Source organism: Carettochelys insculpta, chromosome 22, assembly GCF_033958435.1.
Source record: "Carettochelys insculpta isolate YL-2023 chromosome 22, ASM3395843v1, whole genome shotgun sequence".
NCBI lineage: Eukaryota > Metazoa > Chordata > Testudines > Carettochelyidae > Carettochelys > Carettochelys insculpta.
Window position 1 is genome coordinate 8,406,871 of NC_134158.1, and position 139,484 is coordinate 8,546,354.

Here is a 139,484-nt window from a genome sequence, read left to right on the forward strand (position 1 = left end):
TTCTATCCCTGGTGTTGGCAACCTAGATCCATCAGCAGCTGGGCTTCAGACTCTGCGCTTGCAGGTTTTATCCCTGGTACTAGCAACCCAGGTCTGTCAGCATTACAAACAGAACAGCCAATTATCAAGCGATGCACCCACACTCCTGGATTCAGGCAAATAGAGGCTAGGAGTACCACCTTCTCCAGCCTGGCTAACAGCCATTGATGCACATATCTCTGAATTTATCTAGGTCCCTTTATAACACTGTCAAAGTCCTGGTCTTCACAACATCCTCTGGCAAGGAGTTCCACCAGTTAACTGCACATTGTGTGAAGAAACACTACCTTTTGTTTGTTTTCAGCCTGCTACTTATGAATGTCCTTTTGGCTATGTCTACACAGCAAAGTTATTTGGGAAATGATGGCGGATAGCTTATTTCGAATTAGGTTAACCTCATCCTGGGCTTGTCTACACTGGTTAGAAGCCAAGGTACACTCTCTTGACTTAACTTGACATAAACCCTGGTACTCCAAGTGCAGCATGGGTCATCTACAAGTCTCCTCTACTTCACTCTGTTTTGGGACAAAACTTCAAGCTGACTCCGAGAGTACCCCAGTTGTTGTCCTTCAGTCTCAGGAGATCTGCTCCATGTTGGCCGAGGTCTTCCTCTTGTGCATTTTCTTTGCAGATTCCATGCGAGAGCTTGACGGGCAATGCTGGAGGATGGTTTTCGGAGAGCGTGGCCCAGCCATCCCCCACTTTCTTCTCTGATTTCCGTGGCAATTTGTTCTTGTCCTGCTCTGTTCCAAAACTCCTAATTTGAGACCAAGTCTTCCCTTTTAATGTGAAGGATGGACCTCAGACATCTGTTTGTGAATGTCTGTAGCTTGTGATTTGGAGACTTTTTAGGAGGCCAGGTCTCACATCCGTACAAGAGCACGCTCTTCACATTTTGCTTCAGTGTAATTGTGACATACAGGTGCGGTGGCAATTGTCCAGCCTAAACTTCCGATATCAGCATCTCACATCTGAAGATATGGATCACTGCAGAGCAAAGAATAGTTATTGTCAATAGCACCGATGCCTTTAACCCAGTCCTTCCCAGCTTAGCTTCTTGCCGGCCAGTGCCACTAAAAATATATTACATGAGTGTTAAGGTGGCTGTGGCAGCCTTCCACAATGTTCACTGTTGGGGGGATAGTTGTTTGTGAATGGATGGACCCCTCTGTCCATACCCTTACACATGATTGTAATAATCTTTGTACCAAGAAGCTCTTGTAAGGTATCATGTCATCATCATCAACAACAGCCATGACCTGAGCACCCACTGGTGTCCGATGCCTCCCTCACTGTTCCCTTCCACAAGGTATCATTTGATAACTCATAATTTGCCTATTTTTATTATTTTGATAGCAGCTATGTAGCACCATTGTTTGTGAAGGTATAAGATACCACTGTATGGCGTTATTAACACACCGAGATGGCCTCACACCTCTGTCTCAACAAAGGGTCATGTGCTCTGACGAATTTGCACTGAAGCATTAAACAGAATCGCTAAGCAGGAAAGGGAGGCGAAGGAAGCTCAAAAGGTTGGGATAAAGTAGCAGGGAACATCCTTCCATGTGGACTTTTTATCTCCTGGTGAGGCTGGACACCGCTAGAAAGTCACTATAAGGGTCTCGTTAAGTCCATGGTTGCTCAGGAGGGAGCTATAGACCTGGATCAATATATCCTTTCATCAGCTTTTGCTGGGGAGGGAGTCACCTTTGCTGTGAAACCTGGGATCTCCACGCCTTTGTCACCTTCTGTTTAGACCAGTCAGAAACAGACACTAGCAGTGCCCACTTGGAAGGAGCTTTCCACTCGGAACACGCAACAGCCTTGCTTTGAAAGCTGCCCTGGGCTCCCTGGGAACTTCCAGACATAGTTCTGAGGGTCAATTTGAATTTTAAAGGTGTAAGCAGTGAGGGTATTGGTTACCTCACACACCACATATTTCTTTGCATGATCCTTCCATGGAGCTGCATACCACAGGACACGGCACTGCTTTGTGGTCATTTTTAGGGAGTGGGGGGAAATCCTGGCTTTCCAGTTTGGAAAAGAAAATCTTATCTTGAATTGTGGAAAGCAAATGTAGAACTGAGGGGTTTTTTAAAAGATACTGTGGAGGGCTCTTTTGTCCACATAAAGCAGAGATTCTGGTTAGGTTCCCCAGTTCAGCTCATGAAGTTGTGTCTTGAAGATCTGGTTCAGTCACATCATTCGTGTTAGATAAATTTCCCCCATACCTTCCCTGAGAGGATGGCTAGCCTGACCCCCACCATAAATCATCAGATCCCAATGGTATGCCCAGATCTAAGTGACTCTGTGTGAGGCCAGACCCTGAAGAGTAGATTGGGTTGTGGTTCATATATGGAACCAGCCACTGTCAGAAGACAGGATACCAAGCTTGAAGGACCCTTGATCTGACCCAATGCTTGTTCTTAAATTCTTTATAAGGATGCATGAGCTGTGAGAGCACCTGCGATCCGACTTCCCTTCCAAGGGTCTCATCACTGATTGTATTTGATCGTAACAGCATTCCCAGTGTGTTAATATCACAGAGCTCTGCATCCGAGGAGGTGAAGCCATGTCCTAGGGCTGAGGAGCAATATTATCAGAGACATTACTGAGCTACATGGTCTCCAAAAGGAGCTGGCCTCACTATGGGTGTTGTCTGTTTTCTTTACATCTCTGTCTTCAGTTCTGCTTCAGCTCTTCCTCCTCCTGGCCGTCCCGAGCTTGGAGAGTCTCGGTCACAATCAACAAAACTGGAAAAAATGCTTTGTTGACCAGGACTATGAAGAACTGGTGGAGATTGCCAAAAACGGCCTGGGAAAGAGGAATTGTTCAAAGAAAGTGGTGATTGTTGGAGCAGGAATCAGTGGCCTCACAGCTGCCAAACTCCTAAAAGATGCTGGTTGCAAGGTAATTATAACGACAGGGAAGAGCCAGAGAGAGTCCAGGGAGTCAGTGATCCTCTGAAAGAGTCTTGTCCTTCCTTTTCTATCAAGGGAATAATGCTGGAGAATGAAACAAAGTGAACTTAGGAGAGAGAAGAAAGAAAGAAAGAACGAAAGAAAGAAAAATTCTATTATTTTGATTTCCAGACAAAGCGTTCATTGCCTTATACTAAGGATTATTAGCAAAATAATAGCATAGCTGTATGAATAATGATACTGCTGCTTTAAAAAACCCCACAATCTCACCTTTTACGGAAGTGGTGATTAATTAAGGCAATAATCCAAAAGTTTCAAATACCCCAATAATTTCTGACAAAATTCTCTGTTAGTGAAAAGTGATATTACCTGTCCCATAATGCTAACTTTCATCCTTACTCTTTTTGCCTTTTTTGTTTCTTTTTCCATTGAAAAGAGCTACTGTCTTGGCTCTCCCAGGGGCCATGGGAAACCCCCAAATCCATTATCCCTATGGATTGCCTATATATCCTCTACTCCCTCTCCCAAAACCACCCAAGAACTACAGGATCCAAGGTTGGAGAAGTACATGGAGATAGCTTGTATAATGTTACCTCAGTAGGTTAGTTGAGATAGGTGGTTTAAAGCCTCCCTCCTTGACAATCCACCAGTATCAAAGAGTCGGAAAGGTTACACTCTGGAGCGCCTTTCTTGAGTAGTCAGTGCAGGAATACAGCTGGATTCTGGCAATGTGGTTGAGCACGTGCTTAACTTTAAGCCTATGCTTAAATCTTTTGACATTCAAATCTGCACGCCTGAGGCAGTCAGCACCAGGGTGGTTACATCCCAGCTGAAATCACTTTCATCTGGTATCAATGGACTTTCTTTGATGGCTATTTACAGAAGACGGGGTTGTGGGTAAGTCAATTTTTAGCAGGCAGGAGAGAAATGTCCAGTCTTCAGATATGAGTAAGTGATGGAATCTCATGACCTACATTTGGGGTGACCATAATTCTTCAAGAAAAAGTGGGATCCCCACAGCTGCTTGCATGAGGACCCCTTCCCCAATGCTGTTGATGGTCACTAGAACCCTGGTGGGTCCTTGCACGATGGAAGGCTGCTTCCCTCCTCCAACCCTGCCCTGCCTCCCCCTTGTTTGGGGCTGGCGTCTCTGCTTGCCCCCTCTGCATGGTACCCCACTTCCACCATTTTTCCTGCTTGCTTGTGCCCACTTCACAAATCAGCAACAGTAAACGGGAAAGAGAAAGTCAGAGCAGCCAGGGCAGTACTTAAAATAGGGACTCTCCCAGCCACAACAGGAGGCGCAGTCACCCTGCTGGTGTTTTACTCTTAGGTCAAGGTTCTGGAAGCCAGTAACCGTGTGGGAGGACGCATCTTGACCCACAGAGAACAAGACTGGTATGCGGACCTGGGACCCATGCGTTTGCCAAAAGACCACAGGTAATACACCGTTCGCCCTCCTCACCCACCAACCTCGTTCAGAACATTTTAAAGACTTTTCTTATCATTATTAGGGGGTGAAAACCTTTGAAGGCTCAGATAGGAGCAGGTTAAAATCTCCCCTTTCTTCCTTGGGTGGGTCAATTGGTTTGCATCAAAGAGTCCGTCTGCACCAGGGAATGAAACCTAGATGGAGCTGTAGCTCTTCCAGCACAGGTGGAATGGGACAGGGTGGGCATACGTAGAGAGTGGGTTGTGTTGTGGTCATCTACTCCAGCAGCCAAAATAACAATTGACATTTTTCTCAAAGTAAATTATTTGGAAAACCAGGACTTCAACAGGGTTCAAAAAAGAGATAGATAAATTCATGGAGGACACGTTCATCAACAGCTATTAGCTGGGATGGGCAGGGATGGAGTTCCTAGCCTCCAGACACTGGGAACAGGCAAGAGGGGATGGTTCCCTCTTGCGTTCATTCCCCTGGGGCACCTAATATTGGCCATTGTCAGAAGAGAAGATCCTCAGCCAGATGGACCTTTGATCTGACCCAGGGAGGCCATTCTTATGTTCATTTATTTAGTGCTCTTTATGTTTCATAACCCTTTTAACTATTTTTTTTAATTTGGAATATACAAGTTGAAACTTTCAAATATGGAACTCTCTTGTCCGTCAAACTACATAATCCAGCATGAATTTAGTTAGCTGGATGACCACTTAGACTGGGTGTGTCTAAGTTTCCCATGGTCCATGTAGCTTGTTTTCAGCCACCAGTCCTGGATCTCAGTATTCTGGGCTGTTCTTTAGCTGTAATTTACCTTTAAATGTCTTCTAAGAGCCCAGTAAGCTGTGGAAATATTGGTAATGCTGATAGACAATATTGATCTCCCATCGTAGAGCAAATTCCAGCATCAGTGAGGTCCCAAGGGTACCGGTTTAGAGAGGTTCAACCTCCTATTAAAATCTCATTTCAAAAGATTATCCACGTTTCTCATTGACTGCAAAAAGGTGGATTTGGTAAACTATGGATTTGTGATTATATGACACGTGAATAGTATCATTCATGGAAATAGGGCTGGGCCATTCATGCCCGAGATGATATATGAGTATAAAGCATACTTTCTGATTTTGGAATTGTTCTCTTTTTACTCTTCCTCTTCTCCTTAGGATTGTGCGTGAATTTATTACCAAATTCAACCTTCAGATGAACCCATTCAGTAATAACATCCACTTGTATTTGGTTAACAAAGTCAGGGCAACATCTATCGAGGTTGAACAAAATCCTGATGTCTTGAATTACGCTGTGCTACCCACGGAGAAGGGCAAATCTGCCAATGAACTTTATAATCAGGCACTGGATATGGTATGTACATTGTGGAAAGGACTCGTGCATTGTTCTTATGTTGTCATTAGAAAGTTAGCCCAGCTTCTTACTTGGATGTTGGCTTTAAACCCAAATCCCTCCCGCCCACCATCCACACACAAGAACGGCTAACTCAAGATTTAGTACCTTTTGACCCAGGGCCAGGATAGCTGGTACAGCTGAGGGTGTGGAAGAGCTAAGGATTTGTGTTCATTTGAACTAGTAGCCAACTGTGTAGTAAAGATTCAGAATATAACCTTTAGTTATGATAGTCCTCCAGTGCCTTCCCACAATCCTCCCAGGTTGACCAAAAATACAAACAAGTTCTGGGAAAGAATCACAGAGTGGCTCAAGTTACGACAGCTCAGAAAGCCATGGAAAAATGACCTCACATGTCTTAGCAATAGACATAGGGGTTAATGCATCCCCCAGGGAAGACACAATATCTTAACTGAGAGGAAGAGACACCGCACCTCCCAGTTCAAATCCCCACTGCTGATCCAGTAGAGAGAAGACATGAACCAGAGGTTTGCCCCATTCCGACTGGCCACCCTAAACCGTGAAGAAAGCTGTGAGGCAGGTGCTGCTAATTTCATGAACTCCCTTAGCTCCTGGTACCAGAGAAGATTCCCCAAGCAGGGATAAGCATTGAACTCCCAGGGGAGAGCAGCGGTAAGGACATGCCCACCTCTATGGCAGCTTCCATTGTCCAGTTTAAGTGCTGGCTTTTGTGGTACCCATTCTTCGGTGCCTAACCTATCTCCTCCCATCCATTGTGTGGGGAGCCTGAGGGTGTGATTGAGATGGTGCGATTCCCAGTGATTTCCTAGGCATCCAGAAGTTAGGTGTTGGAACACAACACATTGCAATGTCTGTAACCCTCTTGTGAGGTTTCCAAAAGACTGATGTGATTTCAGTGGGATTGAAGACCCTTGAGTGGTCTTGAAAACACTAGTAGTTGCCTACCTGTCTCTTCAGACACCTATTTGAAAATCTGGCTCCGCTTTTACCTTTAGGCTCTGTGTACCCTACAGCAAAGGCCTCCTGGGTCACCACGCACAGCCAGCAGGAGACAAAGCTCCCACCAGCGTATTTAAACCATCCTCAATAAGAAGCAGTAGATATGTCATTGGAAGATGTTTTTCTGCCTACTTAATGCTGTTCACAGCTGTGCTTTGATGGTTAGAATGGAGAGGGGATGTTTTTTCGCCCCCTTGACTGAAAAAAGTTTTACTGGCAAGACTCTAGTGTAGACAGAGCCTTAATCTCGTTATTTTATCTACTGTGTATTTTGCAAGTATGTCACTTTGTCTGTCTGTTCAAGAACTCCTCCTAAACAGGAAGAGCTAGGCCCTCCAAATTTGTTACATAGCTTCCCCTTATTACAACTTAAAGGCTGTGTCTACACTGCATAGAAAACTTCAAAGTTGCTTACATTGAAGCGCAACGTCAAAGTAACAGACTTCGAAGCTGAGCATCTACGCACACCTTACTTCAAAGTTAAACTTCAAAACATGGCACTCCTCCAATCCCGGGAATGGAGTAAGGATTTTGAAGTTGGACTCCCCTACTTCGAAGTTAACTTCAAAGTAAGGGAAAATGTGTGTAGACTCTGGGCAGACTGCTTTGAAGTAGTGCCTAATTTCAAAGTTCACTAGTGTAGTCGCACCCAAAGTGTCACAAGGGTTTGGTTGTGCCAGAGAAACAGGATGTGCCTGGAATGGAATTGTTGCTCTTCAAACCAAACAGAAAAGTAACATAATTACCAAAGAAGGCACAGTCCTCAAAATGCACAGAACTGAGTGAATGCTGAAAGAGACTGAACCAAGACAAGCGAGAAAAATAGGATGAACCTGTGATAGCATGGTGCCTCAATAAACCTTACAGAAGGGAGATAAAACGGAGAACTTTGAAGTTGCGAACTTCGACGTGCCGGCAAGCCACGTAAAGTTTTGGGAGTGAGGGAACTTCAAAGTTGCACCGGTACTTCAATGTGCCTGTGGCTGCATGGCTTGCCAGCATGCAGAGAGAATTATGCTAGTCAGGAGCTGCATATGCAGTGAAGCACCTGATTGCTATTCACCGATCAGCCTCCTTTACATGTCCCCTTCGAAGGAAGGGGCTAGTGTAGACAAGCCCTGAGAGAGCCCTGAGACAAGCCCTGTCCTGGCCCAGCTAAATCAATGCCTAAGGTTTGAAACAAAGAAGAAAATGATATTGGAAACCCAACGGACTACGGACCTTTTTCGTTAATACATAGCAAACAATAACAGTCCATAGGGATGAAGAAAACAAGACACACTTGATGGAATTCCCATTTTAAAAATTACACAAAAATTAAAAGGAATGGTTTGAACAAGTCTTTTTAAAAGAAATGCAAAATAAAAATTACCTGCATAAAAACAACACTGTGGGTGCGTCTACGCTAGCCGGCTACTTCGAAGTAGTCAGCACAACATCAAAATAGCACGCGTCGCGTCTACACGCGCCGTGTGCTATTTTGACGTAGAAATTGATGTTAGGCAGCGAGATGTCAAAATCGCTATTCCTATCCTAAGATGGGTATAGTGCCCTACGTCGATGTTCAATGTCGAAGTAGGGCATGTGTAGACAATCCGCATCCCGCTACTTCAAAATAGCAGGGTCCTCCATGGCGGCCATCAGCTGAGGAATTGAGAGACGCTCTGTCCAGCCCCTGCGGGGCTCTATGGTCACTGCGTGCAGCAGGCCTTAGCCCTGGGCTTCTGGCTGCTGCTGCTGCAGCTGGGGGTCAGTGCTGTGTGTACGGGGTCTGCAACTGGTTTTCAGCTCTGTGGATCTCGTGCTGTGCAGGGCGAGTGTGTCTGGGAGGGACCCTTTAAGGGAGAGGCTTGGGGCTTTGCTGTCCCCTGATTTCAATGGTGAGCACTCGTGTGTGTGGATGCTCCACGTTTCCTTCCGGGGCAGATCCTTTCGACGTTCTCTGTCACTACTTCTACACTGAACGTTGACGGCACCAGCCCTGGAGGACATATAGCCTACGTCTACACGTGCAGCCAACATCGAAATAGTCTATTTCGATGAATAACGTCTACATGTCCTCCAGGGCCAGCAACGTCGATGTTCAACTTCGACGTTGCTCAGCCCAACATCGAAACAGGCGCAGCGAGGGAACGTCTACACGTCAAAGTAGCACACATCGAAATAGGGATGCCAGGCACAGCTGCAGACAGGGTCACAGGGCGGACTCAACAGCCAGCCGCTCCCTTAAAGGGCCCCTCCCAGACACAGTTGCACTAAACAACACAAGATACACAGAGCTGACAACTGGTTGCAGACCCTGTGCCTGCAGCATAGATCCCCAGCTGCCGCAGAAGCAGCCAGAAGCCCTGGGCTAAGGGCTGCTGCCCACGGTGACCATAGAGCCCCGCAGGGGCTGGAGAGAGAGCATCTCTCAACCCCCCAGCTGATGGCCGCCATGGAGGACCCAGCAATTTCGACGTTGCGGGACGCGGATCGTCTACACGGTCCCTACTTCGACGTTGAACGTCGAAGTAGGGCGCTATTCCTATCTCCTCATGAGGTTAGCGACTTCGACGTCTCGCCACCTAACGTCGAAGTTGGTGCCACTACTTCGAAGTAGCGTGCACGTGTAGACGCAGCTATAGACGATAAGCATCAAAGTAGCCTATTTTGATGTCCTTACTTCGAAATAGGCTACTTCAACGTAGTGTGCTAGTGTAGACGTAGCCTGTATGTTTGAAAAATACAATCATTTAAATAAAGCATGTACATTTTCCCTTTTTCCCCCCGACCACCCCTTGATTGAGTTAAGGACCTGAGCAAAGCAGGGTACACCAGCTGGTTGCTTACGACCCCAGAGTGAAAGCAGTTTGGTTATTTGGAGAACTGCAAGAATGGAAAACAACAGCTGTCCCCCACGGACCCCAGATCTTAACAACTCTTTCCCCTGAGCCATGTCCTGCCCCAGGGACACTGTCTGTAAATACCGACTTGCCAATAGGGAATATAACCCATCTGCAGAGGGACAGCTGAAACTGGGACACAAATGACTGTTCTCTTGGTTGCTCCCCAGGAGACCACAGACTGCAGAGCTCTGAAAGAGAAATATGACTCCTTCTCCGTCAAGGTAATAGAAGTCAGCATCACGGTGCCTTGGCCTGATTTCCCCAAGCTTTCCTCACACCAGCTAGTGGAACACCTTGGGGGATGGGTGGTTCACTGTCCCATGGAGTGGTACCGAGACCCCATCACAGGGAAAGAATAAGTACCATCTACAGCTTTAGCCCAGAGCCAGTTGTCCTCTAGCTCAAGCTGGAGAGGCACCTGCCTGATGCTCCAGAGAGCCCAGGCTCAACTCTGCTAAAGAGTGGTTATACATGCAATCTCCAGCAGGAGACATTGCATCTGACACCTTGTATGGCGGTAGCATGCTTGGTGCATGGGTCGCCATAGGATCTGGCGTAGTGCCCTCAAGGGTATGCTTTGTGTCAGGAGCAGGGCGACATTTAAAGGTCATTTCTGAAACACTGGTCTGTAGCAAGCAAGCTCTGTCTGTGTTTACATAGTGAACGCAGAATCTTCCTCTGGGTAACCAACATAGCAGCTCCTTTTCCCACCGAATGGCAGGCCCATGTCCTCAACCCATGGCTATGTCAATGACGTGCCCCTGCCCGCTATTATTTTCACTCCATAGTGACGGTGAACATTGAGGAGAGAAACATATCTCCTAGACTCGGAGGGCATCTCCAGAGGTCCTCATGTCCAGTTTCCTGTATTCACAGAAGGACCTATCTCTGTGCCTGGAATTTTTTTTTTTCAAATCTAATCTGCCCCAGAACCCGGAAGGGCCCCTCAAGGGCTGAACTCACAACACTGGGTTTCCAAAAAGCAATACTCTAAGCACTGAGCTCACCCTCTTCCCTACAAATCATAGACTGCCCCGGCGAGGGGGCCCCTCTCAAGAGGCCGATTTGTCCTGTGCACCCCCCATGTTTCACCTCGCTCAAACACGACTTGCCAACCGAATCAGACGCTTAGACATACAAAAGCGTCACCGCAGGCCATGGCTGAGAAATGATTCCAGCTCTTGTTTTCACGATAGAACTATGAAATAAATCCACATTTGCTGACACTGCAGAGTGTAGTATAGAAACCAGTTAAAAAAAATGGTATGTCATACAGTTCAGCTTGTTCGGACTTCGCTCATGTTTTTAAAGTAGCCTGTTAGAAAACGAGGCCAATACCGAGATGAGCTGCTGTAACCCCAGGAAGGCCTCTGTGTACCCGCACGAGTACAGGTACCCCTTGTTGAGAACCAAGGCCATCGGAGGTATGAGCTGGGCCATGATTGTTTGATCAAAAGTGATAACTTCTTGCTATGGATGCTGTGAGTGAAATCCTGCTCCCATTTAAATCAATGTCAAAGCTCCCATTGACTTCACGGGGGACCATGATCTCCTGCAGTGAATCAAAAGGGACGAAGGATTGTGCCCTGAACGGGAGCCCCCAGCCGTACGCCAAGGATTGGTTATGAGGGATTGGTTATGGCGGTCTGTTTCAAGCGGAGTGCCGCAAGGCTCAGTTCTGGGGTCGGTGTTATTCAACATCTTTATTAATGACCTGGATGAGGGACTGGGTTGCACCCTCAGCAAGTTTGCAGATGACACAAAACTAGGGGAAGAGGTAGATATGTTGGAGGGTAGAGAATCCAGAGGGACCTGGATAAATTGGAGGACTGGGCCAAAAGAAATCTGATGCGGTTCAATAAGGAGAAGTGTAGAGTCCTGCATCTGCGGTGGAAGAATCCCAAACATTGTTACAGGCTGGGGACCGACTGGCTCAGCAGCAGTACACTGGAAAGGGACCTAGGGGTTATGGTGGATGAAAGGCTGGATAAGAGTAAACAGTGTGCCCTTGTAGCCAAGAAAGCTAACGGCACACTGGGGTGCATTAGGAGGAGCATTTTGAGCAGATCTAGAGAAGTAGTTATTCCTCTTTATTTGGCACTGGTGAGGCCACATCTGGAATATTGTGTCCAGTTTTGGGCCCCCCAGTATAAAAAGGATGTGGATTTGCTGGAGCAGGTTCAGCGAAGGGCAACAAAAATGATTAAGGGGCTGGAGCACACAACCTATGAGGATAGGCTGAGGGATTTGAGCTTGTTTAGTTTACAGAAGAGAAGACTTAGGGGTGATTTAATAGCAGCCTTTAACTTCCTGAAGGAGAGCTCTAAATAGGAGGGTGAGAAACTGTTCTCAGTGATGTCAGATGGCAGAACAAGGAGTAATGGTCAGAAGTTGAAGAGGGAGAGGTGTAGGTTAGATATTAGGAAAAACTACTTCCCCAGGAGGGTGGTGAAGCATTGGAATGCGTTGCCTAGAGAGGTGGTGGATTCTCCATCCCTTGAGGTTTTTAAGTCCTGGCTGGACAAGGTCCTGGCTGGGATGACTTAATAGAGGTTGGTCCTGCTTGAAGCAGGGGGCTGGACTAGATGACCTCCTGAGGTCCCTTCCAGCCCTAGGATTCTGTGATTCTGTGAGGGAGCTGACAAACCTCACCAAAGGGTAGTTGATGTTCAGGAGGGTGTTCCACTCCCACAGCATTCAGGGCCTCGGCTATACTCACCCTGTAAGTAGATCTCAGTTAAGTTCCGTACCTACTGTACCTTCCATCAGCGTGACTCACATCGACTGACGGTGTTCTCTCTACTCTTCCCTGTCGATGGGAGATGCTCGCCCGGCAATGTTGCTTCCACCTCTTGTTCAGGTGGAGAACTGAAGTCGATGGGGGAGCACCCGCTCGGCCATCGACTTACCATGTCTTCACCAGACCCGCTGAATCAATGATGTTGCATTGATGGACACAGCGCCTATTTAGTGAGGCCGCATCTGGAATATTGTGTCCAGTTTTGGGCCCCCCAGTATAGAAAGGGTGTGGATGTGCTGGAGCAGTTTCAGCGGAGGGCAACGAAAATGATTAAGGGTCTGGAGCACAAGACCTTCGAGGAGAGGCTGAGGGATTTGGGCTTGTTTAGTTTGCAGAAGAGAAGACTGAGGGGGGATTTGGTAGCAGCCTTCAACTTCCTGCAGGGGAGTTCTAAAGAGGAGGGTGAGAAACTGTTCTTGGTGGTGTCAGATGGCAGAACAAGGAGTAATGGTCTAAAGTTACAGAGGGAGAGGTATAGGTTGGATATTAGGAAAAACTACTTCCCCAGGAGGGTGGTGAAGCACTGGAATGTGTTGCCTAGAGAGGTGGTGGATTCTCCATCCCTTGAGGTTTTTAAGTCCCAGCTTGACAAGGTCCTGGCTGGGATGACTTAGTGGGGGTTGATCCTGCTTGAAGAAGGGAGCTGGACTCAATGACCTCCTGAGGTTCCTTCCAGCCCTAGGGTTCTGTAATTAGTGGAATAGTGAAGACAGGGCCTAAGAGAGTTTGTTTCTTTCTGCCTCCTGCTTGAGGAAGTCTTTCATGAGGTAGCCGGGTGGCAGCTTCCTGACACCACCAGCCTTTCAGTCATTCAGGCTCTCACCTCTGGGCTCCCTGAGTCTCATTACCCTGTGATGTCCAGCCCCTGCCCCGCTACTCACAAAAGTGCCAGCTCTTCTGCTGTGTATCTCATTTGACCAGTTTTAAACCACATAGTCCTTGTGGGCACAAAGACTCCAACAGAAGTTTGACGTGAGAATGAATAAGGACTGAACTCGACATGAGAGAAAGTGGTAGAACAGTTTCAGGACCAAGAAGGGTAACAGGCATAGCTGGGTGTGTCCTTCTCAGTAGATACCCCCACGAGGTACTCGAGCTGGGGTCCCTCGCAACACTGGATCTGTTGAAGAGCTGGCTGGGCTCACCAAAACGACATTGAAATGTTCTCCCCAAGGCCCCAGCTCCTCAAGGCAGCAGCCCCTAAACTTTGTCTATCACTCACACTGTGACCTGCCAACAACCAGGGTCTGGTGACACATAAACCACACGGTTTAGATCTTTTTTCAAGCCTCAGATGAAGATATTAAATTTGTAGAAGAATTCCAGTGCAGATGTGTCCCTCTTTAATCGGGTGATCAAATTCCTTTGTAGAAGAACAGGTACTTCAATATCCATTACTAAATGTCCAGTGAGGTTCAACTGTTCCCCTACGGGGTTATGTGGGGTCCTATTCCTGGTGTCTGCCTATCCCTTATGTGTACTGAATAATTCCTATGTTCTGTTGTAATGAAATATCTCTTCAGCTGTCGTTGCTCAGTGTGGGTATGATATGCACCCCCTTTCTGTCCTTCCTCACTTCCTCCCCTCAGGAATATTTGATTAAAGAAGGCAATTTAAGCAGAGCCGCCGTTGACATGATCGGTGACGTGCTGAATTTGGATGGTAATTTTTACGTGTCTTTTCTTCACTCCGTCATGGAACACTTGGCGTTCCAAGAAAGGTAAGAAAAAGAGTGTCTTTCGTCACTGGATTTCTATGGAGAAGAATAGTATCGAAGGGGTAGCTGTGTTAGTCTGGATCTGTAACAGCAATGAAGAGTCCTGTGGCACCTTATAGACTAACGGAAAAGTTTTGAGCATGAGCTTTCGTGAGCACAGACTCACTTCATCAGATGATGAAGTGAGTCTGTGCTCACGAAAGCTCATGCTCAAAACTTTTCCGTTAGTCTATAAGGTGCCACAGGACCCTTCGTTGCTATGGAGAAGAATGTGCGTTTGTGCCAGGAACTCCCCGTCCATCCATCTTCTGATACATCAGTCAGCTCATGAATCTCATTGTAGCTCATCCATCGGCGTGGCCGGATGTCTTCTTTGAAAAGGGCACTGGGATGCCAGGGCTGAATGGTTAGAGAAGGGCAGTTGTTCTACTAGATTAGTCTAGTCCTCCGGGGCAGGGGACCCTTTCGGAAGGCATGAGGTGTATGTTAATGAAAGACTCTAGCTGTGGGTTCTGTGGGGAGAGTGTCTATGGAACTCAGTAATTAACTTCAGCCCAAGAGGAAAAAGTTCCTAACTGTCCGGGTGGTCAAACAGTGGAATAAATTGCCTGGGGAGGTTGTGGAATCTCCATCACTGGAGATATTTAAGAACAGGTTACATAAGTGTCTATCGAGGATGGTCTAGACAGTACTTGGTCCTGCCATGAGGGCAGGGGTCTGGACTTGATGACCTCTCAAGGTCCCTTCCAGTCCTAGCCTTCTATGATTCTATGAAGAGAACCTCTGTGGTGACATCGGAGCATCACACAGTTGTATCAAAGGAACCCTGGGCTCAAATGACCCCAAAGTAGCATTATTAGCCTGACCCAGTGCCCTATGAGGCACACCTAATTCCAAGGCGATCTTAGGCATCATGCAGAGTTTAGGTTGTTTAGAAGAGTGAAACTTTAAGCTGAACACTGGTCTTCATCTGAACCAGAGCCATCGTGTTCATAGGATGGCTCCTTGCAGCCACTGCAGTGCAACAAGGTGGGGATCCCTGAAGTGGCTGCCTCAGTTGTCCCAAGGATAGGACCTGTAAGACCTAGAGTGGCTTGGGGGTTAATTGGCGGGGCTCGGAATGGAGCGGCTATGGCGGGTTGTTCCTCCCACCACTCACCGTGGCGACGGAGCTGGAGGGATGCAGCACTTCTCCACTCTGCCACCCATTTCCCAGCCTGCTGTGCTCTGTTCACCATAGCAATGGGAAGTGAAGTGCCCCAGCCTGGGCCCTGGGCCTGAGGCAGGGGCATTGCTCCCGGACCCACTCCCACTAGGTATAACCCTGCCTGTAACTGCCGCACATCTGGCAGTTGATAATTTACAAGTATTATGAAAAAGAAGCTGTAATTGCAACAGCCACTGGGAGAGGTAGGAAGCAGGGTGCAGAGGGGGAAGGTGGTAAATTATATTTTGAGCAAAGCAGGTCCTTACAGCGCCGCTTGTTATTTTTGGTGGTAGTCCCTCAGAGCACTGTTGGCAGAGGCTGTAATTCTTCGACGCTCTCCTTCCCCTGCTCCCCCCGCTGCCTTTCTTTCAGCTTTGATGAGATCACTGGCGGATTCGATCAGCTGCCAAGAGCTTTCTACAAGACCCTCCAGGGGGACATTCTACTTGAGGCCCCGGCAGTGAGGATAAAACAAGACAAAGACCAAGTGGTAGTGTTTTACAAACAGTCGCACAAGTCGGTCCCCTTCCCACTGTCAGCCGACTACGTCCTGGTCACCACCACGGCCAAAGCAGCACGGCTCATCAAATATTTTCCACCTCTTTCCACCCTCAAGACCCGTGCCCTGCGCTCCCTCCACTACTCCAAGGCTGTGAAGATTTTTTTGGCCTGCAGCGATAAGTTTTGGGAGAATGATGATATCTATAAAGGGAGGTCAGTCACTGATGACCCATCCCGGTTCATCTACTACCTCAACCACAATTTCTCCAGTGGCATAGGGGTGATCCTGGCTTCCTACACCTGGGATGATGATGCTGAATTCTTGACTTCTCTCACTGAGGAACAGTCCATTGATGTGGTGATGGAAGACCTGGCCAAAATCCACCAGCTTCCCAAGAATTACATCCAGAAGGTCTGCAATAAACATGTGATCAAAAGATGGGGCCTGGACAAATATGCAATGGGAGCTTATGTGTCGTTAACCCAGTATCAGTTTGCTGACTACACAAAAGCTTTGTATCAGAATGAAGGGAGGGTCTATTTTGCAGGTGAATACACCGCCCATCCTCACGCCTGGATCGACACGGCTATGAAAGCTGCTGTGAGAGCTGCAAAGAGCATTTACCGTGGTGTCGATGCGTCACCCAAGTGGCGACAGAAATTGCTGAAGAAAAATAAATTTTGAAGGCATCATGGGAATTTAGTGAAGCAGAGACCAACCAGGGAATTAAAAGTTTCTCTGCTAATCATGGAGCATCGTGATTATTGTCCTCGTCATGTTGACGGTAGCTCCTCAATGTCCCACTGCGTGTATCAGTCCAAAAATGCCATGGCTGTGGCCCCACTAGCCACCACGTTCAGAGGAGCTATGGTAGTGTGGCACTTTGGAAGATGCTAATGAGGTGCTTCCATGAATATGCAGCACCTCATTAGCATAATGGCAGCTGCACACGCTTCAAAACTGCCGGTTTCTAAAAACACATGCCACCCGTGTAGCCGGGGGCCTTTCGAAATGACCCCCCTGATTTCGAAAGCCTCTTGTTCCCAAAACCAAATAGGAAGAAGGGGCCTTTGAAATCAGGGGGCCATTTTGAAAGGCCCCCAGCTACACAGGCGGCCTGGGTTTCAAAACTGATAGTTTCGAAACATGCGTGGCCACCTTTTTCTGACAAGGCATGGCATCTCCATGGCAGCCCCTGTCCCGGGTGTAAAAGGGGTTTGCTGGCCGAGTGGTGGACAGAGATGAGATAAGTATCAGCGAGGTGGCCGTGTTAGTCTGTAGCTTCGAGAACAACAAGAAGTCCTGTGGCCCCTTGTAGACTAACAGATATTTTGGAGCATCAGCTTTCGTGGGCAAAGACCTGCCCCCCACTCATGCATCTGATGAAGCGGGTCTTTGCCCATGAAAGCTGATGCTCCAAAATATCTGTTAGTCTATAAGGTGCCACAAAAATTCTTGTTAGAGATGAGATGAGCAGTGAGTGTAAAAAAAAAAAGCTTTATTAACAATGGCTTAATCAATGTTAAAAAAATAAGAAATTATGATTAGAGATACACATCTCTTAGAGCTGGAAGGGACCTCAGGAGGGCATCTAGTCCAGTCTCCTGCCCTCTTAGCAGGACCAAGCACCATCCCTGACATCTATTTGCCCCAAACCCTAAATGGGCTCCTCAAAGGTTGAGCTCACAACCACGGGCTTAGCAAGCCAATGCTCTAACCGCTGAAGAGCCACATTACCATTGGCTAGTGGGGCCACAGCCAGTGTGACGGATGCCTCTTCCCACAGGCTGTATGGCGAGCAGAGCCCTCACCAGCATCTAGCCGAAAGGTTCTGGATTTTCAGCAGTGAGGGGGGCAAGCGACTCGGGCCGGCTTGTCGAGGTGCACACGTCTCCGATTCGGGAGGGAGGGAGTTTAACTTTTTATCGGGGTTTGGCCACGGAAGCAAGCCCCGGGCCGACGTCAGTGCGCTGTGCCTTTCAGGCGTTTGTGATGTTTGGTGAGGTGAGGGCCTGGCTTCTGCATCTGTGACCAAGCCCTTAGCCGGCCCCGCGTCCTGGGATGTGGCTGAGCCCTTAGCTCCTTGCGGGGAGGTTTCGCAATACACGCTGGCATGCTGGCTTCTGATTGGGTAGCAAAACCTGGATCACGCACAGGGCGTGCGCAGACCGCAGCTTGCAGCCCTGGCGTGGTCACCGCCCCCATTAGCCTCTTCTGAAGAGCCACATTACCATTGGCTAGTAGGGCCGCAGCCAGTGTGATGTATGGAAGATGTATGTATGTATGGATGGAGGCTGTATGGAAAATGGGTTATGAATATAAATATGAATAACTCAGGGGTGCTGTTCAGAGCTGTGCTTCATCGGGGTCTATATTGTTCTGCGAGGGCGAGGTAACCCCAACTCTGTGCCCTGGCTGGGGGAAGACCGGAGGATCTGGGCCAGCAGACAGAATGGTGGGGAACCCCGGAGAGCTGGAAGGTGGGTGCCAGTGGCAGCAGCAGCCCATCAGGGAACATCCCAAAGAACAGGAGACCGTGGCCCCCCTGGGGTGACTATTTGTGAACATAAGAATGGCCATGCAGAATGGGTAGTCATGGAGAGATCTCTCTCTGGCCATCCATTACCAGCTTCTGACAGCGGCTAGGGACACCATTCCTAACCAAGCAGGCTAAAAGTCATTGATGGAGCTAACCTCCATGAATTTATCTGAACTATCCCCACACCCACCATGAAGAACGTAACAGCAGTAGGATTAAAACCCACCTGCCCAAAGGGAGCTGAAGCTTTAACCCAGCAACTTAGACCACTCAGCCACACAACCTGCCTTTGGTAAGGCTAGAGTACCTGGATGTGGGGAAAAAACCCTCTGCCAACACCTCCCATCTTCCTCCTGGGAGGTTGACCAGGATGTCAGCAGAGGTCTCCTGGAGGGGCAGACTTCTGTGGGGAGACCTCCAGGTTCCCAACAGAAATCTGCAGCCTCGCCATAGCCCCGGAGGGTGGTGGAGCCCTGGAATGCATTACCCAGCAAGGTGCTAAACTCTCCTTCCCTAGAGGTTTCTACAACCCACCTTGGCAGCGTTCCCCGTAAGATGAGCAGTGACATGAGGTGGGCGCCCCACAGCCACCTGCAGCCGGCAGCGTGTGCCTCTGTTGGCGGTGCACATCCCCACATCCCTTGGTGCACGGAACAAAATTTGTTCTGACCAGGGATGGGAAATACCAGAGGGAACCCAGGGGGCTGGGATGATTTAGCTGGGATCGGTCCTGCTTTGAGCAGGGGGTTGGACTTGATGGGCTTCTGAGGTCTCTTCCAGGCCCAGGGTTCTATCCCTGCTTAGGTACGGATAGCTACCTACAGCAAACCCTCGACTTCACAGATGACAGAAGTAATGGATGTTGTCTGCCAACCCCCCCCCAGATCCCACCTAAATAATTGCCGGAGACTCACAAGGGCGACCGCCGGGGCTGAAGGAGCTGCTTGAGCACCTGGGGCCTCCAGGGCGGGAGGGGTCAGAGGAGCCGGGTGGCGGGACTCTGGTGGGATGCAGGAACTCTCCTCCCCAGCCCTGTGCGCGTGGAACGTGTCAGAGCCTGGCCACCTCTCCCTGCAATGGCGCCGTGCAGCTTCCACGGCGCTGGAGGCCACTTCCGGTGGTGGCCATGCTCTGCCATTGCATGGGTGGCTCGGAGCCGGGGTCTGGAGTGGCCCTGCTGAATCCAAGGTGAAACATTCTGGATTCCGTGATGCTGCGCTTCTCGGGCTCACATTGGCTTCCTCAGCCTTTCTCAACCGGTCGGATCGGTTGAGGAAGCAGCGTCTTGGTGGGGAGGGGCGGGGGAAGAAACCCCAAACCCACAGTGGGGTGTGGAGGGTTTTGCTGAAATCCTTTGCACCACCACCTCAAACAAGCCGTTCCCCAGGCCCCAGAGCAACAGTTCCCCACCTTTTGGAGACGGCGACCCATTTGGGTAAAGGCTGTAAGACTTTGTGCCCCAAGGCAATTCAAAACCAGGGGAGGGGAGGGCTCTCAATGGGAAAAAAATATATAAACTTTAATTCCCCCCCCCCACCCCAGCTTAAACGCCTCACAGCCCCAAACTGCCCCTTTACGCCCAGGCTTAACCCTTCCCAGCTGCAAAACGCCCCCACTTACCTCACACGAGCACCACTGCTGCTCCTTCCCCAGGTTGTCACTGACGCCACCTCTGCCTCATGGCTCCTCCCAGCCCTCCTACTCTCTTCCCCAACCTGCAGCACAGGCTGTTCCCTGCCCTGCCGCGCTGAAATGCAGCTCAGTTGAACAGCCAGATCCCTCCAGCTGGCCGTTAAATCAATGAAATTGAGGCCCCTTTCACCTTGGCAAGGCAGGGACTGGGAGCCGGAGGAGTGAGCGGAGACCACAGCGGGAGCTGCAAATGGCTCCTTAAAGAGTCACATGAGGCTCACAGCCGCCCAGCTGGCGACCCTTACAAAAGCTAATGGTGATGCATGTTTGGGTCCTGACCCATAGGCTAGAAATCTCTGCCCCAGAGTGACCACCTTGCCCCTTGGAAAATACAGGACGAGAACCCCCAGTGACTGTCCCATGTCAGTGTTCCTTGGGGATGGGGGCTGCAGCGAGGTGAGGTGAGGCAGTGTGGTTGGATGCTCTGCAATCTCCTGGCTGGGTGGGAGCCAGGGAATAGAGCATCCTCCCCGTGATGGAGCTTACCAGCAGCTGGGGCTGCTGCCATGGGGTCCTGGGAACCGGGGAGCTGCCATGCCAAGGAGCTCCTTGGTCATGGGGGCTGCTGCCCTAAGGCATGGGGAGTTGGGGAACTGGGCAGCTGCTCTGCAATGGGGTTCCCTGGCTGTAGAGGCTGCTGCCTCCAGACACCAGGGAACAGGAGCCCCACGTTATTTGCCCACTTTCCAAAACAGAGTCAGGACAGTTGTGAGACAGTTGAAATAAAGGACTGGCCCCGTAAATTGGGGTAGCTGGACACCTTACTATGCCGTGGAGGACCTCGGATTACTGGTGCCAGTGATGGAATTCGACATTAAAGGAGTAGACGGGACACGCCGTGACAGGTTCGAGTCCCCTTTTGTGTTGCCACCTGATGTGCAGAGACCTCACTGGAACAATTTCCTCCAGGTTGGCCCCCCGGTGCCCTGTCTTGTTGAGTCTAGCCTGAGGCAAGACAGACCCAGTGTCTGGGCTGTGCTCCCAGAGCTGCCGACCTTCACTGAAAACAGCACAGTGAGCTATGTATCCTATGCTTCGTGGTGGGGGACCTTTGTTGTTAATTAAAGCTTATTACACCTGCTGGCGTGTAGGGTAGCAATGAAGGTCCTCTACTTCTGTCTTGCTTTGGTCTTCTTCTGCAGTGTGTCCCAGCTGCGGTTCATTCTCTTCATGTCTGCCTCAACAGCACACTGCCATGTTGTCTTGGGCCTCCCACGTTTCCATCGCCTTTCAGGTGTCCATTGAGGTGCTATCTTTACAATGGCTTCTGCTGGGTCAGGAGAAGTATCAGTCAGCAGAAGAGAGAAGCCAAAAACCCCACCCCTCCAGGAAACCAGCACAGCGAAACACCCGTCCTCAGCACTCAGGTACTCTTAAGCCCTCACAAAGTAATCATTCCAGACTACCACATCCTTAACACATGGAAACAAAGACGTTGTTTTAAATTAATCTGTCAGAGTGGATGAGGGTGTAACTGGCAACGTTCATTGCTTTTAGGCAAAAGGAACAATAAGTTTTTCTGTGTGACCTCCAGAACAGCAGACATGTTTATGAAATTTCTCCACAGGTGTTTGTTAAAAATATGTTTCCGATGATTTGGGGCAAAACAAAGGATTTTATATCTCAGTAGGAGACTGATTTGGATGGAGGATTCCCTTAAAACTAGTCTGTCAAATACTCGGAAGGAAAGAAAGTTAAACACATTTTCTGAGCTGGAAGAAGAGGTATGTTAACTTTTTATGGGCTCTCTTTGATAGTAGGATGAAAGGAGAGTATGGGTGGATAGAAGGGACAGGAAAACTTTGGAAGCAATTTTTTGCATCACAGTTATTAAAATTAAAATGTGTATTTTAGATCAGGGCACTCTTCTGAAGAATTAATTTAAAAAAACCCCATATCTCTGAAGATCCAAGCAGTTAGGGATAAAGCTGAATAAGCAGATTGTGCATCTAGAACAGAATCATAGAATCCTAGGGTTGAAAGGGACCTCAGGAGGTCATCTAGTCCTGTCCCCTGCCCAAAGCAGGGCCAACACCAGCAAAATCATCCCAGCCGGGGCTTGGTCAAGCTGGGACTTGAAAACATCCAGGGATGGAGATTGTACGCCCTCTCTGAATATCAATGCAAGACATTTTTTAAAGATGTGATTTTTTGGTCTTCAGCCACAAACTAATGAAACATTTGAAGCAGGTTTTAAACGCAGGTCTTGCAGACAGGCCAAGGCACAACTGCTTTTGTCAGTCATTTCACGGCTGGTACGTGCCTGTTAAATGGACAGAGACTGGGAGGGGCTGGCCAGGTGCAAAAACAGTTTCTCCTCTCTTGATGGTCACACCTCCGCATTAGCTGCTCATAATGGGCTGCATCCTCCCTGACTGAATTGACCTGATTTCTCCTCTCTTGATGTTCTCAACTCCAAAGTAACTGCTGATAATGGGTCACATCCTCCGTGGCTGAACTGACCTTGTCAGCTCTGGCCCGCCTTTTGATGGGGACTCCCTCCTTTTCATGAGCCTATAAATGTAGACCCTCCTCTGGAACCCCCACTCATGCATCTGATGAAGTAGGCCTTTGCCCACAAAAGCTCATGCTCCAAAATAGCTGTTAGTCTATAAGGCCAACATCGTTCCAACATCCTGGAAATCTACATCATCAGATCGAAACAACTGGTCATGATTGCTACAACAGGGCATAACATCCTTTGACAGTATATGTGCAGGCCCCGTGAAAGAACTTTGTCTTAGGAGGAAAAGCTCTCAGCCCCAAGAATTCAGAAATAAACTGGTCAGGATATTGCCATCGGTTGTGCAAATCGAATAGTGGAAGGATAAGCCATGAGACAAGCTGCAGGCTCAAACACTGCCCATAGATCCTCACCCCCGCCGCTAACCACCCACTCTCGAGACAAATAGGAGCCATATTATTATAAGGTGCAACATGACGACTTGTTTTTGAAGATACAGATTAACTCAGCTACCTCTCTGATACTTACATGTTACCACCTAATGGCACTGTCACAGGTTCAGGGTTACGCTAATAAGTCTGACAAGCTGGAAGGGTAAAGAGTCACCAGTATGCAAGCTACTGCTGTAGGAGCCTTCAGGACCGGTCAGAATAGAGCCACGAAGAAAGGAGAAGCTGAACACTAAGATCTAGAGGAGACATTCTTATACCAACCCCCAGGACAATATGCCACTTAGGAGAGAAAAAGGGGACCATGTAATTCTGAGGTTATTTCTTGATTTGCTTTCTTCTCCATTTACGTTTCCTCTTATTGGAAAAAGTTGCGGGGGGTGGGGGAAGAGAATGCAATGCAAAATGTGGAAATGTCAGTTATTACTCAAAATTCACCGTTTGTGGCACACCTTCCAGGAATAGAGAACTACAAGAAAAATAATATTTCAAATGCTTGGAAACCCAGGAAACAGATTTCAGCTTGTGCCTCTGAAACGAGGCGCCCACGGAGGCTAACTCCTGGCAGAACCACTGGGTCAGAGTTAGGGAACAAGCCTCAGAATGGCTCCTTTGCCTAGTGGATAAAGCGCTGACATGGGAGAACCAGGCTGCAGTCCCTCTGTGCCAATGGCTTGTTCAATTATTTTCACACACACACAGGGAAGCAGCTTCAATAGAAGAGAGAGTGTAAGGTCATGTGGCTAGGGAGGAGAATGGGTTGTCCTGGCCAGGAAAGAATCGGAGGCTGTCAGACTCAATGGGGTGTGGAGGAAGTTAGGTCAGATGAAGTTTCCCACCTCCACAAATTGCTTGTTCCCAGGTCCCATGTGCCTGGAAGGATGTGACTCAACTCAGAGTAACCCGCAGGTTGTGCTAAGTCCAATACAGGAGGAGTTTCCCTACAGACAGGTGTCAGCTACCTCTCCCTTTCACTACACACAGTCAACTATTCCCGGCAGGACATTTACCCATCGGTCTCTGTAAAAGGTGGATGCAAAACAAGAGGGTGAACTGGTTGACTCCAGCTGCTGTCGGAAATGGACGAATTCTGTGAGTGAAACATCTCTTTGGGCTTTTCCTGCGGGATGGGAGACGCTGCTCCTTTGGTCACCTCTCACTGCAGCGATTGGGTTTTCATGTTTTCCTTCTTTCTCTCTCTTATCATCCTTCTCTTCTCACCTTTTTCTGCCTCATTTTTATCTGACCTCCTGCCAGAACAGATAGATAGATAGATAGATAGATTTGTGTACACGAGGATAGATAGATAGATTTGTGTACGTGCGGATAGATAGGTAGATAGATATAGATAAATAGATAGATTTGTGTACATGAGGATAGATAGACAGATTTGTGTACGTGCGGATAGATAGGTAGATAGATAGATAGATTTGTGTGTAAGAGGATAGATAGATTTGTGTACATGAGGATATATAGATAGATAGATAGATAGATAGATTTGTGTATATGAGGATAGATAGATAGATAGATGTCTTTCTGTACCAATTGATTTTTATGTTTTGCCTCTTTCTTGGTGTTCAGATTCAGCCAAAATGTTAAGAGAGCAAACCATATCTTCACCCAGTGAAAGGACGACAGGGTTGTAAGTCACTGCTACAAGTATTTATTTTTAAAACTTAGAAAAGCCTTTGAGGTTTTACTTGCATGTACTCAAAAATTCTAGCACTGATGCAGCTCATTTTCTTGTTGGGGTTCATAGGAACTGGTCCCTTGAGTTACTGCAGACTGTTTTACTCAAGTGGTACGTTAGATGCCCTATGTCTGCTAGGAAGGTGGATGGAAGAGAAGCAATGAAATTAATTTATTATTATTACTATTATGGTTATTATTATTATTCCTCCAATGACCGTTTTCACCTCCAATGGTTACAATTAAATGGTAGGGTGTGTTTTACAGTTGTAAGACCTGAATAAACCTGCACTGAAGGGTCTACGAAACAGGAGCTCTGAAGGAAGATTGAAAAAATCCGGGTTGTTTAGTCTAGAGAAGAGAGAACTGGGATGGGCCGTGATAACAGTTGTGAAAACCATGACAGGTTCTTACAAGGAGAAAGGAGAACAACTGGTGTTAAACTCTGAGGATAGGACATGTAGCAATGAGCTTAAATTGCAGCAAGGGTTAACTTGCTAACCGTCATGGTGGTTAAACTGGAACAAATTGCCTAGGGAGCTTATGCAATCTCCGTCAGTGTACAGTTTTAAGAGCAGGTTGCACAAACACCTCTCTGGGATGGGCTAACAATACATAGTCCTGCTGTGAAAGCACAGGGCTGGACAAGAAAACCTCTCCATGACCCTTCCAGCCTCACAATTCTTTGGTTCTGTGATTGCTGTCAGGTCCTTTTGCTGTTGGAAAGACTCCATGAATAGGACCTGCTCTGTCCTTGCTTTGAAGACAGCTGGTTCAAAGCATATTTCTTGACAGCTAACTTAATTTTAACGCGGGTGTTGTTTGAAAAAAAAATGAGGAAACTTGACCTTGCTGGAAAATTTTTTTAATTTTCCTTGTTAAATACATTTTTGAGGAAAGGTGGAGGTCTTTAGTAAGGGGAGCTGGTTTATGACAGCTGAAACAAACCAAGAAATATGAATGTCCAGCAACCGTTTTCAATTCATGCACCTCTTACTGGAACATCCTTGGGCTTCCCTGATGGAGGACAGCCGGGGAAGTTAGACCCAGGAGGGAGTTCCCTCCCTCTGTGGCTGACAGAGGTTTGAGGGACTAAGAAGACAACAGGCTGTCCCTAAGATGAGCCTCAAGCCTGAGGGGCTGTGAGAGGCATTGAGGGTCACCGGCTTGCCTGCAAAGCCCTGGGAAGGAGAAGAGAACTGGACCTGGTATAGATAGTGGGGTGGAACAGAGCACAGGAGATGGCAGACAGAAGTGCATGGTTACCAGGGCCTGTGGAAAAATTGAGTTCATTTTCAAATAATATGCTTTGAATCAGATCTCTACAAAGAACAGCCACATTGGATTAGACCACAGGTCGATCTAGCCCTGGATTCTATCTTCTGACAGTGGCCATTGCCATGTGTCCCAGAGGGATGAACAGAACAGCCAATTATCAAGTGATCGACCCATCATCACCCACTCCCAGATTCAGGCAAACAGAGGCAAGGAGCACCACCTCGTCCACTCTGGCTAATTCCCACTGATGGACCTATCCTCCATGAATTTATCTAGATCTTTTTTAATCTGGTTAAAGTCCTGGTCTTTACAACATCCTCTGGTGAGGAATTCTGCAGGTTGACTCCATGCTGTGTGAAGAAAAGCTTCCTTTTGTTTGTTTTCAACCTGCTACCTACGCATGTCATTTGAGGCATGTCGAGACAGCAACGTTATTTGGGAAATAATCGCTGCTATTCGAAAATAACTTTGTGAATGTCTACAGAACACAAGTGCCATTTTGAAATAATTTCAAAATAGCGGCTAGCTTACGTCAAATTTGTAAACCTCATTCTATGAAGAATAGCACCTATTCAGACTATTTCAGAATAGGGGCTGTGTAGACAGGGAAAAAGGGCTATTTCAAAATAAAATATTCTGGAATAGTTTATTCTGAAATAATTCTGTTGTGCGGACATAGTATTTCAGATTTGTCTTCTCTGAATAGGCTCTATTGTATGTAGACGCACTAGTTTGGAATAAGTTTTGCTTATTCAGGGCTTCCCTGTTGTGTAGATGCATTATTCTGGAATATTTTATTTTGGGATAACAACTACAGAATTCGCTATTCCAGAATAACTTTGTTGTGTAGCCACACCCGTACACTACGTCTACACTACAGCGATCCTTCCAAAGAAGTTCTTGCAGAAGATCTCTTCGGAGCAGACTTCTTTCCAAAGGGTGCTTCCACACACGCAATTTTAGATTGAAAGATCGATTTGCTCTTTCAATAGAGAAAGGCCGCTCAGCCCTGGCTCTTTTGAAAGAACAGGCCAGAGATCAAAAAAATCCAGTGCCATGCAGACTGCTCTTTTGAACGAAGGGCCCCTGGGGCGTGGACATGTTTTTTGTTCCCCGAAAGAATCTTTGGAAAAAGGTGCTCTTTCTCATCTGGGAGAGGAAGACGGCTACCGGAAAAAGTGTCGTGTTCTTCCGATTTCAGATCGAAAGAGCACATTATGTGTGTAGAAGCTCCCCAGATTCTTCCAAAAAAGGCCCAGCTTTTTGAAAAGAACTTGCGAGGATAGACACAGTCTCGGTGAACCCTGCTTCTTGTTAACCCCAACAAGTAAATAACTTTTCCTTATTCACTTTCTCCACACCAGTCATAAGTTTATAGACCTCGGTCATCTTCTGCTTTAGTCTCCTCTTTTCTAAGCTGAGAAGTCCCCATCTTTTTAATCTCTCTTCCTGGAGAGCAAGCTCAGGGATTTGAGCATTGGCTTACTAAACCGACGGTTATGAGCCCAATCCTTGAGGGGGCCATTTAGGGATCTGGGGCAAAATATTTGATGCAAAGGATATTCCTCGGGCATCTGTCCATCAATGTCTGTAGCTTGCGATGGGAAGACTTTTTAGTACACTAGGTCTTGCGTCCACACAAGAGCACATGCTTCACATTTGGCTTCAGAGTACTTGCAAAATACAGGCGTGGTGCCGATTGTCCAGGCCACGCTTCCGATAGCAGCATCTCACATCTGAAGATATGGATCACTGCAGAATAAAGAATAGTTATCGTCAACAGCAACGATGCCTTTAACTCAGTCATTCCCAGTTTTGCCTCTTGCTAGCTGGTCCCACTAAAAATATATTACATGAGTGTTAAGGGTTGTGACGAGCCTCCACAATATTTGCCATCTAGAGATAGTTGTTTGTGAGTGGATGGACCCCTCTGTCCATACCCTACACACAATTGTAATAATCTTTGTACCAAGCATCTTCTGTAAGGTATCATTTCATCACCGTCAACAACAGCCATGGGCTAAGCACCCACTGGTGTCTGACGCCTCCCTCACTATTTCCTTCCATAAGGTATCATTTGATAACTCATAACTTGCCTATTCGTATTATTTCAATAGCAGCTGTGTAGCAGCATTTTGGGTTACGATATAAGATACCACTCTATGGTGTTATTTACACATGCACCACACCGAGATGGCCTCACAACTCTGTCTCAACACAGGGATGTGTACTCTGCCTAATTTGACCTGAAGCATTAAGTAGAATCACCAAGCAGGAAAGAGAGTCAAAGGAAGCTCAAAAGGTTGAGAAAAGTAGCAGGGAACATCCTTCCATGTGGATTTTTCATCGCCTGGTGAGACTGGGCACCACTAGAAAGTCAATGTAAGGGTTTGGTTAAGTCAAAGGGTGCGCTATAGTCCAGATTAATATAACCTTTCATCAGCTTTTGCTGGGGAGTGAGTCACCTTTGCTGTGAAATGTGGGATCCTTTGTTACCTTCCATTTAGACAGTCCCAAACAGGCACTAGTGGTGCTCACATGGAAGGAGCTGTGCTAGACCCCCTAGGAGCTTCCAGATTGAGTTCCAAGGGTTGATTTGAATTTTAAAGCTGCAAGTGGTGAGGGTATTGGTTACCTCACACATCACATATTTCTTTGCATGATCCTTCCATGGAGCGGCACACCATGGGACACAGAGCTCCTTTATGGTCATTTTTGGGGAGTGGGGAAATCCTGGCTTTCCATTTTGGGAAAGAAAAACTTATCTTGAATTGTGAAAAGCAAATGTAGAACTGTGGGTGTTTTTAAAAATGACGTAAAGCAGAGCCTCTGGTTAGTTTCCTCAGTCCAACACATGGGCTCCATGGACCCCAGAGAGTTTTGTCAACAAATCTCGCAGACCAGCTACACACAAAATGAATTTTTTTTGACAGAAAATGTCAACAAAAAAGCAGTGTAGACACTTAGGGGGGCCTTTTTGTAGACATAAAGCAGAGAATCTAGTTAGGTTCCCCAATTCAACTCGTGATGTTAAAGACCTCGGTTAGTCACATCATCCATGGGAGATAAATTTCTCCTGCACCTTCCCTGAGATGAAGGCAAGTCCCAACCCCTCAATATCATCACACCCCAGGGGTATGCACAGATCTCTGTGGGAGGCTGGACCCTCAAAAGTAGATTGGGTTGTGGCCCATATGTGGAACCAGCCACTGTCAGAAGACAGAGTACGGAGCTTGAAGGACCATTGATCTGACCCAGTGGTCATACTTAAGTTCATTATAAGGGTGCATGAGCTGTGAGAGGATCTGAGACCTGACTTCCCTTCCAAGGCTCTCTACACTGATTGTATTTGATTGTAACAGCATTCCCCAGTATGTTAATATCGCGGCCCTGCATCTGAGGTGGGAGAAGAGCTGAAGAGCAGCGTGACAGAGATATCACTGAGCTGCATGGTCTCCAAAAGGAGTTGTGTTCACTATGGGTGTTGTCTGTTTTCTTTCCATCTCTTGCTCCAGTTCTGCTTCAGCTCTTCCTCCTTCTGGCCGTCCCGAGCTTGGAGAGTCTCAGTCACAATCAACAAAACTGGGAAAAATGCTTTGTTGACCAGGACTACGAAGAACTGGTGGCGATTGCCAAAAACGGCCTGGGAAAGAGGAATTGTTCAAAGAAAGTGGTGATTGTCGGAGCAGGAATCAGTGGCCTCACAGCTGCCAAACTCCTAAAAGATGCTGGTTGCAAGGTAACTATAATGACAGGGAGAAGCCAGAGACAGCCCGGGGAGTCAGTGATCCTCTGAAAGAGTTTTGTCCTTCCTTTTCTATAGAGGGAATGATGCTGGAGAATGAAACAAAGTGAACTTGGGAGGGTGACGAAAGGAAGAAAGAAAATCTATTCTTTTGATTTCCAGACAAAACATTCATTGTTTTATAGTTAGGGTTATTAGCATAATAATAGCAAAGCTGTGTGAATAATAATACTGCCACTCTTTAGAAAAAAATCACTACCTACTGTGGAAGTGGTGATTAATTAAGGCAATGTTCCAAAAGATTCAATTACCCCAATAATTTGCTTATTTCTGACAAATTCTCTATTGGTGAAAACTGATATTAGCTATCCCATAATGCTAAATTTCAGCCTTGCCTTTTTTTTTTTTTTTTTGCCTTTTTTGTTTGTTATTCCATCAAAGGCAGCTAATATCTTGGCCCTGCCATGGGCCCTGGGAAACCCTTAAATCTATTAGCCTATGGCTGTGGCTACAGTAACGTGGCACTTTGGGATATACTAATGAGGTGCTGCCATGAATATGCAGAGCCTCATTAGCATAACAGCAGCTGCTTGCGCTTTGAAACTGCTAGTCTCGAAACACACGCTGCTCGTGTAGCTGGGGGCCTTTCGAAAGCCCCTTATTCCCATTTGGTAATGAAACTTCAAGTGATTATTTGGGATAGTTGATTTAAAGCCTCCCTTGCTGACAATCCAGTATTAATAATGAGTGGGGAAGATTACATATGGGAAAACATCCCTCCTGGAACTCCTTCCTTGAGTATCCAATGCAGGAATACAGCTGGATTCTGGCAGAGTGCTTGAGAACCTGCTTAACTTTAAGCCTATGCTTAAGTCCTCTGGTAATCCACACACCTATGTGTAGTTAACTGTCCCATGTAGTGGTACCTAGACCGCTTCACTCTGACATCCAAATTCCAGTTGAGCCTCTGCATGCCTGCTTTTCCGTCTTCACCGGGGTGGTTACATCTGATCAAATATTCATGGTCTTGCTTTGACGGGCATGTACGGAAGACAGGACTGAGGCGGGGGGTGTAAATCAATCTTTACCAAGCAGGCGAGAAATGTCCAGTCTTTAGGTCATAGAATCAAAGACTCATAAGGCTGGAAGGGACCTCAGGAGGTCATCTAGTCCAGCCCCCTGCTTCAAGCAGGATCAACCCCCTTTAAGTCATCCCAGCCAGGACCTTGTCCAGCCGGGACTTAAAAACCTCAAGGGATGGAGAATCCACCACCTCTCTAGGTAACACATTCCAGTGCTTCACCACCCTCCTGGGGAAAGAGTTTTTCCTAATATCCAACCTACACCTCCCCCTGTTCAACTTCAGACCATTGCTCCTTGTTCTGCCATCTGACACCACTGAGAACAGTTTCTCACCCTCCTCTTTAGAGCTCCCCTTCTGGAAGTTGAAGGCTGCTATTAAATCACCCCTCAGTCTTCTCTTCTGCAAACTAAACAAGCCCAAATCCCTCAGTCTCTCCTCATGGGTCTTGTGCTCCAGCCCCTTAATCATGTATGTTGCCCTCTGCTGAACCTGCTCCAGCACATCCACATCCTTTTTATACTGGGGGGCCCAAAACTGGACACAATATTCCAGAGACGGGAACAACCACTTCTCTAGATCTGCTTGAAATGCTTCTCCTAATGCACCCTACTATGCCGTTAGCCTTCTTGGCTACAAGGGCACACTGTTTACTCATATCCAGCCTGTCACCCACCATAACCCCTAGGTCCCTTTCCATTTTACTGTTGCTGAGCCAGTCGGTCCCCAGCCTGTAACATTGTTATGAGTAAGGAATGGAATCTCATGACCTACATTTGGGGTGACCATAATTTCACAAGAAATAATGGGATCTACCCACAGCTGCTTTCATGAGACCCCTTCCCGATGCTGTGGGTGATCACTAGAGCCCTGGTGGGTCCCTGCATGCTGGACAGCTGCTTCCCACCCCTAGCCCGGCCCAACCTTCCCCTTGTACAGGGTTGCCATTTCTGCTTGCCTCCTTCACATGGTACCCCGCCTCCGGCAGGAGTAAATGGGAAAGAGAAAGTCAGGAAGACCAGGGCAGTACTTAAAACTGGGACTCTCCTAGCCACAACCTGAAGCACGGTCACTTTGCCGGTGTTTTACTCCTAGGTCAAGATTCTGGAAGCCAGTGACCGTGTGGGAGGACGCATCTTGACCCACAGAGAACAAGACTGGTATGCAGAGCTGGGAGCCATGCGTGTGCCAAGAGACCACAGGTAATACACCATTCACCTGCCTTACCCGCCAACCTTGTTCAGAACAGCAGAACCCCGATTTTAAAGACTTTTATGATAACTGTTAATGGGGGGAAACCTTTGAAGACTCATATTGGAGCAGGTTAAAATCTTCCCTTCCGTCCTTGGGTGGGTCAATCGGTTTGCATGAAAGAGTCTGACTGCACCAGGGAATGAAACCTCTATGGAGTTGTAGCTCTTCCAGCACAGGTGGGATGGGACAGGGCAGGCAGAATCAGAGAGTGGATTGAGTTCTGGCAATCTACGCTGGAAAACAAAATGCCAAGCGGCATGTTTCCAAAAGGAAATTGGTCTGAAGACCAGGACTTCAACAGGGTTCAAAAAAGAGCTCGATAACGTCATGGAGGACATATCCATCAAGAGCTGGGCAGGGATGGAGGTCCTAGCCACTGTATTCCAGAAACTGGGAACGGGCAACAGGGAATGGATCATATGATGGTTTCCTGTTGTGTTCATTCCCCCGGGGCACTTGACATTGGCAACTGTTGGAAGAAGGGATCCTCGGCTAAATGGACATTTGGTCTGACCCAGTGTAGCCATTCTTATGTTCATTTATTTAGTGTTTTTTTATGTTTCATAACCCTTTTAACTGTTTTTTTTTTAATTTCGAATATACAGGTTGAAACTTTCAAATCTGGAATTATCTCGTCCGGCCCACGCCATAATCCAGCATGATTATAGTTAGTCGGATGACCACTTATTCTTGGTCTGGCCAAGTTTCCCGTGATCCCACAAAGTTTGTTTCCAGCCACCAGTCCTGGCTGTCAGTGCTTTGTGCTGTTTTTAGCCGTAATTTACCACTAAATGTCTTCTCAGAGCCCAGTAACCATGGCAGCGTTGGTAATGCTGATAGACAATATTGACCTCCCGTCGTACAGTAAATTCTCTCATCCAGCACCAGTCAGATCCCGAGGGTGCTGGAATAGAGAGGTCCAACCTCTAATTAAAATGTCATTTAGAGAGGTTATCCACATTTTTCTTTGACTGCAAAAAGGCCGATTTGGTAAAATATGGATTTGGGGTCATGTGACACATGAAGAGTCTCATGCTTGGAAATAGGACTGGGCCATTCATGCTTAGGATGATATATGAGTATAAAACATCCTTTCTGATTTTGGAATTGTTCTCTTTTCACTCTTCCTCTTTTCCTTAGGATTGTGCGTGAATTTATTACCAAATTCAACCTTCAGATGAACCCATTCTACAATACCGATGACAACGGCTGGTATTTGGTGAACAACGTCAGGGCAAGATCTAGAGAGGTTGACCAAAATCCTAATATCTTAAATTACCCTGTGCTACCCACGGAGAAGGGCAAATCTGCCACTGAACTTTATAATCAGACACTGGAAAAGGTACGTACACTGTGGAAAGGACTCGTGCATTGTTCTGATGTCACTAAAAAGCTAACCCAGGTTCTTACTCGGATGTTGGTTTTAAACCCAAATTCCTCTCACCTGCCATCCACGCACTCGACTGGCTAACTGAAGATTTAATACCTTTGAACCCAGGGCCAGGATAGCTGGTACAGCTGAAGGTGCGTAAGAGCCGAGGTTTTGTGTTCATTTGAGCTCATAGCCAACTGTGTCGTAAAGATTCAGATTACAGGGAACATAACCGGTCTGCAGAGGGACAGCTGGAACTGGGACACAAATGACTGTTTTCTTGGTGGCTCCCCAGGTGACCACAGACTGCAGAGCTCTGAAAGCGAAGTATGACTCCTTCTCCATCAAGGTAATGGAAGTCGGCATTGCTGTGCCTTGTGCCTGATTTCCCCAAGCTTTCCTCACACCAGCTAGTGGAACACCTTGGGGGATAGGTTGTTCATGTGCACACATAACCCACACACCTATGTGTAGTTCACTGTCCCATAGAGCAGTACCTAGACCCCTTCACAGCGAAAGAACAAGTGTCCTCTACAGCCTAAGCTGAGAGCCAGCTGGCCTTTAGCTCAAGGCTGTGGAAGCACCTGCAGGACTCTCCAGAGATCCCAGGCTCAAGTCTACCTTAGTGCAGTTACTAACAGTCTGTGCTAGGAGACAGGACATCTGAATCCTCCTTTGGTGGTGTGGAGGTAGCGTGCTTGGCGCATGGGTCGTGGTGGGGTCTCGCATGCTTCTCCCAGTGGTCCTCAGGTTCTGCTCTGGGGAAGGGGCAGAGTGACATACAAAAGTCATTTCTGCCTCTCCAAAACACTGGGCTGGAGCCAGCAAGGGGTCTCTGTGCTCCTGTGTTTGTGTAGTGAAGAGAGGACTTTCTTCTTCCGGGTAACCATCATGGCATCCCTCCCTCCCTCCCTATTCCTCCAAAGAGCAGCCACAGATCTTCACACGTGGTTGCTTCAGTGACATTTCCTCTAGTCATGTCTAGTCTGCACGTGCCCACTCGTTATTTTCACTCCATGGTGACAGGAAACATGGAGGAGATATACAGTAAACCCTCGAAATGGGCGAGTTTGAGTGCAGCTCAAAATCTCGCTCCCCCAGCCCCAGCTCAAACTTCCCGGCCCTGTGCAGCCCCAGTTCAACCCCCTCCCCAGCCCAGTCACCACCTGCCCACAGCTCCGGCTCATCCCTTGCCCCCATGCCTGGCTCAGGCTGCAGATCTAACTCACCACCCCTGTGTGTGACTCTGGCTCAGCCCCACCCCTTGGCTCCCCAGCAGCCCTAACCCACCCCAGGCTTAACCCCCCAGCCCCTCCGATGGCCCCACCCCATCACCAGGCTTAACCCTCCCCACCCCCAGAACTCACCTTTCCAAAGGAGCTGGGGTGTTCCTGCTGTTTCCCCGGCTGCAGCACGTGCCTTCTGCTGGGGAAAAAAGCTGCCCCCCCCACCGACTTACACGAAATTCAAGTTTTGTTTAAATCAAGGTATTACAGTACATATCTCATAGAGCTGGAAGGGACCTCCAGAGATCATTGAGTCCATTCTTCTGCACTCACAGGAGAACCTGTCAGGATCTTGGAGAAGTTTTAATCTAACCTGCCCCAGACTCTTGAAATGCCCCCTCAGGGACTGAACTCTCAACCCTGGTCAGTTTCCCGGGTCCCGCAAGCTGGAAGGGAGCTGGGAACCAGGTAGCAGCCCCTTGCAGGCCTGCGTGTCGTTTCTGAAGTTGCAGAATGACAGAGCTACCCCCCTGAGAATTTGTAGGAGAGTTAGTTTGTCAGGTCTGAGATGGAGAGATGTTTGTAAAGACCAGAGGTCCCCTTGCCCAGGGATCTCTGTGTCAATGGCTGGGACATCTGGCTACCCCCTGCGTGTCCTGAATAATTTCCACGTTCATCCACAAGCAAATAGCTCTTCGGCTGTCATTGCTCTGTGTGGGTATTACCTGCACCCCCTTTCTGTTCTTCCTCTCTTCCTCCCCGCAGGAATATTTGATTAAAGAAGGCAATTTAAGCAGAGCCGCCATTGACATGATTGGTGACGTGTTGAATTTGGATGGCAGTTTTCACGTATCTTTTCTTTACTCCGTCATGGACCACGTGGCATTCCAAGAAAGGTAAGAGAAAGAAAGAGTCTTTCGTCACTCACTTTCTGTGGAGAAGAATGTACGTCTTTGGCAGGAGCTCTGTGTCCATTCATCTTCCGGTACATTAGTCAGCTCATGAATCTCACTGTAGCTCATAGAGTCATAGAACACTAGGACTGGAAGGGACCTCAAGAGGCCATTGAGTCCAGTCCCCTGCCCCAATGGCAGGACCAAGTACTGTCTAAACGATCCCTGATAGACATCTATCTAACCTGGTCTTAAATATCTCCAGAGATGGAGATTCCACAACCTCCCTTGGCAATTTATTCCACTGTTTGACTGCCCTGACAGTTAGGAACTTTTTCCTAATGTCCAACCTAAACCTCCCTTGCTGCAGTTTAAGTCCATTGCCTCTTGTTCTAACCCCAGAGGCCAAGAAGAACAAGTTTTCTCCCTCCTCCTTATGACATCCTTTTAGATACCTGAAATCCGCTATCATGTTCCCCCTCAATCTTCTCTTTTCCAAACTGAACAAGCCCAGTTCTTTCAGCTTTTCTTCATAGGTCACATTCTCTAGACCTTTAATCATTCTTGTCGCTCTTTTCTGAACCCTCTCTAATTTTTCCACCTCTTTCTTGAACTGCGGTGCCCAGAACTGGACACAATACTCCAGCTGGGGCCTAACCAGTGCAGGGTAGAGCAGAAGAATGACTTCTCGTGTCTTGTGCACAACACAGCTGTTAATGCATCCCAGAATCATGTTTGCTTTTTTTGCAACAGCATCACACTGTTGACTCATATTTAGCTTGTGGTCCACTATAACCCCTAGGTCCCTTTCTGCTGTAGTCGTCCCTAGACAGTCTCTCCCCATTCTGTATGTGTGAAACTGATTGTTCCTTCCCAAGCGGAGCACTTTGCATTTGTCCTTATTAAACTTCATCCTGTTTACCTCAGACCATTTCTCCAATTTATCCAGATCCTTTTGAATTATGCCCCTATCCTCCAAAGCTGTTGCAACCCCTCCCAGCTTGGCACCATCTGCAACTTAATAAGCATATTTTCTCATGCATCAGTGTGGCCGGTTGTCTTCTTTGAAAATGGGCACTGGGATGCCGGGGCTGAAAGGTCAGAGAAGGCGATTGTTCATTACTAGATTAGTCTAGTCCTACAGGGCAGGGGACCCTTTCAGAAGGGATGAGGTCTACGTTACTGAAAGGGTCTATCCGTGGGTTCTGTGGGGAGAAGGCCTATGAAACTCAGTAATTAACTTCAGCCCAAGAGAACCTCTGTGGTGATATCAGAGCACCACATGGGTGTATCAAAGCAACCCTTGGCTCAAATTACCCCAAAGGGGAGTTACTAACCCTGCCCAGTACCTTATGAGGGGCGCCTAATTCCAACACGATCTTAGGAAACCAGATCGTTTAGAAGAGTGAAACTCTATGTTGATCTTAACTTTAACCAGAGCCATCCTGCCCATAAGAAAGTTCCTTGAGGCCACCCCAGTGCGACAATATAGGGATCTTTGCGGTGGCTGCCTCAGCTGTCCCAAGGACAGGACCTGTAGGACCTAGAGTGGTTGGGGGGTTAACTGGCGGGGCCCGGAATGGAGTGGCAGTTGCGGGTTGCCCCTCCCGCCACTCACCGTGGCGACAGAGCTGGAGGGACGCAGCACTTCTCCACTCTGCCGCCCATTTCCCAGCCTGATGGGCTCCATTCACCGTAGCAACGGGAAGAGGAATGCCCCAGCCTGGGCCTTGGGCCTGAGGCAGGGGCATTGCTCCAGGCCCCAGACCCCCTAGGGATGACCCTGCCTGTAACTGCCACATACCTGGCAGTTAACAATTTACGACTATTAGAAAAAGAAGCAGTAATTGCAAGAGTCACCATGAGAGGTGTGGGGGTAATTTATGTTTGGAGCAAAGCAGGTCCTTACTGAGCCGCTTGTTATTTTTCATGGTAGTTCCTCAGAGCACTGTTGGCAGAGGCTGTAATTTTTCTACTGTCCCTTTCCCCTGCTCCACTGCTGCCTTCCTTTCAGTGTCGATGAGATCTCCGGGGGTTTTGATCAGCTTCCAGAAGCTTTCTACAAGACCCTCCAGGGGGACATTCTACTTGAGGCCCCAGCAGTGGGGATAGTACAAGACAAAGACCAAGTGAGAGTGTTTTACCAACGGTCACAGAAGTCAGCCCTCCCCTTACTGATGGCTGACTACGCCCTGGTCACAACCACGGCCAAAGCCGCCCGGCTTATTAAGTATTTTCCACCTCTTTCCACCCTCAAGACCCGTGCCCTGCGCTCCCTCCACTACTCCAAGGACGTGAAGATTTTTTTAGTCTGCAGAGATAGGTTTTGGGAGAAGGATGGAATCCGTGGTGGGCGGTCAATCACTGATGGCCCATCCCGATTTATCTACTACCCCAGCCACAATTTCTCCAGTGGCATAGGGGTGGTCCTGGCTTCCTACACCTGGGATGATGATGCTGAATTCTTGACTTCTCTCACTGAGGAACAGTGCATTGATGTGGTGATGGAAGACCTGGCCAAAATCCACCAGCTTCCCAAGAATTACCTCCAGAAGGTCTGCAATAAACATGTGATCAAAAAATGGGGCCTGGACAAATATGCAATGGGAGCCTATGTTTCGTTAACCCCATATCAGTTTGTTGACTACGCCAAAGCTTTGCATCAGAATGAAGGGAGGGTCTTTTTTGCAGGTGAATACACCGCCCAGCCTCACGCCTGGATCGACACGGCTATGAAAGCTGCTGTGAGAGCTGCAAAGAGCATTTACCATGGTGTCGACGCATCACCCAAGTGGCGACAGAAATTGCTGAAGAAAAAAAATAAACTTTAAAGAAGTTATGGGAGTTTAGTGAAGCGGAGACCAACCAGGGAATTAAAAGTTGTTCTGCGAATCATGGAGCGTCGTGATTTTTGTCCTCATTATGTTGGCGCTAGTGCCTCGATGTCCCACTGCATGAATCGCTGCAAAAACACAGTATGATGGATGCCCCTCCCACCAGGCTTTATGCAAAATGGGTTATGAATATAAATATGAATAACTCAGTGATGCTTTGAACAAAATGCCTCTTGTCACGTATCATTTTCAGTGGTATGATCAGCTGGGTCTGTAAATCCTATTTTCGCGCATGTATCATTTTTGTATTTGAAGTTATGAGTATTGTCCACATATGGGTGTCCCAAGTGTTTCTTTCTGTGAAGACCTCTGCAGGAGGTATGTCTACCCTATTGTGAAAGAATGGGTTGTCAGGGAAATAGTTATAATTACCTGACCAAAGGTTTTAATGGGTGCCAATCCACACCTGAAGAGCTTTGCTCTATACGTTATAATTAGCAAATAGGCAAAGGCTGACCACCTAAGAAGGACATGGACAGATAACTTGTTCAGGTGACAATCTCCATCTTGGAATATACTTTAACATAATGAGAACAACGGAATTCCTTCCAGAGGGGAAAGGTATAAAGAGGGCCATGAGGGCACCTACATCTTTGTAGTCAGCCTGTCTTGGAAGTTGCCTGACATGTGCTAAGACCTTTGAATCGTACTGGAGACCCAGGGCAGGATAAGATCATTTCTGACTGAAGTGTTCACTTGCTATAAGAACAGCAGTTTAGGGTAATAACACTCTTGCAACTAGAATCTTAATGAAATAGAACCAGCTTTGTGTTTTCTTTTATTCTAATTCTGTAATTCACTTTGATCTGCCTGCTTTTCTTATAGCCACTTAAATCTGATTGTTTTGCTTAATAAAACTCTTTCATTTCTAATCAAGCCTAACGTAAGTTCTTATCATCTGGGGGGCGCTACCAGTGTGCATATTTTCCTTTCAGTGATAAAGGGGGCTTAGCTAATGAGCCCTTCCTGTGCAAATCTTCTGCACAGAGAGAGACAAATTTATTTGGGGTTTTGATCCCTCCTGCGGGTTGATTTCCCAGGTGCTGTGCCCTAGAACTACACCTGTTCAGAGCTGTGCTTCATCAGGGTCTATATTGTTCTTCAGGGGGGAGATAACCCCAACTCTGTGCCTTGACTGGGGGAAGACCAGCGGATTTGGGCCAGCAGGACGGGATGGCGGGGAGCCCCACAGAGCAGAGAGGTGGGTGCCAGTGGCACGAGAAACACACCAGGGGACGTCCCAAAGAACAAAAAAGACCATGCCTGCCTGTGATGACTATTTGTGAACATAAGAATGGCCACAATGATCTTTCACTCTCACAGCCCTTGGGAGGCCGGCCTGTCTTTGCCCACAGACAGCCGGTCAACCTTAAACAAATCCTCACCAGCCACTACAAATCACAAACCAGTCTCTAGGCCTGGAACCAGCCCCTGCAACAGTCCTCGCTGCCAACTCTGCTCACATATCTACACCAGTGACATCATCACAGGACCTAACATCAACCACACCATCAGGGGCTCCTTTACCTGCACATCTACTGGTATAATATATACCATCATGTGCCAGCAATGCCCCACGGCAATTTACACTGGCCAAACTGGACAGTCGCTCTGTAAAAGAATAGAGGAGACATCAGGAACGGTCACGTACAGAAGCCTGTGGGGGAACACTTCAATCTCCCTGGACACAGTGGCAGATTTAAGGTTGGCAGTCCTAAAACAAAGACATTTCAAATATCAAATGGAGAGAGAAATCTCTGAGCTGCAATTTGTTTGCAAATTTCACTCATTAAGCAAGGATTAAACAGAGACTGGGAGTGGCTCGCAGTTTACAAAAGGAGCATCTCTGACCTAGGTGTTAACATCTCCACATTAGACTAACAATGGGCCATATCTCCACTAGCTTATCTGACCTGTTTTTTAACTCTTTTCATACATGCTACTGATAAAGGGCCTTTTCCACTCTCTACGTCTACACGTGCAGCCAACATCAAAATAGCTTATTTCGATGTTGCGACATCGAAATAGTCTATTTCGATGAATAACGTCTACACGTCCTCCAGGGCCAGCAACGTCGATGTTCAACTTCGACGTTGCTCAGCCCAACATCGAAATAGGCGCAGCGAGGGAACGTCTACACGTCAAAATAGCACACATCGAAATAGGGATGCCAGGCACAGCTGCAGACAGGGTCACAGGGCGGACTCAACAGCCAGCCTCTCCCTTAAAGGGCCCCTCCCAGACACAGTTGCACTAAACAACACAAGATACACAGAGCTGACAACTGGTTGCAGACCCTGTGCCTGCAGCATAGATCCCCAGCTGCCGCAGAAGCAGCCAGAAGCCCTGGGCTAAGGGCTGCTGCCCACGGTGACCATAGAGCCCCGCAGGGGCTGGAGAGAGAGCATCTCTCAACCCCCCAGCTGATGGCCGCCATGGAGGACCCAGCAATTTCGACGTTGCGGGACGCGGATCGTCTACACGGTCCCTACTTCGACGTTGAACGTCGAAGTAGGGCGCTATTCCTATCTCCTCATGAGGTTAGCGACTTCGACGTCTCGCCGCCTAACGTCGAAGTTAACTTCGAAATAGCGCCCGACGCGTGTAGCCGCGACGGGCGCTATTTCGAAGTTGGTGCCGCTACTTCGAAGTAGCGTGCACGTGTAGACGCAGCTTCACTGAATAGCCCTCGCATGGTGTAAAGTATCGGAGGAGTAGCCGTGTTAGTCTGGATCTGTAACAGCAACGAAGGGTCCTGTGGCACCTTATAGACTGACAGAAAAGTTTTGAACATGAGCTCACAAAAGCTCATGCTCAAAACCTTTCTGTTAGCCTATAGGGTGCCACAGGACCCTTCGTTGCTGAATAGACCTTGTGAGCTCTGGCCCTCCTTTTATTGGGACCCCACTCTTTAAATACCTCTCAGATCCCACCCCCCACTCATGCATCTGACCAAGTGGGTCTTTGCCCATGAAAGCTGATGCTCCAAAATATCCATTAGTTCCAAAGGTGCCACAGGACTTCTTGTTGTTCACAGAATGGGTAGTCATTGAGCCATCTCTCTCCTGCCCTCCATCACCAGCTTCTGACAAACATTCCCAACCATGCAGAGTCAGACTATTGATGGCCCTAACCTCCATGAATTTACCTGAACCATGCCTTCTCCCACCATAAAGAAGTTGGCAGCGGTGGGATTCGAACCCACGCCTCCGCAGAGACTGGAGCCTTAATCCAGCGCCTTAGACCGCTCGGCCACGCTACCTGTTCTTGACAGCTCTGAAGTATCTACATGTGGGTAAAAAACCCTCTGCCATGCCACCACCTCCCATCTCCCTCTTGGGAGGTTGACCAGGATGTCAGCAGAGGTCTCCTGGAGAGGCAGACTTCTGTTGGGAGACCTCCAGGTTCCCAACAGAAATCTGCAGCCTCGCCATAGCCCCGGAGGGTGGTGGAGCCCTGGAATGCATTACCCAGCAAGGTGCTAAACTCTCCTTCCCTAGAGGTTTTTACAACCCACCTTGGCAGCGTTCCCCGTAAGATGAGCAGCGACATGAGGTGGGCGCCCCACAGCCACCTGCAGCCGGCAGCGTGTGCCTCTGTTGGCGGTGCACATCCCCACATCCCTTGGTGCACGGAACAAAATTTATTCCGACCAGGGATGGGAAATACCAGAGGGAACCCAGCGGGCTGGGATGATTTAGTTGGGATCGGTCCTGCTTTGAGCAGAGGGTTGGACTTGATGGGCTCCTGAGCTCTCTTCCAGCCTTAGGATTTTATCCCTGCTAAGATACAGATCGCTGTATACAGCAAACCCTCGATTTAATGGGCTCTGATATAAAGGACTTTGGAAATAACAGACACCTTCTGCCAACCCTCCGGCCCTGCCAAATAAACGCCAGAGACTCACCAGAGCTGCTGCCAGAACTGGAGGAAAGGCTTGAATGGCTCAGGCCACCAGGGGCTGGAGAGGTCACCCCATCAGCTGGGGCCAAGTAGTCAGAGGAGCCAGGGAGCGGGGCTGCGGCGGCGATCTCCTCCCCCAGCCCAAGTGCATGGAGCGTATCAGCAGCAGGTCACTGCTGCCTGCAATGACATTGCGTGGCAGCCATGGTGTCGGAGGCTGCTGCCCGCTGGCAGGGTGGGGTGGCCACGCTCTGCCTTCACACAGGCAGCTCGGAGTCGGGGCTGGAGCAGCTGCAGCTCGCAGGAGCTGGAAGGAGCCAGGCCAGCATTCAGCTCCTCTCCTGGTAACTGGGAGAGGGAGCTGGAGGTGCCAGGGGAGGAAAGGGGCAGGAGGGGGGGACGAAAGCAGGGCAGAGCGCAGGTGTGAGCGATGGGCAGGGAAGGTCAGTGCATTATCATACAGTTCACCCATTGTGATATAACGGACTTCCATCATTAATGGACAGCCCCTTTATTCCGTTCAACCGAGGGTTTCCTGTGGAGCATAAAGAGTGAGAGACCAAGAGTCTCGGCAAGCAGATTTTCGTGCACAATGGCTGTGGATGGTTAAAAAAAATAAAACCCACCAAAATCCACCCACCCAGGCCTCCTCATGCAATGTTCTCCCTGGATTTCAACTCAGTTGGGGTATTGTGTCCAGTTCTGGGTGCTGCATTTGAAGAAAGAGGTGGAGAAATTCGAAAGGGTCCAGAAAAGAGCGACAAGAATGATCAAAGGTCTAGAGAATGTGACCTATAAAGAAAGGCTGAAAGAACTGGGCTTGTTGAGTTTGGAAAAAAGATGATTGAGGGGGGACATGACAGCTGTTTTCAGGTATCTAAAAGGGAGTCATAAGGAGGAGGGAGAAAACTTGTTCTTCTTGGCCCCTGAGGACAGAACAAGGAGCAATGGGCTTAAACTGCAGCAAGGGAGGTTTAGGTTGGACATTAGGAAAAAGTTCCTAACTGTCAGGGCAGTCAAACAGTGGAATAAATTGCCAAGGGAGGTTGTGGAATCTCCATCTCTGGAGATATTTAAGAACAGGTTAGACAGATGTCTATCAGGGATGGTTTAGACAGTACTTGGTCCTGCCATGAGGGCAGGGGGCTGGACTTGATGACCTCTCAAGGTCCCTTCCAGTCCTAGCGTTCTATGATTCTATGAAAACAGGGATGCAGAAAGGCCACAAGGTGGCAGTGGAAGGACATGAATGAGCCAGAGGAAGCTGTGATAATAACGAAGGCCACAAGAGCAAGAAGTCCTGTGGCACCTTATCGACTAACAGATATTTTGGAGCATCAGCTTTCGTTGGCAATGACCCACTTATGCTCGAAAATATCTGTTAGTCTACAAGGTGCTCCAGGACTCCTCGTTGATTCTATTCCGTCGACAGAACTCGGCAGACAGGCCTTCCGAGTCCCTGGGCAGCCCTGTGTGCTGAGCTCCTGGTTGGCTGCTCTCTTGCGAAGCGGTCTGGCTGCTCTCTGCCAACAGCCCTTTCCATCCTCTTTTTTGCGCAGACAGGGTCTGCCCCCACAAGTTTTGCCAGAAGATCTCTTCTGCCAGATCACTGTAGTGTAGACATAGCCATCAGGTTTGGCTTATATGCTCATCCTAGAACCCGGAGGGACCTCCAGAGGTCCTGAGTCCAGTCTCCTGCCCTCATGGAGGGCTTATCACCATCCCCAGACCCTTGAAAGGCCCTGTAAAGGGCTGAATTCACAGCAAGGTCAATGCACCAACCATGGACCTATCCCTCCCCACATAGGTGGGGAGGGGTGGGAAAAGGCTGAGCTTGGAGCAGCCGGCGGGTTGTCCCACCCCTTCCCCAGGACTGGGGAGGCGGGGCACATGGCTTATGCTCTGCCCTTTACCAGTCACCCCTGGTGGTGCCTCTAGGCTGACTCTATCCCTCCACCTGACCTGCCACCTGGGCTCTGGCTTCCCACGGCCAGCTAGCAGAGTTGATCCATCTCGTTCCATGAACATAAGCCTAGGTCGGCCCAAGGGTCACGGAATCACAGAACCCTAGGGCTGGAAGGGAGCTCAGGAGGTCATCAAGTCCAGCCCCCTGCCTAAAGCAGGATCAACCTCAACTAAGTCACCCCAGCCAGGACCTTGTCAAACCGGGACTCAAAAACCTCCAGGGATGGAGATTTCACCACCTCTCTAGGCAACACATTCCAGTGCTTCACCACCCGCCTGGGGAAAGAGTTTTTCCTAATATCCAACCTACACCTCCCCCTCTGTAACTTCAGACCATTGCTCCTTGTTCTGCCATCTGACACCACTGAGAACAGTTTCTCTGCAGCCTCTTTCGAGCTCCCCTTCAGGAAGTTGAAGGCTGCTATGAAATCACCCCTCAGTCTTCTCTCCTGCAAACTAAACAAGCCCAAATCCCTCAGCCTCTCCTCATGGGTCTTGTGCGCCAGCCCCTTAATCATGTTTGTTGCCCTCCGCTGAAGCTGCTCCATCACATCCACATCCTTTTTATAGTGGACACCCAAACCTCGTCTAGCCACGTGCCCCCAGCAGCGGCCAATGCCAGGCACCCCAGAGGATGGATAAAACCACTGATCACCTCTCCCCAATTTGTTTCTCAATCTGCTTTCTGGCAGAGGGCACTAAAAATGAACAGCCAGGGGTGGCACCAGGCCAGGGTCTGCCAACTGCGCCAGGCAAGTCAACCAGGAGAGGAAAAAGCTGCTCTGTACCCCACTCACTTGGATGTGTGCCAGGTGGGAAGCCTCATTTTTTTAAACCCCCAAAGGAGGCACACAGCATACACACTGCTGGGTACTGGGGAACAGGAATTAAGCAAAGCTCAACTGATGAGTTGAGCAGAACTGTTCTAAGCAAGCTCCTCCAGACTGAGAGAAAAGATTGGGCTCGTCCGGGATTTGAACCCGGGACCTCTCGCACCCAAAGCGAGAATCATACCCCTAGACCAACGAGCCAGCTGCTTTAAACTCTTCAGGCAAAGTTTCTTGCTTCTTCTGACAAAAGTTTTCTTGGACTCTGCAAGACAATATTATTGTATTAGTTCTATGAGAAGGATAAGGAAAGTGAAGTTTCTTTTATGGGACCAATTTCTGTCCAACCACTCTTCAAAAGTTTGTCTCTTCCACCCCCTATAAATTGGTCTGATAAATGGCATTACCTCTCCCAACCTTGTTTCCACTCTGACTTGGGACTCTAGTTTTCTCTTTCCCATCTTCAGGATAATAGAAAACTCTCCTTTTGCCATTGGCTCCTTTCAGGGAGCAGATTTTTCTCCTCCTAGGACCTGCTAGTTCTTCTCTAGCTTCTCCTGTATCACTCCAGAGTTCCCAATGGCTGGAAAAATATTCTTCCCCTTTGAAACTCTTCTGTGAAGTTCTCCACTGAGATGGGCCTTGAAATTCACCTCAGCCCACAACACACACTTTTAATTTCCGCTTCTCGTTTGTTTTATTTCACTTGATGCACACGATATACGTTCAAGGCAGCAGGGAGCGTGTTTCCACATGTTTTCCAGGAGAGAAACTGGAGTGGTTCTTCAGCATTTATATCCTTCCTTCCTGCTTTAGGCAGGAGGGTGGAATAGATGACCTCCTAAGATACCTTCCAGCCGTAGGATTCTCGACTTTATATTCTGTACTTCAGTGTATAAAACAACCAGAAGTCTTGTGGCCCCTTATAGACTAACAGATATTTTGGAGCATCAGCTTTCGTGGGCACATACCTGCTTGGTCAGATGAAGCCCATGAAAGCTGATGCTTCCAAATACCTGTTAGTCTACAAGGTGCCACAGGACTTCTTGCCGTTTTTGAAGATACAGACTAACTCGGTACCTGCTTTGATACTTGTCACCATTCAGTGTATGAGATATTGTCTTCCTACCTTTGTCTTCCAACATACTACCAACCAACTGATACATCTCCAGATAAACTGTATCTTTACACAGATGGGTAAGGTAGTAGGAAGTTCAGTTTCTAAGACAATACTAAGTTGAACTCATCAAATCTACCAAAGATGCAGAAGGGCTGAGACAATCATCTACCTTCCAAAAGAAAAAATTGTCTTACAAAACTGGCAGAACAAAAAAGCAGTCCAGTAGCACTTTGAAGACGAACAAAATAATTTATTAGCCGATGAGCTTTCGTGGGACAGACCCACTTCTTCAGGCCATAGCCACACCAGAACAGACTCAATATTTAAGGCCCAGAGAACCAAAAATAGTAATCAAAGTTGACAAATCAGAAAAAAAATTCTCAGCCACAACCACAGTCTATACCACAGAAACACCAGTCCTGGAACTTTTCCTTGTAACAAGGCCCGTTGCCAAATTTGTCTACATATCTATTCTGGAGATGCCATCACTGGACCTAACCAGGTTATTCACAGAATCACGGGCACGTTCTCATGTTCCTCAACTAACATCACATATGCCATCATGTGCCAACAATGCCCAGATGCTTTGTATATTGGACAGACTTCAAACCTCTTAGACAAAGAGTTGATGGGCACTAAACAGACATGAAAACACTCCTGATCCACAAAGTGGTCAGCCAGCACTTTAATGGAGTGGGCCATTCTGTTAATGCGTCTTACGGAGGAGGAATTTTCACAACAGTCTGGAAAGAGAGGCTGCTGAACTCTCTTTTATATTCAAATTCAGCACATTAACATGTGGTTTGAACCGGGATGCAAATTTTCTGGATCATTATAGGAGCTCTTTTGCATACTTGGCTTTATCTAATTCTTGACTCTCCCCCTTCTGCCCCTCTGCTCTCGGATTTGCTCACCTTGATCCTTTTTTTTCTGATTTGTCCACCTTGATTACTATTTTTGGTACTCTGCCTGAAATATTGAGTCTGTTCTGGTATGGCTGTGGGCTGAAGGAGTGGGTCTGTCCCACGAAAGCTCATCACGTAATGAATTATTTTGTTAGTGCTACTTGACTGCTTTTTTGTTTTGATAGTATATAGACTAGCAGGGCTTTCTCTCTTACTATTCAACAAAACTGGCAGGAAGAGAAGATGCAGAAAAAGCCTACATACTTCTTTTTCTAACTGTTAATTGTTACCCACCATGTCCTTATCTTTCCCGTGCTTTCCAAGTCCCATTGTCATGAAAGAATCTTGCAGTCTGATTTCTGCAATTCCTAATTTTTCCTTCTTGCTTTCATTGTTCTCACATTATTTTAACACAGAACAATCCTTGCAACAGGGAAAAGGACCATTATTTCACAGAAAAGAAGGCATAGAACACAATCTTTTAAGTGGGGTAGCGTGGCCGAGCGGTCTAAGGCGCTGGATTAAGGCTCCAGTCTCTTCGGGGGCGTGGGTTCGAATCCCACCGCTGCCAGGCTTTTGAAGAAGTTTTCCTCAAAGACTCCTGCAAATACAAAGTCTAATTCCCACTGATGCTTTTGCTTTTGCTCAACAGTCGCCTCTCAGAAAAAAATGTCCCTAAGTGAAGAGAAGCTGCTCTCAGCAGGGCCCTGTTGGTGCATGGTTCTGCGCTTCCCTTCCAGCGCCCCCTCCCTTTCATATTACAGTCAAAGTTGTTCATTGCACCTCAGTTCATGCATCCCACCCCGGCTTGTCCCTTTTGCACCTCAAAATAGCTCAACACACACGAGCAGTATTTAATCACTGCATGCAGCGTGGTTGCTGTATCATTCCTAATTATATTACAAAGGTCAGAACTAAGCCACAACAACGCCTATTCCTTTCTCAACCTGCGTGGAAACAACACCAACCCTTTGTTTCACAATGTCATCAACCCCCTGTGGTTTTACCATGGCATCAAAAGCGTAGGGCGTGTTTCTGCCTGGTTTCGAACCAGGGACCTTTCGCGTGTTAGGCGAACGTGATAACCACTACACTACAGAAACCCACCTGGGAAGGAATTGCTCCCTTTTTACCTAGAGGCGTTTCTGCAGCTGCAATACTGACCTTTTTTTTTCTGCTGGCTGCTTTGGTGTCTGCAAAACGTTGGGATTGGCGTGTGGGTGGGTGGTGAAACTCAAGGCCCTCTAGGTATACCCAGGATTTGTGTGTGACCACAGTTGCCTGCTGCTGTATTTGCCTAACAACTACATTGTGTGACTTGTGTGCCTGTCCCTCTCTGACCAGAGAAAAAGAGGTGGGGGTCATTGTGCACCCCCCGATGGAGAATAACCCTGTTACTGCCTCCCTTGGAAACCCTCCCTTTGAACTCCCCCTTCTTTGCCAGGACCTAGTTCACCAGTTCCCACCACTCACAAATTCCCCCCCCCCCAACCAGCTGGTCCCACCTGAGCAGCCTGCCCCCTTTCCAACAGCTCTTGCATTCCCTGGACCTGCCCACACCCCATTTGGGTGACTTGCAGAGAGTGACCCAGTGGGAATTTTTCCCCCTACATCCTCCTGCTATTAATCTATTGATCTCTGCTCCTCATGTCTCATCCGCTTGGGTCCTCCTGGTTAACTCCTCCTCCTCTTGTTGGCGTTGTTTTTCCGGCCCCCCTTTCCAGCTGTTCTGGTGCAGGATTTCCTCTGCGGGCTTGCTCGGCTCAGCAAAAACTCAGCAGTAAATCTGGCACGCCTCCAAGCTTCACCGCCGCTAAGAGACCGCCCAGCCTTGCCTCTGCGTGCACTTGGGCAGATCTGCTCCCCAACGGGGCTCCTGCCGGTTTTGCACTGTCCGGAGGAAGGCTGTACCCCCTTTGCAGGGGGCTTTATTTAAAAAGGTGCCACCTGAAGGGCTCGTCCGGGATTTGAACCCGGGACCTCTCGCACCCAAAGCGAGAATCATACCCCTAGACCAACGAGCCACTTGGAATGAAAATTGTTAAAAATATACTCCATCATCTGAATTATTTTAGACACTTCCTGCTTTTTGTTCCTCTTTTCCTTTTTTTTTTTCCCCCTACAGCATAAGCGACTGCAATAGAAAAAATCGGTATCACCCACCTGATCCGGCATCCGGCAACATCTCTGCAAAGCCAAACATTTTTTACTCTGTTGATTTCCTTTTTTTTTTAAATTGTAAACTGAGGCAGCAGCTGCTTGCACTGAAAATCCTTCTTCCAAAAGGGCAGGGCGGGCTTCCTATGCAGATCCAGGATCCCAGATGATCCAACACTCAGAAGCATGACTGATCCTTTGCAGGGCGGCCCCAGAGCTCTCCCTAAGAGAGCAAAGAGCTGGGGGGGGGGGAGCCCCATCTTGTGGGATCAACTGGTGTGGGTGAAACTGACCTGCAAGAATAGCTCTGAGTCTCATTGGACTGGTTTTGGTTCTCTGTGCCTTTAATATTGAGTCTGTTCTGGTGTGGCTATGGGCTGAAGAAGTGGGTCCGTCCCACCAAAGCTGATACATTATTTGGTTAGTCTTTAAAGTGTCACTGGACGCCTTTTTTGTTTTGACAAACTGAACTGGTGCTTCATGGAGACAGCAGCTGAGATTGGGGACCGGGGAGGTGGCGGGGGGGATCAAGGCTAGCGGCTGAGCTCCTGGGAAAGCAGATGTGGGCTTTTGCCGGCATAAGCGGAAACGATTTTTAAAAGCAAAGTGGAGAGAGGGAAAAGAAAAGGACTAAACCACCAGGCCCCAGCGAGATTTGAACTCGCGACCCCTGGTTTACAAGACCAGTGCTCTAACCCCTGAGCTATGGAGCCTGCAGGAAAGCTGCATCTCCTGTCTGATAGAGGATGATATTGAGCTGTGAGCCTGTGCCCAGATTTGATGATTTTTCTGGGCTCTGTGAAAAGTGCCTGGAGCGAGGGGCCCTTTGGGAAGAGCCAGCTGGTTGCCTGCAAAGCCTCCTTGGGGTCCTGCTCCAGCTTTAAGAGACCCCCAGGGAAAAAGGGACTCCCCAGCTGCCTCTCTCCCTGGAAAGCATGGGTGGAAACGCACCCCCTGCTGCCCTGAATGTGTATCACACCCATGCAGTGAAATAAAACTCCCCAGAAGTGGAAGTTGTTAAGTTTTTGTGTGTTCACTGTACTTTCTTCGCAACTCTCCACTGCAGTGCAAAGACAAGCAAAGGAATATCGCCCTCCTCCCCCAGAATGAGGGAGATGTGGGGGGGCACAGGTGGAAGGCAGTGCCCCGAAGCGGGCACTGTGGTTCAGGAGCAGGTGCAGGCAAGGGTGGGGCCATGGGCGAGTGCCCCTGCCCGCCAAAGGAGCACACGCCCTGAGCTAATTCCCTGGACAGCCAACAGGAGGCGCTCCCTCCACGAGTCTGCCTCGTTACTGGGTCACATGTGAACGGTGTGGGGCAATGAGTTCTGGGGAGCAGACTGGGGATGGAATGGTTGGGACCTGGGGAGGGCGAGGCCATGAGAAAACCGTCCTCCAGCATCATCTGTCAAGCTCTCCAATAGACCCCAGCGGGAAAACGCAGAAGGGGAAGACCTCAGACAATGTGAAGAAGATCTATTGAGACTGAAGGACAGGAACTGGCTACTCCTGGAGTCAGCTAGTTTCATCCCAAGACAGTGAAGTGGAGGGGATTTGTAGATAACTACGCTGCATTCAGAGTACAAGGCTTTAAGTCAAGTAAATCAAAGAGAGCTATTACTGGTGCTTAAGGGGCTTAAGCGCCTGGTGCTCAAGACAACGAGCTGTAAGTGGGCTTTTTTTCCTGCAAGCCCAAGCTGTGGTTGGTCCAATAAAGCCATGTGACCATGCCACCTGCTGCTGGACTCCATCTTGAATCTGGTATTTTTCCATAGGGATGGGGAGGGGAAAGGAATGGGAAGCAATCAACAATGCCTTCAGCTGGCTTTTGAAAATGTTTTTCACACCCCAACAGCCATGCTCCAGGCACTGTTAGACCCAGGCCAGAAAAAAGATTAGCTCTGACTTGAAGGAATTTATCTGGAGCAAGCAGAGGGTCAAAAAATATATTTATAACGCTCTCTGAGTGTATTAGGTTTCATTGGCGCGTTTTGTTTATTTTGGCTTAGTAACTTACTTTGATCTGCCAGTTTTCATTGGGAATCACTTCAATCCTACTTTTTATACTTAATAAAAGGTTTTGTTTGTTATCACGTAATAATAAGAAATAGTAAATAATTGTTACGGGAGGGGGACCCAAAACTCTGTGTGTGCGTGTGTGTCTCTCTCTCTCTCTTTCATTGACAAAAGGGTCAAATACCCTTATGATCTTCCTGTGTAAAACTTTTATACAATGACAGATTTTTGGAGGGGAGGTGGGGATTGGTTCCTCGTATTGTCGAGTCCCTATAACTGAGCCCTCCCAGAGCTGAGCTGGTTCAGTGTCTGTGGGACTCTGCTGGGGGATGGTTCCCCCAACTCTGTGCGTTGACTGGGGAAGATCAGAGCTTCCGGCCCAGTAGGACAGGGTGGTGGGGTGCCCTAGAGTGCACACAGGTAGGCTCAATGGTCATGTGTTAGCCTCATGGGCACCCCAGTGATCCAACCCATCACAAGCAATCGTAACAGCAGGGGGGGCAGTGCCCACAAGCTCAGGGTGGCATAGAATCACCTGCTCCCCCCAGGGGATCACCTGCTCCCTGCCCAGATTGAGGGATATGACCAATGAACTGAATATCACTCCCTTCTACCAAGAAGATAAATATTACCTCAATCTGCCACACACGTCAGGGTCCATTGATTCGGTATATTGGGGTAACACGCACGTCGGACTCTCCCCTCTCTCAACTAACCAACATTGCCTGGTGTTTGGCCAGCCCCAGAAGGTGAATGTTTGTGTGAATGTGCCCATGAGAGTGTGTGCTAACCTGGGTTAAGAATTTGGCTGGTAAATTGGGTGAAGAATTAAACCACTAACCAGCCACACTACGCATTACTTTTGATGTGCTTTCTAAGAGCTAAGCATTCAGTTGAGACGTGGTATTGAAACTGCTATCTTAATTGCAGGCACTAAAGTCATTTTTCCTGTGCAATCTGCCATTCTCTGCCTTCCTAGGGGTTTTTTCTCAGCCTGATCAACTCTGGAGCTGAGTGTAAGAGCCTCTACCATGGGAGCCAAGAGCCAGCTGGCTCACAGCTAAGGCTGTGGAGGAGTCTTGTTCCTTCTTTCTGTCAGTGGTCTAGCTCAGGGGCGTGCAAAGTGGGGGAGCAGGCACCATCGGGGGGCTGTGAAATTTTGTAGGGGGGCACAGCATGATCAGGTGCTGGGTCTCAGGCTCATCCACCTCGTTAAACGTGTTGCAATCTGTTCTGATGTCTGTGTATTCACATCTATGGACCGACTCATAAAAGTTTTGACATTCTACAGCAGGGATTCCCAACCCATGGTTCGGCAGCCAAACCTGGGTTGTGATTAATCTTGGTAAGGGTCTCCAGCTGGGCAGCTCCGAGCTGCATGTGGCTCTTAAAGGAGCCATTTGCAGCTCTGCTGCTGCGTAATCTTCCGCCTCCCAGTCTCTGCCTTTCCGTGCTGAAACGAAACTCTGTTTAGTTGGTTTATCAGCCAGCAGGCGGAATCTGGCCCTTAAACCAATTAAACTGAGTTCCATTTCAGCATGGCAGGGTAGAGAACTGCCTGCACTGCAGGTGGGGGAAGGAAGTAGGAGGGCTGGGGGGAGCTGCGGAGAGGAGCAAGGGGTGGTGGCTCAGCAAAGGAGCCGCGGAGGACAGCAGCAGCACCAAGTGGAACTCATGTGAGGCAGGTGCCAGCGTAGGGGATGCTGAGAGGGGTTTTAGCCAGAGGGGAGCGTGTGTGTTTTCCCAGGGGAGATCCTCTTCCCCCACCAGGTTTGAATTGCCTTGGGTCACAAAGTCTTCCTGAATTAAAATAAAAGTGAAAACAGGTAGCCCAGGAAGTTCCATTTAATATTTAAAATGTTCTCCAAGCTTAACAACTTAAATCGCAGACGTTTCATTACTGAACGGAGTAACATCAGCAGTGCCTAGTGATAGGGCTTCCAAGCTGTTCTTTATATGGTCCTTTCACATAGACCCTATCAGGAATTAGTTCTTAACGGGTTACTCGGGTCTTCAATTTAAAACCGATTGCACCTAATCACACTCTCATTAACTGTTCTTCTATTATTCTTTGATCTCAGAGGTTCAAACACCGGATCCAGATCAATGTGCCGGTTAATTGCCTCATTTCCAGAGAACTGTGCTTCTAAGAATTCTCTTCCCTGCCTAGATCCAGCATGTCCTATTACTTTCACATTATTAAAATCAAACTTGTGGCCGGCGTTCTCTTCATGCAATGAGATTAACGATAAGGGGTCATGCCGTTTTACAGCCAATTGATGTTTGTGTGTGCGAGTGATTAGCTTTCTTCCCATTTGTCCAACATAATGCTTGGGACAATTTAAACACTGAATCTTATAAATCGCATTGGTTTTGCATGTATACTCAACCACATCCTCTTCCTGAATTGTCAACCTGGGACCCTGTCTCGAAAAGTTTAGGAACTGCTGCTACAGACTTATTTTCTTACACGTGCCAAAAGGGCTTTTTTCCCCGTATGAACATAACTGAATTTTCCGTTGGCTTGGATGACATTAGGCCCGTTGGCGGGCAGGTTGCGGGGGGCAACTTGCAGGGAGAAAAAGTGGGGCCCAACATAAAAAGTTTGCTCGTGCCTGGCCCAGGTGCCACTGCGTGGGCTAGTCAATCACACCTAGGTGTGTGGGTTTGACGAGCATAGCCCAGCTGTGATTGTTTTGACTGCCACGTGACTTGTTTGGGTCAGGGCTGGGCGACCTGATTGTGAAAACACAAGCAGCTGCCGATGCTGGCTAGCGAGCTACCTAGCTAGTGCCTCAATGCCATGCTTATCGTCGGGGTTTCTTCTGGGAGGGGCACCCGGGCAAGCGATCAGCGAATTACTTTGCAAGTTTCAGGAGCAGAGTTTGATGTAGGTGAGGGTGGAGCAGACGGAAAAGAGGGGGAACACCCTCTCACTAAAGGCAACGTGAAAGGTGAAGAGATGCTGCATGTTCTCCACGTTGTAGAAGGACACCTCCTCGCCTTCGCAGTCTAGGTACACCCGGACCTTACTGAGCCGTTCCCCAATGCATAGTGGGGTGCGTTGAGGGGAGGTGACAGCCCAGTACCGCCCACCGTTCTGCTGCACTGCCCAGATGCCCTCCTCGGGGGAAAACTGAGTCAGGCCTTTCCTCCTCACTGACTCTCTGGCCACCCCAAAAGCCCAGCCATCGGAGGTCCCCACTTCCACCTCCCAGTAGTGTCTTCCGGACTTGAATCCTTCCAGCGCCAGCACCCGGGAGTTGGTGTCGAATCGCTTGGGGTTGTCGGGTAGATCTTGTTTCCGACACCCCATCCTCACACTCTTGAGGTCAGTGGAGAGGATGAGCAGCTGGTTGGCCGTATCTGGATCCAGAGTCAGGTCCTCTGTGGATGATAATACAACCCACAGCAGCGTCGAATTATGCAAAGCAGGAAAGGAAGCTAACTTCATGAACATGCGTAGCAATTTCACATCTGCACCAGAAGCTGGATTTCATTAGTGCTGCGCTGGCGAGGCCCCATCTAGAGTTATGGCACCCAGCTCTGGGGCCCCCAGTATAGAAAGGATGTGTATGCAAAGAGCCAGGGTGACATGGGAAATTGACAAAATGTCACCACACACTTGGACAATTCTCATGGCACACCAGTGTGTCACAACACGAAGTCCTGTGGCACCTTATAGACTAACAGATATTTTGGAGCATCAGCTTTTGTGGGCAAGGACCCGCTTTTTCAGAGACCTCTGATGAAGCAGGTCTTTGCTGACAAAAACTTATGCCCCAAGATATCTGTTAGTCTATAAGGTGCCACAGGACTTCTTGTTGTTCTCCAAGATACAGACTAACATGGCCACCTCTCTGATACTTGTCAGTGTGTGAAAACCAAGGGCCTAGAAGTTTCCAAGACAACCCTCAAGCTTAGCAGATACGGCGCTACTTAGAAAAACCCCAAATAACCCTTTAAAACCAGACTAAATAACCAGGTAGAACAGACACAACTAATGGGCTAGACAGTCACAAAAGGCCCATGGCAAAAAAATGATGTATATGTATTTGAGTTGAGATAAGTGATATAGTAGCCTGTAGAAGAAAAGCCACTTCACTATTAACAAGGAGAGCACATGCAAATAAGGGGAAAAGGAAATGTGAATATCAAGAAAACAAGAAGTCATTCTTCCGTTCTACTCTGCGCTGGTTAGGCCTCCGTTGGAGTATTGTGTCCAGTTCTGGGCACTGGTTTTCAAAAAAGATGTAGAGAAATTGGAAAGGGTCCAGAAAAGAGCAACAAGAATGATCAAAAGACTAGAGAACAGGACCTAGGAAGAAAGGCTGAAAGAATTGGGCTTGTTTTGTTTGGAAAAAAGAAGATTGAGGAGGGACATGATAGCGGTTTCAGGTATCTAAAAGGGAGTCATAAGGAGGAAGGAGAAAACTGGTTCTTCTTGGCCTCTGAGGATAGAACAAGAGGCAACAGGCTTAAACTGCAGCAAGGGAGGTTTAGGTTGGACATTAGGAAAACGTTCCTAACTGTCAGGGTGGTCAAACACTGGAATAAATTGTCTGGGGAGGTTGTGGAATCTCCATCTCTGGAGAGATTTAAGACCAGGTTAGACAGATGTCTGTCAGGGATTGTCTAGACAGTACTTGGTCCTGCCATGAGGGCAGAGGGCTGGACTCGATGACCTCTCAAGGTCCCTTCCAGTCCTAGTGTTCTATGATTCTATGAACATGGATCGAACAAAACAACATAAGTCTAATTAATCAAAGATCAGGCAGCCCAGGATCCTGTCTTCCAACAGTGGCCAATGCCAGATGCCCCAGAAGGAGTGAACAAAACAGGGAACCATCCAGTACTCCACCCTGTGGCCTGTTCCCCGTTAGGCTACGTCTACACAGCAAAGTTATTCTGAAATCACGACTTTCGTCTATGCTAGGCACACGCTGTTTCGAAACGGTGGGGGAGTTATTCTAAAATCGGCAAACCTCATTGCAGGGTGAATAGCGCTCTCTTTCAAAGTGGCGATTTTGAAATTTCTTATTTTGGAATAACACTGCTGTGTTGATATAAACTCACTGCCCTCTAGGGTAGACAATATCTAAGCTAGTAGGTTGGGTCCCCAGCCATGGAGGTAATTGATCTCCCCACCCACCTAAGAGTGGGCTCAAGTGTCTGGTGCATTGTGGCCATATGCAGGCATCTTAATCTCAGGGTTGTGAGTTCAAACTCCCACTACTCCATGACCTCCTGAGATCCCTTCAAGCCCTCGGATTCTAGGATTCTTCTATTGACCTAGCCCAGTATAGAAAGGATGTGGACGCATTGGAGCGGGTTCAGCAGAAGGCAATGAAAATGATTAAGGGGCTGGAGCACGTGACCTATGAGGAGAGGCTGAGAGATCTGGGCTTATTTAGTTTGCAGAAGAGAAGACTGAGGGGTGATTTAACAGCAGCCTTCAACTTCCTGAAGTGGGGCTGTAAAGAGGCTGGAGAGAGGCTGTTCTCAGTGGTGACGGACGGCAGAACAAGGAGCAATGGTCCGAAGTTACAGAGGGGGAGGTGTAGGTTGGATATTAGGAAAATCTATTTCCCCAGGAGGGTAGTGAAGCCCTGGAATGTGTTGCCCAGAGAGGTGGTGGAATGTTCACTCCTAGAGGTTTTTAACTCCTGGCTTGACAAGGTCCTGGATGGGATGATTTACTTGGGGTTGGTCCTGCTTTGGGCAGGGGGCTGGACTCGATGACCTCCTGAGCTCCCTTCCAGCCCTAGGAGCCTAAGATCCTATGGGGACTTTGGTTGGCTTAACTGTGTCGTTCAAGGGGGCGAACTTTTCATGCCCCTGAATGACGCATCTGGGTCAACCTCCCTGTGCAGGCCAGGCCAAAGCCCCCGGCATGTGGAAATGATCGGGAGAGAAGAGATCAGAAGGGGCCTTTCCCTTCCACCAAAACCCTTGGCAAATTACACCCCAGATTAAAGCCTGTGGTCCTTTTACCTCTTTCGCCTTTGCCCAGCTCATCCTGCAGAGTCTCTGAAAGGGAAAGAAAGTCAGGAAGTGAGTTATCAGTCAGGAACCTTGTATTTAGAAGACTATCACCACTTCAGCAGGTCTGCAGCTGGGGATAAATTTCCAGTAACGCAACCGAGCAGCTTATCCTCAAGCAAGAGCACTAAGGGCCCAACGCCGCATCTTTCTTCAGCATGGCTACATCCCCGAGAGGGTGTGGAAATTCTTTACCCTTCCAAGCCAAAGTCGTTACAGTGACCTAACCCAGGGGGTCTGCAACCTGCGGCTCCGGAGCCACATGTGGCTCTTTAATGATTTTTTTGTGGCTCCTGATGTTATAATTGCAAAGTGTTAAAAAACAAACCAACCCTCCTGGTTATTTTCGATAAACAGCGAACGTCTCGAAGCCCAACAACGAGCAACTCATTGCTAAATAGCAAATGATACACGATCTCAAAATGTGGGATGACTCCGCTTATTAACATGTGCAGTGCATTGTGGGATGTGACACTTTAGCTGTGTTTTGATGATGGTGCCAATAAAGTCTTGATTTCGAAAAGGAAAACGAAGCTGGCAGCAATCCTGCTGGGAAGGGCACCACGCATTTTTGAGAAAGAAAATTGAAATGAAAGGCGAAGTAAAACTGGTGTAATTAAAGTGGGTTTGGGAGTGAGAGCCGGGAAGCCAGCAGTACAAACCCACCCCCTGTAAAACGGGAGGAAACAGAATATGTAAAAAGTTTCTTACCATCCTGCAATAAACATGTCTCACATTATAAATCAGTGTGTGGGCACTGCTATGAAAATCAGGGTTACAAAAAACCTGGTTGGACATTATTTATTCAGGACCGTCTCATGTTCACATGCACTGCGGCTCGTGAAGTATTGAGTTTTTTTACCAAATTGGGAAAAAATGGCTCTTCTTGCTATTTTGGTTGCTGACCCCCCCGACCCTAGTGTAGACAGTGCGACGGCAGGTCCGCGCTTAGAACGCTGCTGTATGGATGCTCCGTGGCAGGGAGTTCTCCTAGTCCGCGTCCGCGAGAGGTGGTAGCTAAGTCGGTGGGAGAAGCCGTCCCATTTGCATGCGGCTGTGTAGGTGGAGGGCGTTTGATCGGCAGCTGGTGAGGAAGGGCACAGGAGTCACCAGATATGACATCCCCTGTCATTTCACTCCTCCCCACACCAGTGGGGGGAGAACTGGGTCAATACCCCATCTGCCCCCAGACCTGCCCCTCCCTCTTCCCGCCCCTGCTCCGCCCTGGCCCACCTCTTCCTCACCACTGCCCCGCCTCTCCCCACAAGCCCCACCCACCCCAGTGAGGTCTGGCACCCAAAGCTGGGGGCCAAACTCTGCTCTCTCGACTCATTGGGGGTGGTGGGGGGGGAAGTGGAGCAATGTAACTCCACCCCCCAGTGGCCCAGCCCTCCCCCCAAGACTCTGGCCCCTGGTCACCCCCACCTGTGGCATTTTGGGAGGGCACATGGCCCCCCCTCAAGCGTCACCAGTGTTAGTAGGGTCAAGGGTGCCAGTCTCCTGGCATTTTCAGACCCCCCCTGGCTAGCTCAGTTGTCAGCATAGGAAACGCTTCGCCCGGGTCTACCGTAGACCTTAAAGTCGATTGCAGAGACACACTTCTAGCTACCGTCTTTGCGTAGCCGGAATCGACTTAACTACAATCGTCCTATCTGGCCTTCCTCACCTCCCTGAATCCTCGCGAGAATGGAGGAGCACAGAAGTCGACTGTGGGGCCCTGACCAATCAATGTCGCACGTCCCCGCTAGGGGCATGAACTCAAACTCCAGAAGACGGAACCCCCCAGCGGGCCGATCTTCTGCCTAGCGCAGACCAGCGCTTTTCTTGGGCCGGTACTGAGCACTGGCCCCTGGGCAGCCCCATCGGTGAGACTGGCTGTGGGGCAGGGAGCACCGGCTCCTCCTTTTCTTAATTAGCAAAAAATAAAAAATTAAAATCAAAAGCACTGAGGAAGATACACCCCAAATGTCAGCGCGATGGGGTGTGTCTTCCGCTTGCTCTTGCAGCATTTGCCCTTTTCATTCAAGGCTCCGCCTGGCTGTCTCTGGTTTCGTGGCTATGCGCTAGGTTTAACTCCCACAGGTCCCTCGTTCAAAAAGCCTCTGTTTCCTTTTCAGTGTGAGATAAGAGAGGGGGCCATGATAACTGCTGCCAAGTACCTAAAAGGGTGTTACAAGGCTGGACATTAGAGCTGCGTCTACACGTGCACGCTACTTCGAAGTAGCGGCACCAACTTCGAAATAGCGCCCGTCGCGTCTACACACGTCGGGCGCTATTTCGAAGTTAATTCGACGTTAGGCGGCGAGACGTCGAAGTCGCTAACCTCATGAGGAGATAGGAATAGCGCCCTACTTCGACGTTCAACGTCGAAGTAGGGACCGTGTAGACGATCCACGTCCCGCAACGTCGAAATTGCTGGGTCCTCCATGGCAGCCATCAGCTGGGGGGTTGAGAGATGCTCTCTCTCCAGCCCCTGCGGGGCTCTATGGTCACCGTGGGCAGCAGCCCTTAGCCCAGGGCTTCTGGCTGCTTCTGTGGCAGCTGGGGATCTATGCTGCAGGCACAGGGTCTGCAACCAGTTGTCAGCTCTGTGTATCTTGTGTTGTTTAGTGCAACTGTGTCTGGGAGGGGCCCTTTAAGGGAGCGGCTGGCTGTTGAGTCCGCCCTGTGACCCTGTCTGCAGCTGTGCCTGGCATCCCTATTTCGATGTGTGCTACTTTGACGTGTAGACGCTCCCTCGCTGTGCCTATTTCGATGTTGGGCTGAGCAACGTCGAAGTTGAACATCGACGTTGCCGGCCCTGGAGGACGTGTAGACGTTATTCATCGAAATAGACTATTTCGATGTCGCAACATCGAAATAAGCTATTTCGATGTTGGCTGCACGTGTAGACGTAGCCTAGGAAAAACTTTTTCACTGTCAAGGGGGTTAAACGCTGGAATGAATTGCCTGGGGAGGTTATGGAATCTCCATCTCTGGAGATAGTTCAGAGCAGGTTAGACAAATATTTAACAGGGATGATCTAATCAGTGGGGCGGAAAGTGGGGGGTGAGCCCCCTTGCAAGGGGGCTTAAATTCCCTAAGCGGAGCTCAGCACGACTGGCTGCTGGGTCTCAGGTTCATCCCTCTTATTAAATATGTTGACCTAATTGTTTTTAGCGAAACAAAGCAGCAGAGACGTAACACTTTAAAGACTAACAAAGTGATTTATTCGGTGATGAGCTTTCGGGGGACACACCCACTTCTTCAGGTCAATCTCATGCAGATGGATATTTATAAGAACAGAGGACCGAAAAAGAAAAAAAAGTGCTATAAAAACTGACAAGTCAAATCGGACTGGAGGAAGCAGGTGGGAGGTGGGGGAGGTTAACGGTCCTGTCTGAGATAATTACGAGCATCAAAAGAATGTCAGTCTGTACTGGAAATGAAAGTGATCTGAAGAAGTGGGTCTGCCCCATGAAAGCTCATCAGCCAATAAATCATTTTGTTCACCTTTAAAGTGCTATATTTCTGCTGCTTTGTTTTGTTGGCGCACAGACTAACACGGCCACCTCTCGGTTACAATTCAACTGTTTTTAGGTCAGTATAATCCCCACGTTTATAGACGGATAGAATCATAGAACACTAGGACTGGAAGGGACCTCGAGAGGCCATCGAGTCCAAGCCCCTGCCCCAATGGCAGGACCAAGTACTGTCTAAACCATCCCTGACAGACATCTATCTAACCTGTTCTTAAATATCTCCAGCGATGGAGATTCCACAACCTCCCCAGGCAATTTATTCCACTGTTTGACCACCCTGACAGTTAGGAACTTTTTCCGAATGTCCAACCTAAACCTCCCTTGCTGCAGTTTAAGCCCGTTGCCTCTTGTTCTATCCTCAGAGGCCAAGAAGAACAAGTTTTCTCCCTCCTCCTTATGACTCCCTTTTAGATACCTGAAAACCGCTATCACGTCCCCCCTCGATCTTCTCTTTTCCAAACTAAACAAGCCCAATTCTTTCAGCGTTTACATTCTACAGACTGATTTTCTCACACTCGCCGAAAGGGGTTTTTTTGTTTTCGTGTGAACATAAGCGAAATTTCCGTAGGTCTGGATGACTTTAGACAGGTTGAGGGTGTGGGGCAGATGAAAAGTGGGGCCCGGCATAAAAAGTTTGCTCACCCGTGATCTAGATCAGTGGTTCCCAACCTTTTCCACACAGGGACCCACTTTGCCGATGCAGGAAGACTTCAAAACCGGCTATTCAAAAACGGGGAGGAAAGCGGGAAGAGCTGAGCCGTAACTAGCTAATTTTATGCCTGAGGCAAGAATATAAACTCGTGCCCCCTCGTGTTTATAGATTCATAACAGTTATTTCATAGAAAAGGGGAAATATATTAATAAAATCATAGCACTACATTCACTGTGGTTAATCAGAGTTGTGGAGGAAAGACACTCACCCCCAAACTGCTCCCCCCAGCTTAAACCCCACACTCAGGGGCTTGGGGAGTTACACTCAGGGCCTGGGAGTCACTCGGGGCAGGAAGGGGCTCGGAAAGTCACACTCGGGCTAGGAGTTACTCAAGGGCTGCAGGGGGCCAGGGGCATCTCACTCAGGGGCTGGAGTCACTCACAGGCTGGAGGGGGCTAGGGGAGGCACAGGGACCCCCGTGGCTGGAAGCCAGCTGGGGCACAGAGCCCCGGACGGCAGCACCAGCTGCGCGAACCCGGCTGGGGTCTGTGAGAACCCCATCTCCTGCAGAGGCTGGAAGCCAGGGAGCTGATCAGCTCTGCCCTCCCTCCTTCCCAGCCTTGGACTCAGACCCCCACGTTATCTGAGTTGGGTGCTGCTCCCCAGCTAGGCAGGTCTCTCCCCTGCAGCTGACGTGGTTCTCAATTTAATTGATCGGCTTCACTGCCTGGCGGCTGTTCATCTAATTAAGAAGTTGAGAACCACTTCAGGGGCGCGGCAGAGAGCTAGCCCCGCTCGTCCGTATCCCACCAAAACAAACAAGCAGTCCAGGAGCGCTTTAAAGACTGACAAAGTAACGGATTAGGTGATGAGCGTTCGTGGGACAGACCCACTTTAAATGGCTTCTTAATAGCCACCTGTGGAGCCGCCCAGCCCAGCCGGCGAGCCTTTGGAAACGTAATCGCCACCCATGTTTGGGTCCCGACCCATAGGCTGGGAAACCCTGACCTAGATGGTGTTTGGTCCTGCCATGAGGGCGGGGAACTGGATCTGGTGACCTCTCGTGCTCCCCGCAGGGCTATTATTCTGCGCTTCAGCCAAAGGCCCGTTGTTCTGAGTTTCATTCATTTCTCCTGCTTTTGAAACCTCTTCGCACCATTGAATGGCTCTTCCTGGTTGCCGCAATGATCTGTTGATGGGAAGGCCAAGCAAGAAGCCAGCAAGGAACCTTTCCCCGGGGGGCGGGGACATGAACTAAGCAGGGACCTCTTTAGCGCTATGGGATGGAGTGGGGGATACGTGTGTGTACGTGGGTGGTTCACAGAGGGTGTGGGGTACCCTGCTGAGGGTAGCCGAGGCGCCCAGGTGACACCTCTGGACTGCAGATGTGAAGCCTGATGGGTTTGAATTGGAACTGGGAGTTGGGAAGCAGTGAGTCTGGGCTGGGAGAGAGAGAGACAAAGGAGGGGGCAAGGCCTTGGCTCCAGGGGGGCCCCCTGGGGCCTCCTCTCCCCAACATGGATCGGACTGGCTCCTCTGTACGAGGCTGTGTCCTGTGGGCTAATAAACCCGCTGTTCTCCTGCTGACTGAGAGTCACTCCTACCTGCGGCCGGGGGGCCACAGCCTGGGGGACCCCTGAACCCCATCACACACTAACGTGCATAGAAAACGTCGCACCTTCCCTCGCTGAAGGCCGCGCACCTACGAAACGCGCCGTTTTGCTTCCACTCACCTTTGAATTTCTTCAAGGCCGACTTGAGGCCGACAGTCTTGAGGGAGAAATTGCTGATGGAGCTTTTCATGTCCGACGAGACGGACGCCGGCCTCGGGAACTTGAGATTATTGCTTCTGAGGAAAGGAAATGGAAATTGTTCTCTGGTGAGATGATGCTCCCTAGAGCTTCGCCAGCGCATGGGGATGGAGAGGAAACACCCCCCCCCCCCGACCGCCAAAGCTTTGGGGTGTCTCCACTAGGAACCGACTTGGAAGTTTGGTGCTACTTCGAAGTAGCCAGCAGAGAATCTACACGGCCACGTCGGCGCTAGCCCCGGCCTTTCGGAAGGGGCGTGGTAATGAGGGATTTCGGCAGCTGCTAACGAGGTGCTGCCATGAATATGCAGCGCCTCGTTAGCATAACGGCAGCCGCGTACGATTCGAAAGTGCCGCTTTCGCAATGCACACCGCCCACGTAACGGGGGGGCCTTTCGAGGCAACTTTGTGAGCAACTTTGAAGTTATTTTAGTAGTGGAGACAGAGCCTTAGAATCACCTGGGACACACAGTGTGCTGCTACAGCAGCTGTGTAAAGGGGTGTGAAGTCACAATAGCACTTTTTTGTTCCTTTCCTGTTGTTGTTGTTGTTGATTTTTCACTTTGGCGCATGCATTTAAGGCGAGACACTAATGTGGGGTCTGAAAAGTTTCCATACAGCTTACAGGGATCTCACTTTTCACATTGTACCCTTTGATTTCTATAGAACTAGCCTTCTTATTTTGTGTAATAACTCTGTCTGAAATTTCAGTGCCATGCAGTTACCGAGCTGGGGTGTTTAAGTATTTTTTAATTAATTCACTATTTTGAAGTGGTGTCGCTATATTTCGTTCCTGGACCAGATCCTGGGCTTCACTTCTAGACCATCCCCGATAGGTGTCTATCTCACCTGCTCGTAAATTTCTCCAGTGATGGAGATTCCACAACCTCCCCAGGCAATTTATTCCAGTGTTTGACCACCCTGACAATTAGGAACTTTTTCCTAATGTCCAACCTAAACCTCCTTTGCTGCAGTTTAAGCCCATTGCTCCTTGTTCTATCCTCAGCAGCCAAGGAGAACAATTTTCCTCCCTCCTCCTTGGAACCCTCTTTGAGGTACTTGAAAATCGCTATCATGTCCCCTGTAAGTCTTCTCTTTTGTAAACTAAACAAGCCCAGTTCTTTCAGTCTTCCCTCATCGCTCATGTTCTCTAGAACTTTCAGCATTTTTTTGCTCTTCTCTGGACCTTCTCCAATTTCTCCACATCTTGCTGGAAATGTGGCGCCCAGAACTGGACACAATACTCGAATTGAGGCCTAACCAGCGCAGAGTAGAGCGGAAGAACGACTTCTCGTGTCGTGCTCACAACGCTCCTGTTAATGCAGCCCAGAATCATATTTGCTTTTTCTGCCACAGCATTGCACTGTTAACTCATACTTAACTTGTGGTCCACTCTGACCCCTAGATCTCTTTCTGCAGTGGTCCTTCTTGGACCTTGCTGGAGCTGAGCCTCCAGACTTGAATATTCATGGTGCCTGGGCACCTTGAGCCCATATAACTCACCGCCTACGCTCATGGGGTACAAAAAGGGTGAATTTCATGTCACATGGATAAATCAGAATAGTAATAGAGAGGAAGCCGTGCTAGTCTATACACTATCAAAACAAAAAGCAGTCAAGTAGCACTTTAAAGACTAGCAAAATGGTTTATTAGGTGAGCTTTCGTGGGACAGACCCACTTCTTCAGACCAACTGAAGAAGAAGAAGGTCTGAAGCAGTGGGTCTGTCCCACGAAAGCTCACCTAATAAACCATTTTGCTAGTCTTTAAAGTGCTACTTGACCGCTTTTTGTTTGGATGAATCAGAGCAGGACTCCAGTCAACACAGCTGTCAGCCTGCTGCTTGGCTGCGTTCCCTCAGGCAGGAAAAGCATCAGAAAGGTCGCTGAGTTCTCTGTATCTTCAAAAACAACAAGAAGTCTTGTGGCACCTTATAGACTAACAGATATTTTGGAGCATCAGCTTTCTTGGGCAAAGACCCGCTGCATCAGATGCATGAGTGAGGGGTAGACCTTGTCAGCTCTGGCCCTCCCTCTTACTGTGACCCCACTCTTTAAATACCCCTCTGAAACCTTCCCCCCATTCATGCATCTGATGAAGTGGGTCTTTGCCCACGAAAGCTAATGCTCCAAAATATTTGTTAGTCTATAAGATGCCCCAGGACTTCTTGTTTCAGATAGGTAAAGGAGATCTGAGAGAGGGGTTTGTTGGTCTGGGGCTATGCCTCTCACTTGGGTTGTGAGAGGTGCTAGGTCCAAATCCTGGAGAAGCCCTAGAAGTTTGAAAATCTGTCAGCGTATGGTGCTGGGCTTTGCCATGAGGGCAGGAGACTGGACTGGACTTGATGACCTCCTGAGGTCCCTTCTGGTTCTGAGAGATGTATATCTCCAAATATTCTTGGCAGGGAGGGACCGTTCAGGGTACTGAACCCAGGACTGAGAGCTCAGCCCTTGAGGGGGGCCATTTAGGGATCTGGGGCAAATAGATTAAAAAAGAAAAATCTGGCTCCATTTCCCCCTGGAGAAGCTGGAAGGAGCCCTGGGTTTGTGTGGAGCAGTTGACTCTCTTTCTGTCTCCCCATCTCCAAAAGTCCCTTCTCCTCTCTGCAGGGCTAAGGCCGACCTTCCAGTAGCGCGCGGGGGAGATGGTAACAGTGCAGCTCCGTACCTGCTCAAGAGGCTTGTCACATCCTAGAAGGGGGAAAGAGAAAGAGACAGACCCTTGAATTCATCACACTCATAGAGCCAGGTGTGTTCATCATTCTCACCTACACCTTCATTCCCACCTACATATGAGCATCAAACTGGGGGCGTGGGGAGAGGTTAAAACTCTGCAAGTCCATGGTTCAGTGCCCAGCTGCGGCCAAGACCTAGGGTTTGGCTATACGGTGGCCTTATTTCAAAATAAGCTATTCTGGATGCCGTGTTCGGGAGGGATAGCTCGGAGGTTTGAGCACTGGCCAGCTAAACCCCAAGGTTGTGAGCTCCAGCCTGCAGGGGACCCTTGAAGTTTCTGGGTCAAGTAGGTTAAAAACAAGAACATCGGGCAGGGCTGCTGCTAAGCCTTGCTGAGAGGGATACGGCCTGAACTTGAGGACCTCAGAAAGTCCCTTCCAGTTCCCTGAGACAGGTGCTCCTTCCAGGGCTACATCTACACCAGCCTGTTGCCTGTGAAAGGGGCACGGTGGTGAGGGAGGCGAGCAGATCCTAATGAGGTGCTGCCGTGAATATGCAGGGCCTTATTAGTACAATGGCAGCCCCCACCAATTCAAAAGTGCAGCTTTCAAATCATAGGCTGCCCTTGTAGGTGGGGGCCTTCCAAAAGGATGGGCCAGTTTCCGAAGGCCCCTCATTCCTCAACCCAAATGGGAATAAGGGGCTTCTGAAGATGGGGGGTCCTTTCGAAAGGCCCCCAGCTACATGGGTGTCCCATGATTCGAAAATAGCACTCTTGATATAGCCGTGGCTGCCATTATACTAATGAGGTCCTGCATATTCATGGCAGTGCCTCATTAGCATATTCAGACCTCCCTCATTACCATGCCCCTTTCCAAAAAAGGGGCCAGCATAGACGTAGCCCATGTGCTCATGTGCCAGGCCGAAAAATGCATTTTGAAGTAGCTCTCGGCGTCTACACACAACCAAGCCGATTTTGAAACAGGGCCACGTGATCCATTAGGGCTTTTTCCAAAATAGGCTCTGTTCCTTGGGGGATCAGCTCCCCCCTCCCTAAATACGGGACAAGGGGAAGGATGCCATCCCAGCCAAAACGGGAGAGAGGGTCACCCGTCTGGGACTCAGGAGGCGGCTGCCCTGTGGGGACTGCCACCCTCCCAGCGGAGCTCCCAGCTTCCACCAGCTGGGGGGCCACTGTCCTGCCACTCAGCTCCGGGGTCCCCCAACCGGGAAAAGTTGGGGGCAGCTGTAACGCAGCGGGGGAGCTGGGGGGAAGCTGGTGGGGCAGCGGCCTGAAAATACAGAGCAATTAGCCCCTTTGGCAAAACAAACACCGGTCTGTCCCCCCGACGGTCACCCGAGCTGATCCTCCAACATGGGCCGCTTCTGCACAGCCCCTCCCTTCCAGAAGGGGCATGGTAATGAGCAAAGGGGAATATTCAAATGAGATAAACAAAGGGGCTTTCGGAAGTGGAAGGGTCCCCGTCTCCCCAGCTCTGTAGCTTCCAGGAGGGCCTCTTCCAGAAGCGAAATCTCGCAGAACTATGCAAATGAGGTGTGAGAGATTTAAATCTGCATCTCATTTGAATATTCCCCTTTGCTCATTTCCACGCCCCTTCCGGAAGGGAGGGGGCGGTGTAGAAGTGGCCAGGATGTTCACCCATTTCGAAACAGCAATTGCAATGTGTAGACCGGGGTGAGCAAACTTTCTGGGTCACACCCTCCTTTCCAGCCCTGCAATTAGCCGCCCCCCCATCCCCGCAACCTGTGGGGAGACCGCAGGAAGGGGTGGGAGGGTGGGAGAGTTAGGGAAAGGGGGCTGGGAGGCTCCAGGGGGAGGGATGCTCGGGGTGGGGGGGGTTGGAGGACCCCAGGAGGGTACCTCATCAAGGTGGGAAGTCACCACCTGTGTCAGGGCCTCTGCGCACTCTGATTGGCCCAGCGGCGGGGGTGGGTGTTCCCTTGGCGACGCAGCAGCCACACAGGAGAAAGCAGATGCTGAAGAATGCCTACCCCCCCAATTTGCACACCCCTTGTGTCGACGTTAGGCTAGTTATTCCGAAATAACTGCGCTGTGGAGACCTACCCCAAGGCTGTACACTCAGGGGCTGACTTTCTTTTTGCTGGTAGGACTTCCACTCCCGCATGACCCCCCAGCTTCCCACTCCCACCCCGGGGACATCTCGGCCGCGTCTACACGTGCACGCTACTTCGGAGTAGCGGCGCCAACTTCGAAATAGCGCCCGTCACGGCTACACGTGTTGGGCGCTATTTCGAAGTTGAAATCGACGTTAGGCGGCGAGACGTCGAAGTCACTGTCCTCATGAGGGGACGGGAATAGCGCCCTGCTTCGACGTTGAACGTCGAAGTAGGGCACGTGTAGACGATCTGCGTCCCACAACATCGAAATAGCGGGGTCCGCCATGGCGGCCATCAGCTGAGGGGTTGAGACACGCTCTCTCTCCAGCCCCTGCGGGGCTCTATGGTCACCGTGGGCAGCAGCCCTTAGCCCAGGGCTTCTGGCTGCTGCTGCGGCAGCTGGGGATCTATGCTGCATGCACAGGGTCTGCAACCAGTTGTCGGCTCTGTGGATCTTGTGTTGTTTAGTGCAACTGTGTCTGGGAGGGGCCCTTTAAGGGAGCGGCTTGCTGTTGAGTCCGCCCTGTGACCCTGTCTGCAGCTGTGCCTGGCACCCTTATTTCGATGTGTGCTACTTTGGCGTGTAGACGTACCCTCGCAGCGTCTATTTCGATGTGGTACTGCCCAACGTCGAAGTTGAACGTCGACGTTGCCAGCCCTGGAGGACGTGTAGACGTTATTTCGTCGCTACATCGAAATAAGCTATTTCGACGTAGTGTGCACGTGTAGACGTAGCCCTACACTTACCAGGGAGGGATCGACCATCAACCCTGCCAGTCCTGCTCATGAGGAGAAAGGCAGGTCGGCAGGGGTGTTTCTCCTGTCTATCTCCTTCAGTGAGGATGGCCAGGTAAGGTCCCACCTTACATGCCACCGAAAATTGGTGGGCGTGCCACCCTTGGGCCCCCAGGCTGGGGGTTGCTGACCCTTTGCTCGGCAGCTATTCGTTCTCTCTGTGTAAGTGGACATGGGGTCACTACAGGGGAGACTGACCCATACCTAGGTGTGTGGGTTACCAAACCAATTGGTAGAGCCCTTCTCTCTCCACTCCCAAGAGTCCACACCCGCCAGCCTTACCTTGAGGAACTCAAGCACCGGCTGCTGGATTTTCTCTTTCAGGTCCGTTATCAGTTGGTTGAGGAGTGAAATCCCCTTGGAGAGCTCGGCGAGGTTCTCGTTCTGCCGCCTGGCGATGCCCTTCTCCATCTTCTCCAGCTGTCCCAAGAGGAGCTGCTCCTGGTCGTGCAGAAACTGGCGCAGTCCTTCGAATTCGGAGATAAGCAGCTGCCGCTCCAGCTCTATTGTTTTCTTCAGTGCAAATAAGATACAAGGGAGAAGGCAGATCTGTCAGGGCTGGTCCCCAATCTGACACTCCTAAGCCGCGTCTACACGTGTCGGCTACTTCAAAGTAGCGGCGCCAACTTCGAAATAGCGCCCGTCGCGGCTACACGCGTCGGGCGCTATTTCGAAGTTGAAATCGACATAAGGTGGCGAGACGTCGAAGTCACTATCCTCATGAGGAGATGGGAATAGCGCCCTACTTCGACGTTGAACGTCGAAGTAGGGACCGTGTAGACGATCCACGTCCCGCAACATTGAAATTGCTGGGTCCTCCATGGCGGCCATCAGCTGAGGGGTTGAGAGACGCTCTCTCTCCAGCCCCTGTGGGGCTCTATGGTCACCGTGTGCAGCAGCCCTTAGCCCAGGGCTTCTGGCTGCTTCTGCGGCAGCTGGGGATCTATGCTGCAGGCACAGGGTCTGCAACCAGTTGTCGGCTCTGTGGATCTTGTGCTGTTTAGTGCAACTGTGTCTGGGAGGGGCCCTTTAAGGGAGCGGCTTGCTGTTGAGTCCGCCCTGTGACCCTGTCTGCAGCTGTTCCTGGCACCCTTATTTCTATGTGGGCCGCTTTGGTGTGTAGACGCTCCCCTGCAGCGTCTACTTCGATGTAGTGCTGCCCAACGTCGACGCTGAACGTCGACGGCACCAGCCCTGGACGACGTGTAGACGTTATTCATCGATATAGCTTATTTTGATGTCGCTACATCGAAATAAGCTATTTCGATGTAGCATTCACATGTAGACGTAGCCCTAGTGCAGTAAGGAGGGGCTTGCAATACCTTAAAAATCCCTTGCCTCTATAGCCCTGCTTAAAAAAGCTTCCCAAGGTTACAGATTCCCTGATCTTGGGGGGGTAATCAAGTGAAAAGCCCCCCTTAAAACTCAGGAAGACACACTTGGATACCCCCTTGTGGGGTAACCCAAAGCTTTCCCCTTTTCTTAGGAGATAGTTTGGAACCAAAGAAAGGAACTGAGCTGTAATCTGATACCTGACTTCGCTTTAGGCAAAGCAAAGCAGCAGAAATGTAGCACTTTAAAGACTAATGAAAGGATTTATTCAGCGATGAGCATTCATGGGACAGACCCACTTCAGCAGATCAATTTCCTTTCCAATACAGACTGACATATATAAGTACAGAGGACCAAAAAAAAAAATCAATAAAAACTGACAAATCAAATAGGATTGAAGGAAGAGGGTGAGGGGTGCGGAGTTGTTCATTGTTCTGTCTGAAATAATTACGAGCATCAAACGAAGGGAAGCAGTCCTTGTAATGCGTGAGGGAATTGATGTCTCTGTTCATACCACGTATTAATGTGTCGAATTTGAATATGACCTCTAACTCACAAATCTCTCGCTCTAATCTGTTGTTAAATTCTTTTTGTTCCAGGACACAAATTCTCAGGTCTTTAACAGAATGGCCCACTCCACTGAAGCGTTCACTGACCGGCTTATGTGTATTGAGTTTCTTGATGTCTGCTCTGTGTCCATTTATTAGCTGGCAAAGGGATCGATCTTTCAGGGTTTGATTTTGCATGCCTGGTGAAGATGCGCAAAGTCGACCTATTGGGGTTGGCACTTGACCTCCTCTACTCCTCACTCTTGCAAGGAGTAAGGGAGGTCGACCGGAGATACACTCCCGTCGACCTTCCTTAGCGAGGACAGCCATGTAAGTCGATTGCAGATAAGTCGATTCTAGCTATGCAATTGCCATAACTAGAATTTCATGCCTGCAATTGACTTACCCACCTAGAGTAGGCCAAGCCTAAGACCATGTATTCTGTGGTGGCTTTGAAACATTAATGCGTTTCATCCTTATTTAGCTTGTTGTCTGAACTCCTATGTCGCAAACCATAACCACAGTCATTGCAAGTCAACGTGACCCCGACGAGCAATTGATTCAGCTGAAAAAAAGGGGGCGTGCCGTGGAATTGTTTGTCTCATTGAAGTGTGACCGGAAAGGTTGAGAGGTACTTCTGTAGAACAATGTGCTCAGGGATCTCCAGTTACACGGAAAGCCAGGAGAAAGACCAGGCAAGCTGGTTAGACCGGCATGGTTACATGTCCCTGTTCACACGCCACAAAAATAATCGCTGGGACAGTTATCTAACCATCTGCCAACCTGGCCTTTGGCGGGGGTGAAATGTCATCGGAATTTGGAAGCGTAAATCACCAGTGTCACCAGTTCTCATGATTTTATCATGAGTCTCGCTGTTTTCGGGGCACAATAAGCTCCCATTTAGCTGAATGGCCCGGGGCACTCAAATCCTTTTGGACAACATAGACATGAGTAGAGGGGCACTGCTGGTGCTGGGCCCATAACCCACCAATCAATAGATTAAAATCATTCTTGGCCAGACCCACCAATGCACACTGTTGGGCTACGAAGCCTGAGGCAGTGATTCAAAGGTTATGGGGTCACATCCTGAAAGCATCAAATTACGGGCTCTGTGCTTTAATGGGTAGCATATTAGACTGCTATAGAGCAGCCTAAAAGAAATCCTCTGGAGGCTGTGGATTCAAATCCCCCTGGAGTCTCCTTAATTGCTCTTAGAGTGCTAATCTGGACTGGGAGATTAGGTCAAACAGAGGCACACTGGTTAAATTTTTTCACTCTGCACTGGTGAGGCCAAATCTGGGGTATTGTGCCCAGTTCTGGGCCCCCCAGCACTGAAAGAAAGTGGATGCATTTGGAGCAGGACCGGGGACGGCAACCAAAATGAATAGGGGGTGGAGCACACGACCTATGAGGAGTAGCTGATTTGGAATTATTTAGTTTGCAGAAGAGTGAGGGGTGATTTGATAGCAGCCTTCACCTTCCTGCAGGGGGGCTTTAAAGAGGAGGGAGAGAGGCTGTTCTCAGTGGTGATGGATGGCAAAACAAGGAGCGAGATATGTAAATCAGGGCCTCGTTTGCATTTTCGATTTCCCTCATTTGCATTCCTCTTTCGAAAGAGGTATGCAAATGGAGGCACAGCCAGTGTTTTGAATTTATTTCGAAACAGCCGGTGGGCAGCGTACGGGCCAGCAAAGTTATTTTGCAATAGCCGCCGTTATTTCAGAATAACTGGGCTGCGCAGAGGTAGCTTTGGCGACTGGAAAAAGCATCGCCGGCACTCGGACGGTAAGGAGAGGTCAAATTTCGGCCCTCCGCCTCGGAAGGATGGCTGACTCCCGCCGTAATCAGTTTCATACTAGCTGCAGCCACCAGAGCAGCAGGAGGAGCTGTTGGAGTCCCTGGGCCCACCACCGCCAGAGCCACCAGAAGTCCTCACACCAGGAGAAGGTGTAGGTTGGATATTAGGAAAAGCTCTTCCCCAGGAGGGTGGTGAAGCACTGGAATGTGTTACCTAGAGAGGTGGTGAAATCTCCATCCCTGGAGGTTTTTAAGTCCCGGCTTGACCAAGCCCTGGCTGGGATGATTTAGTTGGGGTGGATCCTGCTTTGGGCAGGGGGCTGGACTTGATGACCTCCTGAGGTCCCTTCCAGCCCTAGGGTTCTGTGATCCTGCGCTATATTTGAGCTGAGCTCCGCGTGCAAACTAGCCAGGGGTCTTGGCTGGAAGGCAGCTGGGAATAGCACTGAAAAGTCACTCAGGGGTGTTGCTTTACCCGATTGGCTGGTGCCTTTGCCATTCCAGGCTATTAGCCAATGAATGGCAGAAGGCTGCTGGGCAGCCTCTCCCCTGCTTGCCCTGTGGCTGTCCCGGCTCACGGCCAAGCTGCATTTGAAGGGTATGTCTGCATTTCAACCACGCCGGTACCGCTTGATAGGCAGGGAGGAAGCACAGCAGTGCTGGCCTATGACAAGGGCTCATAGGAACAGTAACAGAGGCAAGAGATGGCAGCGCAGGCTGAGGAGTGAAATGTCTGGCTCTAATGCCGCTCAGTAAACCCTCACCCCACCAGCCCCCGACAGAGCGGACTTTGGAAATAACGGCCTGCCCGCCAGCCGCCGGGGCTGGAGGACCTGTCAGAGCGGCCCCTGGACCTGCCTCCCACCAGGGGCAGAGTGCATAGGCGGGAAGGTGACATTTGCATCCATGCCCCACCTCTGGTGGGAGGATCCTGGTGGCTCCGGCGGTGGTGGGCCCAGGCACCCCAACAGCTCCTCCTGCTGCTCTGGTGGCTGCAGCTAGTATGAAACTGATTACGGCAGGAGTCAGCCGCCCTTTCGAGGCAGAGGGCCGAAATCTGACCTCTCCTTACCGTCCGAGCGCCGGCGATGCTTTTTCCAGTCGCTAAGGCTACCTCTGCGCAGCCCAGTTATTCTGAAATAACGGCGGCTATTGCAAAATAACTTTGCTGGCCCGTACGCTGCCCACCGGCTGTTTCGAAATAAATTCGAAACACTGGCTGTGCCTCCGTTTGCGTACCTCTTTCGAAAGAGGAATGCAAATGAGGGAAATCGAAAATGCAAACAAGGCCCTGATTTACATATCTCGCGTTTCATCTGCATCATCACGTTTCGGAAAAGATTCTTTGGAGAGCAAAAAAGCCGTGTCGACGGGGCTCTTTTGAAAATAAGCCCCGTTTTCGACAGCACCCTTCTTCCTGAAACAAAACAGGAAAAAAGTGTTCTTTCAAAGGTGAGGTTTATTTTCGAAAGAGCCCCGTCCACACTGCTTTCTTTCTGTCCAAAGAATCTCCTCTGAAAAGAGATTATGCAAATGAAGCATGAGATCAGTGGCTCATTTGCATTTTCAATTTCCCTCGGTTCTTTTCGAAAGGGCCCCGTCCACACTGCTTTCCTTCTTTCCAAAGAATCTCCTCCGAAAAAGGATTATGCAAATGAAGCACAAGATCATTGCCTCGTTTGCATTTTCGATTCCCCTCATTTGCATTCCTCTTCCAAAAGAGGAATGCAAGTGTAGACACAGCCACAGGGAACAGCGCACTTTCGAAATAAGCCATAATAGCATCCAATGGCTCTCCCTGGAAACAAGCTCCAGGTGTGGACGCACTGTTTCGAGATAGCTAAGTGCTATTTTGCAAGGCCTTTTTCGCACCGCAGTGCGATTTTGAGATAAGATCTTTTGAAGCACCTGTTTCGAACCATTTCGAAACAACTCTGTAGTGCAGCTGCATTGGTAAATAAATGACGATGCAGAACTTTACCGTTTAGATGGGGGCTTGGAGCATGAGCTAGTCCTTTGTTAATCCACAGGCAGCCTGGCTTGCAGCAACCTCACGACTGCATGGGTGGACGTCTCAGCTCTGGACACACCAGGCTCAGCCAGTTCTGACCAGGATCGAGTCGCCAATGTGTGCAGCTCTCACCGAAGTGACCCAGGTTCAACCGCTCTGTGTTTGCTCGGTCCCCAAGAGAGGCCAGTCTCAAGTTATCAACAGCTCTCCTTCCCCTTGATAGAGACAACAGCTGGCGGTCTGGGCAGAGGGAGGTCAGAGCCAGCTCTCAAGGCACGGTCGACTTAAATAGCCTGCGGCCTGGCTCGCTAGGTAGCTGCGTTGCTCTTTGAGCAGACAAGGAATATGTTATTTCTGCACTGGGGAAATCTGTTGCTGCTGCTGCTATTGATGATTTGGGGATGGGGGGGGGTTCATTTTTGAGATCCCACAAAGAGGCCAGGATTCCAGAAAGCCCTGCGCACACAGCCCCTGAAAATCAAACCTCTTGCACACTCACTAGAAATGAAGGGGGCCTGTTTTCAGCCAGGTAATTAACCTTTGGAGTAAACACTGCACGGGCTTGGTCAGGGCTTAATTTGGAATAAAAGCAGCGCCGGGGCTCGGAGGAAATGGTGAGTGATGATGGAGGGGGTGCTGGGTAGATGACCCAGCTGGAGGAAGGACCAGGACAGCCCCTGCTCTGTCTTACAGCCCGCCTCTCTCAGCCCCTGCTCTGCCTTCTCCTGCCTCTTCCCCACCCTTGCTCTGTCCCTGTAATGGAGTGTTGCACACCAGAAAGAATCACGTTTAATTCAAGTTCCCGCTAAATTTTTTTCCACCCCGGTGCGGAATAAATTTTATTCCACGCACGTGCGGGTGTTCAACACCAGTAGAAACTCATGCCGCCAGCTGGGAGCATCCTGCTAATCACCTGGTCGGCATCGGACTCTCTCCTGGGAGGCCGCCCAACAGCTCAGCTTACAGGGAACGCCGGCAGACATAAGTGTCAGGAATAGGCCCCTAACTCACCGCTACCCTGTCCTTAATAACGGGCACGCACCAATAGCTCTTGGCTTTTCTGATCGTCCTGTGATTTAAACTCCAGCAGCTCTTGTCTTTCTTTCTTCAGGAAATCCAAGCGGCGCTCAACTTGTTCCTAGGAAGACGGGGAAATATTTTTGTTGAATGTTATTTGCTGGTGTTGAGGTCTTGGGGGGTTGCAGTCTGTTTCCCCCACACACACGGAAGAAACTCCTGGCTGCTCCCACAAATACATTCATCCACCGAGGTGACGAATGCAGAGATTTCAGGGGGGCACCAGCCACCTGCCTCTGCCCCGCTCCCTCCCCACCCATGATCCACGCCTGACCCATGCTGTGCATTTTGCTACCCCTGCTCTGATCAGGCCCCTCCCCTTCCTGTCCTTGCTCCTTCTATGCCCCGCCCCTTCCTGTCCGTGCTTCTCCTGTGCCCCACCCCTGCCCACTTATTAAGAACATAAGAACGGCCATTACTGGGTCAGGCCAAAGGTCCATCTAGCCCAGCATCCCGTCTGCCAACAGTGTCCAGTGCAGGTGCCCCAGAGGGGGTGGACTGAAGACAATGATCAAGCCACTTGTCTCCTGCCATCCATCTCCAGCCTCTGACAAACAGAGGCCAGGGACACCATTCCTACCCCCGGCTAACAGCCTTTTATGGACCTAACGCCCATGAATTGATCTCGCTCTTCTTTGAACTCTGTTATAGTCCTGACCTTCACGGCCTCCTCTGGCGAGGAGTTCCACAGGTTGTCTGTGTGCTGGGTGAAGAAGAACTTTCTTGTATTAGTTTTAAACCTGCAACCCATTAATTTCATTTGGTGTCCTCTAGGTCTTCTATTCTGGGAACAAGTCAATAACTTTTCTTTATTCACCCCCTCCACACAACTCATGGTTTTACAGACCTCCACCACATTCCCCCTCAGCCTCCTCTTTTCTAAACTGAAAAGTCCCAGTCTCTTTAACCTCTCCTCATATGGGACCCGTCCCAAACCCCTCATCATTTCAGTTGCCCTTTTCTGAACCTTTTCAAATACCAAAATATCTTTGTGGAGGTGAGGAGCCCACAGCTGTACGCCGTGTTCAAGATGTGGGTGTGCCAGAGTTTTATAAAGGGGCAGTAAAATATTCTTTGTCTTATTTTCTATCCCTTTTTTAATAATTCCTAACATCCTCTTTGCTTTACCCACTGACTTGGTAAGCTCACTGTGGTCTATCTCCAAAAACAGGACATGAAGCTGTAAAACATTAGCAGGATTTAAATGTTTTTCCTGCAGAAGAACTACACAGCTTCCAAGAGGCATGCGGGCACTCCCCTTTCCTTCCCCAGAGCAGAGCACCCCGAGTTAGGAACCTCATGCTGTTCTCGGGCTGTTCCACTCCAGGGGAGTTTTCCTGTGAGCCCCTGGTACCCCCAGGTGTCATCGCTGTTCCTACCCATGAAACAGTCTTGTTTACGCATGAAAAAGAGGCAGATACATAGCCAGGCAGATGCAGAGAAGGATCAGAGTCCCATAGGTCTCCATGTTAGCGTGTCTGCAAAAACATGAGTTCTGTGGTGCCTCAAAGATGAACAGATTTATTTGGCCAAGTGTAAGCTGAGCACCTGGGCGGTCACCCAGGAGAGATGCAGGCGCCAGCTGATTAACATAACAGCCACAATCGGCAGTGTGTGTTTCTATAGGTGGTGCACATCAGCACAGGCCTTGGTGCATGTAATAAAATTTATTCCGCCCATGCCTGGAAAAAATTAGAGGGCACCCTGGGTTAAAAACTCGCAGGCGCATACCCCTGCCTACCAACACGCACGAGAGGAAACTCTCCCACACCCTGCGTGGCTGCATTTATCCACCATAAAATCCATTTTCATTATCACCCCTGGTGCCATAAACAGAAAACACAGGAGACCCAGCATGTGCAAGGCACCTTCTCCCTCCTTGGGTTTCTTCCTGCCCCAAAATAGATCAGGAGACGCTGCCTTATTTAACCCTTTGCTTTCTAATGAGGCCCTCGATTTTCTAATAGGCCCCCGATTCGGTACACTTTTACGTGGCACCCCCAGCTGTGGCAGCACATCGGAGCAGAGAGGTTGTCTTGTGGATATTTCTGGTCCCATTTATGATTTCCTCCACCCCATCTGCAATCACCTAAGCCCTGGCAGCATACGCAGCACTGGCTTACATGGAAAGACAGGCCCACTGAGGGAGGAGAGGAGAAGGGGCGGTTTCCTCTGGGCCAAGGGTTTCCAAGGGGCCCGAAGCTCCAGCCACCCCCACTGTGATGCAAAGGACCACGACAACGCGGTGACGCCACTCTGTGCACAGCTGGGAGGGAGCATGGGGGGGGTGCCTGCCCTAAGCCCCGCCCCTTCTGCTCTAGGCCCTGCCCCTTTTGTTCTCTGCTCCTCCCCTTCAAGGGGCAGGGAGCCAGGCCCCTCCCACCTTGCCCCTGGGCCAAGAAATGGCTGTTGGCGCTGCTGTAAAAAGGTAAGTGTAGGAAATGATTTTGTGTGGCTTGCGGTGTCTTTTATTGGAGCTGGAGCAAAGTGGGGGAAGGCTCAGAGCTTATCATGGACCAGCCCCAATGCTCCCTCTAGTTTCTTCTATCTGTGCATGGAATAAATTTTGTTAGGTGCGCAGAGGGTGGCACAGATGGGCACCACCAGTAGACGCACAGGAGGCTGGCTGTGGGTGCTTTGCTAATCAGCTGGGCAGCGCCTGAGTCTGTCCTAGGCAGCTGCCCCAGCGCTCGGCTTACAGGGATGACTGGCCAGCTCCCTGCAGATGAGAGCTCTGTGAAAAACCTGGGAACAGTGGGTGGTCGCTGGCTTAGATCAATGGGTCGCAGACTTCTCAGCTGAGTGTCCCTATTGAAGGAGTTTGATTTGTCTTGCCTACCGCCAGGGCCATCCCCCACGCTCTGTGTTCCCCCTATTTTGACCTCACTTAAGAGCAACGCGCTTGCAAAATCGGACCGAAACCTCCAGAAGCGTCACAGCCACACTATGGCGGGAAAAACGCTGCCTTTCCCATATTTACCATCTAACAATAAATCGAATCGATCAGGATATAAATATCGCACTGGCAGGTCCCCAGTTAGCATACAGAGCCGCAGAAACAAGTCATTGCCTGTGCCAACTCGGAGCTGGGATTGACTTCGCGAGTGCTTTTTAGGTAGCTTGTTGGAAAACTTGGCAAATATCTAGATGAGCGGATGTAGCCTTCAGAAGGCCTCTGCGAACCCACAGTAGACAGGCACTGAGATAGATAGATAGAGTTGTGTGTATGGAGACAGACAGAGGGACGGCCAGGCAGACAGACAGACAAATAGATGGGGTGTGTGCAGCTAGCTAGATTTGTGTGTATGGAGACAGACGGACAGGCAGACAGACTGATGGACACAGTGCAAGACGTAAATGGCAGAGGGGAAGGGGGAGACTGGCCAAATACAGATATGGACGGACATACGGACAAGTGGACAGGCAGACAGACAGACATATGAGGTGTGTGGGGATAGATAGATTTGTGTACATGAGGATAGATAGATAGATCGATAGATAGATTTGTGTGTATGAGGATAGACAGACAGACAGCTGGACACAGTGAGCGCTGTAGGTGGCAGAGAGATAGCGGGAGGCAGGCCAAATACAGATATGGACAGACATACAGACAAGTGGACAGGCAGACAGACAGACATATGGGGTGTGTGGGGATAGATAGATTTGGGTACCTGAGGATAGATAGATAGATTGATAGATTTATGTGTGAGGATAGATAGATAGATTTGTGTACATGAGGATAGATAGGTAGATAGATAGATTTGTGTACCTGAGGATAGATAGATAGATTGATCGATTTATGTGTGAGGATAGATAGATAGATTTGTGTACATGAGGATAGATAGGTAGATAGATAGATTTGTGTACATGAGGATAGATAGATAGATTGATTGATTTATGTGTGAGGATAGATAGATAGATTTGTGTACATGAGGATAGATAGGTAGATAGATGGGTTTGTGTACCTGAGGATAGATAGATAGATTGATCGATTTATGTGTGAGGATAGATAGATAGATTTGTGTACATGAGGATAGATAGGTAGATAGATGGGTTTGTGTACCTGAGGATAGATAGATAGATTGATCGATTTATGTGTGAGGATAGATAGATAGATTTGTGTACATGAGGATAGATAGGTAGATAGATAGATTTGTGTACATGAGGATAGATAGATAGATTGATAGATTTATGTGTGAGGATAGATAGATAGATTTGTGTACATGAGGATAGATAGATAGATTGATCGATTTATGTGTGAGGATAGATAGATAGATTTGTGTACATGAGGATAGATAGGTAGATAGATGGATTTGTGTACCTGAGGATAGATAGATAGATTGATAGATTTATGTGTGAGGATAGATAGATAGATTTGTGTACATGAGGATAGATAGGTAGATAGATGGATTTGTGTGTATGAGGATAGATAGATAGATAGACAGATTTGTGTGAGAGAGGATAGACAGACAGACAGCTGGACGCAGTGAGCGATGTAGGTGGCAGAGAGGTAGCAGGAGGCCGGCCAAACACAGATATGGACAGACATACAGCCCCAGCGCTTGACAGACAGACAGACACCTTGTACTCCTGGACAGCCTCATCGATGGGCACCACCACGTGAGGCCGGTGCTCCCGGGACCTGTCGCACACCACGCAGATCGCCCGGAGGTCGTCCTTGCAGAAGAGTTTGAAGGCTTCCCTGTGCCTCTCGCAGAGCCCTTCCTCCAGAGCTCCCCGGGCCCCCGGCAAGGCAAACTGGCTGATGATCTCGGACATGTTGGCCAGCTGCCGGTTGGGTCTGAAGTTCTTCTGCTGGAAGATCTCCCGGCACTGGGGGCAGGGGAAATCGGCCCTCAGGTCTCTCCAGCTTTTGGTGATGCAGGCTCGGCAGAAGTTGTGGCCACACTCTATGGAGACAGGGTCCTTGAAGAACTCCAGGCAGACCGAACAAGTGGCCTCGTCTTGGAGGTTCGCCGGCAGGAAGACAGCAGCCATGTCTCTTTCCTCCGAGAGCAGGGACCTATGTCACTTTAATGAATGTCTGGCACGGAAGGGCATGTGGGTGTGCCTGGTCCACAGACCAGCTGGTGTCCCCGAGTCATATCTACAGTGTCAGATTTCTTAAACTGGCAATGAGTCACCCATCAGGGCTGCAGGGCAGCCGGCAGAGGAGGCTTGGATGGAAAAGAGGCAGAGAGAGACCCGGGCTGCCAAACTCCAGCTCTGTGTTCTGCATCTGGGCTTGATCATTCGCAGCCAAAAGAGGTTGGAAGAGGAACGGGGAAGGGTTCCCTGTAAGCTCGGCACTTGGGCAGCCACACAGGTGATTCATAGAACCGGAGAACACTAGGACTGGAAGGGACCTCGGGAGGTCATCGAGTCCAGTCCCCTGTCCTCCTGGCAGGACCAAGCACCAGCACCGACAGGTGTCTGTCTAACCTGCTCTTAAATATCTCCAGAGGTGGAGATTCCACAACCTCCCCAGACAATATATTCCAGTGTTTGACCACCCTGACAGTTAGGGACTTTTTCCTAATGTCCAACCTAAACCTCCCTTGCTGCAGTTTAAGCCCATTGCTTCTTGTCCTGTCCTCAGAGGCCAAGGAGAACAATTTTTCTCCCTCCTCCTGACACCCTTTTAGATACCTGAAAGCCGCTACCACGTCCCCCCTCAATCTTCTCTTTTCTAAACTAAACCAGCCCAGTTCTTTCAGCCTTCCCTCCTCGCTCACGTTCTCTAGACCCTTCGGCATCCTTGCTGCTCTTCTCTGGGCCTTCTCCAATGTCTCCACGTCTTTCTTGAATTGTGGTGCCCAGACTTGTCACAATGCTCCAGTTGAGGCCTAATCAGCGCAGAGCAGACCAGAAGAACGACTTCTCGTGTCTTGCTCACAACATTCGTGTTAATGCAGCCCAGAATCGAGCTTGCTCTTTTGCGATGGTGTCACGCTCTTGATTCTTATTTAGCTTGTGGTGCACTCTGACCCCTAGATCCCTCTCCGTGGGGCTCCTTTCTAGGGCATCGCTTCCCGTTCTGTATGTGTGAAACTGATAGTTCCTTCCCAAGTGGAGCACTTTGCATTTGTCCTTATTAAACTTCGTGCATCTGACGAAGGGGGTCTTTGCCCATGGAAGCTTCTGCTGCAATAAATTGGGTCTTCTCCAAGGTGCCACAGGAAACTTCATCCTGTTTCCCTCCGACCATTGCTCCAGTTTTTCCGGAATCGTTCTGAGCTCTGACCCCGTCCTCCAAAGCAGTTGCAACCCCTCCCAGCTTGGTGTCAGCTGCAAACTTGCGAAGCGTACGCTCTCTGCCGGTGTTGAAATCATTCATGAAAATATGGAAGAGACCCAGTCCTAGAACAGACAGCTGAATGCCCATGTATTTCTAGTGGTGGTGCGCGTCTGCATATGTCTCGGTGCACATAAAATTTATTCCACCCAAAATGGAAAAAACGTTGAGGGCGTTTTGGGGGGCCACCGCTCCGGATGGGCATTCCAGAGCCAAATCTAGACCTGAATGTCTTTGCTCCTTCAAAAACCCAGCTCAAAATGCGGGAGCTGAGTTCAGGAGCTGTTTCACAGACCTGCATTCAGGATATCACTTGAGTGTACCCTTAAGATCCCTCAACTCGAGTTCTTAGGTACTTGGCTGATTAAGGAGGTTTCTTTGACCCGGGACAGCAGGGCCTGAATGAGCTCTCCTTTCCCAGCCAGTGAGGAGCCAGAAAAGAGGCCATCGGAGCTGACCTCATTTGCATGGCCACACCCACCCTGCCTATGATACCAGGGGCTGGTGGGGCACCTGTCTCTTTGCTATTGGAGGCCAGGGTAACGAATAGCTGTTATCCTTATTGTATGATGCAAGACCAGCAGAACTGGGGCGCGGCGCATGACCTCATTGAGGGACTCGCTGTCAGCTTGCTGCACCTGCTGGGCGGGGCAGATGGAGTGCTAAATGTGGGGGGAAGGGGAGGAAAGATGGGTGAGTGGGTCTGTTTGTCTTTGTCGTGTATGTGGGTAGGACCAATGAACATAACAGCTCAGGGCAGAGCTTCCTGTAAGTGGGCACCAGCTCAGTGGTAAGGGTGTTGGCCTTGTAAACTGAGGGTTGTGAGCTCAATCCTTGTGGGTCTTGGCCAAGTCAGGTTTAAGCACAAAAGGAAAGTCTTTCCAGGGTGACAGCAAGTCTTGCTGTGATTGGAGGTGCCTGGATTCCACCACCTTTTAAATTGTGGATGTGCTGGAGCAGGTTCAGCAGAGGGCAACGAAAATGATTAAGGGGCTGGAGCACAAGACCGATGAGGAGAGGCTGAGGGATTTGGGCTTGTTTAGTTTACAGAAGAGAAGACCGAGAGGTGGTTTAATAGCAGCCTTCAGCTTCCTGCAGGGGAGCTCTAAAGAGGAGGGTGAGAAACTGTTCTCGGTGGTGTCAGATGGCAGAACAAGGAGCAATGGGCTGAAGAGGGAGAGTCGTAGGTTAAATATTAGGAAAAACTACTTCCCCAGGAGGGTGGTGAAGCACTGGAACGTGTTGCCTAGAGAGGTGGTGGATTCTCCATCCCTAGAGGTTTTTAAATCCCGGCTTGACAAGGTCCTGGCTGGGATGTCTTAGTGGGGGTTGATGCTGCTTGAAGCAGGGGGCTGGACTAGATAACCTCCTGAGGTCCCTTCCAGCCCTGGGATCCTATGATAAGCTGACCACTTAGGCCACAACCCAGGAGAAAGGCCAATGCCATGGTGGGTCCCACTCAGGGTCATCCAGGAGGTCAGGCAGGTCCGTGACCTCTGGGTAGCAGGGGAGTGGCAGGCTGAGACGCCCCTCTGGCCAGACCGCTTGGCCAGCCGTCCTGACCTGACGCCAGTGTGGCATGGATTCCCAGGCTCCTGCTCATGGGAGCACGGCCTGGGCCCTCTGCATGGCTCAGAGGCTGCCCTTTTAATGAGCTCTGTGCCCTGCCACTTGTATTCCCGGCCTTGCGCGTCACTTTCTGAGGGGCGGGGCAAGGGTGCTCTGGCTCCGCCCACCAATGCTTCTGGGAAAGATTCGTCTGCTTCTGGGGCGGGGGGAAGGTCACAGCACCTGGCTACATGCGTACTCACCGCACAACCATTTTGAACTCCTTTTTATTTACAAAAGTTGCAATCATTTACAAAAAAGCACACACACACACACACACACACACAAAAAACCCAGAAATTCCTGGGCATGGGCCTGGCTGGGGATAAAAACAAAGCATCAGCTGGTGACACACCTGGGTGGTGGGATACGAAATCCGGTTCGGATCCCCAAACTTTCGGAAAGTTTGAAGACAAGCCGGAGAGAGATTCAAGGCAGGACACAAACCCAGATCCAGGCCCCAGGTTCCTAGCCGACATTGAGCTTGGATGTTCTGTTCAGACTTGCGTACAATGTTTGTCATACCAGGGGGAACGCAGGGCCGAATTCTCCTCTTGGCTCTTAGGGCAGGTCTACCCTAGGGGAAAAGATTGATCTAAGAAATGCACTTCCTGCCAACGCCCAACACCCCAGCCTGCTCCTGAATCCTCCTTCCTGACCGGCCACCCCAGTCCTGGTCTGTTCCTGAACCCTACTCCCCCACCCGCACCCCCAGCCCTATCCCGCTTCTGTAAATCGATTTTCTGCCCCGTCCCCACTGCGGAAGGTTGATGGGAGAAACTCTTCCATCGACTTCCTCACACCTCTGAGGAACACCAGGGGCAACGGGGCCATCCTCCGGGTTTATTTTAGCACTTCCCCACTAGATGTGCTACTCTGAACACCAGAAGATCGACCTTCCGAGAAGTCAGCTTCCCGGCTGTACAGACATGCCATTAGGAGAGCGTGAGGCTATCGGATACAGGTGGAACCTCTCTCATCTGGCACTCGCTGGTCTGGCAACATCCGTAATCCGGCATGGTTTTCGTTAGCTGGCCAACCACTCACCATATGTGTGGCCAAGTTTCCTGCAGTCCCCTCAAGTTTGTCTGCAGCCGCCAGTCCTGGTTCTCAGTGTTCTTTCACTGTAATTTACTCCAAATGTCCTCCACGCGCCCAGTAAGCATGGAAGTGGTGGTAACGTGCTAGATAATATTGACCTCCCGTGGTCAGCTAATTCTCTCGTTCGGCACTGGTCGGGCCCTGAGCGTGCCGGATTAGAGAGGTGCAACTCATAAGTCTGCACTGATGAGTCTAAGGTTACGTCTTCACGTCCTGGAAGATCAACTCTGTCAGTGTCGATCTTCCAGGCTTCGATTTCACCTGTCCAGGAGGGACTTGTGAAATTGAACTGTTGGGGCTCAGTAGTCGACCCCTGTACTCTGCAATATCACGAGGAGTCAGGGAGGTTCAATGGGAGAGTTTCGGCCATTAACCTCCCTCTGGCTGGGTCTACACTTTCCTTGAATATTGACGGCTGCTGCTCGATTTTAGGTCCGCCAACTGCGTACCAAAAATCGATTTTGCAGCCATTGATATTCATCCCTGTCCTCACTGCAGACTGCCGAGGGGAGCTCTCCTCCCGTCAGCATTCCTTCATCCTTGCAGCTCGCAAGGGGTTCCGGGCTCGATATTGCCCCAGGAATGTGCCATTTCGCACATCGAAAAGGCATCCCGGAAGACCGAACCTGAGCATTTGATCTTTGGCGCTAAGTGTAGACCAGGCTCAGCGAAGGCCGCCAGGTAAGTGGATTGTAGGTCAGTCGATTCCCGCTACGCAAGTGCCGTAGCTAGGATTAGGTATCTGTGATCGACTTTAATGTCTAGTGTCAGAGAGGTGGCTGCATTAGTCTGTAGCTTCAAAACCAACAAGGAGTCCTGTGGCACCTTGGAGACTAACAGATATTTTGGAGCATCAGCTTTCGTGAGCAAAGACCTGCTTCGTCAGATGTAGTGCTGTGTAGACCTGGCCTATGGCTCCTAGCTGGCTATTTTCCATTTGGCCACCAGATGCCACCTGTTCCTTTGTTTGCAAGAATTACTTGGGATGAAGAGTTATCAGAGGGGTAGCCGTGTTAATCTGGATCTGTAACAACAACGAAGGGTCCTGTGGCACTTTATAGACTAACAGAAAAGTTTTGAGCATGAGCTTTCGTGAGCACAGACTCACTTCAGTGAGTCTGTGCTCACGAAAGCTCATGCTCAAAACTTTTCTGTCTATAAGGTGCCACAGGACCCTTCGTTGCTGTTGGGATGAAGAGAGGTATTTGAAGAGTGGGGTCCCAGCTGACAGAGCCGTCCCTGCCTTTTACTGGGACCCCACTCTTTAAATACCCCTCTGGAACTCCTCCCACCAACTCATGCATCTGATGAAGCGGGTCTTTGCCCACGAAAGCTCATGCTCCAAAATTTCTGTGAGTCTATAAGGTGCCCCAGAACTTGTTGTTCTCGAAGCTACAGACTAACACAGCCGCCTTTCTGATACTTGGGATGAAGAATGATTAAAAAGGGCGTTTGGCCCCCAAAAAACAAAACAAAACAAAAATCAGTATTTAGTGGCAAAAAGGCAAAACCTCCCAAACAGTATTATTCCCACTGAGCCTTTAGTAAACGTTTTATTTTGGCACAGATGTCATAAAGCTCCCATAAACGTTTTTCCTGGGGGAAAAAAGGTCAATTATTTACATGTCGTGGTGTTGGAAGTGGGCCTGTTTGCCAGGGCTTTGAAAGCGTCTGTGGTGCTTTAGTTTACCAAAACCTGCCAGAAAAAAATGAATTCACCGGAAGGTATTTTGGGAGGTGAGGAAAGGCTGCTTTTCTGAGGAGGAACAAAATGTGATTGATAAAAATTGCAGCGGATTGGAGGCTGAAAAGATCACATTTATGTCAGTGCTTTACCTCCCATGAGTAGTGTTCCTTTAACTTTTTCCATCCCTGGTGGAATAAATTTTATTATATGCACCAAAGCACGTGCCAATGTGCACCACCAATAGACACACATACGGCCGGCTATGGGCGCTCAGCTAATCAGCTGAGCGGCCCCTGAATCTCACCTGGGCGGCTGTCCAAGCTTTGCGCTTACAAGGAACATGGGTTCCGATAAATGCCTTTCCTTTTGGCCTATGGTGCTTTCCAGCTCCCAGTCCCTGCAGATCCTAATTCTCCTCCTAATCCTGATGTGTCCTGCAAAGATGAAGGCATTTGGCCTCATGGCCCCTAGAGTGGGAGCTGAAAAGGTTGCCGCTGCTTTACAGAGGGCGACGAGGAAGCACAGAAAGCTGAAGTGGCTTCACATTCGAATGGTTTATTTGTCAGTTGAAATACGCATGAGTCGTGTGCATGTTTCTTCCTTGAAAGATGATCATAGAGTCCTAGAATTCTAGGGCTGGAAGGGACTCGAGGTCATCGACTCCCACTCCTGTTATTAATTTGGATAGCACCTGGGACCAGCACGCTGTTTTGCAGTGTATTGCACAGAAGCAAAGCAACAGATTGTCCTCAATCATAAGGATACCATCGGAACAGAGAGTAAATTAAGGGGAGTATCCTTGTTGATTTCAGCTCCCCAGCACCAAAAAGTCTGTTTGCCCTTGGCCATAACACAGAAGCGTTGTGGTTCTCAGAGGCCTCACCCAAGGATCTAGTTCTTGTGCTTGGTGCTGTACATACATGTAACAAAAAAGACATTCCCTGCCCAAAAGCACTGACCGCCTGAGTTTAAGAAGGAACCACAACGAGTGGCTATAGCCAATAGATGGGAGGAGTAGCAAGGGAGAGTGAGATGGTTCTGATTCATGTGCTAAGCAGCCGTGGTAGCCTCCAAATTGCCAAGTTTACATCTCGATTGATAAGACCAGCTGGATAAGAAAATATAGCTATTGGCCAGGCTGTGCGTGTGCCATCCTGCTGAGCCTAAGATAAATGATTATGGGTAAAATAGAAGGTTAATGGGACACAGGTGTTATGTTCATGGCTCATGCATGGAGATGTGGGATCAGAACTTTTAGTGGCAGGTTGCACTATAACAACTTGATTTCTTAGAATTCTGAATGATAAGACACATAAGAACCTTAGAACAGAGAGAGACAAAGCAGGCTGCTCCTCAGGACCAGAGAGGTGCTTCTGACCCCACCTTACTCTAGTTTGAGGGTATGTCTATGTTACCTGGAAGATCGACCTGCTCAGAGTTGATCTTATGAGGTTCAATTTCACATGCCTGATAGAAATGTGCAAAATCGAACTATCTGTACTCCTCGATATTGGAAAAAGCAAGGGAGGTCAGCCAGGTAAGTCAAATGCAGATAAATTGATTCTAGCTCCGCAACTGCCACAGCTAGAATTGCCTATCTACAATTGATTTACCTGCCTAGTATGGACCAGATCTGATTGTCTGCTAATCCACTAAAACAACCCTGACCACAGGTTTCACTCAGAGCCTCCTAGCTTGGCTGCAGGGCCAGGAAACAGGGTACCTCTACGCTAGCTGGGAGACCAACACGGTCAGGGTCAAACTTCCGGTGTCCAATTTTGCACACCTAGTGAGGAAACGTGAAATCAAACTATCCAGGCTCAACAGTCGACCCCTGTACGCCTCAATCTCGTGAGAAGTAAGGGAAGTCAAGGGGAGAGTTTTTCCTGTCAGCCTCCCTCAGTGAGGATGCACCGATAAGTCGATCGTAGATCTATCGATTCCAGCTACATAGCTGGAATTGCATCTCTCTGACCGACTTTAAGATGACATTTTAAACAGCGGCCAATACTTTGCATTAAGCTTTGGCAGAGAATAGGGCACTTTGCAGCCTTTTACCCCAAGCCTGAGCTCCAAGACATGATTCCGCCTTTTAAGAAAGCAGGAAGGCAGGTGTTTTCCTGAAGGAATGGAAATCTTGTAAGCACCAAAAAGAGGGTTACAAGGAGGAGGGGGAAAAGTTATTCTCCTTGGCCTCTGAGGACAGGACAAGGAGGAATGGGCTTAAACTGCAGCCAGGAAGGTTTAGATTGGACATTAGGAAAAGCTTCCTAACTGTTGGGGTGGTTAAACATGGGAATAAGTTACCTAGGGAGGTGGTGGAATTACCTAGGGAGGTTGTGGAATCTCCATCATTGGAGATATTTATGAGCAGGTTGGACAGACACCTATCAGGGACGGTTGAGATCAGGGGTGTCCAAGGTTTTTTCGTCGGGGGGCCACACGACAATTTTTTTATGCGTTCCGGGGGCTGAACACAAAATACCCCCAAACCACCTCCCCAGCTTAGATCCTTCAAATTACCAAACCACCCCCAACTTAGACCTCCATAGCCCCAAAACCACACCCCAGCCTTAAACCCCCCAGCCCTAAAACCACCCCCAGCCTTAAACCCCCCCCAGCCCCAAAACCACCCCCTGCCTTAAACCCCCCCAGCCCCAAAACCACCCCCCAGCCTTAAACCCCCCCAGCCCCAAAACCACCCCCCAGCCTTAAACCCCCCACAGCCTCAAACTGTCTCCTGCCCACCCCTAGGCTTAACCCCCCTCAGCCCCTTAACCCCCAAACCCCTGTGCCGCCATCCCTGAACCCCAACTGCCAGGGTCCTGCAGCAGCCAGCCCCACAGAAGCTGGTCCCACTTCAGCAGCCAGCCCCATGGGCTGGATAAAAAGTCTCTGTGGGCCGTATTCCAGCCCGTGGGCCGCCTGTTGGACACCCCTGCTCTAGACGGTGCTAGGTCCTGCGTAGAGGCCGGGGACTGGACTGAAAGACCTCTCAAGGTCCCTTCCCATCCTAGTGTTCTAGGATTCTACAGTCTGACTCTTTAGCAATCGAAATAGCAAGAGGAGCGTTGCCAGTAGATCCAGAGAAGTGATTGTTCCTCTTTATTCGGCTTTGGTGAGGCCGCATCTGGAGAACTGTGTCCAGTTCTGGGCCCCCAGTTATAGGAAGGATGCGGGTACACTGGAGAGGGGCCAGCGGAGGGCAACCAAAATAATTAGGGGGCTGGAACATATGACTTATGAAGAAAGGTTGAGGGAACTGGGTCTGTTTAGTCTGCAGAAGAGAAGACTGAGGGGGGATTTGACAACAGCCTTCAACTTACTGAAGAGAGGCTGCAAAGAGGCTGGAGAGAGGCTGTTCACAGAGGTCACGGATGGCAGAACACGGAACAATGGTCTCAAGTTGTGGTTGGGAAGGTCGAGGTTGAACATGAGGAAAAGCTTTTTCACAAGGAGGGTGGTGAAGCATTGGAATGGTCCACCCAGGGAAGTGGTGGAGTCTCCATCCCTGGAGGTGTTTAAGTCTCACCTTGACAAAGCCCTGGCGGGGCTGATCTGATGGGTTTGGTCCTGCTTAGAGCAGGGGGCTGGACTCGATGGCTTTTTCAGGTCTCTTCCAGCTCTATTGTTCTAGGATTCTATGAGGTGGGGTTGTAAAAGGAATACCCAAAAAGCGGCTCAGATCCGGCCCTTTACCCGCCCTGCAGAAGGGAGACAGCACGTTGAAGAGCAGGGCTGAGCAGCCGACTCAGACCCACATCCCCTCCCTTCCCCGCCCCACCCAGCTCAGTTGCAGAAATCCGTGTCGCAGCAGGTGTAGTCGTAAGTAAAGTGAGATTCATAGGGCGTCCTCACTGCGCCACAGTTCGCCACGGAGGTGCAGTTCAGCCTGGAGTAGATGGGTAATTTCCCTGAGGAGAGAGAGAAAAGAGGTGGATGTGGGACGTAACCTACTCACGCAGAGGCCCAGCAGATGGTGAGCACCAGTCCCTCACGACACTCAGAATGCTGCAGTCCAGGGAGCTGATCGGAGTCTATAAGCACCTACATGGCACGGCTGTCAATAGATTTTGCCAGGCTCTGGTGGTGATCCCTGTAACCAGGGCTTCCCAGCCTACGTGTCGGGACCCAAACATGGCTCGTGGTTAGATTTGTTAAGGGTTGCAGCAGCTCAGATCTGCATATGGCTCGTAAAAGAGCCATTTGCAGGTCCTTGAGACTGCCACGTCCAGCAGCTCTATCAATAGAGAAGGAATTATACATTTCAAAGAGCTTCTCCACTTTCGAATAGTTTTTAAGTCCTGGTTTAACACAGTCATGGCTGAGATGACTTAGATGGGAGTTGATCCTGCTTGGGGCAGGGGGCTGGATTCGAAGACCTCTTGAGGTCCCTTCCAGCTCTGTGATTCTATGAAAGTCTAACAAAATGATTTATTCGGTGACGAGCTTTGGTGGGACAGACCCACTTCTTAGGTCTATCACATTTCCCGTACAGACTGACATCTGTAAGTCCAGAGGTCCAAAACAAATTGCAATAAAAACTGACAAATCAAGTACATGGGACTGAAGGAGCGGGGTGAAGTCCTCTATACTTGGTTTGTTATTTTTTATTGCAATTGGTTTTGGTCCTCTGTACTTACAGATGTCAGTCTGTACGGGAAATGTGATAGACCTAAGAAGTGGGTCTGTCCCACCAAAGCTCGTCACCGAATAAATCATTTTGTTAGTCTTTAAAGTGCTTCATTTCTGCTGCTTTGTCTTCTCCACCTTTGCTACTCGTACCCATCCCAGGCAAGGTGCTTGGTAGACTCTTGCAATAAGTGATTTTCACTCCTTCTCCTCCCTCACCCCCTTTTACCCCCATTCTGTTCTGTTCGGATCTCCTCCCAGTTCCTGAGTGTGACTCCCCCCAGCCCCTCCAGCTTCTGAGCATGGGGTTGAAGCTGGGGGGACAGCAGTTTGGGGCGGAGGGGCTTTCCCCCTGGCCCCACAACTCAGAACAACTATGATAATTTAATTAGCTGTGAAAATACTTGGTGTTATTATTTTATTATTATTAATGTACTTTCCCATTTTTTATGAAATAACTACTATGAAGAGTTATTCTATAGTTATTTGTAGTTATTCTACATTTGCCTGAGGTGCAAAGTTAGTTACAGCTTCTTCTCCTCTGCCTCCCCCTGCCAGTTTTGAATTGCTGTGGGTCTTCCTGAATCGTCAGAATGGGTCCCCGTCAGGAAGAGATTATAAGCTGAGTGCTTCGGTGGCTGTCCAGGAGGGATTCAGGGGCTGCCCGGCTGATTAGCAGGGCACCCACAGGCGGCGGTGTGTGTTTCTATGGGTGGTGCACATCCACACAGGCCTTGGTGCACATAACAAAATTTATTCCACTCACAGGTGGAAAAAAAATTAGAGGGAAGAATGACCACTGGTCAGGTGGGAAGACCCAGGCTCCAGGCTCCTGGATAGGGTGACTGCTGGGGAGGGGGGGCAGTAGCCATGTGAACACCCCCCCCTTACTGCCTTTCCTGATGCTGCCCCCTACTGGACAAAGGGCCTCAGTGCCCCACTTTCTCCGAGAACCTCACTGCCTCCTTGTTTCCATCCCCCACTCCCAGGGGTCCCTGATGCTCACAAAGTCCCTCCTCCAGGGCACAGGGGAGTGACAGTGGGTCGCCAGCATGGGGTGCTACTGGGGCCGGCACAGCAGAAGGGGAGGCTGCTGGCTCAGCTGGGCACTGGGGTTGGGCCAGTGCTCAGGGCAAGTGGCTCTGGGGGCAGGTGTCTGCATTCCCCCAATATTTTTCCGTCCATGAGTGGACTAAATTTCATTACATGCACTGAGGCATTCACGGACGTGCACCATCCATTGAAACACGTTAGTGTTGTGGGCGCTCTGCTAATCTGCTGGACAGCACCTGAATTTCTCCTGGGTGGCCTCCCCAGGGCTCAGCTTAGAGGGAACACCATAGCTTACAGTGGAGAACACACTCCTCTATCCAGGCTTTTCTTTTTACAGGCCTCCCACTTTGGGGGCAGGGCCTTGGCAGAAAGGGGCGTGGCCTTAGGAGAAAGGGGCGGGGCTAGCAAACTTGCCTCTCCAAAGCTGGAGTTCACCTGCCGTCTACGACAGTGCTTGGAAAAAAAAAAAAAAGCAATGGCTCCTTTCTCAGTACGGGTGAGGCTGGACTGCTGTACGTACCCAGCGACGCTTTGATGTTCACACATCTCTCCCTCCAGCCGCAGGTTGTCTCGCCCGATCCCTGGATGCAGCCGAAAAGGACAAGCTTGTGTTTGCAGACGTTGCAGCGCAGAGCTACTGCTACGGTGGAGGAACAGAAGAAACCACTCAGGCCTTTTTCAGGTGCAAACTAGTGTATAGGCTCCACAGCTTGGAGGTTAGGGGGCTGCTTTTGTAAACCTGTGGTCCTGAGTTTGACTCTCCTTATAGTACGCGTTGTCGACAAAATGCATTTTGTATGCAGATGTTCCACCCGTTTTATCAACAAAACGCATTTTGTGTGTGGACGTTCCACTCATTTTGTTGACAAAACGCATTTTGCGTGTGACCTTCCAACCGTTTTGTCAAAAAAGCGCATTTTGTGTATGGATGTTCCACCCGTTTTGTCGACAAAGCTGGGGTTTTGTTGGCAGCATTGCCTAGCGTGATTGTAGCCCTTGAGTAAAAATACAAACACACACACACGGGTCACATCTCAATTGTACTCAAATATCCAGCAGCGAAAGCGTCTGCAATTTTACTCACGTAACTTTTGGGGTACTTTTCCCACCTCTGTAATCAATGAAAGAAAATGAAAACAAGAGGAATAAGACCCCTTGCAGGCACAAGGAGACCACAGAAGAAAGCCAGTAAGCCAGCTGTCTTTTATGAGCTAAACTAGCCCTTGTTTTGGGTTTCCAAGCCATCACCTGACCAATAATACAGCTGGAAATTCTCTTCCAGCGTCTGCGTGTTCCAGTCTTTTAACAATTCAACTAAATTCTAGGGTTTGCCCTGAACTCACCCCCTGCCAAGCACAAGAGGGCGGCCAGTCCCACGAAGAAAACCTTCATGTCCGTAGACAACGAGGCGAGACGGAGCCCACAGCCGGCGACAGGCAACAGGCAGAGCTTCAGAGGTGCGTTCTCCGATCCCCTGTTGCGTTACGCGGGGCCTGCCCTGTGCCAGGTGGAAACAAGGAGCTTGCAATGAAAATTCCTCTGCCGAAAAGCTGTGTCACAGTCCAACCCTTTGACCTGCCCAAGAAAAAACTCAGGGCTCACCGAATTTCCCAAAAGGTTGCAAAAGAAGCTGCTCAGAGAATACGCATGCCCAGAGCCAGACCCCTTCTGCCTTTCAATAGAATATTTTCAAATCAGCACCAATCTGAGGCTCTGAGCGCTGAATAGCATTCACCATCCCTTACCGAGTTTTGCAGCCACGCCTATTTTGCTTTTGGGGTCTATCTCAAGGATGCATAAAGTGGTGGGTGTGAGGTTTCATAAAAGGGGACCAGCACGATTGGCTGCAGGGTTTCAGGCTTATGCATCTCATTAAAAAGGGGGAAATCTTTTCGTTTTTTGTGTGCATTCACACTGATCGACCGATTCACTTTCTTCCACTTCCCTAAAGGGGTTTTCTTGTTTTTTTTATAGAATCATAGAACACTAGGACTGGAAGGGACCTCGAGAGGTGATCGAGTCCAGCCCCCTGCCCTCATGGCAGGACCAAGCACTGTCTAAACCATCCCTGATAGACATATATCTAACCTGGTCTTAAATATCTCCAGAGACGGAGATTCCACAACCTCCCCAGACAATATATTCCAGTGTTTGACCACCTGGATAGTTAGGAACTTTTTCCTAATGTCCATCCTAACCCTCCCTTGCTGCAGTTTAAGCCCATTGCTTCTAGTTCTATCCTCAGAGGCCAAGAAGAACAAACTTTCTCCCTCCTCCTTACGACACCATTTTAGGTCACAGAATCATGAGGCTGGAAGGGACCTCAGGAGGTCATCTAGTCCAGCCCCCTGCTTCAATCAAGATCAATCCGCACTAAGTCATCCCAGCCAGGACCTTGTCAAGCCAGGATGTAAAAGCCTTGAGGGATGGAGACTCCACCACCTCTCTAGGCAACACATTCCAGCGCTTCACCACCCACCTGGGGAAGTAGTTTTTCCTAATATCCAACCTTCTCCACTCCCTCTTCAACTTCAGACCATTGCTCCTTCTTCTGCCATCTGACACCACTGAAAATGAGGCCCTCAAGGGCTCGTGTAGAATTTGAACCCAGGACTTCTCACACCCAAAGCCAGAAGCACCCCCCTAGACCAACAAGCCACATTCATAGCTGCTCACCTTGACAAGTTGCAGATAAAGGTATCCATCTCCTGGTAGTCAGTCACACAACCTGGTGCAGGTCTACTTCCCACTTGGCTGTCCAGTGGGTGAAAGCCACAATGGCGGGTAGGCAGCAACTCAAGTGACCCCAGGGGATTAGAACCCATGCTCTTTGGATGACTGTGTTAGACATGGCATCTTAGAAGGCCAACAGGCTGTCTGGTGGACTACTGAGCACTTCCTACATTGGCCTGAGACAGGGTGAAGGTTTGATTTACCCAGGACTTGCAAATATCTACCCAGGGAGGAGAGGTGGTCTTGGAAAGCATCCTGCAGCTGTTAGAATTGCAAACCAGTCACAAGCAGGAAGCCTCTTTCCCTGACCAGGGATCTAACCGAGGGCATGGTAGTGATAACACCAAATCCTAACCACTAAACACCACCAGCGTATGTAGTGCCAAGAGGCCCAGGTTGCCAACACCAGAGATTGAACCTACGATCGCAGGAGCTAAAGCCCTGTGGTCTAACACGTGAGCTAAAGGCCAGCTGAAAACATCTGTGCCCCAGCTCCCTAACTAGCCCACCTCAGGAACTGAGCTCACAACCCCAGGTTTAGGGGGGGGCCTGGTCTCAAACCATGGAACCATCTCTCCATAGGCACCTGAGACCTCCTATTAGCGCCCCTAGAAGTCTTCTCTTTCCTCAGCTAAACAAGCCCAGTTCTTTCAGCCTTCCTTCAAAGGTCAGGTTCTCTGGCTCTTTGATCATTCTGGCCGCTCTTTTCTGGACCCTCTCTAATTTCTCCACCTCCTTCTTGAAATGCAGCACCCAGAAGTGCACACAACGCTCCAATTGAGTAGTTACATGAACCTCACGGAAATTTCCCTCAGTCTGGAGAACATTAGATGGGTTGGGGGGCTGCGGGAATGAAAAGTGGAGCCCGACATAAAAATTTTGCTCACCCCCAGCCTTTCAATATTAAATCGGAAGAATGTGGCACTTCTTTTGGCAGCCTTCTTCCACTCCAAGATGAGGAACTGCATCTTTTTTCAAAAAATGTGTGTTGATGGTCCCAGGGCCATATTGCAAAGGAGTGGTCCTCATGGTGCTGGATTTTTCGATCCAGGGGATTTCCTGGCCTGTTCTTTCAAAAGAGCAGCCAGGGTGCATCCGCTCTCTAGCGAAAGAGCACTCATTTTTTGATCTGCTTTTTTGTGTGTGGATGCGATTTTTTGAAAGAAGTTTTTGCAGAAGACACCTTCTGGAAGAACTTCTTTCGAAAGATCGCTGTAGTGTAGATGTAGAAAGAAAGAAAGAAAGAAAGAAAATGTAGGCACACAGGGAAGAAAATACCCAGATCAGCGCCCTCTTATAGCTTTAATCCTCAGTGTAAACTAGCATAGCTCCTTTGAAGCAGACGGCCCTAGATTTATTTATGTCAGCTAAGAATCACCTGGCCCTCCCTGCTTTGTGCTCCATCTTCCTGGGGCCCATGAGTGCCCTGGGCTGAATCATCTTTACTTTTCGAGGCAGCCATCTCTTAGGAAAAACATCCTTGTGATGCTTTTGGCTGAGCTCCAAGCCCCGGAGCAAACACAAAACCAAGTGTGGTGCCAACATCGCCACCGGTAAGCTCCATGTGCTGAGGAGAAAACAATGTTCTCTGACAAGTCACGAGGGTTCGTGCGAGACAAAGGGCGCACTCAGACCCAGGGCTGCCGGTTTCTCAGTACCCAGCCCAAAGAAGAAGGACTGACCTGTAAGTCAGCGACCCTCAGGACCCGTTTGTAAGACCCAAGACAGGTGAGGCCTGTTTGGAAATGTATGTTGAGCTGGGAGGGTTAAAACTCCTTCTACCCAATGCAAGGCCCTTTATATTAAGATGGAGAAGGTTGTGACCACCCCCCTCTATGATCCTTCCCCAAGTCCCTGGGGGAAAGCCGGGACAACATCCCCTTTCCCCCAAGCTATGTCCCTGCCCCACTTGTTCACACCACTGCCCAGCTTCTTCTCTGCTAATAATACCCCTAATTTTTTTCCATCTGCAGGTGGAATAAATTTTGTTACGTGCACCGAGGCACGTGTCAATGTACACCACCAAAATGAACCACATGCTCTGCTAATCAGCTGGGCAGCACCTGAATTGCTCCTGGGTGGCCGCCCAGGCACTCAGCTTACAGGGAACACTGTCCCTCGAGCGAAGTGGCCCAGGGGAGTCACTGGGGGCCTGGGGCTGGCAGCAAGGGCTGCCCCCCACCGCACACTCACCAGCAGCAATGAGGGCAAGTGGAGCACTGAAGCTCTACTCTCCCTGCCGGCTGCATTGCTCCGCTTCGTGTGGCGAGCGTGGGAGGGGTCCTGAGCGAGGGAGCCGGCCAGCTGCGAGAACAGCGCTGTGGTGCTACATTTCCTTGCCCCACCCTCCCGCTGTGGCCGGCACCAGACCCCCTTCTTCCCACCCGGGCCTCCCAGAGGGGCTGGCTCCTTGCCCTTCCTGCTCATGCAGCTGGGGGGGCGTGTGGCACCTTCCTCCCTCCCCATGTCACCAGTGATGCTTTACCAACTGAGCTAAGCAAGCTCTGGACAACAGCTGATCCTACACTTAAGAAGCTGCCTATGAAACCTCACCTTCTACATGGTCTGTGCGTGACCCCAGGGCTTGTGGAGGCAAGGACCCAGCCCTGCCCCACTGCCTCAGGCCCCGCCCCTTGCCTCAGGCCCCTCTCCCTGCCCAAGATCCCACCTGGGCCCCACCCCTGCCAGGGACCACGCCTCCCCATCTGAGGCCCCCCACCTGGCAGAGACCCTGCTCCCTGCCTGAAGCCCCACCTCTGCCTAAGACCCGCCCCCGGTGGAGGCTCCACCCCAGCCAGAGTCTCCGCCCCCTGCATGAGGCCCCGCCCCCATGGTGGCCACCAGCCTCTGCCCAGCCCCACCACACACACACAATGTGACCACAGGCCCCCAGCCTCGGATATCACAGCTCCTGGCTGCCAGTGCATGACCAGGCTGCAACCCCCAGCAGAACATGGGCAGCGCCTGGCGAGCAGAGGTGGAAAAAGTACCCCAAAGTTACTTGAGTAAAAGTACAACTGCTTGGGGGGTGTACTTAAGTACAAGTCACTGGTGCCCCTCTGGAAACCTACTTGAGTACACACACATCTTGTGCCTTGACTGGACTCAAGTATCCAGAAGTGAAAGCAGCTGCACTTTTACTCGAGTAACATTTCGGGTACTTTTACCACCTCTGCTGGTGAGGCAGTTTGAGCCGGCCTGGCCTCCTGCCCAGGACTTCCTGGAACAGAGCTGCACCTGGCTAGGACCGAATCCCAGCCCACGCAGCCAGATGTTCCACTCTCCCCACCTTGAGAGGGTCAAACTCGCTCTGCGAACGGCCTGTGGAAGGGAGGGAAGGAAAGCCCCCACCCTTAGCTGGAGCCCAGAAGAAGCTGAAGAAGAAGACGCACCTTTGGTGTAGAAAAACCCACCGCAAGTGTCCAGCCCAGCAGAAATCGGTGCGTCCGCCAGCTGCTTCCTTGCAAGAGCCGCAGGCAGAAGGACTGAGTTTGAAGCAAGGGTGGCAGGTCCCTCAGTCCCCAGGAGGGGAGGGGACATTGTTTGCCTGGAACAATGCTTTTCCCCACACCCCCTGCAGCTGAGTCAACAGACGGCTCTCCTGTTTCCAGCACAGGGCAAATTTAACTCTGTCACTCACTCTACACTGCGACATAAGCCTAGGGGGGACAGCAGGCGTCCACAGAGCACTTAGCTGCCCTCTGGGTTGTGTTAACTGACAGCCGACACCTCTTTCCATCTAGGTGTGGAATAAATATTGTTCTGTGCACCGAGGCCAGAGCGACTGTGTACCACCCTACAAAACCCACCTGTGGCTGCTCTGCTAATCAGCCGGATGGCGTGTGAATCTCTCCTCAGGGGGGACACAGGTGAACAGATAATAGGGACCAGTGAGCCACACTCCTTCATGGTCCTAGCCAGAGACTTCCCCAGAGGCACCATGATCTCAGACAGGTGCTCGCGTGAACTTGCCCTACAAGTGCTCTAGGGGAAGCGGGTCTTTGCCCTCCAAAAGATGCTCCCAAACACCCTGTTCGTCTATAAGGCGCCCCAGGACTTCTCGTTGGTTTCGAAGATACAGAGAAACTCAGCCGCCTCTCCGATCCTGGGCTGCAGGGCCACATTCACCCTGAAGAGGGACCCGAAATAGCTACTCCGCCTTTATGAAGCGCGCCCGCTATTTGGAAGTATTGTTCGAAATACCGACATGTTCTTTCGCCATCCTCCCTGCAGGAGGAGTAAGGCCCCGGTGGCCCTTATGTGGATTGTGGCAAACAGGGGGTGCCTCTCTGGCTGCTCCATGCACGCACCCCACCACATGGCGGCCAGAATAGAGGTACTTCTCCGTTCCAGGCAAGGGGCAGCTCCGGTGAGTGGCTTAGGGGGTGCCTGGTGATGGGGAGTGGCGCCTGGGGGGAACCTGGGTGGGGTGAGCAGCACCTGGTGGGGTGGGAGGGGCTGGGCAATCCAGAGCATTTGTTTTGGACAGCACCGGAGTAAGGGATGCGGAGAAATGGGGCAGTATTTTGAAATTAACCATGCGATTTCAAGTTAAGGGCGTCGCACACACACAGCTTGGAGTCCAGAAGAGGCATTTCAGGAGAACAGCACCCACATTTAATTCAAACCAAGACTGTAACTGATGCAAAGCTATGTACCTACAGGTAAGCTCAAACCCCCAAGCCTGAAATTAACAGGGTCATGCCCCACCAACTGACCTAGCCAGGCTGAGTTAGCGAACCCTCGAACTGCCTTGCCAAAGTATGGAAAAATGCCCAAGCCTGTTTGGGAATAAGAGGTTTTTCTGCTGTTAGCTTTCTTTTTTCTGGTTCTTTCAGGCCTTAGCTGGCAAACAAATCTGCTACAAGTCGCTGACCAGGTTTATTCCTGCTTCCTGGTCACATCTATACCACAGCGATCCTTTGAAAGGAGAGTAACAGAGAGGTGGCTGTGTTAGTCTGTACGCCAGCAAAACAAAGCAGCGGAAATGTAGCACTTTAAAACCTAACAAAATGATTTATTATTTCTGCTTATTATATGGTGACAAGTATCAGAGAGGTGCCCGTGTTATCTTCAAAAACAACAAGAGGTCCTGTGGCATCTTGGAGACTAACAGATACTTTGGAGCATCAGCTTTCAAGGCCAAAGACCTGCTTTGTCAGAGGCATGAATGGGGGAGTTTTCAGAGGAGGATTTAAAGAGACTGAGACTCAGACTCCCTCTTGAAATCCTCATCTGAAACCCACCCCCTGCCCGACTCTTGCATCTGACAAAGCAGGTCTTTGCCTGTGAAAATATCTGTTAGTCTATAATTAACAGACAATCCGGGAGTTACAAAGAGTTTCCAGGCGCAGTTTACAGAACATTTTATCTACAAACAGCAAGTCCTTTAAAGAATGCCGTCCCAAACATCGCTGTATAAAGTGATAGCTCATCTGTAATATACTGATGTGTAGAGCAGTGATGTCTCGTCTGGCGTCCTGGTGTAATCTTCGTCGGGACGTGATCATTCGTGTTATCGCTACAGAATCAAAGCAAGTGGGCAATGCAGGATCAAAGCAGAAGTTAGTGAAAGGATTGTGTCAGTCACTCTTTAACTATAAGTAGTCAAGTAGCACTTTAAAGACTTGCAAAATAATTTATTAGGTGAGCTTTCGTGGGACAGACCCACTTCTTCAGACTAGCACGGCTCCCGCTCTTTTACTCTTTAACTATAGTCCAATTCCCCTCCCCACAGGGTCCTTTCCTGGAATCTGGCTGCCAAGGGACTTGTACGTCAACTGGGATGCTCTCCCCAGATGGCTAGGGTGGTGGGGGGTTACCAGACTCTGTTTGGGAAGAGTGGTTCTTCGCAATATCAAGGCCCACTTCAAATTTTTATCCTACAAGAGAGTCGCTGAAAACGGAGCCACATTTATCCGATTTCCGCTCGAAAGGTGACCAGTGACAGAGAGGGGGCCGTGTTCGTCTGTAGTCTATCAAAACGAACAAGCAATCCTGTAGCCTTTTAAAGCCTAACAAAATAACATATTCGGTGATGAGCTTTCGTGGGGCGGCCCCACTACTTCACATCAAAGTTGCACCCTTGGGAGAGCTCATTTTGTGCGTGGATGCCCCATGGGATCTTTCGAAAAAGGGCCAGCTTTTCCGAAAGACTTTACTCATGTAGGCGTGGTGAGAGCAGGGGGATAATAAAGCAATCCCCCCTCATTGGCTTTGGACGCCCCATTGCAACTGAGAATGTCAGCAAATACAATGTTCATAGATTCGTGGTGTCCTTGTGGAATTGTTTGGTTCTTTGGCCAGCTGCTCCTTTCATTCCTGTGCCTGGCTCGTCCTCCTCTGTCCTCCTTTATTCACCCTCCTTGGAGAAATCAGAAAGCTTCTGCGCGGGCAGTGACCCAGCAAGGGCGGCCGTCCGGTTGGCTCTGTGAACCCGGGAGACCTCCCTGTAGAACAATGTCCCTCAGCTGCATTGGCAACAAAACAGGGCGGATTTGGGGGGCAGCCAGTAAGGCGATGCGCCCCGGTAAGGAAGGGGCTGGCTGGGGACAGGGCTCAGATCCCGTTAACCCGGCCTTCCCCGGCTCCACGCTGAGGCTGGAAGGAAAGCCCCGGTGTGCAGGGCCAGCAGCGGAGCAGCAGACGTGCAGGGCCAGGAACAAGGGCCCTGGGGTGCTGCAGCCCCCAGGCATCCTGAGTTCCCTCCCTGGGCCAGTCCCGCCTGGAGACTCCCGTCTACACACCTCCCTCCACCCGCCCACTCCAACCCCCTGCCCTGCCTCCTGCATCCTTCCACACCAGCCCCTGCCCTGAGCCCCTCCCACACCAGCCCCTCCCGCACCAGCCCCTCCCACACCAGCCCCTGCCCTGAGCCTCTCCCGCACCAGCCCTTCCCGCACCAGCCCCTGCCCTGAGCCCCTCCCGCACCAGCCCCTCCCGCACCAGCCCCTGCCCTGAGCCCCTCCCACACCAGCCCCTGCCCTGAGCCTCTCCCGCACCAGCCCTTCCCGCACCAGCCCCTGCCCTGAGCCCCTCCTGCACCAGCCTCTCCCGCACCAGCCCCTCCTGCACCAGCCCCTGCCCTGAGCCCCTCCCACACCAGCCCCTGCCCTGAGCCTCTCCCGCACCAGCCCTTCCCGCACCAGCCCCTGCCCTGAGCCCCTCCCACACCAGCCCCTGCCCTGAGCCTCTCCCGCACCAGCCCCTGCCCTGAGCCCCTCCCACACCAGCCCCTGCCCTGAGCCCTTCCCGCACCAGCCCCTGCCCTGAGCCCCTCCCGCACCAGCCCCTGCCCTGAGCCCCTTCCACACCAGCCTCTGCTCTGAGCCCTTCCCACAGCAGCCCCTGCCCTGAGCCCGTCCTGCACCAACCTCTGTCCTGACTCTTGCACTCACCCCCACGCAGGTGGGGGGTGGTTTGGGGCTGTGAGGGATTTAAGTATGGGGGTGGGGGGAGCCAATCAAGAGTTATAAAATATTTTTTTGGCCAAGGGAGAGCAATTTAACCTCCCCCTGCTGGGTTTGAACTGCCTTGGGTCACAGACTCTCACGAATTGTCCAGATGGGTCGCCGTCTTGAAAAGTTGGGGACCCGCTGCCTCGGGGACTTACCAATGTATTAGGTCGTGAGCCTTCCCGGTTAAAACTCGTGTGATCCTACAGGAGGAAGCTGAAGGATCATTTATATGTGTGTTGGTGTTTTGGTGTGGGCTGAGGTAGAGGGAGAGTTTTTCACCCTCTGTACTTAACTCCACCAAGCAATAGGCCAAATTCAGACAGCAAAGAAAGTAACCTGGATAAGCCCAGAAAAGAAAAACAGGTCACCATTACCTGTCTCCCTGGTGGTCTAGTGGTTAGGATTCGGCGCTCTCACCGCCGCGGCCCGGGTTCGATTCCCGGTCAGGGAAACAAGCTTTTGGCTAGTAACCTGCTTGAAATTTTAACAGCTGCAATACGATTTCCAGACGTTCACTGTGTCGCAGGCCAATCGACACAATGCTGAGAAGTATCAGAGAGGAGCCCGTGTTAGTCTGTAGCTTCGAGAACAAGAAGTCTCATGGCACCTTATAGACTCACAGATATTTTGGAGCATCAGCTTTTGTGGGCAAAGACCCACTTCACAGAACCATAGAGCACTAGGACTGGAAGGGACCTCGAGAGGTCATCGAGTCCAACCCCCCGCCCCAATGGCAGGACCAAGTACTGTCTAAACCATCCCTGACAGACATCTGTCTAACCTGGTCTTAAATATCTCCAGAGATGGAGATTCCACAACCTCCCCAGGCAATTTATTCCAGTGTTTGACCACCCTGACAGTTAGGAACGTTTTCCTCATGTCCAACCTAAACCTCCCTTGCTGCAGTTTAAGCCCGTTGCCTCTTGTTCTATCCTCAGGGGCCAAAAAGAACAAGTTTTCTCCCTCCTCCTTATGACTCCCTTTTAGATACCTGAAAACCGCTATCATGTCCCCCCTCAATCTTCTCTTTTCCAAACTAAACAAGCCCAATTCTTTCAGCCTTTTTTCATAGGTCACATTCTCAAGACCTTTAATCATCCTGGTTGCTCTTTTCTGGACCCTCTCTAATTTCTGCACATCTTTTTTGAACTGCGGTGCCCAGAACTGGACACAATACTCCAGCTGAGGCCTAACCAGCGCAGAGTAGAGCGGGAGAATGACTTCTCCTGTCTTGTTCACAACACACCTGTTAATGCATCCCAGAATCAGGTTTGCTTTTTTTGCAACAGCATCACACTGGAGACGCATATTTAGCTTTTCATCAGATGCATCATGCTGAGAAGTCGCTTTAAGATAGAGAATTCCAGTTATGACAGTGATGTAACTGGAATCGATGCATCCTAGATTGATTTATCTGGCTGTGTAGACAGCAGGACATCGACGGGAGAAACTATCCCGTCAACATCCCTCATCCCTCACAACTGTGAGGAGTACCTGGATCAGCTGTAGAGCCCCAATGGTTTCAGTTAGCCCATCTCCACTAGGCGTGCTAAATCGAACCCCGGAAGATCAACCGTGATCAAGTAAGACTGTGATCTTTTCTTGTAAGAAAAGACGTGCCCTCAATGCAGAAAGGAGGCCAGTTCTAACTGCGGGCTTTTTACACAAATAGAGCTGTGTAAATCATTTATTCTTCAGTTTCCTAGTTAGCCTAACCCTGGGGCCAGCAACCAAAAGAGCAAGAATTCGGTAAAAAAAATTCAGTCGTTCAAGAGCCGCAATGCAGGTGAATACGAGCCGGTCTTTCATGCAGGGGTCAGCTGCCAATCCCAGACAGTTCCATTTTGCATGTGCTGACTAGGTGTGTGAAATCAAACCTCAGAAGATCGACCCTGTCCAGGCTGACCTTCCTGGGGGTGAAGACATGCTCTAGGAAGGCGTACAGCAGAAAAGGATTGAGGAGGCCACAAGCTAAATACGAGTCAACAGTGTGATGCTGTTGCAAAAAAAGCAAACATGATTCTGAGATGCATTAACAGGCATGTGGTGAGCAAGACACAAGAAGTCATTCTTCTGCTCTACTCTGTGCTGGTTAGGCCTCAGCTGGAGTCTTGTGTTCAGTTCTGGGCACCACATCTCAGGAAAGATATGGAGAAACTGGAGAGGGTCCAGAGAAGAGCACCAAGGGTGATGAAAGGTCTAAAGAACATGAGCTGTGAGGGAAGGCCGGAAGAACTGGGCTTGTTTAGTTTAGAAAAGAGAAGATCGAGAAGGAACAGGACAGTAGTTTTTAAGTACCTCGCAGAGGGTTGCAAGGAGGAGGACAAAAAATTGTTCTTCTTGGCCTCTGAGGATAGAACAAGAGGCAATGGGCTTAAACTGCAGCAAGGGAGGTTTAGGTTGGATGTTAGGAGAAAGTTCCTAACTGTCAGGGTGGTCAAACACTGGAATAAATTGCCTGAGGAGGTGGTGGAGTCTCCACAACTGGAGATATTTAAGAGGAGGTAGGATGGACACCTATCAGGGATGGTTTAGACAGTACTTGGTCCTGCCATAAGTGCAGGGGGCTGGACTCGATGGCCTCTCGAGGTCCCTTCCAGTCCTAGTGTTCTATGAATCCCTGATTCTACACCAGTGGCTTCTCAAAGTGCAGTCAGATGGACCATTCGTGGTCCGCAGCTGCCTTGCAAGTGGGGCACGGCTCCAGCTCTGCCCTCGTTATTCCCCTGCCCTCCCAGTGGGGTGCCCACGCTGGCGCTCCAGCCTCTTGTGCCCACCCCGGGAGGGAGGGTGGAAGGGACAAAAGCCCCAGTCCTCACTGCCCGATCTGGGTCGTGCAGGGTGGAAGCGGCACCGGTGTGTTCCCGTTCAGCCCCTCCCGGCTGCGGGCAGAGCTGGGCGTGGGATGCGCCCCAGGGAGGCTGTCCCCGCTGCTCCAATTGGTTGCGAGTCTGGAGTCACAGCCAATAGGAAGAGCGGGCGGCCGTGCCTGGGACAGGTGGAGGTGGGCACTAGGTTAAGTGAAGGGCCTTCCCCGTGCCTCTAATACCCAGACCCTGCACCCACAGGCCCCCCTGCATATGCATGTCCCGGAGAGACCCCTGCACCCCAGCCGGCTCCCGAACCCTCCTCCCTCACCAGACACCCCACGCCTAGTCCACTTCTGCACCCAACCCTCATCCCCATCCCTATCCCCCTTCCCGGCAGCCCTTCCCACACACTGAACCCCCCATTTTCGGCCTCACCCCAGGACCTGGGGGCGGGGGGCTGGGGAGCTCACAAAATATACTAACCCCGGGGATCCCCAAAGAGTTAACCTGGCCCATGGGAAGCTCTGAGCTGGAGCACCAGGGAAGTGAGTGTCATAGAGTGGGGGGGCGTCCCCAGGCCGTGACCCCCCCACCTTCACACGTGACTCTCCCTCAGCAGGGAGAACAGAAGAGTTAAGAGGTGACCGGGAGCAAGACCTTCCGTTGCCTGGGCGTGAGAAGTCACCACATGGAAATGCCCCTCACCACGAAACACTGATGCTGTGCTTAGGGAAACTGAGGCACACACCTGGGGTTAGTAGCAGTAGCAGGCCGGTAGGAAACACATGCAACCACGCACCCTACTGTGTCTCTGTGAGGTGTCCCCATTGGAGACCACATCACTGGGGGTTAGGGTTGGGGTTTTTGCGGGTGAGGGTTCCTCTTATTTGTGTGTCCCCCCAGCATATTTTTTCCTGTGGAGCAGTGGACCCCGACGCAAAAAAGGTTCCCCACCACTTCCATAAATAAAGACAACATTGAAACCTTTTGTTTTGCACATCAGCTTTTACTCGATTGAAAATGAAGGTTGGTAAACTAACGTGATAGAGTTAAAATGCCAAATCTGTTTAATTATTGTGATTGTAACAATATTTCCTGGCTTACCAGATATATACACCCTTTAAGTTACAGCCCCAGTTGCCTGACATGAATACTTGACTATTTAAGAAGTTCAGAGATGAGCAAAACAGTTGGTTGTCATGAGCAGTCGGCTGGTGGTCCATAGAACGCTTTGGGCCAAAAAGTTTGAGAAACACACATTTGTTAAAACAAACAAGCAGTCCAGTAGCACTTTAAAGACTCACAAAATAATTTATTAGGTGATGAGCTTTTGCGGGACAGACCCACTTCTTCAGCCCACAGCCACACCAGAACGGACTCAATATTTAAGGCACAGAGAACCAAAAATAGCAATCAAGGTGGACAAATCAGAAAAAAAATGATCAAGGTGAGCAAATCAGAGAGCAGAGGAGCAGAAGGTGGGGGGGAGTCAAGAATTAGATTAAGCCAAGTATACAAATGAGCCCTTGTCGTGACTCAGAAAATTCCCATCCTGGTTCAAACCATGTGTTAATGTGTCAAATTTTTGCTCACCTCGATCATTTTTTTTCTGATTTGTCCACCTTGATTACTATTTTTGGTTCTCTGAGCCTTAAATATTGAGTCTGTTCTGGTCTGGCTCTGGTCTGAAGACGTGGATCTGTCCCACGAAAGCTCACCTAATAAATTATTTTGCAAGTCTTTAAAGTGCTACTGGACGGCTTTTTTGTTTTGATAGTATATAGACCAGCAGGGCTGTCTCTCTGGTACTCTTCATATTTGTTACATTTCAGAGAGGTCGCCAAGTTAGTCTGTAACTTCAAAAACAACAAGAAGTCCTGTGGCACCTTCTAGACTAACAGATATCTGATGCAGCTGACGAAGCGGGTCTTTGCCCATGAAAGCTGATGCTCCAAAATATCGGTTAGTCTATAAGATGCCACAGGACTTTGTGTCATAGTTAAGCAGCTGACAACATCCCAAATAACAATTCCTTCGCTCAGGCTAATTCTGGCCTTCCGAGCTTAAAAGTTTTATGTGGGGGATGAAACAACAAGGAAAAAAAACCAAGAAAGCATTTGAATGAAGAGCTAGAATGAAAGATCATTTTAAAACAAGCTTTTGTTTCAGGCCACAGACCTTTCGCATGGAAGGCAAACATGATAACCACTATGCTACAGAAACCAGGTGATGCTGGATTTTGGGCCTTTTTTCTAAAGCCTTGCTGCTCTGCAGTGATTCAGCTCAATTGTTTTCCCTTTGAAGACCAGGAAAAGCAAGCAGGCCAGGAATGTCTTTTAATTCAAACACATCACCACAGTCCTAAAGAGGCGTTGCTTGGCATGGATCCGGTCGGTCACACTGGTGCCAGTCTCCAGGTAGTTCTGGGACAGCATTTTCCATCCAGGGATTCAAAGCCTGTTACAAAGCAGGCCAGGAGCAGCCCCATTTCCCAGATGGGAAGGGAGAGCTACAGAGGTGTGCCCCCCAGTGGGCCAATGCCTGAATTGGAAACAGAACTCAAGTATCCTGAATCCAGTGCTCTCTCCACTAAGCCACACAGCTTCCCTTACTGAAAGCTCACTGCCGTTCTGCTTAAGCCACTTGTTTGGTTTTGTTTTGTTTTTTTTTAACCACCCAGAGAGACAAAAACGCCCTTTGGGGGACTTTGCAATTTGTTTTAATACAACAACGCCATGGGTTGTAATTACGGAGAACTCATGTGTTTAAAAAATAAAAATATACCCCTAAAGCCCTATGAGGAGCTGGAGGTGATTCATTGTTTCCCAGCTTTTCAGGTTCCCAACTAGTTTTTCCCTCCAATGTTTCCTATCTGAGTGATGAATAAATTTTGTTATGCGCACCAAGGCATTTGTAGATGTGCACCACCCATGTCAAACACACGCTGCCGGCTGCGGGCGGTTTGGTAATCAGCTGGGCGGGACAAGAATCCTCGGCAGCCGCCCAAGGGAATGCAGCTGGTTACCCCGTCCCAGTTTGCATCCCTGCAAACTGGTATAATCCTGCAGAATCGGGGGTGGGGCAGACGGGCAGGTCAATGCCTTTATCACCTGCTTCTCTTGGGTTGGATAATCATAAAAATATACTTTAGCCCCCAGTAAAGCTTTTGATACAGTCTCCCACAACATTCTTGCCCAGAAGTTAAGGAAGTATGGACTGGATCCTTGGATAGAAAGCTGGCTAGATGGACAAGCCCAACGGGTAGTGGTCACTGGCTCAGTGTCTGGATGGCAGTCGGTTTCAAGCGCGGTGCCGCAAGGCTCGGTTCTGGGGTCAGTGCTGTTCAACAGCTTTATTAATGACCTGGATGAGGGACTGGGTTGCACCCTCAGCAAGTTTGCGGATGACACCAAGCTAGGGGGAGAGATAGATATGTTGGAGGGTAGAGAGAGAATCCAGAGGGACCTGGATAAATTGGAGGACTGGGCCAAAAGAAATCTGATGCGGTTCAACAAGGAGAAATACAGAGTCCTGCACTTGGGATGGAAGAATCCCAAGTATTGTTATAGGCTGGGGACCGACTGGCTAAGTAGCAGTGCAGTGGAAAGGGACCTCGGGTTTAAGGTGGATGAAAGGCTGGATAGGAGTCGTCCGTGTGTCAGAGAGGTGGCCGTGTTAGTCTGTATCTTCGACAACAACAAGTCCTGTGGCACCTTGTAGACTAACAGATATTTTGGAGCATCAGCTTTCGTGGGCAAAGACCTGCCAAGAAAGCTCAAGACATATTGGGGTGCGTTAGGAGGAGCATTTCTAGCAGATCTAGACAGGTTGTTGTTCCCCTGTATTCAGCACCGGTGAGGCCACATCTGGAATATTGTGTCCAGGTCTGGGCCCTCCAGTATAGAAAGGAGGTGGATGTGCTGGAGCAGGTTCAGCGAAGGGCAACAAAAATGATTAAGGGTCTGGAGCACAAGACCTATGCGGAGAGGCTGAGGGATTTGGGCTTGTTTAGTTTGCGGAAGAGAAGACTGAGGGGGGATTTGGTAGCAGCCTTCAACTTCCTGCAGGGGAGCTCGAAAGAGGCTGTTCTCAGTGGTGACGGATGGCAGAACAAGGAGCAATGGTCTGAAGTTACAGAGGGGAGGTGTAGGTTGGATATTAAGAAAATCTATTTCCCCAGGAGGGTGGTGAAGCGCTGGAATGTGTTACCTAGAGAGGTGGTGGAATCTCCATCCCTAGAGGTTTTTAAATCCTGGCTTGACAAGGTCCTGGCTGGGATGATTTAGTTGGGGTTGATCCTGCTTGAAGCAGGGGGCTGGATTCGATGACCTCCTGAGGTCCCTTCCAGCCCTCGCAGTCTGTGATGCTGCGAAAGCTAGACAGGGCCATGTAGAGCCGTCCCATCCATGGGATGGTTTGGGGTGGCCACCCCATGCCTCACACTTTGGGGAACCCCATGGCGGTGCTTCAACCATGCAATGGACAGGACCAGAGTTCAGTATAAGCCAAGTGCTTGGATGGCCATCCAGGAGACAGCCAGGAGCTGCCCAGCTGTTAAGCAGAACCTCCACAGCCGGCAGTGTGTGTGTGTGTCTATGGGTGGTGCACATATCCATGTATCTTGGTGCACACCACAAAATTTATTCCACACATGGATGGGGAAAAAGACTGAGGGCACCCTGGACAGGACCCAGGGTGGCCCAGAGGATTACCAGGGGGTCTGGCACAGGGCAGCAGCCAGGGTTCCCCCCCCCCAGCTCCTACTGGGGTGGCAGGAGCAGTGTGGCTCAGCTCCAGTCGCCATGGTCATGGAGAAGTGGGGTGCAGTGGGCCTGGAGAGGGTGGTGGGGTTGGGTGGAGCAAAGATCGATCCCGCTGCTGCATGGTGGGGAACCCTGTCGGCTGGGAAGCAGAAGGGTGGGCGGAGCTGAGGTACAGCAGGGCCAGGGCTTCAGGGAAAGGATCAGCTGGTGTGGGGGTGGAGCTAAGGCCTGGCCCCGCCTCCATGCCTGGGCACTGGGGGGAGGGGTTTCTGCAGGCCCCGCCCTCCACCCAGGGATGGCCCTGCCCCAGTGCATTTCTAAGGCTCTGCCTGGCCCCCCATGGGGCAGGGCCCCAGCCGGAAGCGGGAGCCCCTCCCCAGACACAGCAACGGGTGGATTGTCTCGTCGGGGACGGAGCCCGGTGGGAAGGTGAAGATCGGGGCCTCGTTGTCGGCATCGAAAAAAGCCACCCGCCCCCCTTCGCAGTCCAGGTAAACCCCAAGGGTCCGGGGCCGCCCCGCCAGGGAGAGGGGGATCTTGGGGGAGGTGAGTGCCAGGTATTGTGACCCACACTGCCCCATGGCCCAGATGCCCTCCTCCGGGTTCACGCTGACCCGGCCCTTCCTCCTCACCGACTCTCTGGCCACCCCCACGGCCCAGGCGCCCCCGTCCTCCACCTCCACCTCCCAGTAGTGCCTGCCCGAGGTGAAGCCCTCCCGGCCCAGCACGCAGCGGGAAGAGTCAAACCGCTGGGGGAGGTCGGGAACGGGCCGGCGCGCGTCTTCCCATCTCACGCTCTTCCCATCTTCCGACAGCGCGAGCCTTGGATGCGCCGTGTCTGGGTCCAGAGTCACCTCCGCTGAGGGGGGAGAGAGGGGGGCGGAGCCTTAGAAGCCACACCCTAAAGGGGTGGGGACTGATGTTCAGGCACCCTGGCGGTCCCGTCCTGGCTGGGACCGTCCACAATATCCTGCCTTTCTGGCCTGACGTCCAGCATAGACCAAACAACTAGTGCCCAGGGTCCCAGCCGCCTCTCCACACACCCTCGGCTCTGCCGCCAGCCCCACGGCCCAGCTGCTGGCCCGGCACAGCTGGGCTTTGCTCCTTGCTTCAGCTGGGGAAAAGGAGGAAGCCGGCCCCCCCACTCTTAAAAATATCCCCATGCCACTGAATCCCAGGGAGCTACCTTGGCTGGGGCCCGGCAGGGATTTACCCACAGCTGGAGCTTGAGATGCTGAGCCGGTTCTGCCCCTCGGCTTCCGACCTCACCGCCCCCACGCCTGGCCAGAGCGCTGGGGAGAACAGAGGCAGGGCCACCGATCGGGGGCATGAAATTCAAGGGGACATTGTGCTGGTATGTGCCACCACTGGCCTGCAGACAACTGGGGCTTCTTTTATGCCAGAGCTAAAACCAGAGGTGAAAATAAGGATGCGCGGCTCCGGGAAAAGAGCTGGCAGGGCCCTGGGCAGTGGTAGGACAGCACCCGCAAGAAAGTCAAAGTTACTTTAATTCCTGTAGATGCCCAAGGAGGGGAAATCCCCCTTATTGTGTGTAAGACAATTGAAATCTCCATTAAGCCCCCAAGTGAATGTGTCAAACTTGGGAATGAATTCAGAAGGGCTCCCATCCCACTTTGCTTCGTTTACGTCTTCCCCTGGTCCTAATTAATTAATTTCCCTTCCTGCTTCCTTCTCCCACCCCTCTCCCCTGGATAAACCCACCAAAGCTCATAAACGAATGGGTTAGTCTTTAAGGAGCTGCAGCATGAAGATACATGCACCACACAGAGCTTGTAGGGACCTTGGGAGGTCATTAAGTCCAGTCCCCCACCCTCTTGGCAAGGCTAAGCCTCCGCCTGCCTTTTTTAATCTATTTGTCCCAGCTCCCTTAAGGATTAAACTCACAACCCTGGGTTTAGCAGGCCAGTGCTTAAAGCATTGCTTGTTTTATATGATGCTCAAGAATAACCCAGCAACCTCCATGGGCCTCATGATGGCAGGTTACCTTTTATACCCCCTCCTCCCTGCTGTAGAAACCCTGGATTCTGCTCCTCACTCCATTCAGCTGATGCAGTGGGGTTTCCCCATAAAAGCTCACGACTTAATACATGGGTTAGGCCCTGTGATGATTGTTATTGATCCTGTTTGACTGTCCAGCAGGAGAGCCAACAGTCATGGCGGGATCCTGGGCAAAGGGTGGGAGGGGCTGGTTCCTTGCTCCCAGAAGGGGGCGTGGCTTCAGAAGAAGTGGGCGGGGCTGGCAGCCCATCCTCTGCACCGCGCCCCCCCCCAGCTCAAGCAGGATCACAACTTTAAGAACTGGGGGGGGGTCTGGCCAGATACATTGGAGATAGGGTCCAGAGTGACCTAGACAAATGGGAGAGTTGGGCCAAAAGAAATCTGATGAGGTTCAACAAGGAGGAGTGCAGAGTCCTGCACTTGGGGCAGAAAAATCCCAAGCATTGTTACAGGCTGGGGACTGGCTAAGTAGCAGTGCAGCAGAAAAGGACCTGGGGATTACAGGGGATGGGAGGCTGGATATGAGTCAACAGTGTGTCCTTGTAGCCAAGAAGGCTAAGGGCATATTGGGGTGCATTAGGAGGAGCATTTCCAGCAGATCTAGAGAAGTTATTATTCCCCTCGACATCTGGAGTGTTGCGTCCAGTTCTGGGTACCCCAGTATAGATGTGGACATCTCAGAGAGGGTCCAGTGGAGAGCAATGAAAATGATTCGGGGGCTTGAGCACATGACTGATGAGGAGCGGCTGAGGGTTTGGGCTTATTTAGTTTGCAGAAGGGAAGAGTGAGGGGCGATTTGGTAGCAGCCTTCAACTTCCTGCAGGGGGGCTCTAAAGAGGCTGGAGAGAGGCTGTTCTCAGTGGTGACACATGACAGAACAAGGAGCAATGGTCTGAAGTTACACAGGGGGAGGTGTAGGCTGGATATTAGGAAAAACTCTTTCCCCAGGAGGGTGGTGAAGTGTTACCTAGAGAGGTGGTGGAATCTCCATCCCTGGAGGTTTTTAAGTCTGGGCTTGGCCAAGCCCTGGCTGGGATGATTTAGTGGGAGTTGATCCTGCTTTGGGCAGGGGCCTGGACTCCACAACCTCCTGAGCTCCCTTCCAGCCCTGGGATTCTCTGATTCTAGGACTCACTAGTGCTGCTGTAGTAGCAATGGTGGTAGCCAGGAGCCCCAGGCCTCTGTATCCCCAGGCCCCAGGGCAACCGCCCCCATCGGCGGGGCGGTTGTCTGGATTTTCCATGAGCTGCTAATTGTCCCATCTCCCCTCAGGGTTATTCATCAAGTTCCCTCGGCCATACCTTGGAATTTCCTCAGAGTCTCCTTGAGAGCAATCGTTTTCCTAGAGATGAGGCTGGGCGTTCTCTCCTGCTCAGTAAAGGTCTCCTCTAGCTCAGGAGACATCGCCTCCTGCTCAGAACATGTCTCCTCCTGCTCAGGAAATGTCTCCTCCTGCTCAGGAGGCCTCTCTCCTGGTTGTAGGACCTTCTCCTCCTGTTCAGGAGACCTCTCCACCAGTCGTAGGACCTTATCCAGCTCACACCTGGAAAGAAACACTCAGCCAATGAATGAAATGTCATCCTCTTTCAGCCTTGTTTGCTTGTGTCTTTTTCCATCCTCCTTCCCCGTGACTCTCATGCCTAAGGAACTCTGCTCCCCTGCCAGGACCAGCGGAAAACCCTGAATCCAGAGAAACCCATGGCAAAATTTCTTCTGACCTCAGCAGAACCAAGAGCTCATCCGTGAACTGCCTTCGGGTGGCCCAGGCTCAATGGAAGCTTCCCGAACACAGTTCTGTGCTTGTGATTTATATCTGGAATAGACCAGGGGTTGGCAATGCCCGGCACAGGTGTCAAGAACGGTACATGAGCCAATTTTCATCAGCACGCAGGGTGGGAGCTGGGTCCCTCCCCATGCAGCTGGGAACTCACTCAAAGCCAGGCCACCTGTGGCTTAACAAAAGACCAGCTAATGCTACCAACCATCACCTCCACAGGAAAGCTGTCCCTTTATTTGTTTATTAACAAAGCTGTTGTCAGTAGGCCTGTTAGGCTACAGCTACATTACAGAGTTATTTCCAGATAACTTTGCCAGCATGTAGGCTACGCACGGGCTATTTCGAAATAAAATCAAGATAGCAGGTGCATTATTTCAAAACTGGTAGCACTCAGCGCTTCATCTGCATAATCTCTTTTGGAAAGAGAGTCTTTCGAAAGGAAGAAAGCAGTGTAGATGGGGCTCTTTCGAACATAAACCCCTACTTTGTTTCAGGAAGAAGGGCTCTTTTTAAGATGGGGTTTTTTGCCTGAAGAACTCCATCTCTGCTGCTTTGCTTCTTTTGAAAAAATCTCTTCCGAAAAGAGATAATGTGAATGAAGCGCGAGAGATGTAAATCAATGCCTCATTTGCGTTTTCGATCGCCCTCCTTTGCATTCCTCCTTTGAAAGAGGAATGCAAGCGTAGACGCAGCCAAAGAGCGTTCTTTCGAAAGTAACTCAAAGGAATGTGGCGCTTGTTTCGAAATCGCGCTTCCTTTCCCGTTTCACGAACAACACCCCCTGTCGAAAGCTTCTTTCGAAAGAAAACAAGCGTAGATGCTCCGTAGGACCTTTTTTCGACAGAGCGGTCCTCATGGGGTGTGATTTTTTGATTCCCAGCCCGTTCTTTCAGAAAAGTGGGGGGCTGTGTGGACGCTGTCTTTCGAAAGAGCAGGTCGCTCTTTCGATCTGTTTTTGTGTGTGGGGGTGCACTCTTTCGAAGGAAGTTCTTTGTGAAGAGATCTTCCAGAAGGACTTCTTCCAAAAGATCTCTGTAGAGTGGACGTAGCTAACGAAGGAGAAATAAAGCCTATTTTGAAATAACTCTTTCGAAATCAACAAGAAGTCCTGTGGCACCTTACAGACTAACAGATATTTTGGAGCATCAGCTTTCGGGGGCAAAGACCCGCTTCGTTAGATGCAACGAAAGCTGGTGCTTCAAAATATCTGTTAGTCTATAAGGTGCCACAGGACTTCTTGTTGGTTTTGAAGATACAAAGTAAATTGGCTACGTCAGCGCCGTTAAAGCACGGAATAGCGCTCTCTTGAAATAAGCCACAACGGCATCCGATTACACGATTTTGAAACAGCGCAGTGTGTCTGGAAACGCTATTTCAAAGCGCATTTTGTGCATTGTGTTATTTCAAAATACAACACTTCAAAATAGCTGTTGCGCAATATCTTATTTTGAAATAGAGCAGCAGTGACTTTAAAAATTACTCCAGCCCCCAGACTGTCCACGTAGCTCCCAAAGGTCACGTTTCGGCCCTCTGCCTTGGAAAGGTTACCTCGGTGCACAGAATAAGATGTATTCCACGCGGGGATGGGAAAAAATTGGCAGGAATAGCCTGTAAACACAGCTCCAATTCAAACCGCTCCTAAAAACAGCACAGCAATGTGTGAGGGGGTGTGTGAAGGAGCCACTTACCGCCTCAAGGTGCTGCGAACATCCTAGAAGGGGGGAGGAAAGAAGGAATCAACAAGTTGCAACACAAAACTGTCTCAGTGGGCAGACAGATGATTTCGGGGTATAACGGCAGGGCTACTCTTTGTACCTAACTGCTTAGTCCTGTGTCTCCTGTGATCCATGTTAGTTGAGACCACGGGCGGCTGCCCAGGAGAGACTGAGGTGCTGCCCAGCTGATTAACGGAGGTGGTGCCCATCTGCCCATGCCTTGGCGCACATGACAAAATTTATTCCGCACATACATGGCATGGGGGGGAAATGGGTTCTGACCCTTTCTTTGACTGGGCTAGAAGTCAATTCAAATCCATGCTGTAGGCCGGTGGTTAGGGGGCTTAGCTGTGAGGTGGGGAGCCCCGGGCAGATCGGAGCTGCGTGTGTAGGTGCTCTGGGGCCTTGTCACAGCTCTTCTCCCCAGGCAGGATTTCCTTCCACCAGGGCTCCCGCTAACTTTTCCCACCCGCATGGGGAATAAATTTTTTTCTGTGCACCCAGCCACGCGCAGATGTGCACCACCTATAGAAACACAGGCTCTCGGCTGCGAGCGCTTTGCGAATCAGCGGGGCAGCACCGGCCTCTCTGCTGGGTGGCCGTCCAAGTGCTCGGCTTACAGGGAACACTCCCGACGTCCCAGCTGCATGCCTAATTCCCGCCCCGCAACCCTGACAGGGAACAGCTGCCTTCACCCCCACTGTGGTTTTGTGGGGGGGCATTAAACACCCTTCAGACCCTCTCCCAAAAGCACGATCGAGGGAGCGAACGCTACCAAGGTTCCCCTTTGCAGATCACAGGAAAGAACCAGGCATCTCCTAGGCAAAACAGGACTGGGGCACCTGTCTTTGGTAGAGCGGTGGGGTTCAGAGCACCCCATTTCTCTGGTGTCTCCCACCACACAGCTTCAGCAGCTCCCTGCCTGGTCCGTTGGCTCTTGTGACTTTCTTTCTTCGGCACCTAGCTCTGCCTGTGTGTTGTGTAAGGGGTCTGGGAACCTAACTTTGTTCTGGTGGTTGTCCTGAACATTAGGTCTTGCCATGAAAGTAGCTTTGGGATCCAGACTGCTGAGCCTCAGTCTCCCCTGTCTGTAAAATGGGTCAGTGCATTAATTTGGGGGAGCTTTTCAGCTCCTTTGGGACATTTCAGTACCTGGCTAGGTTATACAGGTTGAACCTCTCTTGTCTGGCGATCTGTCTCGTCCAGCAATCCAGCATGATTGCAGTTAGCCAGACAACCATTTATCATTCAATAGTAACAGAGGAGTAGCCATGTTAGTCTGTACTCCAACAGAACAAAGCAGCAGAAATGGAGCACTTCAAAGACTAACAAAATGATTTATTCAGTGATGACCTTTCGTCGGACGGACAGTGGGTCTGTCCCACAAAGCTCATCACCAAAGAAATCATTTTGTTAGTCTTTAAAATGCTACATTTCTGCTGCTTCACTTATCTTGGGTGTAGCAAAGTTTCCTGCAGACCCATGAAGTTTGTTGCTAGCCACTAGGGCTGGCTGTCCATCTGCTATGGTTTTATTTAGCTGCCCCTCACCTCTAAACGTCTTCTAAGAGCCCAGCGACAGTGGAAGTGTTGGTAATGTGCTAGAAAATATTGACCTCCCACGGTCAGACAAATTCTCTCATTCAGCACCAGGCAGATCCCAGGGGTGTTGGCCTGGAGAGGTTCAACCTTTATTTGTTTTAAAATATCCAAGTTCTCGGAAAGCAAATCACAAAGCTAGTGGTCAGAAACAGAAAAAAAAAAGATCTATCTGTCTGAGCTACATAACCAGCGACCTCTTTGGTGGAATTTGACTCCTGGACTCCCAGGCACCTGCGTATCCAGGGATCAGCTCCTTACCTGCAGGAATTCACTGGCCGGCTGCCGGCACTTCCCGTCCAGCTCGCTGATCAGGTCGCTGAGCCGGGAAATCTCTGCCGAGAGTTCGGTGACTTTCTCATCCCTTCTCTTCTCAATCTCCTTGTCCAGCTCTTCCAGCCGGGCCAGCAGGAGGTGTTCCTGTTCCTCCAGGACCTGCCGCAGGTGCTCAAATTCAGAAAGCACCTTCAGCCTCTCGGTTTCGATCTGCTCCTGTGAGGAGAGCAGGCGAAGGCCCACACAGAGAGTCACCTCGGACCGGATCCAGGCCCACGCGTAGGAATGTGGCAGGAGAGGAAGATGAGTGGGTTTATTTTTTGTGAATTTTTGCACTTGTTTTTAAATATAAAGGACTTCAGCGTAGACGTGCAACGAGTGTGCGCAAGAGGGTCGTGTAAAATTTGAGTGAAAACAGTGGTTGGTGAAATGATTTTGTTCTAACACACTGAAAATTTACACCCGGGGTCAGCCACCCCCGGCACTGGTACCAAGAGCGGCACACGAGGGGGCAGGGAAGGCCAGCCCCTCCCCCTTGCTCACAGCCAGGCTGCCTGTGGGATAACTAAAGCCCAGCTTATGCTCACCAACCGCCACCTCCACGGGTAAGCTCTGCCTCTTCACTTAGTTATTACGGAAGCTGTTGCAAGGCACGCGCCCACAGGTCCTTGCGCCCGCCAAGCGGTGCCTACCAGAGCGTCCCAGAAGGTCGCCTCTTGGGCCAGCTTCCGTCCCATCAGCTTTTCTCTCTCTTCCCTCAGAGTGTGTAACTGGATCTGGACTTTTTCCTGAGCAAAGGAGATAATCTTGAGGAGGTCCCGTTTCCGCCCCGCTTCTTTGGGTAGCGACGCAAAGAGGTAGAATTTGATCTCCGCCAACTACAACCGGGCTGCAGAACCGTCTTCTCCATGGGATGGTCTCGAGCCCCAGGCTTTGGTGGGGCCTCGTGAAAGGGGTCAGGACCTTCCTATCCTAACCAGCCTTCAACTTCCTGAAGGGGGGCTCTAAAGAGGATGGAGAGAGGCTGTTCTCCGTGGTGACGGACGGCAGAACAAGGAGCAACGGTTTGAAGTTTCAGAGGGAGAGGATTAGGTTGGATATTAGGAGAAACTCTTTCCCCAGGAGGGTGGTGAAGCTCTGGAATGCGTTACCTAGAGAGGTGGTGGGATCTCCATCCCTGGAGGTGTTTAACTCCCAGCTTGACCAAGCCCTGGCTGGGATGATTTAGTTGAGGTTGATCCTGCTTCGGGCAGGAGGCTGGACTCAAGGACCTCCTGAGGTCCCTTCCGGCCCTAGGAGTCTATGGATGGGACCCCATGGCCCAGAGTGGCCTGAGGGATTACCTGAGGGGGGGAGGCTTGTGCGGGGGGATGGTAGGCATTGTCTTCACAGACACACACGTTCCCCATGGCAGTGGGAGCCGCAGCTACCCCTCAGCCACCTCTGCTTCACCCCACCCTGCCCCACCGCCCGCTCCCACCCTCCTCATCGTGGCTCCAGAAACCAGAATACCCTAGTCCCGGCCTGAGGCCTCCCCCCAAGTAACCCCCAGGCAGGGATGTCCCATCAGTAGGATGAGGCAGTGCAGCTGCCCCAGGCCCTGTGCTTTTGGGGGGCCAGAGGCGGATACCCCAGGCATCTTACGGGTGGGACGGGGGAGCATGACCAGGGGTGAGTGCCAGGGGGAGGTGACCCCTGGCAGCTGCTGCCCACACCCTGCCCCGGGTAATCCCCAGCCCGGTGGGTCAGGGTGGGAGCTGAGCCAGGATGGGGCGGGTCCTGTGGTGTGGGAGGGGTTGCCCTGGGATACAGGGGGATGCCTCAGACCCTGCCCCTGCCTCAGGATGGGCCAGGCTGTTTCAGGCAGAAAGGGGGATTTGGAGAAAGGGATGCAACGGGTGGGGGCTGAGAAGAGGCGGGGCCTGGGCAGAGCAGAGGCGGGGCAGGGGGTGGGGCCTGTGGCATGGGTGGGGTTAACCTGGGACATGGAGGGATGCCTCAGACACCGCCCCCCACCTCCGGACAGCCCAGGTTTTGTCAGGCAGGGAGGAGGCCTTGGGGCAAGAGCTGCAACTGGTGGGGGCCAAGACAGGGGAGGGGCCTGTGGTGGGAGGGGTTTCCCTGGACCCCACCCTGAGAGGTTGGGGGGCGCGGCTCCAGGCCCCACAGTCCTCTAGGGCCAGCCCGTCCCGGTTGCACAGCTATAACTGTGCTTTGCTTCAATTCTGCGCAGCCGATTTCACTCCAAAGGAGAAAACGATTCCCCAGCCGGGCAAGGTCAGCCACCAGGTTTGTCTCTTCCCATTGCCTGGCTGGTTTTACCAGTGACCAAGGGTACTATCCTGGCTTGGGTGATTCGCAGCGCTCACCTTTTGAGACAGCTGCACAGCTGGGAACCACCAAAGGAGCGATTCCTGGGTGAGGGATAAAACAAGAGCCCCAGACAGAGAAAAAGGACGGCAGGCTTAAAATTAAGTCCGTGTCCGGCATTCCCTGTAAGCTTCGCAGTTGAGCATCTGCCCAGGAGCAATTCAGGCACCGCTCAGCTGATTAGCAGAGCGCCCACAGCCGGAAGTGTGCTCTCCCGTTGGTGGTGCACACCCATGTGTGCCTTGGTGCACTTAACAAAATTATTCCCCCCACCCGAATGGGATAAAAATGGCGAGAACCCCATTCACGTCTCAGTGTTCTGCTGAATCGGGCTCTGTCCATTCCCCAGCGATGCTCCTTTGGAGTAGATATAGTCAGGAGCAAAAGCTGAATATCACTTTGATCTCTCTCTCTCTCTCTCTCTCTCTCTCTCTCTCTCTCACACACACACAGAGCGTTAAGCAGACAGGAAATGAGGCGAGTTCGCGTTCAACCGCCGAAAAGCCCGGACCTGCAAGTCAAGTCAGTCCCAGGGGAGATTTCATTCTGCATCAGGCTTGACTTATTTAAACTCCCGTCCATTGCAAAAAGACGGGGCTCCCTTACCTTGTACTCCTGCGCAGCCTCCTCGACGGGGACCACCATGTGGGATCGGTGGGCCTGGGACTCTCGGCAGATCAGACAGATGGGCGCTTGATCCACCTTGCAGAACAGCTTCAGGGTCTCCTGGTGCTTCTCACAGGCGCGGTCTCCCCCGGAGCCTTTGGCTGCCTGCAGACTCAGCCGCTTAGCGATTTCGATGATTTTGGCCAGCTCCCTGTTGGGTCTGAAGTTTCGCTGCAGGGCAGTTTCCCTGCACTGGGGGCAGGAGAAGTTGCTGTCCGACTCCCCCCAGTACTCGGTGATGCAGGCCCGGCAGAAGTTGTGCCCACAGTGAATAGACACCGGGTCTTTGAAATACTCCAGGCAGATGGAACAAGAAGCTTCATCCTGCAGGCTGGGGACAGGACTCTCTGCAGCCATGGCTCCCGGCCACGAGAAAGTGACAAGTTTCATTTCACTTTCCTGCCTCTAGACTGCAGCTGCAATTGGGTGTCTCTTCACGTAGCCTCTCTCTCATTGGCTGGGAGCTGGGGGGAAACCTTTTTGATTTTCGGCCTCTGGAGACTGAGCACAGAAATGCAAAACTCCCTGTGAAGGGACCCATGTGAAGGGCCAAGAGCAGAGCTGAAGTTTGCGGGGCAAGGTGATAAATTTCTCTCTGTTTCTTTGGGCAGGAAAAAAAAAATCCACGTGCGGAATAAATTTTATGCACACCCAGGCATGTGCAGCACCAATAGAAACACAGGCTGCCAGCAAGCTGATTCTCCCCCTGGCTGGCCACCCACCTGCTCAGCTTCCTGGGGGAACGCTGGAGCTTGGAAGGGGGGGAGCCTTACCACCCACCAGGTTTTTCCTATGTACCTGCATCATCAGCTTTCATATCTCCCCGGTCTCCCTCTCCAGCCCCTTCCTGTGCCCCCTGTTAAACAGTGGCTCCAGGGAGGCAGGAAAGAACTGGCCTTTGAAGGAGAGGCACTGATTTAAAAGCCTGCCCCAGCAAGAACAGCAGGGGGAGGTCAGTAACCCCTAGACGCTAATAGTAACAGAGAGGTCGCCGTGTTAGTCTGTATTCCAGCAAAACAAACCAGCAGTCCCATAGCGCTTTAAAGACTAACAATGTGATTTATTCAGCGAGAAGCTTTTGTGGGACAGACCCACTTTTTCAGATCTTTCCTAGACTGTCTTTTTTCCCTCCTGGGCCCTTTTGCCAGCAGATAGAGCTCCACATTCCCCATCAGTGCCCAGGGATGGGCCGAGCTCCCAGCCACACACAGCTGAGCGTAGTTCTGCCGATGAGACACAGCCAGCGAAGGAAAACAATCAGCTCCGGTCCCAGATTTAAACTCACTGCGTTCCCCAGCTGGCTAGAGAGTCATGGCTACAAACAGCCCTGCAGTAAGGCTGTGTGAGGAGTGGGTTTTTTGTGACCTATTTGCCTGGAGTATTTCACGGTGTCAACTGAGCGTGGACACAACTTCTGCTGGGCTTGTATCAGCCAGTGCTGGGGGGAGGCAGAGATAAACTTCTCCTGCCCCCAGTGCAGAACAGCCACCCTGCAGAGAAACTTCGGGCCCAGCAGAGAGCTGGCCAGAGTGACCAAAATAGCCTGAGAGCTGAGTTTCCAGGCCTGCAAAGACTCAGTGAGGTGTGAGAGGCACCAGGAGGCTCTGAAGCTCTTCTGCCAGGAGGATTGAATTCCCATCTGTGTGGTGCATGACAAATCCAGGCTCACAGGGTGGTTCCCATTGAGGAGGCTGTTCAGGAGTATTGGGTAGGACATCTCTCTCTGGCAGCAATGTTGGTACCTGTGGGGTTTGAATTCTTGATTTCCAAAGCTGGAGTGCCACCATGTAGCTTGGAGCCTGAGTGGTGGGCTCTCAGTAACTTTTTTTTCCTTCCAGGTGTAGAATAAATTTTATTGTGCACACCAAGGCTGTTGTAGAGGTGCACCACCATAGAAACACCCCACTGCTGGCTGTGGGTGCTCTGCTCGGTGGCTGGGAGGCAGTTGAATCTCTCTGGGGCGGCTGCCCAGGTGCTCAGCTTACTGGGAGCCCTGCTGTGCAAATGTGCCAGGGTTTGCGATCCGGTCTAGCTTGACCTGAACTCGTGCTTTCATACATCACAGAATCCAAGGGCTGGAAGGGACCTCAGGAGGTCATTGAGTTGAGCCCCCTGCCTAAAGCAGGATCAACCCCAACTAAATCATCCCAGCCAGGGCTTGGTCAACCTCTAGGGATGGAGATTCCACCACCTCTCTAGGTAACACATTCCGGTGCTTCACCGCCCTCCTGGGGAAGTAGTTTTTCCTGATAGCCAACCTACCCTTCTCCCTCTGTAACTTGAGAGCATTGCTCCTTGTTCTGCCATCTGACACCACTGAAAACAGCCTCTCTCCATCCTCTTTAGAGCTCCCCTGCAGGAAGTTGAAGGCTGCTATCAAATCGCCCCTCAGTCTTCTCTCCTGCAAATTAAACAAGCCCAAATCCCTCAGCCTCTCCTCGGAAGTCATGTGCTCTAGCCCCTTAATTGTTTTTGCTGCCCTCCACTGAACCTGCTCCAGCACGTCCAATCCTTTTTATACTGGGGGGCCCAAAACTGGACACAGTATTCACCAGTGCCAAATAGAGGGGAACAACCACTTCTCTAGATCTGCTCAAAATGCTCCTCCTAACGCACCCTACTATGTCATTAGCCTTCTTGGCTACAAGGACACACTGTTTACTCATTTCCAGCCTTTCATCCTCCATAAGCCCTAGGGCCCTTTCCACTGTACTCTTGCTGAGCCAGTTGGTCCCCAGCCTATAACAAAGCTTGGGATTCTTCTGCTCCAGGTACAGGACTCTGCACTTCTCCTCCTTGCTGAACTGCATCACATTTCTTTTGGCCCAATCCTCCAATTTATCCAGGTCCCTCTGCAAATCAAGTTAGAAGGCCCCAGTGAGATTCAAATTCATGACCGCTGGTTTACAAAGCCAGTGCTCTGACCCCCGAGCTACAGAGCCTTTTACAGTCTGTGGCATGGTATTTCTTTTTAAAACTTGCTAATGATAATGTCCTTATAAAATGAAGAGGGAGTCCTGTGGCACCCGAAAATCTGACCAATCTAATGGACTCGGAGAGGCAGGTGTCAGTCCGTATCTCCACAAAACAAAGAGAGCAGTTCTGTAGCCCCTTAAAGACTGAAGGTCCAGACTAAAACAGCCGCCTCCTTCTGCCTATTCACCGCGCAAGGCGCTGCACGTAGCTGTTTGGAGTGGAAATCCGCCAACTGCAGGGAAAAAAACTCGCACTGATTCAGACAGAATCTTCCTCCCCAAGTGCTAGGGTGACCACATCTTCCTGTCCCAGAGATAGGACAGGAAGGGACAGCTCCTCTAAGCCCCAGGGAGCCAGGAAGGAGGCAGCCCCCAGCACACCCGGGGGATGCCACAGCCACCAGGCCTCCCAGGGAAGCTGCGGCCACTGGTCGCCTCAGCCCCTTGGGAAGCAGTAGGGACGCGGCAGCCACCCAGGCTCCCCCGCTTCGCCGAGGCAGGCGCAGCTGCTGGCGGAAAAGGGTCAGCCGGGGAGAGGGCCCAAATAGGGAACAACTAGTCCCCTTTTTTTTAAAAAAGTAGTAGGGATGCCTTGTTGGTGGCCCAAATATGGGGCTGTCCCACCCAGTATGGGACAGATGGTCACCCTACCAAGTGCAAAAAGATGGCCGTTATCCCCGGTCACCTAATAAATAATAATGTTGGTCTAAGGTGCTACAGGCCGGCTTTCTCCGAATTGTAATCGGGCGTGAGCTTTTTGTGGATGACTCTGAAGTGGGTTGAAGGCTACAAAAATCTTCTGCCCAAATAAATGAACTGAAGAGCGGCCACGCTGGGGCAGACCAAAGCTCCAGCCAGCCCGGGATCCTGTCGGCCGCCAGTGGCCAATGCCAGACGTCCCAGAGAGAGCGAACGGAACAGGGAATCCTCAAGTGATGTCACACACTTCCAGCATCTGACAAATAGCAGCTAGAGACACGTCCCAACCCATTGGGGGGGGGGGTGTGAGAGAGACCAAACCCACTCAAACAAACCACCAAGAACAGGCTTTATTGTGTAGAAAAACGCAAAACAGGATCACGGTTCAACATCCCCGCTCCTCTGCCTGCACGCTGCTTCAGCTCAGTCTCTGCTGAGACCCTGCTGCGGGTGGGGCGCACATCCTGGCGGAAACTAGGGAGTTCTCCCATCATGCTGCCCCTTCTAGTCCCCAACTTGTAGTTCCCAGGGCTGGGGCTGAAATGCGCTGGTCCTTGGGCTGCATTATAAAGACGTTGAGTTGTACCTAGTCCTCCAGTCAGAGCCGAGAGCCCTGTTTCCCAGGCAGGTGGGGAAAACGTGCATTTATATTGCAATGCCCTTTTCTTCGACCCCGCCCCCCGTTCCGGGAAGCTGCAGCGCCTTGTTAGCCTAACGGCGGCCACGCGCAATTCGAAAGTGCCACTTTCGGAATGCACCCCCCCCCATGTAGCTGGGGGGTCTTTCCGAAAGCCCCTTCTTCCCCAAACCCAATGGGAACTGCTTCCGGCAGCCGTTACGCTAACGAGGTGCTGCATATTCACGGCAGCGCCTCGTTAGCATCTGCCGAAATCCCTCATTACCGTGTTCCGAAAGGCGGGGATTAGTGTGGCCACAGCCACAGGGTCAGTATGTTCTGTTGTTAAAGCCAGATACAACGTTACTACTTCATTTTGCTTTTTGCCCTGTACGTGGCTGTTTGGGGGTTTTTTGTTCTGACAGTTCTTTTTGGAAAAACATTCACAGGTTTTCTGTGCAAAAAACACTACTTTGTATTAGAGAGGTCGCCGTGTTACTCTGTATCTTTGAGAACAACAAGAAGTCCTGTGGCACCTTATAGACAGATATTTTGGAGCGTCGGCTTTTGTGGGGAAAGACCCGCTGAGTCAGATGCTTGGGTGGGGGGTTTCAAAAGGGGATCTCAAGCAAGGGGAGGGCAGGACCATTCAGTCAGGGTGGATGTGGCCCATTCTCAGCAGTTACTGTGGAGCTGTGAACATCAGGAGAGCAGAAATCAAGTCCGTTGGGTCAGGGGGGATGTGGCCCTTTATCAGTAGCTAATGTGGAGGTGTGAACATCCAGAGTGGATAAATGGCTTTTGTAATGGGCCAAACACTCCCAGGCTCTGTTCAATCCTTGATTAATAGAGTCAAATTTGCAAATCAATTGCAGCTCAGATTTCTCTCTCCATTTGGTGTGTGTGGGGTTGGTGGGTTTTTTTTTTTTTTTTTCTCCCCCAAGTTGTAGGACGGCCACTTTTAAATCTGCCACTGAGTGTCCAGGGAGATTGAAATGTTCTCCCACAGGTTTCTGTACATGACCGTTCCTGATGTCTGATTTATGTCCATTTATTCTTTTACGCAGAGACTGTCCAGTTTGGCCAATGTAAATCGCAATGGGGCATTGCTGGCACATGATGACAGATATGATATTAGTAGACATGCAGGTAAAGGAGCCCCTGATGGTGTGGTTGATGTTAGGTCCTGTGATGCTATCGCTGGTGTAGATATGTGAGCAGAGTTGGCAGCGAGGTTTCTTGCAGGGACTGGCTCCAGCTTTAGAGTTACTGGTGAGAATTTGTTTAAGGTTGGCAGGCTGGCTGTAGGTGAGGGCAGGCCTGCCTCCTAAGGTCTGTGAGAGTAAAGGATCATTGTCCAGGGTGAGTTGTAGATCACTGATGCTGCTCTGGAGAGGCTTTAGCTTGGGGGCTTTATGTGATAGCCTGTGGTGTTCTCTGGTTTTCCTTGTTGGCCCTGTCGTGTAGCAGGTGGAATAGAAAATTCCCCATGGTTCTCTTGTCTCCACCCAGGAGCAATTCCAGACCCGTCTGCAGGCTCTGAAGGAAGAGAGAGAAACTCCTGGGATTGAAACAGACAGCGGAGAGAAGCCGGGAGTACCTGGTAGGTGCCCAGTGTTACCCAGCAGGGCTGTGGGGATGCGTGCAGGTGTGGTCTCCTCACCTCAAAAAAGATATATTGCCATTAGAAAAGGTTCAGAAAAGGGCAACTAAAATGATTAAGGGTTTGGAACGGGTCCCATATGAGGAGAGGCTAGAGAGACTGGGACTTCTCAGCCTACAAAAGAGGAGACTGAGGGGCGACATGATAGAGGTCTATAAAATCATGAATGGTGTGGAGAAGGTGAATACAGAAACGTTATTTACTTGTTCCCATAACAGAAGAACGAGAGGGCACCAAATGAAATTAATGGGTAGCAGGTTCAGAACTAATAAGAGTTTTTTCTTCACACAGCGCACAGTCAACCTGTGGAACTCCTCGCCAGAGGACGCTGTGAAGGCCAGGACTCTAACAGAGTTTAAAAAAGAGCTTGATAAATATTTGGAGGGTAGGGCCATAGATGGCTATTAGCAAGGGGTAAGGGATGGTGCCTTTTGTCGAAGGTGGGAGATGGATGGCAGGAGACAAATCACTTGATCATTGTCTTCGGTTCACCTCCTCTGGGGCAGCTGGCATTGGCTACAGTTGGCAGACAGGATACCGGGCTAGATGGACCTTTTGGTCTGACCCAGTATGGCCGTTCTTATGTTGAAAGCCCTCATGGGAGGTTTGATGTGGTCCTACAATCCTAGGGCTGGAGGGGAACCTCAGGAGGTCATTGAGTCCAGCCCCCTGCCCAAAGCAGAACCAACCCCAACTAAATCATCCCCTTGGTCAAGCTGGGACTTAGAACTCCATCCCTGGAGGTTTTTGAGGTTTTTTTGTTTCTTCGGCTCGTTCAGCCTCTCTCAGGAAGGTAACTCTGGGCCCTGCCCTTCCTGCTAATGGAAGGACTAGGATGGTCTGAGCTGACTGATCGTGACAGAAGCAGAGCATGTCAGACGGGACAGGGTGTAGGGGAAAGATTCTGGCTGCTTGGAGGTTGCAAAGGATTCCCCCAGGGCTCTGTCAAATCTCCCCTGCCCTTCAGTGTGTCTTTGTGTCCTTTCCCTGTCTGTACCATTTCTTTACAGGACGAAAAACCAGTTCTGTGGCACTTTAAGGACTAACAAAATAATTTTATTAGGTGATGGGCTTTCGGGGGACAGACCCACTTCAGGTCTGGAAAGGTCTGATGAATAATGACCAAGACGAACATTTAACAGAGCGATGCGGGGGGACCCAATGACTCAGCTAGATATGACAGAAGAGAGAATTAAAACTGAATTTTTTTAGGAAAATTTTCCTACGTATTCCATATTTAAGAAAAAAAAAAAGTGTGCAGATCTACCCAGTACAGTGGCCACACCAAGCTTCAGCTGGACAAGAGCTGTGTCATATCAGCCCTACTATACAGCTGAGGGCTAGTGGCTGACAATGTGACCTTGCCAAGCTCTGGTCCTTTCACACCACCCGCCTTCGCGAGACACTTCACCTCTTTTGGCCAAAGACCATCGCCAGCCACGACCTGCTCCTGCGATGCCACCGGGAGGACGTGACCGCTATCCTCATGAGAAGATGCTGGAGACGGATAGGGCATGTGGCGAGAAGGGAGGCAGACGCCACTGTAAAGGCAGCACTTGGCTGGACGCCTGAAGGGTGAAGGAAGAGTGGGAGGCCCAAGGCAACATGGCAGTGCGCTGTTGAGGCAGAGATGAAGAGAGTGAACCGAGAAAACGGCCAAAGGCAGAAGTGAAGGACCTCTGTTGCTTCCCTACACGCCAGAGGGCATAACAGGCTTTAACTAATTCCATGTAAAATTGTCTGGTGTTCTGTGGTCTCCTTTCTTTACAGAAAAAGACTGAAGCTGAGAGAGAGAAGATCGTGGCCGAGTTTCGGCAGCTGCGGCAATTCCTGAAGGAACAAGAGCACCTCCTGCTGGCCCAGCTGGAGAAGGAAATCGTGAAGCTGTGGAATGACAAGGTCGCCAAGCTTTCCACAGAGATTTCCCGGCTCAGCGACCTGATCAGTGAGGTGGAGGGGAAGATGCAGCAGCCGCCCACTGAGTTCTTGCAGGTGAGACCTCAAAGCCTTGGAGATCTTCCTTTGGGAACTGGGGGTGGGGAGGGGAACCCTCGTGCCCTGGGATGCAGGATCCACATCCCACCGTGGATGTCACTGTTTCTGCAGCTGACGCAAGAATTCTCTCCCTCCCCTCATTGCATTGTTATGAAGTTGCTGTTTTAAATGTGAAGCAGCACATTTTAAAAACTAACAAAGATTTATTCGGTGATGGAGATTGCGTGGGACAGAACTGCTGCTTCAAAATTTCCAGATCTGAAGACGTGGGTCTGCCCCACCATGAATTATTTTGCTCGTCTTATTTTGGTTGCCAACTCCTGGTCTAGACCATCCCTTTACAGATGTCCTTGTTACAGTTCCTGCCGGGTCCTGAGCTTTGTTTTCTCTTCTCTCCCTCCCCCCGCCGCCCAGGCCGTCAGAAGCACCTTGAGAAGGTACGTGGCCCCATGGCGCACTCAGGGACGCGGCACAGTGTGGGAGAGGGGTTGAGCACCACACCAACCCCATGTGGCAGTCACCCCCAGCTCCAAACTGCCCTCAGCCGATGCTGCTTCTGGGGCTGGCGTGATGGTGAAGCCTGAGGGAAGGTTCACAGACGTGAATAGACCCATTACATCTCTAGTGTCCCGTGGAAGGGGAAACATGGACCTCTCCAGGGCTGTGGTGTTCCCAAATGGGGTGGAAAAATCCCAAGCACTGTTACAGGCTGGGGACCGACGGGCTCAGCAGCAGTACGATGGAAAGGGACCTAGGGGTTATGGTGCATGAAAGGCTGGATATGAGTCAACAGTGCGCCCTTGTAGCCAAGAAGGCTAACGGCATACTGGGATGCATTAGCAGGAGCATTTCGAGCAGATCTAGAGAAGTAGTTATTCCTCTTTATTTGGCACTGGTGAGGCCACATCTGGAATATTGTGTCCAGTTTTGGGCCCCCCCCCCAGTATAAAAAGGATGTGGATGTGCTGGAGCAGGTTCAGCAAAGGGGAAGACAAATGACTAAGGGTCTGGAGCACATGACCTATGAGAGGCTGAGGGATTTGGGCTTGTTTAGCTTACGGAACAGAAGACCGAGAGGTGATTTGATAGCAGCCTTCAACTCACTGAAGGGGAGCTCTGAAGAGGAGCATGAGAAACTGTCCTCAGTGGTGTCAGATGGCAGAACAAGGAGCAATGGTCTGAAGTTGAAGAGGGGGAGGTGTAGGTTAGATATTAAGAAAAACTATTTCCCCAGTTGGGTGGTGAAGCATTGAAATGTGTTGCCAAGAGAGGTGGTGGATTCTCCATCCCTTGAAGTTTTTAAGTCCCAGCTGGACAAGGCCCTGGCTGGGATGACCTAGTGGGGTTGATCCTGCTTGAAGCAGGGGGCTGGATTAGATGACCTCCTGAGGTCCCTTCCAGCCCTAGGATTCTGTGACTCGTATGCCCAGCTTGCGTCCCTTGGGCACCCTGCATGCGGTGATTTGGGGTTACTGGTCTCCCTCAATTTCTGAATGGGCAGGTGGGCCATACCATGCAGCTTGTGGGCCCAGCTGTCTGCTCCACTTCCCCTCCATGTTGGCTCTCGCTAGGTGCCGTAGCAACAAGCTAGGCCTTGGTGGGTGAACCCGGTTCTTCTCTGTAGCTGGGATACACAGAACAACCCAGGGGCCAGGCCCCACCGGGCAGCTGCTTTCGTGGGTCTGGAATTCTCCTGAGAGGCTGATTTTTTTTTAAAACAGCGATTGGCAATCAATGAATGAATTAGGAAATTCTGTTTCTCTCCAGGTGTGAGAAGGTGGAGTCCCACCAGCCTGTGGAGCTGTCTCCTGAACTGGCAAAGAGACTTGCTGACTTTTCCTGGGAAAATACTACCCTAAAAGAAACTGTGAGGAAATTCCAAGGTACTGAGGCGGGGATTGGAAAAGGAAACCAAGGTCTGGGCCCTGTGAACGCAGGGGAAAGAGGCTGCGTCCAGTCAGCTGTGAAGGTAAAACCCGGCTTCAGAATGTGGCAATAATACAAAGCTTTTAAAATGGGCTAAGAACTTTTTTCCAAGACACGAGCTAGTTGAGGGTTGAACAACAATAGTTGGAAGGTGGTTGGTTTGTCACCTTCTGCATCCAGTTCCTGACGCCTCCAAAGATGGGGTTACCATCTATGAACTTTCAAAAAGAGGACACCCCTGAGAGGGAGCGTAGCAGTATTTACCAACTCACATTGTATAATTGTGATCTACTATAACACACCGGCGCCTCCCCAAACAGGTTTGGTTTTCCGAGTTGGAGGAAGGACAGGAGTGTCGGAGGGGGGCAGCGGAAGTGATCTAAGGACGTGCTGAAGGCACTTACGGAAAAAATCAGCATCGGAGTTGACACTTGAGAGAGACTTGCTCAGGACTGTCCCCAGTCGAGAGCGGTCATCCATAGGCGGGGGCGGGCACAATGTGAGAGCTCCCACCACAGTGCAGTTGGGGCGAGGCGGAGAAGAAAGAGTGTCAAAAAATGCCCCGCGCCCCTCCAACAGCTACGAACAACTGTGGCTCCAGAATCGGGCTGGTCCCTCCAACAACAGACTCGCAAATCGGAGGGCGACTCGCAGACCATTGAGTGACCTCCACAGGAGACTACAACACGAGTTGGTAGATTGTGATGCGCTTCCTCTCAGGGACGTCCTCTTTTAATGGTAACCCTCGCAAAGACCTTGGTTGAATTAAACCTTGGGTTCGTGCCAAGGATCTCTTCTTCTGGCCAGTCTGGGAATCCTTCTCTTGTAGAAGAGCAGGAAACCGCACAGGTCACCCAAGCTGTGTATATAATCCTGCTGTTAGGACCAAAAGTGGCCCGTAGGCCTGATCCTGCGCTCTGCTTTTCCTAGCATGCTAGAACTAGCAGGGACCTCTAGAGGTTGTCGGGTCCAGTCCTCTGCCCTCGTGGCAGGACCAAGCACCATCTAGACCATCCCTGATTCTGTTTCCCTGCTGTTCACAGCCCAGAACTCAAATGCAGTTATTTTGAGTAATTGTAGAAATCCTAATCTTCGGGTGGAGGCGGGGGGAAAAAGTCAACCTTTTCCAGAATGTCTGGTCAGGAAGGTAAAAGCCAAGAAAGGTATAATTGGAATTTAGAAAACAAAAGTAAGGCTTTAAAACCAATGAATATCAATAAGAAACTTGCCCTCGGGTTATATGACCCTGTAACTGAAACACAGCCAGGATGGATGAAAGGTCCAGAAAATCTGACCTGTGAGAGGATGAAAAGAACTGGGTTTGTTTTCACTTAGAAAAGAGAAGACTTAGAGGGGACATCATAGCGATTTTCAACAGAGGGTTACAAAGAGGAGGGAGAAGAACTGTTTTCCTTTGCTTCTTGCCCCAGCCTGAGGCCATGGGCTTAAACTGCAGCAAGGGACGCTGAGGTTGGACATTAACCACCCTGACACTTAGGAAGTCTTTCCTAAACATGGGAATAAATTGCCTGGGGAGGTGGTGGAATCTCCATCAATGGAGATATTTCAGAGCAGGTTAGACAGACCTCGATCAGGGACGGTCTAGACCGTGCTTGGTCCTGCCACGAGGCCGGGGAACTGGACTCGCTGACCTCTCGAGGTCCCTTCCAGGTCTAGTGTCCTACGATGCTACCATGAAATCTCCTTGTCCCTAGATGCTCTGGCGTTTGACCTGTACGCAATAAGGAAGTGGATCTCGGGCAAATGGGCTGGGGTCTCACGGGGGTTTCTGGTGCTGGAGTCACTGGGAGAAGAAGCTTCTGAGCTCTTTAAGACCCCACTCCCCAGCCCTAGGCAGTAAGCGTTGCCGTAACTTCCCAGTATGTTAACCCCTTAATTGCTGTGGCTCACAGTGATGGGTGGGACTTCTTTGTTGCTCAGAGGGGGTGAGTGTCTGGCCTGACCGTGCCACCCCCTCCTCTGTCTCTCCGTGTGGTTGCCACCTCTTCCTACCCGCCCCCAGCGCTCCAGGGTTACCAACTAGACCCCTTCCCTCCTCTCTGTCTTCAGGAGGCCTCCTCTGGGCACTAGCAGCTCCTCTCTCATTCCCCGTGAGCTGTGGGCCCTGCCTTGGTAGAGCTGCCAACTCCCACCCCTTCCTTGCACCCAGGGCTGAGGCTGCCTCCGCTTCTCCCAGCTGCACCAGGGAGGTGATAGAGATGCAAAACCTGCAGCTGGAACAGCAGGGAAGTCTGGGCTCAGCCCCCTGGGAGGTGGCCCAGAAAGGCAGGAAATTGGAGTGTGAAAAGTGGTCCGAGCTTCCCCCAAGGCCGAGCTCTGCCCCTCACAGTCTGATTCTCTCCCCTGCAGGCAATATGATGCTGGATCCAGCCACGGCTCATCCCCGCCTCGTCCTGCCCGAGGGTGGGAAAAGTGTGAGGTGTGACTATAGCTGGAAGGATCTGCCCAACAACCCAGAGAGATTTGACTTTGGTCACTGTGTGCTGGGCCGTGAGGGCTTCACCGGGGGGAGATGCTGCTGGGGGGTGGAGGGCACTGGGCATTAGGGGTGGCCAGAGAGTCTGTGAAGAGAAAGAGCTGGATTACTGTCAACCCCAAGGATGGGACCTGGGCCCTGGAGCTCCTGCCAAGCAACCAGTTTAAGGCTCCAGCCTCCTCAGAAGCCAATTTCTTACTGAGCCACATCCCCACCCGGGTCTGGATTGTTCTGGACGATGACCAGGGCCAAGTGGTGCTTTTCAGTGCCAAAACCAAGGCCCTGATCTTTGCTTTCCCACCGGCTTCTTTCAAGGGGGAGAGAATGCGCCCTTGGTTCTTTGTCTGGGACAGTAAAACCCACCTGCAACTCCATCCCTGAGGCACAGGGTAAAATATCCCATTATGGGACATGAAATAGGTTTCTTTCACCTCTGATGTCCTTGTTTCCTCCAATGCCGGCAGCTAAAATGGGTTGGTCACCTGTTCTTCACCCATAAATACCAACCAAAGAAACTCACTTGCCCCTGAGAAATATTGAGGAGCCACTTATCATGGTTGTCTGATTCTGGAGAACTGGAGCGGGGTTAGAGAGAGAAGGGGAAGTCCACGGAGGGGGAACCTTGTGGGCAGGGGAAGAACGTGGGAAAAAATTGAATAATCTTTGCTCTAAATGAGTGTTTTTTCTAGACTTTAGCAAAGCATTTTTTTCTTATTTCAAGTCTATGAAGGTTGGGTTTCATGGCTCCCATGAGTCGTGGCAGCTGTGGTAAATTTTGATTTAGCACCAAAGTAGATCCTGTCTTTGAAGAGTTGTAAAGATACTGAAACATTTGTGGCTCACAGGGGCTTCTCACGTCTCTCCTGCAATATATATATATATAGCAATAAAGCCAGGAGCAATCAGGATGAGCAGATACATGGGTGTGGAATTGGTTTGCAGTTTCCTGGCACGCCCAGGGGGCTGAAGGTGGGTTACAGGATACTGGACTTGCAGCACTAGCAGTCCTCTGGAAGTGCAAGAGAAGGCACGACCAAGTCACTATTGCACACAATCAGGTGCTTCCACGGCATGACTATGTCTATACTACTGAGTTCTTTTGAAAGATCCTGCAGCCCCTCCGCACACACAACACACTGTGTCGAAAGAACAGGGTTCTTGTGGCAGAAACACTTTTCCACTGCCGCGTCAGGCAGAAGGCCTCCTGCTGAATGAATCTTTCCCAAAAAAAAGTGTGTGTAGATGCTCCACAGACCCTTTTTTCAAAAGCGAAGTCCTCAGGGCCCTGGATTTTTTCAATCCCTGTCCCATTCTTTCAAAAGAACAGGGGCTGTGTGGGACGCTCTGTATCAAAAGAGCAGATGGATCTTGCGGGTTGCATTTTTGTGTGTGGACGTGGTCTTTTGAAAGACGATCCTTCAAAAGATCGCTGTAGTATAGACGTGGCCAACAAGAATGGCCCCGTAGGGTCCAACAAAAGGTCCATCTAGTCCCGTCCTCTGATAGAGGCCAATGGCAAATGCCCCCAAAGGGCTCACAAAAACAATCCTTCTCCAGTCACCCATTTCCAACCTCTGACAAACAGAGGCCAGGGACACCATTCCTACCCAGCCTGGCCAATAACCCTTGAGGAACCTAAACCCCCACAAATGTGTCTAGTTTGTTTAAAATCCTGGTCTTCACCACCTCTGCCACGGAGCTCCCCAGGCCAACCAGGGGAAGAAAAGCTTCCTTTTGTTAGCTTTAGAGGGGCTGCCCATTAATTTAATGCAGTGACCCCCGCCCCCGTTCCCTAGAGGCTTTCAAACCCTGCCTGGGATGATTTAGTCGGGGTTGATCCTGCTTTGGGCAGGTGCTGGGCTCGATGACCTCCTGAGCTCCCTTCCAGCCCTAGGATGCTACGACACTTTTTGCTGCTTTGTGGTTACGTAGCCAGACCGGGCGCTGCATGTGAAGAGAGGGGCCAGGCGTGCTCTGTTGAGGAACCACAGACCCCACCAGGAATGAAGACACTGGAGAAATCCCCACCTTAATACCACTGTGATTTTGGAGGAGGGAGCCGGCCGCATGGTGGTGGTGGTCCAATGCAAGAAGATGGGAACAGGTTCACCTGCGGGGAACGGTCTGGGAGTGGGTTGGACATAATGCAGAGCTTGAGCAGAAGTGATGTATGGGGGGATGTATGGGGTCAAGGACCTCCCCCTATACCAGGCTTGGCCCCTTTCCATGGGTACCAGGCTTGGGTAGGGAGATGAGGGGCAGACCCAGCCAGGTCTCGCATCCATACGTCCGAAGTCATCATGTCCGGGCCGATCGCCACCCTGGCCAGATTTATTTGTTTGTTTGTTTTTCCAAGAGCCGCAATGGAGGCGAAGCCGAGAGGGTCCTTAATAAAGAACATCAAACCAGACTTTTCGTAACCCCTGTTTCAAGAACACCACCCCCACACCGATTGGTGATGGGAGATGTGTTTGCTGCAGGCCATTCACAGACTTTTTGCATCTTCTCTTTCCTCCCACTTTACACCTGTGCATTATGGTCTTCCTGACCCCCACTGCCGAACCTTTTCTGTCTCTGGAGGATGCTAGTGGGGAGTTACCCAGCGTTTCGAGACCACGTGCCATTTGCTATTCAGATACAAGTTGTTCCCTCGGGGGCTGTTAGACGGCCACCGTTTATCAAGAGTAATCAGGAAGGTTTTTGTGTTTTCTTTATTTTTACTTTGCAATTGTAGCGGCAGGAGCCACAAAGAAGTCCTTAAGAGCTGCATGGGGGTCTGAGTGGCAGACCCCTTGCCTCAGAGGCATAGCCTGAGCTGGGTCCCCTTCTCCCCCCAGAACCAGGGCCGGATGTGCCCCGCCCCCCAGGAAGGAGGCACATGGGAATGTAAAGATCGGGGCTTCTCTGTCGGCTCCAAAAAAACCACCACCCCCCACGGGGAGTCCAGAAAGACCTGGATCCTCCTGGGTGCCTGGCTAAGGGACGGCGAGGTCATAGGAGAGACCCCGCCCACGGCCCAGCTGCCCTGCGCCCCCACCTCTGCCTCTCAGGAGCGGAGCCTTATCATGTCCAGCTCACGCTGCTCGGCGTCAAATCTCTCCCGGTGGTGGGACAGATCGTGGCGTGTGTCTCCACACCTCGCATGTTTCCCACCCTCAGACCGGATGAGCTGGATCCAGGGTCACAGGCGCTGGGAGAGGAGGGAATCAGAGCGTGAGGAGTTGATCCTGCTTTGGGCAGGGGGCTGGACTCGATGACCTCCTGGGGTCCCTTCCGGCCCTAGGGTTGTATGAGTCTATGATTCTATAACCAAAGAGAGATGGATTTCCATTGGCACAGTGAGTTCTGGGGGGAGGTTTGGATGCTGGTGGCTTTCCCCCAGGGGTGGGAACCAGTGGGAACCCAGAACTCCACTTGAGTTCGAGCCGGGCCAGCAAGCGCCTCAAGACAGGAGAGAATATCAGCTCCAGCTCCTGAGCGTGAGAAAGTTCTACCAACCCTAGAGCCATGCTGGGAGTGTGGAAAAGACAATCATCCAGCCACAAGGAGGACAGACGGTACCTCTGCCAGCGCAGCCAAATGTTTGTTTCTGGCATATGTCCCCTCCTTTCCCAAATTCTGAGCCAAGATCTCACCCGTAGGAACTCACTGGCAGACTGCTCCAGCTCGCGGATGAGCTCGCCCAGCTGGGAAGTCTTCTTGGAGAGGTTGGCGACCGCGTCATCCCGCGTCTTTGTCATTCCTGGCTCGAGCTCGGCCAGCCACGCCAGCAGGAGTCGCTCCTGTTCCTCCAGGAACTGCCGCAGCTGCCGATGGGCAGGTGTCTTCTCCTGCCATGACGAGAGGCAAAGGGGGACAAGGCAGGTTAGGGGGACACTGTGAGCCAGAGGGATACTTCCCAAGGCTCTGAGTGCAAAGGGAGGCAAATTTCACAGCAGACCCAAACTTCAGCACCCCAGCTTGGGAGAGGAGCTTTCTCCAAGTTGCCAGAGAGAAGATTTTGCCCAGAGCTTCCACCACGGTCCACTTCCTCCAGCTGGTTCCTCAGAACGTCCGGGCAGGGAAAAACAACGAGAAGACGTGCGGCACCTTAGAGACGAACGGATTTATTCCGGCTTAAGCTTTTGTGGGTGCGACCCGCTTTATCAGCTGAGTTGGAGTGGAAATTACAGAGGCAGGGGTAGAGATATAAGAACAACAAAAGAAGTACAGGCTGAACCTCTCTAATCCAACACCCTGGAGATCTGACAGGTGCCAGAGGAGAGAATTTGCTGAGTCACAGGAGGTCAATATTGTCTAGAAAAGGGTTTCCCAAACTTTACATAGCTGGAACCTGGTTTTTGTCCATACCCTCTTTTTGCAACCCAAACATATAAGCGTATATAAGAAAACCAGTGAATGAAAAATGAATACATTTGCACTGTTTATTATTTATTCACAATAATCATGCATCATAATACAAATCCGGAAATAAAATATTTAAGTGCCTAACATTGTTATTCCCTTAATTACAATTTAACCAGCACCAAATTAAGAGACTCGTGTGTGATAATTTGTGTACGTTCTAAGGACTGGTGGTTTTTTTTTTCCAAGGACGGGGACTGGGCCGCGGGGACCACACTTTGGGAAATGCGGGGCAAACACATTACCAACCCTTCCACTGCTTACTGGGTCCTCAGAAGACATTTAGGGGTAAATTACAGCAAAAGAACCGCCCAGAACACTAAGAACCAGGCCTGACGGCTGGGAACAAACTTTGTGGGACCACCGGAAACTTGAAGAGTAACGATTTTCTCCTGCCCCAGAGCAGCGTGCCCTGTACGCTGAGCTTTTAGATGACTCCTGGGAGAGAGTCAGGTGCCTCCCAGAGGCTGAGCAGAGTCTCCACAGCCGGCACTGTGTGTTTCTAAAGGTGGTACACATCCACCCAGGCCTCCGTGCGCCCAACAAAATTTATTCCACACAAGCGCAGAATAAATTTTGAGGGAAAGTTGCCCCAGAGACTGCCCCCCCACCCATTCTGTCCTCCTACACCCAGGACTTGCTCCCCGACCCCACAAAATGCTTGGGGGCACCACCTTCACAGAGAACAGCCTCAGACATGCTGGTCAGAAGCATAGAATAAAATCACAGAGTCCTAGGGCTGGAAGGGACCTCAAGGGGTTGAGTCCAGCCCCCTGCCCAAAGCAGGATCAGCCCCAGCTAAATCATCCCAGCCAGGGCTTGGTCAAGCCGGGACCTCTAGGGCTGGAGATTCAACCACCTTTCAAGGTAACACATGTCCTTGAAGTTTGGGAGATTTTCAATTACTGGGATTTTTTTTTTTTTTTGGAGATGGGGGGAACAGGTTAATTTAGGTTCCAGAGTCAAAGAAACACAGATCCCAGGGGTGAACACAAGGCTCCAGAATCTGGAGCATGTGACCTATGAGAGGCTGAGGGATTTGGGCTTGTTTAGCTTACGAAAGAGAAGAGTGAGGGGAGATTTGATAGCAGCCTTCAACTTCCTGAAGGGGAGCTCTGAAGAGGAGGGTGAGAAACTGTTCTCAGTGGTGTCAGAAGGCAGAACAAGGAGCAATGGTCTGAAGTTGAAGAGGGAGAGATGTAGGTCAGATATCAGGAAAAACTTCTTCATCAGGCGGGTGGTGAAGCACTGGAATGCGTTGCCTAAACAGGTAGTGGATTCTCCATCCATTGAGGTTTTTAAGTCCTGGCTGGACAAGGTCCTGGCTGGGATGACTTAGTTGGGGTTGATCCTGCTTGAAGCAGGGGGCTGGACTAGATGACCTCCTGAGGTCCCTTCCAGCCGTATGATTCTGTGATTCTGGCTACACTTCTTTCGCAGGAAGGAAAGCAGTGTAGCTGCAGCTCTTTCGAAAGGAAACCCCATTTTCGAAAGGACCCTTCTTCCCTTTTTTTACGGGAAGAAGGGTTTTTTCGAAGGCGGGGTGTACTTCTGAAAGAGCCGCAGCTACACCGCTTTTCTTCATTTGAAAGAAGACTATGCAAATGAGGCACCGCATATGTAAATCTGCACCTCATTTGCATTTTCCAGCTCCCTCATTGGCATGCCTCTTTCGAAAGAGGAATGCAAGTGTAGACGTCGCCTATCTGAGGAAGGGGGTCTTTGCCCGTGAAAGCTGATGCTCCAAAATATCTGTTAGGCTCGAAGGTGCCACAGGACTTCTTGTTGTTTTTGGAGCTACAGACTAACCCGGCCACCCCTGTGATACTGTCCCCACCAGTGTTCCCAGGCAGCAGTCCAGGAGAGACTCAGCTGTCACCCAGCTGATTAGCAGAACACAGTGGGCAGCCTGTATTTCAACTGGTGGTGCACTTCCACACATACCTCAGTGCATGCAATAAAATTTATTCCACCCTGGATGGGTGGGGAAAATAAAAGAGGGAACATTGATTCCCACAACAGATTCCTGAGTTCAGCATAAAGTCAGCACTGCCTTTTGAAAACTGACCACTGGAATGACCATGGTATTAAACTCCATGCCTAGGGAGCGGTTTGTCGGGCAATTGGCCTGAAAATACTGCCCTGTGGCTCAGAGTCATGGACGACATACCGCTGCCAGGATTTGAAACTCGATCAGTTCTGTATGCGCTGCCCGAGGAACATTTACCCATGTGAATTGGTGGGACTAAACTCCTAACACGGAGGTTCTTAAACTGTGTGCCGTCGTGGGCTGTAAAGAAACTTTATGGGACCACGGGAAACGTGGCCACACCCATGAATCTGGGGTCATCCAGCTAACTAACCTCATGCCGGATTACGGAGGTTGCCGG

General features: G+C 50.4%; 6 protein-coding genes and 7 non-coding genes across 13 annotated transcripts in view; 5 read left to right on the forward strand and 8 right to left on the reverse strand.

The window, feature by feature from the left end:
• The first annotated feature begins 353 nt into the window (after window positions 1-353).
• On the forward strand, window positions 354-16,600 carry LOC142024876 (L-amino-acid oxidase-like). Its single transcript, XM_075017175.1, has 7 exons — window positions 354-368; window positions 2,737-2,949; window positions 4,294-4,400; window positions 5,565-5,760; window positions 9,836-9,889; window positions 14,058-14,188; window positions 15,765-16,600. The coding sequence occupies exons 1-7, from the start codon at window positions 354-356 to the stop codon at window positions 16,576-16,578; spliced, it is 1,530 nt and encodes a 509-aa protein (XP_074873276.1). The 3' UTR covers window positions 16,579-16,600.
• A 7,448-nt stretch (window positions 16,601-24,048) lies between these two features.
• LOC142024826 (L-amino-acid oxidase-like) lies at window positions 24,049-39,336 on the forward strand. The gene is made up of 7 exons (XM_075017088.1): window positions 24,049-24,130; window positions 29,521-29,744; window positions 31,927-32,033; window positions 33,226-33,427; window positions 33,753-33,806; window positions 35,449-35,579; window positions 37,591-39,336. The coding sequence occupies exons 1-7, from the start codon at window positions 24,118-24,120 to the stop codon at window positions 38,405-38,407; spliced, it is 1,548 nt and encodes a 515-aa protein (XP_074873189.1). The 5' UTR covers window positions 24,049-24,117; the 3' UTR covers window positions 38,408-39,336.
• A 2,314-nt stretch (window positions 39,337-41,650) lies between these two features.
• On the reverse strand, window positions 41,651-41,732 carry TRNAL-AAG (transfer RNA leucine (anticodon AAG)). The gene has a single exon. It is a non-coding gene; the product is annotated as a tRNA-Leu (tRNA).
• A 3,565-nt stretch (window positions 41,733-45,297) lies between these two features.
• TRNAP-UGG (transfer RNA proline (anticodon UGG)) lies at window positions 45,298-45,369 on the reverse strand. Its single transcript has one exon. It is a non-coding gene; the product is annotated as a tRNA-Pro (tRNA).
• A 2,310-nt stretch (window positions 45,370-47,679) lies between these two features.
• TRNAL-AAG (transfer RNA leucine (anticodon AAG)) lies at window positions 47,680-47,761 on the forward strand. The gene has a single exon. It is a non-coding gene; the product is annotated as a tRNA-Leu (tRNA).
• A 459-nt stretch (window positions 47,762-48,220) lies between these two features.
• TRNAV-AAC (transfer RNA valine (anticodon AAC)) lies at window positions 48,221-48,293 on the reverse strand. The gene has a single exon. It is a non-coding gene; the product is annotated as a tRNA-Val (tRNA).
• An 849-nt stretch (window positions 48,294-49,142) lies between these two features.
• TRNAP-UGG (transfer RNA proline (anticodon UGG)) lies at window positions 49,143-49,214 on the reverse strand. The gene has a single exon. It is a non-coding gene; the product is annotated as a tRNA-Pro (tRNA).
• Window positions 49,215-49,987: 773 nt separating this feature from the next.
• TRNAT-UGU (transfer RNA threonine (anticodon UGU)) lies at window positions 49,988-50,060 on the reverse strand. The gene has a single exon. It is a non-coding gene; the product is annotated as a tRNA-Thr (tRNA).
• Window positions 50,061-53,191: 3,131 nt separating this feature from the next.
• LOC142024870 (E3 ubiquitin-protein ligase TRIM7-like) lies at window positions 53,192-80,800 on the reverse strand. Its single transcript, XM_075017164.1, has 7 exons — window positions 80,341-80,800; window positions 75,725-75,820; window positions 69,277-69,507; window positions 66,053-66,075; window positions 63,311-63,426; window positions 57,357-57,392; window positions 53,192-54,749 (listed from the first exon to the last, which is right to left on the reverse strand). The coding sequence occupies exons 1-7, from the start codon at window positions 80,755-80,757 to the stop codon at window positions 54,235-54,237; spliced, it is 1,434 nt and encodes a 477-aa protein (XP_074873265.1). The 5' UTR covers window positions 80,758-80,800; the 3' UTR covers window positions 53,192-54,234.
• A 9,439-nt stretch (window positions 80,801-90,239) lies between these two features.
• Window positions 90,240-93,629, reverse strand: LOC142024983 (lymphocyte antigen 6 complex locus protein G6c-like). The gene is made up of 3 exons (XM_075017380.1): window positions 93,479-93,629; window positions 92,656-92,775; window positions 90,240-90,364 (listed from the first exon to the last, which is right to left on the reverse strand). Exons 1-3 carry the CDS (start codon window positions 93,525-93,527, stop codon window positions 90,240-90,242), a joined length of 294 nt encoding a protein of 97 aa, XP_074873481.1. The 5' UTR covers window positions 93,528-93,629.
• Window positions 93,630-102,704: 9,075 nt separating this feature from the next.
• TRNAE-CUC (transfer RNA glutamic acid (anticodon CUC)) lies at window positions 102,705-102,776 on the forward strand. The gene has a single exon. It is a non-coding gene; the product is annotated as a tRNA-Glu (tRNA).
• A 7,439-nt stretch (window positions 102,777-110,215) lies between these two features.
• LOC142024672 (E3 ubiquitin-protein ligase TRIM39-like) overlaps window positions 110,216-139,484 on the reverse strand; it is a 34,330-nt gene continuing 5,061 nt past the window's right edge. Inside the window, exons 5-13 of the mRNA XM_075016824.1 lie at window positions 124,510-124,552; window positions 121,118-121,175; window positions 120,260-120,678; window positions 117,976-118,071; window positions 117,269-117,499; window positions 115,383-115,405; window positions 113,433-113,460; window positions 113,219-113,324; window positions 110,216-110,757 (exon numbers count right to left, since the gene is read on the reverse strand). Coding sequence (XP_074872925.1) covers window positions 110,216-110,757; window positions 113,219-113,324; window positions 113,433-113,460; window positions 115,383-115,405; window positions 117,269-117,499; window positions 117,976-118,071; window positions 120,260-120,678; window positions 121,118-121,175; window positions 124,510-124,552 — 1,546 coding nt within the window. The remainder of the gene's footprint in view (window positions 110,758-113,218; window positions 113,325-113,432; window positions 113,461-115,382; window positions 115,406-117,268; window positions 117,500-117,975; window positions 118,072-120,259; window positions 120,679-121,117; window positions 121,176-124,509; window positions 124,553-139,484) is intronic.
• On the forward strand, window positions 125,753-129,847 carry LOC142024587 (E3 ubiquitin-protein ligase TRIM7-like). Its single transcript, XM_075016716.1, has 4 exons — window positions 125,753-125,758; window positions 126,159-126,212; window positions 128,043-128,264; window positions 129,839-129,847. The coding sequence occupies exons 1-4, from the start codon at window positions 125,753-125,755 to the stop codon at window positions 129,845-129,847; spliced, it is 291 nt and encodes a 96-aa protein (XP_074872817.1).

Bases quoted from the DNA above. Each gene is read 5' to 3' on its own strand.
- LOC142024876 (XM_075017175.1), top strand. The intron at 2,950-4,293 runs GTAATTATAACG...TTTTACTCTTAG, and splicing joins TAAAAGATGCTGGTTGCAAG to GTCAAGGTTCTGGAAGCCAG. The intron at 5,761-9,835 runs GTATGTACATTG...GTTGCTCCCCAG, and splicing joins ATAATCAGGCACTGGATATG to GAGACCACAGACTGCAGAGC.
- LOC142024826 (XM_075017088.1), top strand. The intron at 33,428-33,752 runs GTACGTACACTG...GTGGCTCCCCAG, and splicing joins ATAATCAGACACTGGAAAAG to GTGACCACAGACTGCAGAGC. The intron at 33,807-35,448 runs GTAATGGAAGTC...TCCTCCCCGCAG, and splicing joins ATGACTCCTTCTCCATCAAG to GAATATTTGATTAAAGAAGG.
- LOC142024870 (XM_075017164.1), bottom strand. From the start codon at position 80,757: ATGGCTGCTGTCTTCCTGCCGGCGAACCTCCAAGACGAGGCCACTTGT. The intron at 69,508-75,724 runs GTGCGTGCCCGT...TTTGCACTGAAG, and splicing joins AGAAAAGCCAAGAGCTATTG to AAAACAATAGAGCTGGAGCG. The intron at 57,393-63,310 runs GTGAGTGGAAGC...TTTCCCTTTCAG, and splicing joins GGCCTTGAAGAAATTCAAAG to AGACTCTGCAGGATGAGCTG.
- LOC142024983 (XM_075017380.1), bottom strand. From the start codon at position 93,527: ATGAAGGTTTTCTTCGTGGGACTGGCCGCCCTCTTGTGCTTGGCAGGG. The intron at 92,776-93,478 runs GTGAGTTCAGGG...CCTCCACCGTAG, and splicing joins CCTCTTGTGCTTGGCAGGGG to CAGTAGCTCTGCGCTGCAAC. The intron at 90,365-92,655 runs GTACGTACAGCA...CTCTCTCCTCAG, and splicing joins GAACATCAAAGCGTCGCTGG to GGAAATTACCCATCTACTCC.
- LOC142024587 (XM_075016716.1), top strand. The intron at 126,213-128,042 runs GTAGGTGCCCAG...CTTTCTTTACAG, and splicing joins AGAGAAGCCGGGAGTACCTG to AAAAAGACTGAAGCTGAGAG.